The sequence below is a fragment of the Squalius cephalus genome, assembly GCF_949319135.1.
Source record: "Squalius cephalus genome assembly, chromosome: 10".
Taxonomy (NCBI): Eukaryota; Metazoa; Chordata; class Actinopteri; order Cypriniformes; family Leuciscidae; genus Squalius; species Squalius cephalus.
In genome coordinates, this window is record NC_137131.1 from 27183285 (window position 1) to 27327463 (window position 144179).

At 38.2% G+C, this 144179-nt stretch overlaps 2 protein-coding genes and 1 long non-coding RNA gene across 3 annotated transcripts; 2 read left to right on the top strand and 1 right to left on the bottom strand.

Moving 5' to 3' along the window:
• Nucleotides 1-13101: 13101 nt before the first annotated feature.
• LOC307166233 lies at nucleotides 13102-13796 on the bottom strand. Its single transcript, XR_013822604.1, has 3 exons — nucleotides 13774-13796; nucleotides 13566-13677; nucleotides 13102-13471 (listed from the first exon to the last, which is right to left on the bottom strand). It is a non-coding gene; the product is annotated as an uncharacterized lncRNA (long non-coding RNA).
• An 11881-nt stretch (nucleotides 13797-25677) lies between these two features.
• Nucleotides 25678-111171, top strand: nol11 (nucleolar protein 11). Its single transcript, XM_079882588.1, has 18 exons — nucleotides 25678-25858; nucleotides 26066-26179; nucleotides 26263-26319; nucleotides 57945-58093; nucleotides 85295-85352; nucleotides 85453-85594; nucleotides 85680-85883; nucleotides 94995-95071; nucleotides 95186-95306; nucleotides 95410-95507; nucleotides 106105-106158; nucleotides 107561-107745; nucleotides 107862-107987; nucleotides 108154-108378; nucleotides 108479-108557; nucleotides 108831-108923; nucleotides 109014-109121; nucleotides 109221-111171. The coding sequence occupies exons 1-18, from the start codon at nucleotides 25712-25714 to the stop codon at nucleotides 109332-109334; spliced, it is 2151 nt and encodes a 716-aa protein (XP_079738714.1). The 5' UTR covers nucleotides 25678-25711; the 3' UTR covers nucleotides 109335-111171.
• Nucleotides 111172-129960: 18789 nt separating this feature from the next.
• LOC307166201 (putative inhibitor of apoptosis) lies at nucleotides 129961-130992 on the top strand (the record flags this gene model as incomplete). Its single annotated transcript, XM_079884417.1, has 1 exon — nucleotides 129961-130992. One exon carries the CDS (start codon nucleotides 129961-129963, stop codon nucleotides 130990-130992), a length of 1032 nt encoding a protein of 343 aa, XP_079740543.1.
• Between the last annotated feature and the right edge of the window lie 13187 nt (nucleotides 130993-144179).

Genomic DNA, 144179 nt, shown 5'->3' on the forward strand with positions numbered 1-144179 from the left:
AATTCAAACAAAGCATGTAAATGAGTAGGAACACACCCTACTCAGAGAGCGCTACCAGTTTCAATTGAATATGCGTAACTATTCAAATGCTGATATTGGCCAGGAACTACGGTTCCACGAGCCATCCCAGAGCCATTAAAGACAAATGGTGAAAGTCTCACCTAAAGCTAATCCAATCAGCATAAAACAGGTCTGGCAGAAACTGTTGATACCATTCTCCTAACTTAACCTTAAAATGCTAACTTCAATGTACTCAACTTTTACTGTTGCAAACTAAATTAAACATTTAATAAAATTGTAATACAACATATCCTAATGACAAAGATGAATTAATGATATTAATAAGAAGATCTATGACCTCTGGAAGCATCTCTTTCAGTAGCTTAGTCAGTATAGGGTCTAACATACATGTTGTCGATTTAGATGATTTAACGAGTTTAGCGAATTCTTCCTCTTCTATAGCAATGAATGAATCAAATTTTTCCTTTGGGAGACGACAATGCACTGCCTGATGCGATACTGTAGTAGACGGTTGCATGGTTATAATTTTCTCCCTGATATTATCATCTTATAAGTGAAAAAGTTCATAAAGTTATTACTGCTGTGCTGCTTGGAAACTTCTGGTCTTGAAGCTTTATTTTTCATTAGTTTAGCCACTGTTTCAAATAAATACCTTGGGTTTTGTTTATTTTCTTCTAATAGGGTTGAAAAATAAGCAGATCTAGCAGCTTTTAAGGCCTATCTGTATGCAATCGAGCTCTCTTTCCATGAAATGCGAAATACCTCTAGTTTTGTTTTCTTCCAGTTGCGCTCCTTTTTTCTGGCTGCTCTCTTAAGGGCCTGAGTGTGCTCGTTGTACCACGGCGTTGGACTATTTTCTTTAATCTTCTTTAAGCGCAACGGAGCAACTGTGTCTAAAGTGCTGGAAAAGAGTATCAAGTATCAATATCAAGTTCTTCTAAGCCATCTGGAATGCTGAGATGATGAAACTGATCAGAAAGATTATTAATAAAGCAATCTTTAGTGGCAGAAGTGATAGGTCTAACATATTTGTAACACAGAGTCGGTTTTGCAGCCTTGGCTAAATTAAGTTTACACAAGACTAAATAATGATCTGAGATGTCATCGCTCTGCTGCCGAATTTAAACGGCATCAACATTGATTCCGTGTGATAATATTAGATCTAGAGTATGATTACGACAATGAGTAGGTCCTGACACGTGTTGTCTAACTCCAATAGAGTTAAGAATGTCTTTAAATGCCAATCCCAATGCATCTTTTTCGTTATCTACATGTATATTAAAATCACCAACAATTAGGACTTTATCTGCAGCCAGTACTAACTCTGATAGAAAGTCAGCAAATTCTTTGATAAAGTCTGTATGGTGCCCTGTATACAGTAGCCAGCACAAATCTCAAACGTGATTTATTATTTACACTATATTGCTACATTAATCGTCAACACTTCAAAAGAATTATATTTGAAACTAGACTTCTTAGAAATTCTGAAAATATTACTATAAATTACAGCAACACCTCCCCCTTTGCCTTTCAGACGAGGTTCATGTTTGTAACAGTAATCTTCCGGGGTGGACTCATTTAAAGTAATGTAATCGTTTGGTTTTAGCCATGGTTTCTGTCAAACACAGCACATCTAGATTATAGTCTGTAATCATATCATTAACAGTAAGTGCTTTTGAAGTAAGGGATTATTATTGAATATTCAGCAACGCAAGCTTTATCTTTTGCTCATTTGTATTATATCTGTTTTTTATTTGTTGAATATCAATTAAATTTTTACCCTTAGATGGGTTTGGAAGTTTTTTGTATGTCCTAATTCGGGGAACAGACACAGTCTCTATATGATCATATCTAGGTGAAAGAGGCTCTATGTGATGGAATTTATCTGACCTTAGTGCCGTGAGACGGCTGGCAGACGGTCGGTTTAGCCAGTCTCTCTGCTTCCTGACCTGAGCCCCAATTCATGTTTGAGCTCTAAGACTATGTGCCATATTACTAGAGAGAAGAGGGCCACCATCCCAGGAGGGATAAATACCATCTCTTTTCAACAGGTCAGGTCTGCCCCAAAAACTTTCCCAATTGTCTATGAATTCTATATTATTTTGCGGACACAACTTAGACAGCCAGCCATTGATTGAGGACAATCTACTAAGTATCTCATCACTCCTGCAAACAGGAAGGGGGCCAACTTAGAAGTTGACTAACATTTCCCATCACTCTCTTTGGTTCCCAGCTGCACGTCTTTTCCAATCAATCCTAATACACTCCAATGCACCTGCTGTACTAATACACTTTTGCCATTAACCCCCTGAGGTCGGCAATCACGCCGGCGTGATCTACTCGTTTTTTTTTTTTATCAGTGCAAAATACTCTGTTGATTTTGATTTTACATACTTGTGTTGTACATCATTCAAAGCTGTTAAATGTCTTCTTTTATTTGTGTACACTCATAATAAAAACAAAATGTTGTGTTTTCCGTAAAACAAAGAAAATAAACATGATGCGCGTTCTGCCGTCTCTCTCAATGTGAAACTCATTCTGAAACGCGACAGAAAATGACCTGTAACTCAGCGAATGTTTGTCACACAGACTTGAAACGCATGTCTATACAACGCTTGGAATCTCTATTTTTAAAGTATGTAAATAATATAAAAAACAAATATTCTATTTTTAAGTAATCCATACGAAAGCAGCGGCATGTACAGTTTCTCAAACGCGTCCTCATTAAATTTAATTTGAACACGCCTACGAGCGCACGAGCAATTGACATGCAAATGATCCATGCGGAGAAACGCAGACCTGTAAACGCCCTCATCACCTCAAAACAAAGAAGCAGAGACTTCGTAACTTACTCCTTACTGTGTTTGAAAGACGCGCCAGAGCTTACATTGGATTTAGGCTACCTCAGAAGAAGAAGAACGCGATTTGAAGACAATAAAGATTTAAGGTAAGAAATTTTTACATATTAGTTTGTTATTGTTGCATAAATCTGAGTGGTGTGGCGCAATGGATAAGACACATGCCTTTGGTGTGAGAGACCCGGGTTCGAATCCACTGTGAGACACCAATGTGTCCCTGAGCAAGACACTTAACCCCTAGTTGCTCCAGAGGCGTGCGACCTCTGACATATATATAGCAATTGTAAGTCGCTTTGGATAAAAGCGTCAGCTAAATGAATAAATGTAAATGTCACATTGCAGTTGAACTGTTGCTAGATATATGGGGAATATTATAATATTTAGACCCGTGTTTACTGTTAAGCCTACTGTGTTTGTGGATATCTGGTCAAACGTAGATATGTATGGTAACCATAATGTTTTATATTTGAGCGCGATCGCGTTTGAATGTATCAGATTTTGCAGCGCGATCGCGTTTGAATGTATCATTTGAACATTTGAAAAGCAAAACGCACCAAACGGCTTCATGTTTTTACTATTATCTCATTTCATATCATCATAACGAATGGAAACATTTGAAGTAACATGATAATCAATATATTTTTCTCTAGCTTGGTTGTTACTGAAATATTTTGGAAGATTTATACTGCTATCTATTGTTATTATTATTTTACCCAGCACTGCGCATAGCTTATGCCTATAAGGCACAACAAACCTTGTGTTCATTATATTATATATTGTTGGAAACATTTGTGTGTGTGTGTGTGTGTGTGTATTTTGTGAACTTTAAAAAGCAATTTTAACCAGAAAAATCTAATATTTATTTCCAAAATCGTGCAGGCCTTTCTCTTGATATCAGTATGTTCACTTTTTTTTCAGGGCCCAGATGCCACTGAGTCCTGCCGACTTCAACATTCACATGAGTCTCTGGAACATGAACATGGTAAAGTGAAAATCAAACACCTTGGAAATTAAAGGTATGTATAATGTTTTTAGGAATGGCACAAAGGTCTGTCTCTGAAGTGTTTTTTTTGGCATTTGTTGTGTATCTTTGGGTTATGTTGTGTTGTAAATAAATCCAAACAATTTAAAAGCCATTCTTTTTTAAATCTCCTCATTTACAGTATTGTGCAAGGTTGCTCAGAATGACAGGGCTATTAGGAGCTATATTAGGATAGCTCCTAATAGGGCCGTTGGGGAGGTTCTTTGTCTTTCTCAGGTGAGAAAAGCTTACATATTAATGAGCTGCCGCATAAGGCTTTCTAACACAAAACACGTCGTAAAATTTTTAAATCAATATATTGTCTTCTCTGAATGAGCAGTCAGGGTGATTTTCACATTGTTTTGGAGCAAATATTCTAGGCTACGTGATACAATTTTCAAAAGTCTTGTGAAGAAATAATCAGTATGGGTTTCATGGCCTTATTTCAGTGAGAATTTTTTTTTTGTATTTTCACAAACCACGCATAAATGTCATTATCTCAAAACTACAAACTTTTACATACATGCTGTTGATATATTGTTGTAGCAGAGTTTGTGCTGAATACAGTTTAATTAGACTTTAGCCATGAAAATGTCACAAGTAACAGAAATAACCAGAAATGTCAGAGCATGTCAGAACACCTCCAGGGCCCAGAAAACAGCTCAGACCTCAGAGGGTTAATGGTACTTTAATGGCCCGTTGAACTTTGAAATGTGGACTCCAGCCCTTTGGGCTGTCAAAATATTATGAATTATTAAACTAATCATTAAAATTAGTCCTCAAAAATTAACAAAAAGTTAAAATGTCAAATAAATTCAGAAACGTTAACTGCATGAAAAGTAACAATGTAAATATATGAAAATAATTTTAATTCATGTGTCTGCAGCGTAATATGAGACAAAATCATTTCATAGTGTTTTACATCAGGAGCAGTTTTGCAGTACATTGAGTTGAAGAACGCAGAGACAATTTGCAGAGAAATGCTATGGATGGTTTTATTCCATCTGCACGCACAAGCAGTTCTGCACGTTCACATTCTTCCACCAACGAACAGTACTGTCTGTGTTTTAGAGCGTGCACAAGAATAAAACTAATGTCATACCGGTAATGCAATTGCCTCCTGCAGCATGTCAGGTAAAAGGGAAAAAACATTCTGCAGATGATATTTAATTTTGTGTCTGCTCTGCTGGCTTTATTTCTTCAACAGCTTCACGTTTAACGCACTTTCATGTTCTATACAGTTTCGTGTAAATTTTCACGCACTGCTTACCGCACCTATATTGAGACTTTTCTTGCAATTCGTAGTCTTTAAATTCATATAATTTGTGTTGTCATTGATGGAAAAATCTTGTTTGCTTATAGCAGGGATGGGCAACTTCGGTCCTGGAGGGCCACTGTCCTACAGAGTTTAGCTTCAACCCTAATCAAACACACCTGAACAAGCTAATCAAGGTCCTCAGGATTACTAGAAAATTGCAGGCAGGTGATTTCTTCAGGGTTGGAGCTAAACTCTGTAGGACAGTGGCCCTCCAGGACCAAAGTTACCCATCCCTGGCTTACTTGTAACCATAGACATAATAAATACATAGAGGCCCTATTGGCCGCTGGATTGTACGTCAACGGCGCCGCCACATTGTGGAGGGCAACTTTCCCATACCTCTCATTTGAGTAAAATGCCTGCTTGTGTGCTGCTTGACTATATATTTGGCGCCCAGCGTGGCAGACGTGTTTGCGAAGTGCTCCCGTTACAGTTTTTTTTTAGTATTTATTTTAGTGTTACTGTGTACAGTTAATGTAAGGTGCAGGTACAGAAGGATCGTGTACAGCAGAGAAGCACTTTTGAGCATTAAAGCAGCTCATTATGAGCTTAATTCAGAACTTTTTTTAACATCCAACCATACCTGGACACCTATTACATTCGGCCAGCACGAACACGGCGGAGACGAGGCAAGAGAGGCGGGCTACATGCTAGGCTAAAGGCCAGAGCTACACGTCCACCGCTACCGAGTCTGCTGCTAGCTAATGTCCGCTCCCTTGAAAATAAAATGGACGAGCTAAGAACCAGGACAACAACACAGCGTGAAATCAGAGAGTGCTGTACTCTGATTTTCACGGAAACCTGGACCACAGACAACACGCCAGATTCAGCCATCCAACTTCAGACCCACTCTGTACACCGCGGAGACCGTACATCGGCCTCGGGGAAGAATAAAGGTAGCGGCGTCTGTGTCTACACCAACGATAGATGGTGTTTAGACACTCAGGTGATGGAGAAACATTGTTCAGTGGACATAGAGGTGCTGATGGTTAAGTGCAGACCCTTTTATTTACCGAGGGAGTTCAGTGCTGTGTTTATTTTGGCTGTTTACATCTCGCCGCGGGCAAACCGGACCGCAGCACTCGGACTACTGCACGACACTATCAGCAAGCACGAGACTACGCACCCCGACGCTGTGTTTGTTGTGGCAGGGGATTTTAATCACTGCAATCTTCGGACTGTCCTCCCCAAGTACCACCAGTACGTGAGCTTCCCGACGAGGGACAACAACATTCTGGACCACGTCTACAGCAACGTTAAGGGTGCCTATAAGGCAGCACCCCGCCCCCACTTCGGACAGTCCGACCACATCTCCGTGTTTCTATACCCATCTTACAGGCAGCTCCTCAAACAGGCTCCCGCAGTAAGTAAAACTGTTAAAGTATGGAATGAAGAAACTGATTTTGTGCTGCAGGACTGCTTTAACAGTACTGACTGGGATGTGTTTAAGACTGCTGCTGTGAGAGAGGACTGTACTGTGGACTTAGAAGAATATGCCTCAGTGGTTATAAGCTACATCAGCACATGTATAGACAACATTGTCCCCACTAAGTGCTACAAAACATTCCCAAACCAAAAACCCTGGATAAACTGTGATGTAAGGTCCATGCTGCGTGCCCGTTCCACTGCATTTGCCTCTGGTGACGCTGAGGGCTACAAAAAGGCCAGATACGATCTACGCAGATCCATCAGAGAAGCCAAGAGACAGTACAGAGTGAAGCTGGAGGGATACTATACCACCGCGGATCCCCGGCGCATGTGGCAGGGCCTGCAACACATCACAGATTATCGGCAGAGGAGCAGGGAGGTCACAACTAGCCAAAGCACACTACCAGATGAGCTGAATAAGTTCTACGCTCGTTTCGACACCCTCAACACCAGCAGAGGGACTATCTCAACAGAGGCAGCACAGAGCTCTTCACTCACGGTGACATCAGCTCAGGTGCGCAGGACATTGAGGAGAACGAATCCCCGGAAGGCAGCAGGCCCTGATAACATCCCGGGCCGTGCGCTGAAGGTCTGCTCAGCGGAGTTGGCTGACGTACTAACGGACATTTACAATCTATCCCTCTCACTATCTTTTGTACCCACCTGCTTCAAGACCACCACCATTGTTCCCCTCCCCAAGAAAAACACCATAACCTGCTTAAATGACTACCGTCCCATCGCACTCACCTCAATTGTGATGAAGTGTTTTGAGAGGATAATCATGACCCACATTAAAAAGACCATCCCAGACACACTGGACCCCTTACAGTTTGCATATCGTCGGAACCGCTCCATTGATGATGCAGTAAACATTGCCATCCACACAGCCCTCACACACCTGGAGAACAAGGACACATATGTTCGAATGCTGTTTATCGACTACAGCTCAGCATTCAACACGGTCCTCCCAACCAAGTTGGCTGAGAAGCTCCTCATCCTTGGACTGGCACCTTCCCTCTGCAGCTGGGTCCTGGACTTCCTCACTGACAGACCCCAGATAGTCAGAGTTGGTACCCAGACATCAGGTACAAGGACGGTGAGCACAGGGACACCCCAGGGCTGTGTGCTGAGCCCTCTGCTGTACACCCTCTTCACTTATGACTGTGCCCCCACTCAGCGCAACACCACCATCATCAAGTTTGCGGATGATACAACAGTCATTGGTCTGATCACTGGTGGGGCTGAGACAGACTATAGGGAGGAGGTGGCTCAGCTGGTGTCCTGGTGCCACACAAATAATCTCTCCTTAAATGCAGAGAAAACTAAGGAGATGATTATCGACCCGAGGAGGAGGAGAGACCTGCACGGCCCACTTTACATCGGTGAGGCACAGGTAGAGAGGGTGAAAACCTTTAAATTCCTTGGCACCCACATCAGTGAGGACCTCTCCTGGTCTCACAACACCCAGCACATTGTCAGTAAGTCTCAACAACGGCTGTACTTCCTAAGAAAGCTGAGGAAATTTGGTCTGTCCACCAAACTTCTTAGCAACTTTTATAGATGTACAGTGGAGAGCATCCTGACCAATTCCATCACAGTGTGGTTTGGAAACTGCACAGTACAGGAAAGGAAAGCTCTCCAGCGTGTGATCAAAACTGCACAATACATCTGTGGGACAGCTTTTCCATCACTTCAGGACATTTACAAAACCCGGGTCACAAAGAGGGCACACAACATCATCAAAGACACTACACACCCCCAGCGTATACTATTCACATTGCTACATTCTGGCAGACGTTATAGGAGCATGAAAGCCAGAACATCCAGACTTAAAAACAGTTTTTATCCACAGGCCATCAGGCTGTTGAATGACTCAGTCTTTTGACAACTCCATACTCGCACTTTAATCACTGTTTGCACTATACTGTGAATGTTTGCATTGTTCAATGTATATATATATATATATATATATATATATATATATATATATATATATATATATATATATATATATATATGTATATTTATTTATTTATTTATTTATTAAATTTTTTTTTTTTTTAGTGTCTCTCTGCTGAATGCAAATTTTACACTTGCATCTTTTAAGTATATTGTGTGTATATTGTGTACATTTTATATTTTATATTTGTGGGAAACCTTTGCAACTTAAGAATTTCATTGCATGGTGTAACTCTGTGCATATGACAAATAAACATCTTGAATCTTGAATCTTGAATCTTGAATCTTGGGGCTGCAACAGGGCTCGGGGAATTACCGTTCACAAGCAAGCAAGACTGAACATTTGTTTCTGGTTGTATTTAGTCATTATTAATGATAAGGTCATTTCATAGGCGTAATTTGCAGGTGGGACATGTCGCCACCACTTTTTGCCAGGGTCGATATTGTCGATATTGTCCCCACCACTTTTCTCGCGGCACTAATGTACCAATTCTACTACAAATAAATCACATCTCCAGTTAACTGGTAGAGCATTCATTTCGTTCGTTTTTTTAAATAAGAGACGATCTAGCGCTGAAATGTGTTTTTTAAATCAAGTGATTAAAGTGCTCATTGCCGCTGCGATCAGTGGCGCGGATACAGTGTTTTCTACACACCGCACTGTCTTCACTCGGACGCGCGCATAAGGATGTAGTGTAACTACTAATTATTATTTTTTCCGAAGTGTTAACAACTTAGTGTTAACTAATCATTGTTGCAAACTTATACTACCAACAAAATATTAGTGCATTCCTAGAACTGGGCGTCGTTACACTACATCCTTATGCATCGCTCTCTGCCAGGACTTTTACATGCTTTTCCCAAACCACTGAAGTTAAGTCGACGTCCGGGTTAGCAGTAGCATGAGCCGTCAGGCAAGTGTTATTTAAATATACTCCTGATGTACTTAAAAACTTTCCAATGCCTCGTTTTATGAGTACAGAACCTATTTGTACTACTGTTTGGTACCATTCTGGGCATTATTAGTGGAGTAATTTACGAGATACATCCTTGGATCCGTTAGCTCCTATAAGCCATCCGGCTGATTTCTCTAAATAAGCTCTAACTTTAATAATGTTCAACCAAGGGAAAAAAAGGCTTCTGGGGAGGTGTTTGGCTCGAGGTCATGGTGCAAAGGACCCTGGCTTGATTTTACTCCGAACCATCCCTTTAAATAAAGCCATGATGCCTTTTCATCATATGACTGAGGTCTGAGGATGCCCTAAAATGTACACAGTAAAAGTGGCAAGAAATGTGGGACAGGAAAACAAAGGGCAGACGCCTTTACAATATCCAAAAACAATTTGCAAAAAGAGAATGATGTTCTGGCTTAAATCATTCATTGTTCAAAATAGGGAAACATAAAACAGGATTATGTTTATCCTGTGATGAAGCAGAGACTGTTGAGCATATATTATGTGAAATTTACTAGGGAAAGAGAGGAGTTATTAGATAAATTAAGATTGATTGTGCTTTAGATATAATAATTAATTGAGATAATAATTAATTATCTCAGAATAACAGGATTGGAAAATAGAATTTAAATAAAACATTAAATAAGTAGTTATTATTATTATGCTATTATATTTTCTCACCTTCATATTACAGTTTTTCTCAGTTGCTTTACAATCATTGAATCATCCTTAAGATTTGCAAACCAGTAGGTGCATTTCTCAAAACAATATGTACAAACAGCACCACACAATGGAATACCTGCAAAAGCCTGTAACTTGCTCAAAATTATGCAAGCTTGTTTCCGCCACAGAATAACATGGAAGCCCATTTCCAACACATAATAAAAAAAAAAAAGCATGCATAGAAACTCAAAATTATGACTTTAAAAGTCATAATTATCTGATAAAAAGCCAAACTTACTGACTTGCAAGCTCATTGATCTGAGGCGACATGACACAGGATGAATTGTATGGGCTTATGGGTTTCCATATCCCACAATTCAGACTTTATATCTCTCAATTCTGAGATAAAAAGTCAGAATTCTGAGATGTAAAGTCTCAATTGCTAGAAAACAGTCAGAATTGTGAGATAAAAAGTCGCAATTACCTTTTTACTTTTTTTTATTCTGTGGCGGAAACAAGCTTCCATACAAAATCCTTAGTTCATCTCTCAAAAGTAAGTATTTATGTCAATGAAAATATCAGTGCCATCAGAATGACAAGTCCTTGTGTCATTGTTCACAAACAAAGATAGTCAAAATGCATAGTTGTTTTGCCAATATAACTGTACTCTTTCAGTATTTTTAGATGTTAATTATGGCTACGATTTTGAAGACAATGTTTGGAAATTCCCAAGACTGCACTTTATCAGCAGTACAAATTTACACATTACTCTACGTGGGATACCGATTGCAAGAGACTGGACAGGATTCACAGTTACTGTCAACAAATTACAGGACATATAAAGATATAAAGAAAAATACAAGACTATATATGTGTGTGTGTATGTGTGTGTATATATATATATATATATATATATATATATATATATATATATATATATATATATATATACACAAGCACTCGTGCACGCACACACATACTGTACATATGTATACATGTACACTCAAAAAAAAAATTGTGTCTAAACATAAGATTTATGTATTTGAATTGCATATAAAATTTCCATGCATTTGGATTACATAGTTTTAACATAAACCAATCAATAATCTGAATGTGATTCATATTTTTAAGTCATATATAAATGAAACAGATAAGATTTATGTAATTGTATTAATAAACTGAATGTGATTCATATTTGTCAGTCATACGTAAATGAAACGGGTAAGATTTATGTAATAGTACACAGAAAAACGCCCATGTTAAATTAACACTGCTCAGTGTTCATATGTGTGCACACTACAGAGTTAAAGCAGTGTTGAAGTTAATGAGATAATTAACTGATGATTGAGCATTAATGATGAACACCTGCTGTTAACAAGCAGAATCACTGAAGGAAAGAGAAACACAAGAACTACAACTGACTTCAGACACAGCCTTAGATGAAATCAACTGAAGAGAAAAGAAGACATTAAATCTGTGAAGATCTCAGCAGAGGAGGATTAAACAACTCCACAAACAGCATTACCAGCTTCACTTATTACTAACCAGACTGACTTTATTTCATTTCTGTTTGAATGATATCAATAGTTGTATTTTAAGTCACCATGATGGTGGTTAGCGTTTGCTTTAGTTGTGCTCTTGACCATTGACTCTTTAATATAAAACTGTATCTGGATGCTATAATTGTGTATTTATAAAACACATTTGTTGTAGCGAAAAAGCCAAGAAAACATGAGATCAGGGGCCTGTTGCACAAAACTAGGATAAGGGATTAAGCCAGGATATCTTGGTGATCCTGGCTCAATTGATCCGTAATCCGGTTGCTGGATAGGGGGCAGGAGGATATGTTATGGTATAAATTACCATGGAGATTTATTCTGTGGAGCTAGCCTGCTCCAGACCAGGCTAAATTCCAGGATCTATTTAATCTCATCCCTAATGTCAGTCAGCAGTCACCACAAATGGAAACCAGTAGTTATTTCACTGCTCACTATACATTATCACATATAACTAGACCCACTGTCATTATTTAAACGTTTGTGATCATTAATTTCAATCATTTTGGATAAATAATGATTTTTAGATGTTGCTATCATTAGATAATTTACAGTTTCCCATAGACTATAAGGCTATATATAAAATGATAGAATATTAGGGCCACAGAGGGAAAAAAAAGACAAGTCATAATATTGTAACCAGTTGTTTTAAAGGAGGACAGTTGTTAAAATGACAGATGTGGGGCATTTCGTGAAATTGTACTTCAGTATGGTTTCATAAACAAAGACATGCTGATGTGCCAGAATATTAAGTATCACATTGTCATAAGTATCAAAACTGTAAAAAGAATATGTAGCTTTTCTGCAGAAAGAACCAGCCTCATAAATTTATGACTTTATCCTTTTTCCTCAGTGTGGCCCTAGTACTCTGTCATATAAACAAATACACATTTCCATATGAATATAAAAACACATTCCATATGAATATAAAAACACAATGTGTAACATTATGTTCCTTTATTGAATAAGGACAAAACAAAGTAGGTAAACCATCAGCTCCTTTCGAAACTGAAGTCACAGTGACTCTACAAGATGGAAAGCACAGAATCAAAGCATATTATACAAAATGATACATCCACATTCAAAGGTCTGTATATAACACACCCTGCATGTCTGCACACTAAAATAAATGCAGGACAAATCCATACACATCAACTGAACAGACAAATGAATGGATGCAGTAGCCTCCCTGCAGCCTTGTATTACACACAGTATACCGCACAGACATCATAAGAGGCCAAATTCGTAAAAAAACGAACCCAAAAAAACCCAAATTCCTCTGCCACCGCAGGACATATTTAACCAAAATTGAACGCACACATACTAACTAAAATAATTCAACACATATTGGTCCCTCAGCAGCCGACCACTGTCGTCATCAGGGAAGATTGCCGGATTGTCCCAGTCCATGGCTGGTGGCACTCTGGGGGCCCTCTCCTTCCTCAGGCAGGCCACATTGTGGAGGACAGCACAAGCCACAGTAATATCACATGCCCTAACAGGGCTGACCCTTAATTTGTGAAGGCAGTGAAAGCGTGCCTTCAGGAGGCCAAAGGTCATTTCAACTCTGGCCCTGGTCCTGGCATGGGCATGGTTGTAGGCCTGCTGTGCTTCCTGGGGGTCTGTGAAAGGTGTCAGGAGAAAAGGCTGGCAGCCATACCCCCTGTCTCCCAGCAACACACCAGAGAATTCACCTGTCAACACAAAATCTCATCATTACTACCTCATAAACACAGTGATATTCTTGACACAGCCATGATGGTTATAAATAGGGGTTGTGTGGCTTACCTTGTGATAGGCACTGATAGATTTCAGAGGCCCGAAAGATTCTGGAGTCATGGACTGAGCCAGGCCATTTTGCCACAACATTGCTGATCACACAGTCAGCATTGCAGACCATCTGAAATCATAAGATGAGGAATATTACACCAATCAATGCACATCACTGGCAATGCAAAGTGTTCGTCAATGGACAATATCAAAAAGTTATGTTCACCTGAACATTAATGCTGTGAAAGGATGTCCTATTCACAAAATCGGCCTCATGGGCACCTGAGGGGGCTTTTATCCTTATGTGTGTGCAGTCCACTGCACCAATGACATTGGGGAAACCTGTCACACAAAGTAATGAGTATCCTACTATGTGTTAACAGTTGTCCTGTAATTTGTAGATCCTCATACCTGCAATCCTATAGAACTCCTCTTTGATGTCACAGAGTCTTCTGTGGCCAGGGAATGAGATGAAGACATCTGCTAATGCTTTGATAGCCAGACACACACTCCTTATTGTGCGGCAAATTGTGGCCTTGTTCAGCTGTTCTGCATCCCCCACTGAGTACAGGAAGGCTCCACTAGCAAAAAAGCGCAAGGCCACACAAACCATTTGCTCCACACTCAGTGCATGGCTCCGTGCAGTGCGGTGCTTAATCCTGGGACCCAGTAGTCTGCATAGATACCTGATGCCATCTGCAGAAAACCTGTATCTTTCATATAGATGGTCATCAGGGAAGGCCAGTGGGTCCAATCGGTCCCTGAAGACCCTTTCTCGCCTGAAGGCTCTCCTCAGCACAAGTGCTTCTTCATCCACCACATCTCGCAAGAATGGGCATGCCATTGTCAGAGCAGAAAGGAACACACAATTTTGGGCCTTCATATAGGCTAGTGGCCACACCTGGTGCTGGGGGGGTGGGCAAAAGAGGCCGGTGCCTTATAACGATGACTTGGTTGTACTGATTGCTGGGAAAATAAAAAAAAACCTTAGAAAGATGCCACCGTCCTGTGTGCTCACAATAAGAGCTCATCTGTCATGGCTCACTTGACTTTACGAGAATATACCTAATTTTTATTTTGAGCTGTGTCATCTTCTTGGAGCTGGGGGAGGAAAGAAAAATAATGATTAATACATTTGTGTTACAGTTAGCATACAGTGTACATTGAAGGCATATCTCACCTCCCTCTCAAGTTTTTTTATTTCAAGGTCCAGTTTCCTAATTGTCCTCTTTTTTATTTCGGACTCCAGTGCAAGATTTTCCATCTTTTTCTTCTTGTACTGAATGTCTATGTCTGCCAGTTCTATTTGGCGCCGGAGGTGGTTGCCATACAACTTTCTGATAGCTTGTGAGCTCTGTGAACACAATACAATTAGCGCAGCTGGAATTTGGCAGGATGTGGTGTCCTTTTATTAATACGCACTATGTTGCCAGGCTGGTTTTCCCACTGTATAGCATCTGGGTCCTGTAAAAGAAATTAGATTTTTTGATTTTGATGAGGACTCCTCACCATTGTAGAGTAAATAGTACTTTCACAGTCTTAACATGATACCTCATGCCTTCTGGAATCCAGAGAGATGGTCTCCTCCTCATCATCGTCTCCATCATGTGCTGTTGCTGCTGCACTGGGGCTTTCACCCTATCACATTTAATCGGATTCATATTGAAGCTAGTAGACAAGACATGCCAGGCCTACAGTATGCCTTTGATGGAGTACTCACTGGATCAGCATCGTCTGGTGCTTGTGCTGGTGGCTCTAACAGGAACACAGTGCTGCCAGACACTGCAAGGCAATAGGTAAACCAAAGTCAGACAGTCCAAATTGATTCAATATGAATGTGGTATCCCATGTAGAGATGGAAGGACATACCTTGAATGAAGCGGGTGGCATCTTGGGAGGAACCTATGCTCGTCTCTTTCCCCCCAGGGATCCCCTCTAGACGGGCCTGCCTTTATTTAGCTCCAAGGCCATGTCCTCTGCTGGGGTAAGGTCAGCCTTTGGTGACCCACCACCCGTGCCTTGTCTGTGGGTATTCTTTTTCACTGCTAAAACAGTACAGACAATGTGTGAGCAGGCACCTTCTGGGTACAATATATGCTTGTGCTTTGTTAAATATTAGTCAGGGACCATACCATTCTGCAGAATGTTCTTGTATTTGATTTTGACCTGCTGCCATGTCCTTTTTGGCCCGTTCATGTTTAATCTACATCACACTCACTCACACACACTCACACACACACACACACACACACACTCACACACACTCACACTTTATCACAAGAACATTTAATGGAGTCACACTGCAAAAAATGACTTGGTATTTTTGTCTTGTTTTCAGTAAAAATATCAACAACAAAAAATCTTAAATAAAGATGTATTTTCTTGATTTGCTAAATGACCTAGCAAAATAAGTATAGTTTAGACAAAAAATATAAACTTTAAGTAAATGTGTGCTTAAAACAAGCAAAAAAATAAAAAATCTGTCAATATAATAAGAAAAATTCTCTTGAAATAAGTTTACTTTTTCCATAAACACTTAATTTTAGAAAAGTTCTCTTGTTTCACTGGCAGATTTTTTTGCTTATTTTCCTAGGTAATTTTGCTCAAGAAAATATTTAAGATTTTTTTTAGATAGTATTTTTGTCTTGTTTTCAGTAAAAAAAAAAAAAATAAGTAAGAAAGACATTTTTGCAGTGCAGTGAGCAACCGACCTTGGGTCCTTATATAAATTAAAGTGATTATTATTATAGCTCATCTATTTATTCAATTAAATTTTATTTATATAGCACTTTTCACAATTGTTTCATTCTGTCAAAGCAGCTTTACATTAATAAAAGCAGGAGAAACACACAAAAAAACGGTGGACAACATAAGAAGCAGAGTACAACGGCTAAGATTAAACCGTACTGAGCGTAGTAACGTTAAATAATAATGTAAGGCTTTAATAATAATTTATCATAGCTTTATACAGTGTGATGGAGTACTTTACACAATTTCACTCATATCTGCAGTGCATTTCAATTAAAAATTTAACCGTTTCATAATTACAGTACAACTGCGTTTTTGGAGATTGAATTAAATATTTGAATTGTAATTGTGATGTTTCAGCGGAGGGGAGCGGTGAGTGTGTAATTGTGCACTATTACGCATTCAGGCGGTCTGCAATACTTTGCCACGCTTTTTCTCTTTGCTTTATCACTGTGGCGGTGTTGCCTTTCTTCTTAATTATATCTTTTACCTCCTCGTATGCCTCCATGAGGATTTGTGCTTCCGACGGGGAAAAGTACGCGGCTCTAGTTGCCATGGTAAATCAGTTAATCTGTGGCGGGGTCTATGGCTGCATTTACACTGCAGGTCTTGATGCCCAATTCCGATTTGCTGACTATATCCGATTTTTTTGACGACCCGCTTACATCATCTTTTAAAAGTGACCCGTATCCGATATTTGCATTTACACTATACACTGCCAAAACAACCAAATGTAGACGTTCTGGCCCGGAAAACGAAGTAAAACAGCTCGATATGCAATGGATGCAGAAGCAGACAAAATTATTATAGTGATGCGCGGATCGCGGTCATATCCGCGGGGGCTCTGTGGATAATCCGCGGATCGGGCGGGTCAAGTAGGCTAATAAAAATAACATTCTGATTAATTTCGGGTGGGTCGCGAGTGGATATGATAAATCATTATTAACGAAAATATTAACTACATTCTCTAAAATATGAGTATGTTCCATTCCAGTTTAAGTTTCAAGGGAGTAAAGCCTGTTTATGCCATTAAGAAAATGAAATTCTGTCAAATAAATTTAGTTTTAAAGAAATGTTCATTTAAAAGCAGCGCTCATTCATATTAGATGCGCGCATCAACCGTCGAGTCCGCTGTTGAAGGTGACGATCATCTATCCTCACGCGTAACCACACATACGAATACATAATTTGACCATCGGGTATGGATACTTAAATCAGAGAAAATTATTGGTGCGGGTGGATGATTTGTTTTTGGCTGCGGATTCGGGTGACGTTGGAGCTCATCCACGCATCTCTAATTTTTCAGTGTTTTGCTTTCCGCACTATTTTCAAAAATCAGCAAAACATTGCTCTCATAAGGCGGAGAAAAAAATACTCCACTGTGTTGAGCCTTCGTCCTCCATCGCACCATTAATAAGTCATGTGATCGCAGTTGGTGGTGTCCACCTGAGTTGACGTCCCTTTTTTAATGACGTACGACTCGCATTTACTGGGGAATATCCGATTTCTCTGCTTACATGGCACACGCAAATGCACGTATCCGATTCATATCCGATTTATTACCACATATGAATGAGGCCTGAATCCGATCTGAGAAAATCGGAATCCATGCGTTTTTTTCCTGCTTATACGTTCACTGGTCATATCCGATCTGTGCCACATGAGAGGAAAAAATCGGAATTGGGTCACTTGAACCATGCGGTGTAAATGGGGCCTATTTGAGTGAGCCGTGAGCGCGCACCTATCCAGGATTGGTTTCACCTGGCTTAATGAATCCGTGTCTGCTCATCCTGGCTTGGTCTTTGTGCAACCAATTAAGCCTGGACGCACATGTTTTGGCTTCATTGAGCTCAGCTGAGTCATTTATCCCGGATGTCTTAATTCTACTTTTGTGCAACAGGCCTCTGGTGATGTTGGCTGTTTATTGATGATGGTGTAATCATCATATTGTGGCCTGAATCACTTATCTTTTTCAGTGTCTAATGCTTTGATTATTGGGGTTATGTGATTTTATTTTGTTATATTTATTATAGTAGCTGTGTGACCTGACAGCATTAGATCCAACAGTTAATCGAATAATATAAATAATTTTAAAAACATTTAGTGCATTAAACTTTCTCTTCTACATTATTACTTAGACATCAAGAATCAGTGTATGACTCTCAACAATGGTGACAATCAATGAAATGGGTACCACCAATCAAAACTCACCCATATCTCCCAGCATGCATTGCGGCATTAATAAATTACGCATCTGGATTTTTTGTAGCTTTTGTCACCATTGTTGAGATTCATATGCTGTTTCTTGATGTCTGTGTGAGTCTAAGTAATGCCATAGATGAAAGGTTTTTGTGCACTAACTATTTAAAAAAAAAAAAAAAAAAAAAAAAAAAAGTATATTGTTTGATAACCAACACTGCTAGATTTCATGCTGTAAAATCAAATGGCTTCTGTTATGAATAAAACAATATTAAAAAAAAACACACATGTCCTAACTAATCAAAGCATTAGACACTGAACAAGATCAGCGAATCAGGCAATTACATGATGACGACTTTGTCATCATCAATAAACAGCCAACATCACCTGGGGGCTGTTCCATAAAACAAGATTAGAGTATAAGCCAGGCTTATTTCGGTTAGTCAGACTTATTGTCGGTGGATTCTGTTTCATAAAGCAAACTTAAAATAGTTCAAACTCAGTTACCCTGGCAACTTATGCTGGGAAACTAGCCTGGTCCAGGGCAGGCTAACTGTCAGGCTAAGCCTCAGTTGTTACACAGATCCTCTAACACTGACCAACAAGAACACAATGATATTACCACTGACACTCTCTCATACCATTATTGGACTTTATTAACCACTATTAGTCCAAAAATAAATACACAGTATACAGAAAATCAACTTAAATAAGGCTACAATGATCAATTAGACAATATAGACCTATATATATATAGATAGATAGATAGATAGATAGATAGATAGATAGATAGATAGATAGATAGATAGATAGGCCTAAATACAATATATATATACTACAGGTTTTCTTTTTTTACTGGCTGAATGTTTTGTGCCCAAGATTTAATTAGATTGTTTTAAAGATTTATGAATACATTTCTCTCTGGTTTTGTTTGGCAGCTGTAGTACATGTTTATGATTAGAAGAACATTAGAACACAATCTGAAAAAAGCTTTGTAAAGCAGAAGTTAAAATCACAAAATTAAAAATAAATAATTACAAAAGCAGAGTATAAATTTTAACTGGTAAGATGAATCTGAGCTTAGTAATTGACAGTATTAGCCTACATCTGATTTACCCCATTACAATAGTCCCTTTACAGTTATTGCTATCATAAAAATATACACACAGGTTTAAAATTCTAAATAAGGCACATCTAATGTCCAAATAACAAATATTTTAGTATATATATATATATATATATATATATATATATATATATAATGTACTTTATTATGTCTTTCAATTCAAACACATTTAACACAATTATACAAATTGACAGTTCCTTTAAAGACATCATATTTTCCCCCAATAAATATTCCTTATTTTTCCTTCAACTCTTTTTCTTTTGTGATAATACCCACCAACACATAGCCTAAAAACACACATGATTAGGCAAGGCAAGGCAAGGCAAGTTTATTTATATAGCACATTTCATACACAATTAGAACAATAACCAAAAAATACATAGACACTTTAAGGGGGAAAAGACAAAAAACAATAAATAAATAGTAATACAAATTTAACATTAACATATTTATATCAAACTCTTATAATGACACATAATTCCTAATAGTTATTCAAGTAATATTATTTGAATATCAAATATTCAATATTAAATAAGTAAATAAATAAAATAACAAATAACTAGAAATAAAAGGGAGGGAGGGTTATATAAAAATGTAGTTAATGTAGGCTAATATATATTCCTTTATTTTATGGAATATTCTTTAATTTTAGAGTTGCACATATCTTTTCAAAATGTATACATTTGCTCTTAATTTAATGTTATCCTCTCCATAATGTACTTTAGAAACTAAATCTACTCATTTAAAACTGGGGATTCTTGTTTTCTCCAAAAAAATATTGCATTAAAAGCTGTAATTCTCAGCATTCTAAATAAGTATACATCATCTTTATTAAGTAGCATAGGTCCTATACCCAAAACTATATTTTGTATCTCTATATATTTAGTTTCTTAAAAAAAATCTTCCCTGAATTATAGGCTACTTCACTGAAGTACTTCTGTTTGCTAGAAGTTCAGTGCAACTTATCCAACATCCTAAAGATAAATTATTATAATTAGAAGATATTTCTAGTGTTATAAAATATCGCATATTAATTTTCCAAGCAAAATGTATATTTTAGGGACTGTTCGTTATTTATTTAAGGGGCCACCGGAGGAGTTTTGAGATCTGTTGTCAAAAAAGACATGACCCTCCCTTCGCCAGCAATAATTTTTTCTATGACCCTCCAAAATGATTGTGAAAAAAGGCATGACCCTCCCCGATAATTTATTGATTAGCCTAATTCTGTACTGGTTTGCGCTTGGCAAAGATGTTCAGATAGCCATTGTTTGTTTGTTTTTTAAACCATAAACTCTTGCTTTCTCATCTGGCTGTAACGATAGACCAAACCTACGATTCGGTTCGTATCACGATTTTTTATTTTAGATTTGAAAAAAAAAATCATGTTTTCGGTGCTGATGCGGTGTGACTCGTTCAACATGTGGGTGGCGTTGCGAAAAAAGCATCTAAAAGCTGTCACAAAGAACCGGCAAAAGTAATGATTATTAATATGTCATATATAGCTAGACATTTTAATTGTTTTTAATAAACAAGTGTTTTCTGTGTCTACTGCAAAGATGAAGTTGACGATGCGTCGCGATCTTCTCAGAACGCGCCAGAGAGAAATGCACATTTCATAAGGAGAAAGCAGTCTGTTTTCCTTCGTTTTGAATTGTTCTGCATGTTTAAAAGTAGAAATTTCAAGCTTTCTATATATTTCTCAGGTCTTTGAAGCAAGTAGCATACCTTACGCTGAGTTTCGGTTCATTTATGAGACAAGAGTCCAGTTCACTCGCCCGCGCCTCCGTGTCATGATTATCTATTTTCTACTATATTTAGACTACTTCTTATTTATTAAATCCAGATGAAACATTGATTCAAATTAAGATAAAATTAATAAAAAAACGAAATTCACTTTAAAGAAATGCTTTGTGCTTACTGTTTGAGGTCTCTGTGCAATTTTTAAAGTCGCTTCAGAGCAGTCATGTCCGTGCGTAATTGAGAACTGTCACGCCCGTAACATTTTTTTTTTTTTTTCACATAAATACAAACACGAAAAATAAAATAAAAATAATATAAAATTTAATTTTCTGTGGAGGCCGGTCTTTATTCATCCGGTGGGTATATATATTTTGGTTTGCACAGTGTAATTTATAGAATTACTAAAAAATATTTTGCCACCTAAAAGTTAAAGATTTTTTTGTGTCACGTCACATGTGTATTTCCCTCATATTAAATATAAAACACATGTGTAGACTGATATTTTTCTAATGTCTTGACTCCTTTCAGACGTTTCAAATAAATGCATTTTCTGAGAATTTTTATTTTAAGTTTTGACTGCAAATGTCACGTCCATTCACTGGAATCAATCAATTTTAACGAATTTATCCTCAACTAGTTTTTGTGGTGTAGGTCTATGTATTTTATGTTAACTTAAATAATAGCCTACTAATAGTGATTTAAAGATGTGGTAGCGCTGCGAAGATCGCGAGTCGTCAACTTCATCTGTCTAGCCCACTGACATAAAAAATAACTGTTTTATTAGTAAACAATTAAAATGTCTCCTGCTATATTAAACATATTTGCCTGTTCCTTACAAAACACTGACAGTGGGGTTTTTGCCTGTTTTTTTTTTTTTTTTTTTTTTTTTTTTTTTTTTTGAGCAGCAGCGGACAAATTATTTCGACACACACACACACACACACACACACACACACAATATTGATAAACAGGATTTTTTTTGTTGCTTTTTTAATACAATAAAAATTTCATTTAATTTATTGTTTAATAAAATTATAAGCCTATTATTTTAGTTTATTAACAGCAACAACAGCTGTAAAGATGAAGTTGACGATCGCCATCTCCGTATAGTGAACACGCCTATAGAGAGAAATGCACATCATTATAACCAGAGAGTAGCCTATTTCTTTTCGTTTTAAATTGTTAAAAAGACATTTCAAGCTTTCTTAAGATATATTTAATGTATGTGAGGCATATGCTGAGTTTCGTTCAGTTAGGATGAGATGCGCTCCTGTTTACGAGCAGTGCAAGTGACCACGCGGGCGCCTCTATGATTGTGTTGTCTGCTATATTTGGTATTTGGCAATTGGTTGATAAAAAAAAAATATTAAAATTAAGATACAATTTATACAAAACGAAATTCACTTTAAAAAATCGTTTTCTGCAAAACAAAACTTAATTAAGTGGTCAAAATCATGTCTGACCCGCTCCATGTCTCTCGATATTGCGTCGTGTGTGCGGTTCACTTTTCATAATCAACATAGATGAAAAAATAACATTATTATATTTTAACAAAAATGAAACTAAATGAGCTTATTTAATGGTAACAACACAGTAGGCCTACAGTATCTGTATTTGTACAAATTGCTGCACATTCATTTTATTCTGAATTTTGCACACACAAGTTGAAATGCATTTGTTTGTGCATGCATGTAAAACATATCTGCAACATTTATCAAGTTCACTGATAATTATGCGTGCATTTATTAATTATTATCTTAATGAATAATGTAACAAGGACGAAGCATGTAAACTGTTTGTTTAGAATTTGGATCGATCATCGCTAATAGATCCGAATGAAGAAACGTACAAAACCATAGGCTATAGAAAATGGGTGGGCCCGGACCTAAATGCCCACCCGGGCCCAATGGTAGCGCCGCGGCTGGTGGTAGCCCTACATCTTACACATCGTGGAAACAAAATAAGAATGGAAACTAAAATATGCAGTATCGCCCAACAGCATTCTATCAGCAGTTCTGGCGCCTCAGTCCCAATACTGTTAAACTCGACGTATACGTTAATTCACATCACATGTTAATGCAGCGGTAGAGTTACACTCACAGGACACTGTGCACTTAACAAAAGTTCATTATTTGCTCGTGCTTTAAAGCTTTGCCGGGTAAACATTTCTTTGGCATTCTGTTCTGACATGATGCACTTTTTCTAAGCGCGAACTGAAGCGCACACTGCCAAACAGCGCCAAACTGGATTTTTGTTGGGTCAGACCCATCTGATATCGAAGGGGGGCTGATAACGCGAGATCAACATGGAGCTAAATGGAAAAAAATAGCACCAAACAAGCCACTTTGAAATGTTGCTGTTTTAATGAATATAAAAGTTGGGTGACCCTCCCCCTAGACTAAAAAAAGTTGGATGACCCTCCCCTCAACAAAGAATAAAAAGACATGACCCTCCCCTATTTTCCTCCGGTGGCCCCTTCCATAAATACCGAACGGTCCCTTAGTCAGAATTATTGCGCTCCTATTTGGCGCGCATGCGCACAGCAGCGCTCGTTCAATATGAAAATTAGCAGCAAAATGGATACATTTGCATGACTTTCGAACATTTACAGATGGAGAATATAACTGTAAAATGTAAGTTTTGCACTGAGGGGGAAAAAACATGTTACAAACGCATAAAACAGCACAAAATATAGGCTACGCTGTTTGATGGTGGATCGATTTGATCCACGATCGACCTCTAGGGCTGCTTAAGAAACGCGTGCACACGCAATTATCTAGACTAGATAAACCTGGATCAAATTAGTGAGATTGCGTGAGCTTCAATTACCTTTTATGGAACCACTTTAGCCCCAACTTATTTGTTAGGCTCATTCAAGTCCGGTTTTGGAGTTTAATCCCCGCTTTTCTAAGCGTCTTTTATGGAACAGCCCCCTGATCTCTTTTTCTCATGGCTTTTTCGCTGCAACAAATGTGTTTTATAAACACACAATTATAGCAGCCAGAGAAAATGTTATATTAAAGAGTCAAGGGTCAAGAGCACAACTAAAGCAAACGCTAACCACCATTATGGTGACTTTAAAATACAACTACTGCTTTAATTAAAACAGAAATGAAATAAAGTCAGTCTGGTTAGTAATAAGTGAAGCTGGTAATGCTGTTTGTGGAGTTGTTTAATCCTCCTCTGCTTTGTTTAATCCTCCTCTGTTTAATACTGCTTTAACTCTGTAGTGTGCACACATATGAACACTGAGCAGTGTTAATTTAACATGGGCGTTTTTCTGTGTACTATTACATAAATCTTACCCGTTTCATTTACGTATGACTGACAAATATGAATCACATTCAGTTTATTAATACAATTACATAAATCTTATCTGTTTCATTTATATATGACTTAAAAATATGAATCACATTCAGATTATTGATTGGTTTATGTTAAAACTATGTAATCCAAATGCATGGAAATTTTATATGCAATTCAAATACATAAATCTTATGTTTAGACACAATTTTTTTTTGAGTGTATGTGTTACATGTATTTACTGTATTTACAGTATTTACTGTATAATGTAAAATGCAACTGTAATATATAGCATTACAGTAAATAGTGAACATTGTCTGATTACATCTACCTGTTCTGTCTACAAATGATTGAGGACACGGTTGTTTTCCCAACATTCAACAATACTTGTCCACCTGCCTCGGCCATAAGGTTATGATTCACAATAGTGGCCCTTATTTAATCAGAAACATGTCTACAGTCTTAGCCTCTTCTTCCACTGTTTTGCCTATGTACCCTTCCACCACATCCTTACACCTCTTTTTCCCTTACTCTTCTTTTGTTACCTTGCTTGTTGTTCTTCCATTGTCATAATTTGTAACACTGCGTTGTGCTCTGTCTATATGCTTGCCAAATAAAGTTTGATGAGATGCACATCTAAGCTATTTTAGGGAACTGGTTGATCTAATGCTTTACATTCCCCTTCATTAGAGAAATTCAAAATTCACCTCCACAATTCATAAATTCAAGACACATTTACAAAAAAAAAAAAAAAAAGTATAATAGAAATGTTGCCTATAGTATGAAGCAATTTGCTTCAAAAGAATAAGCAAATTGCTTTTACAATGTGCACAAGTGACTAGATTAATAAGGAGGCTGAACAAGTAGTTTTGAGAATTGTTGTGATTATGTTGTGAGAATTGTTGTGACCAAAGCGACTGAGAAAAACTGTAACGCTTTCACACTCCAGTCCAGATGGTGGCGGTAATACAACACAAGTTGGTTTATCAACGCTTTTAAGCAGTAGCCTACTAGAAAAAGAAGAATCTTGGCCCTCGTGGAAAGAAACATGGCTGCGTTGTTTGAAGGATACACGCTGTGTGGAATTGGACCAGCGCAAAATGCTTCGAATTCAGGAATTTTGGGGATTGAACTGGGCAGAGATATCGACCATGTCCTCGTCACTGACGCTTCGAGATCTGTTACTGTTTATAAGGTGAAATGAGTTAGATGTAAATACTGTTTGTCTCATAAAAACGGATTGCATGCAGTGTTGTGTTAAATTCTAGCATGAGCGCTACATCACAAACACAGGAAATTCTCCAATGGCATCTAATGATATTTTATTTATTCTGTAAATGTTATTCAGAAAGTGATTTGGTAGCTGTTTGTTTTGCTGTTTAACCTATATCTTGATTAATAGGTGTCTGATCAGAAGCCTACGGGCAGTTGGACAGTGAAACATGGGCAGATAATCACCTGCCCCGCTGTGTTTAATACGCAGTCCCAGGAATATGTGGTCGTAACTGATGACAGGGTAAGGATCGAGACATTATGTTTCCCATAAGAATAATTCAGTTTCACATGCTGAGTACTTACGAATGTTTTTTTGTGTTTTAGGTTGTCAGAGTTTGGAAAGAAGATGATGTCTACATGGAAAAGGCTTTCAAAGCTACAGTAAGTGAAGTTAAAATCCATAAGGATTCAATTGAGTGAGTGGTACCTGCCAGGGGCAGATAAACGTATCGGGCAGGCTAACCTGGACTGTATCCTAGAGGCCCACGTGATCACCCAGCAAAAACTTGTCGAAAAGACGACTTTGCCAGATGGCTGAACAGCGTTGAGATTTGGGTGTAAGGTGAAAAGCTGTCGTCTTCAACTTGAATTCAACCTAATTTCAACCATGAATTCTTGATTGTTTTATGTTCATTATATTATCATAAATAAAGATGAAAAACTGTACTCTCAAGGTATAATTTCATAAATTTATTGTAACCATGTCCACACAGATGCATTTCGGCCTAAGCCATCATCAGTGTGTACGTACAGTGTGATGGCTAGGCCAAAACGCGTCTGTGTGGACATGGTTACAATAAATTTATGAAATTATACCTTGAGAGTGCGGTTTTTCATCTTTATTTTTGACAATTTTTTTTAATACTCGCACCCATAAATGATTTGGGAGTTGAGCGCGCCTGTTCTCAATATCATTATCATATTCATACTTACTGTCAGGGGCGGAGCTAGACTCTCAGTAAAGTGGGGGCGGAGCTTCATCATGGGGCCCTCTGCTACCAAGGCTGGGTTTCCAGAAACCTTCTTAACACTACGTCGTTCTTAAGTTACACCTTATAATGTACCTTTCCCGAAACGTTCTTAGTTAAGTATACTTTCTGTAAGTCATACGTTCGGAAGGCTGGTCTGGACCACTCTTAGCTTCACCAATATCACTGTTGCAGGTCTATACGAATATAATTCTGAAGTTTTAATACACACATACAGTGTTCAATTAGGCTAATTCAAGTGTTTCCATGTAAAGAATAAAATTGTCATTACACTGATTGTTGTTAGAATTTTAATTATATTATTATATATATTATATTATTAATTTAATAAAAGAGCGCTTTTAAATGCCAGCGAAAACATATGCTACTGTCAGTTAAGTTCTGTTCGGACGCTAATATTGTTTCTCATGGGCTCGTCCGGTATTTTACACATTTACGGGGTAAGTCGGTGATTTTAGTGCCGTCCGAATCCATAATATCAGTGTTTTTTTCTCACTCAACCCGCGTAAAAATGTTTGTTTTTTGACAAACAGGTTTTGTGGGAATTTAATTGCCGCCTGAATCCACATCTTTTACAAGAGTTTACAAGAAGAGATTTTTTTTTATCACTGCCAAGCACCGTACGTAAGATGTACACTTTTATTACTGAAATGCTGGAAAGTATTTACAAGAACAAGATTTCATCGCAGCTCCACCTCAGCGAACAAAAATGGGAAAGAGATGAAAGCACGTAAAAAATTGAAATGGTTATCACAGCAGCAATATACAATTTTAAAATATGTAGGCTAGGCTATTACAGTTTGGATTATTTTTTTATAATATCCCATGAGTCCTAATAAATGCAATTTCAACTATTATATATAATTGATAATTGATTCTCGAGCCATCGATATCAACCAATTCAGCACCTTCGCCACGGACAGCACCGGGTAACGTCGCACGTAAGAAGGTATATCTTAAGCAGCTTCTTAAGGTATGGTTCGGGGAACACGCCTATGGTATACCTTCAGTTAAGTTATACCTAGGAAGAGTCTTCGTAGCGCGCTAAGAGACAATGTTATCGGGAAACTCAGCCCAAGTCATTTTAAAATTAAAACCATTAAAAAAAACGTCTGATGAATGCATATGTAATAATGTAGCCTGCAGTACAACTGTATATATATATATTTTATTTATATATTTTTAAGTGGTATGTTTATTGTTTTCAATAATTTGAAAATTAATTCGAGAATTAACTTGAATTTGCAGCAATTTGTACAAATAGAGAGTATGTAGGCCTACTATATTTGTTGTAGCCATTAAATAAGAGCATTTAGATTCATATGTTCAAATATTATAATGTTATTTTTTTTCATCTATGTTGATTATGAAAAGTGAACACCATGATAGGATGCATCGGGAGACATGGAGTCGGTCAGACATGATGTTGTTAATGGGTCAGACATGATTAAACTTAATTTTCTTCATTAAGTTTTGTAGAAAGCCTTTATTTATAATTAATTAATATAGCAGACAGTTTAAATCATGACATGGAGGCGCCCACGCGCCGCGGTCACTTGCACGTGAGCGCATCTCATTATTAATTAACCGAAACTCATACATAAGAAATATAGCCTATCTAAAGAAAGCTTTAAATGTCTTTAAACAAAACAATTCAAAATGAAAAGAAATAGGCTACTCTGATTATGTCATCCAAGGTGTGCATTTCTATGCGCGTTCGGAGATGGCGATCGTCAACTTCATCTTTGCAGCAGACACGGACAGAAAATACTAGTTTATTAATAAAAATCAATGCACGCGTGTCACCGGATTTACAAATGCACATCTTGCTTGTTGCACGCACACTCGGCACACGTATTATGTCGAAATAACGAAATATTGTGTTGAAATAACATTATTAATAATAATAAATCTTTAATAGCCTATTTGATTGAATGCTGAATATATGTGCTTGTTCAATTTAATAAAATGAATACTTTAATTGTGATCATTAAAATAATTGAATATTAAATATTAAGTGGCCTATTTTTGCTCATTTATTAAAAGTATTTGTATACATCTAGCACCCCTTCAACACATGTTAAAAAATTCTCTGGCGCCGCCCCTGGTTATAACAGCCCACGTATTAAAAATGGTTGGGTCTAAAATCGGACTCGGGCTCATAATTACAGTTAATGTGTCGGCAATATGTTACTTTGCCAGGGCCCCGTGGCCCGTGCAATGTGTCACTTGGTGAGGGCCCCCGTTCCTGTCCAGTGACGGAAGATCGGTGGCGTTTGAGGGGCCCCTAATTGGCACGGGGCCCTGGGGCGGCCGCACTCATGCACCCACGCTATCTCCGCTACAGTCTGTATGAAAACAGGGAAAACGGGTAACGGCAATAAAATGTTATAAAATAAAAATAAAATAAATGTTCCTTTGCAGTATAAAGATATTTCTCAAAACACACACACAGGCCTATTGCAGTCACTTACATACAGTACATCAATGACAAGTTTTTCTGATTTCTGAAAACCAGATTTTCAACCTCAGAAAACGTCTGGTCATCCAGCGCAATGAATTCCATTATCTTTCTGGTTAAGCCTTTGCTCCTTTCCTTGCTCAAAAAAAAGCTAACAGAGGTTGCTGACATGTGGATGGCTCAGTGCTAGTTTGAGCTTGGTGTTTACCGCTAGCCCCTGAGTGTTGGCCTTTGCTAGCGTCGTCAAACTTCGCAAATTGGGTGATGTCTCAAGTGTCTGATTCATTGTGCCAAAGGCTTTTGGTGTCGTCCCTCCACGCTCTACTTTTTTCTTGCAGGTGTTGCATATTGCAAACTTGTTATCTTACACACGCTGAAGAATTTCCAAACAGCTGACATGTTGCAGGTTAACCCTCTGGGGTCTGAGGTGTTTTCTGGCCCGGGAGGTGTTCTGACATGCTCTGACATTTGTGCTTATTTCTGTTACTTGTGACATTTTCATGGCTAAAGTCTGATTACACTGTATTTAGCACAAACTCTGCTACAATAATATATCAGCAGCATGTGTGTGAAAGTTTGTAGTTTTGAGATAATGGCGTTTATGCGTGGTTTGTGAAAATACAAAAAACAATTGTCACTGAAATAAGGTCATAAAACCCATACTGATTATTTATTCACAAGACTTTTGAAAATTGTATCACGTAGCCTAGAATATTTGCTCCAAAACTATGTGAAAATCACCCTGACTGCTCATTCAGATAAGACAATATATTGATTTAAAAACTTTAAGACGTGTTTTGTGTAAGAAAGCTTTATGCGGGAGGCGTGATCACATCATTAATATGTATGGTTTTCACACCTGAGAAAGACAAAGACACTCCCCTAATGGCCCTATTTTAGGAGCTATCAGGCCCTATCATTCTGAGCAACCTTGCACAAAGAATGAGGAGATTAAAAAAAGAATGGCTTTTTGATTGTTTGGATTTATTTACAACACAACATAATCCAAAGATACACAACAAATGACAAAAAGCACACTATTGAAAACAATGATCCAGAGACAGAGACCTTTGTGCCATTCCTAAAAACATTGTACATACCTTTAATTTCCAAGGTGTTTGATTTTCACTTTACCATGTTCATGTACAGAGACTCATGTGTTGAAGTCAGCAAGACTCAGTTGCATCTGGGCCCTGTATTAAAAAAAAAAAAAAAAAAAGTTAAATTCACAGAATACACACACACACACACACACACACACACACACACACAAATGTTTCCAACAATAATGAACACCAGGTTTGTTGTGCCTTGTAGGCAAAGGCTACGCGCAGTGCTGCATAAAATAATAATAATAAATTAAGTCTTCCAAAAGATTTCAGTAACTACGCTAGAGAAAAATATATTGATTACAATATAAAAACATGAAGCCTATTGTTTGGTGCGTTTTGCTTTTCAAAAGCAGAGCGTGCTCCAAAATATGAAACATTCAAACGCAGACCGCGCTCCAAAATATGATGCATTCAAACCAGACCACGCTCCAAAATGATACATTCAAACGCAGACCACGCTCCAAAATATGATACATTCAAACGCAGAGCTCGCTCCAAAATATGATACATTATGGTTACCATATTATACATATCTACGTTTGAGCAGATATCCACAAACACAGTAACGGTTCAACTGCAATGTGAAGTTTATGCAACAATAACATGAACTAATAATTAAGAATTTCTTACCTTGCATCTTTGTCTTTAAATCGCGTTCTTCTTCTTCTGAGGTAAATCCAATGTAAGCTCACGGCGTGTCTTCCAAACTCGACGAAAAGCAGTGACTTTGGTGCTTTGTATTTGAGGTAACAAGCGCGTTCGTGTGAGGCGTGGACAATTTGCATGTCAATCTCTTTTTGCGCGTGTGGGTGTGGTCAAATTAAAAATGAGCAAGCGCGTGAGAAACTGGACATCTTGTTGGTTTTATACAAATTACTTAAAGGGACACTCCACCCATTTGCATTAAGCTTTGCATTGTTAGAAACCCAGTCATACTATTGAATTGTCGTGCAACACTCTCTCATTTTCCCCTGAGACGGGAGAAATCCGTTATTTACCTTTTACACTTCCTCCTACAATGACGCAAAAATCGTCATTTTTCGTCATTGTAGGAGGAAGTGTAAGAGGGGGGGATTTCTGTTGAGACTACAAGCACTAGTTCCTCATCTTTCCCAGGGGGCGGGACCCGCTCACGCTACAGACCTATTACAGATCAGTGGGTGGGACTTTACTCTCTGAAACTGAAAGCATTATCCTCCATCTTGTTTGAAGCTAAGCTAACAGGCGCTGTGGAGACAGATGTAAAGTAATGACAATAGCGGAGGAGAGTGCTCAATATGATATAGAAGAAGAGGATTTCGGAAGTCTGATGCTTGAATCAGGTGTTTGTGGCTACCTTTACAAGCCGCATTATAGCGAAGAGCAGCCGAGGCAGAAGACCTGCCTGCCGCGGAGGAGGAGCCCGGACTGGCTCGAGTTAAGGCCTCATTATACTTCTGCGTCGGACCTACGCCGGAGCCTATACACCGTAGGCAACGTGTTGGTTTTAATTTATACTTCTGTGTCGTTGTCCGCGTTGACGCGCACCTAGGGAGCATGTGAAACCCCGAGGGAGGGGTTCTGGCAGACCAATCACCGCGCTTGTGTCCGCGTAGAATTGACGCGTTGTTACATTTTTGCAGATGTGCACGTCAGCGTAGCTACGGCGGCAGTTCGACGCAGAAGTATAAAACAGGCTTTAGGGCGGACTGGTGGCGCCGGTGATCTCACTATGCAACTCATAGACTGTAAGATGCAACTACGAACACAGAGATAATAGAGTCCGTCTGCGGCAAAGAATTTCAACGATGACAATTTCTCCTGGACGAAATCTCTGAATCAGACGAGGACACGGACGTTTGTGTTGAGAACTATCCTAGTTTCGCACCGCATATGTTCTGACTGAACATCCAGGTACCATGCAATAATTCACCTTTTCGAAAGAAATACAAACGAGGAGTAATGCACTGAGTTCGCCAACTAACTAGACATTTTGTGTGAATGTGAAATTAATTTCAAGCTCTGGTGGTAGCTAGCCTTGTAGACGGAAGAGTGATTTCTCTTATAGGCAGATAATGCGCTTTCTGGATTAGTGGGAGTGGCTTGCGGAGCTGTGCAATGTGGTGCATTGTGGGAGTTGTTGTCTTTCATACAAATGCGTCCTGAAGTTATTTTTTGTCTTTCCTCGGTCACAAAGGCACCAAATTCAAAATTTATTTTACATTTCGACTACATATATGACCCACTTTAAATAAAAAACAATGTTCAAATGGGTGGAATGCCCCTTTAAGCAGAGAATATTTGTTTTCAGTTTGAATCCGATCATTTAAAAGTACACACTTAAATGATTATAAAGATATATGGCTCATAAGTGTTTGACAAGTATTCGCTGAGTTTTGTTTCAGTTTATAGACGTGCCCAAGAAAAAAGTTCAGCGAGGCGGAGAGGCAGAATGCACACCCTGTTTATTTTCTTTATTTTACAAAAGCACAATGTTTTGATTTGATTGTAAATGGACACATACAAAAGTAGAAATATCACATTCTTTTTTCATATTTCTTTTTTCTGTATGACCATAAATGACGGAGTAATTTAAGTTTATTGTGCTACAATGTGAAGAAAATCCAGCAAAACGTGCGGGGTGCATTTGCCGACCCCAGAGGGTTAATTCACAAGGTTTCCTACTTGTGCGTTCCGTGTGCACGTGTGATGCTGATGTTGTGCAATGTTAATCATGCGGCGCCCGAGTGCATTTGACCGCCATAAAATTGGCATATGTCAGACTGACTGACTGGCCGGTCATGGCCGATCACGTGAAAATCAGCCAGTTCTGGTCACCAGCCGATCAATCATGCATCTCTATACAATCATGATTTTTCATGAAAAATTGTTAGAATTGTAGGCCTAAAATACCTTGGTATCAGCTTGTTTTCATTAAAGGTCCTCTATTATGCAAAATTCACTTTTGCATGCTGTTTGGACATAAATGTGTGTTGGCAGTGTGTGTACACAACCAGCCAATAGTGATAAAAATCCACTCACTCCTTTTTTATTAATCCCCATAAATCATCAGCACTGTCTCCCAACGACCTGTTTTCAGAATGCTGTTTTAGTGACGTCACTAAGCACAGGCCCTGCCCACGAGTGTTGACAGACACTGCCGTTTCAACATAGACCCGCCCTGATCGAGTTCACAGCTGCTGCACTGACGAGAATGTCTCCCAAGCGTTGTAGGTGTTGTGTGGCTGGATGTATTAATCCACATAGCTCTCTCTATTTACTCCCGAAATCTGAGGCAGCCAAGACGAGGTGGAATTATTTTGTTTTTAAAGAAAATGCTCCCTCAACTCGACCGAAATTCATTTATGTACTTGCGCACTTCTTATAACTTACTGTTTACTCTGCTCTTACGGTGATTTTCTGAAGTAAAACTGACGCTTCATCTTTTGTGTGATGTACAATAAACTTTATTAAACTCATCAGTAAATGTTTGATCATCATTCGGACCTGGTCCGAAACAGCAGACTTGTAGGCTATTAATAATGGATACATACAAGCAGATGACAAATACGTTATAACCGTAATTAAACTACTAAACTATACCTGTTCCATCTCTATACAGCACTCTGACTCTGTAGGCATTATTGTCCGACTCGAAATGAACACCGTTACTGAGAGTTTCTGGTATTATCATCATTCCGTGAGATGAGATTGTCCTGAGAGACTGAGCGCGAGCTCATGAAGCTCCGCCCCCTGTGCCGTCCAGCAGCAGCTTATTTGCATTTAACCCTCTGGGGTCTGGGGTGTTTTTGGGGTCCTTGAGATGTTCTGACATGCCCTGACATTTGTGCTTTTTTCAGTTGCTTATAAACATATTAATGGCAAAGGTGTAAATTCACTCTATATAGCACAAACAGGACTTCCATAATATGTGAGCCACATGTATGTACATGTTTTCATTTTTGAGAGAATAATGTTTATGCATGGTTATCGAAAAAACTAAAAATTAAAGTTTCTGAAATAAGGCCACAAAACACATACTAAATATGTGGCAATAAGACTTTTGACTAATGGATGTCATCGCCTAGTGTTTTTTCTTCAAAATGATATGAAAATCATCCTGCCTAATCATCCACAAAAAAACGATACATTGATTTTAGTTTTGTGAAACACTTTTAGTTTGGAAAGCCAATATGCGGATGGAGCGTAAACGCTCCAACAGTATCATGCATATTTAGTAGTTCACACCTGGTGAGACTACGTCCCTGCATACTTAATGAGCCATTCATTCAGGTGTGTTACCTATAGCTAACTTAAATATACAAGCTTCATAAAAATGATCATTCTAGGAGAAAATTTCAGATGGCATTTAGAGGCTTTTGCATCTGAACTCTTCATATATACACACACATATATATATGCATGCACATACATACTTTATAATCTTTTCAAAACTAGTCAACGTCTTTCAAAACTAAAGTATGCATTTTATCATACGTATTTCAAAGTAAAGGATTCATTAGTTAGTTGATGACTTTATTTTTGACAAAACACATACAGTATATATTCCTCATCTCAGTATAGCAATAGAGTTTGCTAAAAGCTGTTCATTCAATACAGCAGTATTTGAAAATCGATCATATTTTGTAAAATTACATTTATATTTGCATTTATGTCAAAACCTAGACACTTTTAAACATCAAAAGGACATTTATTAATATGTATTCGTGTCAAAATGACAAATAAACAGATTTTCCTATTCAATTTTGCATGGAAACGCTTCCAAGACGCTTGCGTGTCGCGTGAAAAATAGGCGTCGGTTCTATTTCTAGAATGCACGCGTTTTCCACGCGGCTCGTGCCGCGCCTGAGACGCGCGTCTCACACAGGCAGTGTGCAAACTCTAAACTGTTAACATGGGAGCCGGAATAAAAACGGACACGCCACGCAGCTGAGACAACGCCACGCATCCAGTGTTTCACCGGCCTTATCCAGCGGATGTGGGCGTTTCACAGGTTTGTATGGATCGCCTCACATTTGCGTTTGAATAGCGCGGTCTCCGTAGGCGGAGTCACATTAAAACTTAATTAGCTGAGATGAGAACGACTGACATCTCTCTCTTTACATACATATTATATAAACTGTGAATATTTGTTTTTTATAAAAATTACTTCATTTGAAAGAAGAGAATTCAAGCTTCATGCCTGTGTGACTGTATGCCTGTTTGACTGAGTATTCGCTGAGTTAGTTCATTTTCGGACGCGTTTCAGAATTGACTTCACTGACGGAGAGTAGGCAAAACTCGCATCATGTTTATTTTTCTTTATTTGGCGAAAAGCACAACACTTTGTTTTTATTATGAGCATACACAAAAAAAATACACACTAAACAGGATCGATTGATGTATAACACAAGCATATAAGATAAAAATTTATATATATTTTTTGCACTCATACAGAAAAAAATGAGCCTATCGCGCCGGCGCGATAGCCGACCTCAGGGGGTTAAAGGGCACACACTAAAACAGCGTGTTTTTCTGAGCCCCAAAAAATGACAATTTAAACATGCTGTAAAAAATTATCTGTTGGGTATTTTGAGCTAAAACTTCACATACACACTCTGGGGACATCAGAGACTTATTTTACATCTTGTGAAAAGGGACATAATACGGGACCTTTAATGGTATAATTAATACAATTACAATTAATTTGGTTTGTCATGATTAATTTGTGTTCTTAATCAGTAAAAACTTAAATCATCTAACAAGAATAAACATATGAACAGTTAAATTATTATTGTATTATTTTTAACTACAGTGGGGAGAACAAGTATTTGATACACTGCCGATTTTGCAGGTTTTCCCACTTACAAAGCATGTAGAAGTCTGTAACTTTCATCATAGGTACTCTTCAACTGTGAGTGACGGAATCTAAAACAAAAATCCAGAAAATCACATTGTATGATTTAAGTAATTTGCATTTTATTGCATGACATAAGTATTTGACACATCAGAAAAGCAGAACTTTATATTTGGTACAGAAACCTTTGTTTGGTGTTTGGTGTTTTATGCCCCCAACGGCGCCTTCCAGGCAGCGTGGGGATGGGTAGGTTTAAGGTTGAGGGTATGGTTAGCTGCCTCTAAGGAGCCATTGGGGGCTTAAAACACCATTGAGCCCTTTGTTTGCAATTAGAGATCATATGTTTCCTGTAGTTCTTGACCAGGTTTGCACACACTGCAGCAGGGATTTTGGCCCACTCCTCCATACAGACCTTCTCCAGATCCTTCAGGTTTCGGGGCTGTCGCTGGGCAATACGGACTTTCAGCTCCCTCCATAGATTTTCTATTGGGTTCAGGTCTGGAGACTGGCTAGGCCACTCCAGGACCTTGAGATGCTTCTTACGGAGCCACTCCTTAGTTGCCCTGGCTGTGTGTTTCGGGTCGTCATGCTGGAAGACCCAGCCACGACCCATCTTCAATGCTCTTACTGAGGGAAGGAGGTTGTTGGCCAAGATCTCGCGATACATGGCCCCATCCATCCTTCCCCTTTGCAGAAAAGCATCCCCAAAGAATGATGTTTCCACCTCCATTCTTCACGGTTGGGATGGTGTTCTTGGGGTTGTACTCGTCCTTCTTCCTCCAAACACGGTGAGTGGAGTTTAGACCAAAAAGCTCTATTTTTGTCTCATCAGACCACATGACCTTCTCCCATTCCTCCTCTGGATCATCCAGATAGTCATTGGCAAACTTCAGACAGGCCTGTACATGCGCTGGCTTGAGCAGGGGGACCTTGCGTGCGCTGCAGGATTTTAATCCATGACGACGTAGTGTGTTACTAATGGTTTTCTTTGAGACTGTGGTCCCAGCTCTCTTCAGGTCATTGACCAGGTCCTGCCGTGTAGTTCTGGGCTGATCCCTCACCTTCCTCATGATCATTGATGCCCCACGAGGTGAGATCTTGCATGGTGCCCCAGACAGAGGGAACTGTCAAGAAGATTGACCTTCATCTTTAACTACTTCCATTTTCTAATAATTGCGCCAACAGTTGTTGCCTTCTCACCAAGCTGCTTGCCTATTGTCCTGTAGCCCATCCCAACCTTGTGCAGGTCTACAATTTTATCCCTGATGTCCTTACACAGCTCTCTGGTCTTGGCCATTGTGGAGAGGTTGGAGTCTGTTTGATTGAGTGTGTGGACAGGTGTCTTTTATACAGGTAACAAGTTCAAACAGGTGCAGTTAATACAGGTAATGAGTGGAGAACAGGAGGGCTTCTTAAAGAAAAACTAACAGGTCTGTGAGAGCCGGAATTCTTACTGGTTGGTAGGTGATCAAATACTTATGTCATGCAATAAAATGCAAATTAATTATTTAAAAATCATACAATGTGTACAATAGATTCGGTCTCTCACAGTTGAAGTGTACCTATGATAAAAATTACAGACCTCTACATGCTTTGTAAGTAGGAAAACCTGCAAAATCGGCAGTGTATCAAATACTTGTTCTCCCCACTGTATCTTGAACTATCCAAGCAGCGTTTCCCGCTCAGATGTGACGGTGGAATTAATACATTACCAAAATGTGATTACAGAATATATTTAAGTTATCCATCAAATTGTCATTTTCTCCTTACGTTCTTGCAAGTTATCAATGTCTGACCAGTAAATTACTTGGTAAACAAAGAAAACATTTTGGTATTGGCATTTAGTTGATGCCTAAAAATTATGGAGTGAATGGGAACATGATTTATTGAAAATATTTGAAAATATATAAGTGGTTCTTTCTTAAGTCAATACTTTTAATGGCTTGTCAACTTTCCATTCCTCCACTGCGTGTAGATTAAAAAGTTTGTTTGTGCTGTTCTTTCCTATGCTATGATGCTTTACTGTTGTCTGATTAAGACATTTCATATTTTGTACCAGGCCATTTATGGTTGTTTATATTGTTCAATAAAGTTCTTGGTAAAAAAAAAAAAAAAAAAAAAAGGACCTACTGAGCCTGTTATTATTGTATACAGCGTGCAAGGTTTATGCGCATGCTCCAAGTCTAATCTTTAGTGGGTTTTTAGTGCATCGCTGTGGCAGAATTACAGCGCCACATACTGGTCTGGCATGTATACTACATCGTTTTGAGTCGGTTTCATGTGTACGCAGATATTTCTTGAGACGACGCCGTGTTTACAGAATTTGTTTTTAAAAGGAAAAGCTCTGGTTTCGTGTGGATGTGGCCTAAAACTTTTTCCACCTCTGAGGTGCAAACGACCAGGCTAAAATGGGGCAGGGCTGGACTGGGACAAAAAATCGGCCCTGGCATTTTGGCCCAGACTGGCCCACTACATATCATAAACACAACTGATCTTTGCACGCCCTTGTATACCAACTCCTATTCCTTAACCCTCTGATGGTCCGCGGGGTCTTTTTGACCCGCAAATGACTTTTGCTTAAATTAAAAAAAATGTTCCCTTTGTCCAAATGGTATGAAACCTTCTACGGCTCTTAACACTTTCTAGATCTACAAAAAAAAAAAATAAAGTGGAATGATATCTGTTTTTATGTTAGCGTGAAAAAATTTGTGACACTCGAGGTCCTCGGGGTCTCTGGAGACCCCGCAATCAAAATAGACAAAATTCATCATCAAAATCAGAAACAACGCAGAACACATCGACAGAAATGACAGAAATAAAGTGGCACACTTCCACCAATTCAAAAAGCATCCACAATGCTGAATTATTTTGCTCACAACAAGCGCACACACACACACACACACATATAGAGGAATACATTTTTGAGACTATAAAAACTGTTCTCTTATCATTTGTAAAATAAAATCATCCAAAATGCAGTACCACCACAAAAATAAACTGGTGACACTGACACATTGAAAAATGTACACACACACACACACACACACACACACACACACACACACACACACACACACACACACACACACACACACACACACACACAGGAACATTTGTAAGGCTATAATTTGTCAAATAAAATCATCCAAAATGCAGTACCACCACAAAAATAAATTGGTGATACTGACACATTGAAAATGTAAACACACACACACACGCACACGCATACACACATAGGAACATTTGTAAGGCTATAATGTGTCAAATAAAATCATCCAAAATGCAGTACCACCACAAAAATAAATTAGTGACACTGACACATTGAAAAATGTGCACACACACACACACACACACAGGAACATTTGTAAGGCTATAATGTGTCAAATAAAATCATCCAAAATGCAGTACCACCACAAAAATAAATTGGTGACACTGACACATTGAAAAATGTACACACACACACACACACACACACACACACACACACACACACACACACACACACACACACACACACACACACACACAGGAACATTTGTAAGGCTATAATTTGTCAAATAAAATCATCCAAAATGCAGTACCACCACAAAAATAAATTGGTGATACTGACACATTGAAAATGTAAACACACACACACACACACACACGCATACACACACAGGAACATTTGTAAGGTATAATGTGTCAAATAAAATCATCCAAAATGCAGAACCACCACAAAAATAAATTGGTGATACTGACACATTGAAAATGTAAACACACACACACACGCACGCACGCACGCACGCACGCACGCACGCACGCACGCACGCACGCACGCACGCACGCACGCACGCACGCACGCACACGCACACACACATAGGAACATTTGTAAGGTATAATTTGTCAAATAAAATCATCCAAAATGCAGTACCACCACAAAAATAAATTGGTGATACTGACACATTGAAAATGTAAACACACACACACACACACACACGCACACACACATAGGAACATTTGTAAGGTATAATTTGTCAAATAAAATCATCCAAAATGCAGTACCACCACAAAAATAAATTGGTGATACTGACACATTGAAAATGTAAACACACACACACACACACACACACACACACACACACACACACACGCACACACACATAGGAACATTTGTAAGGTATAATTTGTCAAATAAAAGTGATCGAGGATGGATCATTTCAATGAACTCGTGATATCTTCTTCAGGGCGTAAAAGGAAAATAAAACCTGAAACATTTTCACGGAACCTTACTAAAGCAGCTCGTTTAGGGAACGGAATGGTGAGGGAAAAGCTCTCTGTACTGAGTGTACGTACGTTAATCACAACAACAAAGTTTGTCAGGCATATGTCAGCTGAGGAGATTAACGTTATGAAGATTAACCGAGTGTTGTATTATTTATCATAACAATTACTTGGTTGTGTTTGACTCAGAAAGATGAAATGTGAATGTATCTGCTCTGCTCTGCTAAAAAAAAAACAAAAAAAACATATTAAAGCATACTTTCAATTAACTTTAATTTTGTAATTTACCTTTATTTTTTAAGTTATTATTATTATTATTAATCAAAACAACCCAGCTGCAGTTTGATTGATATTACTTGGAATGCACAATAATAATAAAAAACATGATTTATGAGTACTTGCAAATAACCACTTCTGTTATAAATGTCCCAATTGGGAGAGGGTGTGCAATTTTCAAAGAGTTTAATTAAACGTTCATGTTATATATTTTGGTTGCATTTGTGAGTTAATAAAAACGTAACTGGTTGTGTGAACATTATATCTAAATATCGATTAATCGATCGATATAGCCCTGAATTGATTTGAATCGAATCGTATCGTGGAATTTTTTGAAGTATCGAAAAATATCGGATCGCTGGCTGAGAGAATCGATATCGTATCGTATCGTCATGAACTGTCCGATTTACACCCCTAGTTTTAACTATTCATTAAAGTAAATCGGTTCAAAGGAGTCATTAGTTCGCGAATCGGACGTATCATTAGCAGACTTGTACGCGTTGTGTGATTATCCCGGCAGTTAGGATATCGCACAAGATTTGTAAACACAGAAAACATTTCATCATTGGATAGGTTTTGTTTAGTTTATTGAAAGTGTTTTTTATGTCAGCTGAATGGGCGGAACGCTTTTCAGAGAAGGCAAGGTAAAAAGTTTTTTTTTTTTTTGCACAATTCACACCCAGCGGTAGCCTAATTCAGGAAAAAAATATCCGAATGCTCCACGTGAAACTTCGTTCTTCCGATCTTTTACCATTGTGTCAATTCTCGATTGATTTAGATTAATAAGCGCGAGGGAGTGAGAGAGAGCAAGCCAGTTTGAAGACGCTCGCGCGACCGGGCCTCTCTCTCTGCTCGTTCTTTCAGTAATATGCGATTTTCCTCAGACATACGTTTTTCTCCCACTCAAAAACAGAATTTTATTCCAAATAAGTAAAATTCCGCGAAATTCCGTGTTGACATTAGATTCCGCGTTAATTTGCCAATTCCGCGATTCCGTCCGCGATTCCGTGATCGCAGAAATTATAGGGCCCTATTTACGGACACATACACAAAATTGGTAAAATACCCGTCTTTGCAAGTATTCTCTCGGTTAAGTGAACAGTTGAGAAACCGGATTTGTGTCAGTATATTTGGTCCGTGCAAGTAAGTGACAACAGCCTAATGTTCCTGCTGTTGTCTTTCTCATTAATGTTAATTAAAAAAATAAATTTAAAAAATACAGCTTTTACAAAGATGAACCTATGTTTAGTTTTTATAGTGAACAGTGTTATTTTACATTTAGGCAGCTTGTAGGATAAGTGTGCCACGCAAAGTGTGAGTACCAAGCAGCATCTCTAGTTATCTCTAGTGTATGTTAGCATACACATACTTACTGCTGGATCTGTAATCTTGTGGGCCTGGACTTCTTGTTCAGACACATGGCATCATAGAAAAAGGAGGAACAGATAAAAAATCTAAACCTGACTACATCTGCTACAAATCTTAAAATGGGACTTGTGTGACTCTTCCATCAGGACAATGATCCAAAACAAACATAATCAACAAAAAAAAGGGTAACTGAGCACAGAATTAAGGTTCTGCCATGGCCATCCCAGTCCCCTGACCTGAACCCTATTGACAACTGAAGAGGAAAGTGTATCGACATGGACCTGGGAATCTGAAGGATCTGGAGATATGGAGGAATGATCTCTGATCTCCAAATATTATAGGCATTATTAAAAAAGACTCTTATCTTGGCGAAAGGAGGTTGCAAAAAGTATTGAACAAAAGGGTGGAATTGTGTACATCAGGGATGGGCAACTTCGGTCCTGGAGGGCCAATGTCCTACAGGGTTTGCTCCAACCCTAATCAAACACACCTGAAAGCTAATCAAGGTCCTCAGGATTACTAGAAAGTTACAGGTAGGTGTTTTTTTTTTTTTTCAGGGTTGGAGCTAAACTCTGTAGGACAGTGGCCCTCCAGGACCGAAGTTGCCCATCCCTGGTATACACCAATGTGTATTAAAGGAAAACATTTCATAGTGAGATTTCTTCCACATTTTCAGTTTTACTTCAATGAAAGGATAGGTTTTTGTAAATTTTGTTATTTGCCAAGGGTGCCAATAATTTTGACGACGACTGTATGTAGCCTATCCAAGTAATACATGTGTCTTTTTTGAGAAACAACATAAATCTGAAGTTAAACCTGCCTCCTGGTAGGTTTAATTGAAGCCTCAATTTAGTCCTGGAGTAGCTCTAGTCTTCCTCCTAATCTGGTTTCAATGGCCTTTTAGTCTAGGACTAGGCTTAATCTCTGTCTGGGAAACTGCCCCCTTACGTTTTCATGGCTAAAGTCTGATTACACTGTATTCAGCACAAACTCTGCTTCAGTAATATAAGCAGCATGTATGTAAAAGTTTGTAGTTTTGATCCTGTCCACTCATTCACATGAAACACTGATTTAAAATTTGTAAGACATGTTTTGTTTCAGAAAGGTTGTATGCGAGGAGGCGTGAATGATCATGAATATTTATGTTTTTCACACCTGGGTAGACAAAAGCACTCCCCTAAAGTAGTGACCTGCACTTCCCAACGCAACAGTGCGGCGCGGGACTAGATTTGATGGCTGCGGTAAGGTACTCGTGTGCAGGTTGCGGGAGATTAAAATGATTTGCGGTGCTCCCTCAAAATAGAAATATCTAAATATAAGACATCCAAAAACAAATAATTATTCATCTGTTGCACAAAAGCAAGAAGAACAACTAAAACTAAATAAAAACTATTTACAGGCAGAGTTTCTATTTGTATGTTTTTGCAGCATTGTGCAAGCCAGTCACAGACATGTTGATTACTTGAACGTAATGGCCAATCAGATGCATTATAAAAAGATTCATTGTGTGATTCACAATGTGTGACCCCGGGCTCCGCAGCAAAAAATGGCTGCCAGCTGCTCCGGGTGTGTGTTCACTGTGTGTGTGCATTGGATGGCTGAAATGCAGAGCACAAATTCCGAGTTTGGGACATCAACAAAATATGCTTCTATTCGCTAATCTCATTGCTGTTTCTCTGACAAGTTTAACCCCTTAAGCACTGAGGCCATTTTTGGAGTTGTTTTGTCTGAGTGACACACAAAAAAGTAAAGACTCATAACTTCAAAACTATAAGGTAAGGTAGGTATCGTTTGATAGAACTCTTTTCATATTTTTTGAAAATATAAATTACATTACATTTGGATATTCTCCTGCCGAGAAACTGCTGATTAGAGTCTTGCACGGGTCCGATTTTGTAAATCCGTACCCGCAGTGCTTAAAACCGCATCCAACCCGTTTTCCGACAGCAGCACTAATTAAAATCCGCACCCGACCCGACCCGCTTAAAATAGAACCGGCACCCGACCCGCACCCGAATTAAATTCAGTTTAGCCAATCACATTATAGACACATTTATACATTTGTAACATTTTACCAATCGAGCAGACGCGGCTACAACACTATATGCCACGCAATTTCGTCTAGCCTACATCTGACAATTTTGGGTTCAAACGCGCCCTGCACACCACACATACTTAGTGTTAAATTTGAAAAATACTGTTCGATAGAACTGATTGCTTTGTTACCACAGTTATCTGCGTGCTTCCTCGGCGATGAAGTTCCACATTTGCGGCTATCCAACACAAAAATGCATGCAGCAAATAAGCCGTTCACAATATTTTCTTCAGATAACTCCAAATTTCTCCCACGCACTGGACTTGATTTTTGATGACGTATTGTCGACAACTTTACAATCTCCACTAGCTATTCTTTTCTTCAACTCCTCAGCATCCATCTCGACGACTGCAAGCAGATCGCGCGTGCGCGGTTATGATGAATTTTTAAAAGTGAAAGTAGCCTATAGGTAACATAATAGATTCCTGGGAGGGCGTGGCGCGTGGGCACAAATAAACTGATGTGGATTTTAAATTATTTTATCAGCTTGAAATGCAGGCATATTTTTGTAGATGTGTTCCTAAAAAATATGCATATATTTTTACATTTGCATGTGATTGTTTTAAACCCGTGTTTAGACCCATGTTTCCCCCGTGTCCGACCCGACCCGCACCCGTATCCGACACAGTTGGATATTTTTCACCCATTTGAGCAAAATTTGCGGGTCACCCATACCCGTGCAGGACTCTACTGCTGATAAATACCAAAAAAAAAACATAATTTTTATGATTTTGCATATCTCTCTTGTTTGACATGCAATAACTCGGGAAGGAAATATGGTAGTGGAAAAATTCTTTTTTGGGGAAGTACCTCTAAATGTGAGCTGCATCTGAATCAAATTTTTGTGGTGATCGCATAAAGTACTCAAAAGTTACAGCATTTGGAACAAAGGTAGCCTTTTTGTTTAGTCCTCACACATTTGGAAGGCAATAAAAGAGTTTTCTGAGTGACATACACAAAACTAAAGACTCATAACTTCAAAACTATAGCAAGGAGAGTCAAAAGGTAGGTATCGTTTGAAAGAACACTTTTCAAATTTTTTGAAAATATAAATTACATTACATTTGGACATTCTCCTGCTGAGAAACTGCTGATAAAAGACAAAAAAAAATATATAAGGGCGATTCCACAGTTTAGGGCCAACTGCAAGGACAACAGCCTGCAAAATCAATCTTCATGGAGAAAGCCATTGTCCTCAGGTTAACATCCTGAGAAAACCTGGGGTACAGCTGTGTGAAAGGCAGGATAAATCTGGCAATGGTAAACTAGTAAACTTTGATCAAAGTTGAGTTGATGTCAAATTTAACGTATGTAACATGGACGGAAAAACAATGTAAGTTCAAGCAGAAAGTGTACTTAATCTAATTCAGTTTAATAAAATTCTGGTTGAATCCCAGTTCATGTTTTACTTTGTTCCTAATTTGGTATAGTTATGAGTCATGCGTTGTGTATGGTTCACAAAACTGGTAATAGGACTTCCATGCAGGCAGGGTAGCCATCTAATATTATCTGTTCTATAAACCTAAAGGTGCATTTTTGAGTCTGGTATGTTCATAAACTGAAAGCCAGCAAAATACTAACAAATACCACAGGTATATTTTTCAAATTTATTTGCCAAATGTAGAAGACAAAGGAACTCCTACAAGTGTGCTAAGTTATAACGTGTGTAACGTGGACGGAAAAAATTAAACAATCCTGCAAGATTGCCTCTGTAACACAAAATAATACCATTTCATGAAAACTGGCAAAGAATAGAACAAGTTCATAACACATTAAAATAACCTGTCATCATACTATCAAATTTAAAGATCATACAGATTGTGTTAACGCACTATTAACATGTTAACTTCGTCAGCCTAAAGCTATATTCTTATGAACATTGGACAGGAAAAAAAAATCATCAAAAAAAAAAAAAAACAGAAAAATGTCATTGACGATGTTGACTTTCATGAACAGCTTATTGAGTCAAAAATACGCAGAAAACAACGTTGGAAGTTGGACAGACTGAAAATTTCCGTCTAATTTACGAACAAGATGTGCAGAATCTGTCAAAATGTATAAAACCACCATTCATGCATGCTCTTTCACGATGAACGACGCTTTCGGTCCGAAACCACTCGCAATCATCCGACTTGCACACTCTTTTATCCTTTCTCACCACAATGATCCTATTTAATGTTTAATTAACCAAAGTTGACCACGTTCGTATCATTTTAACGTTCGTAACATTTTGGACAGAATCCACAAACTTACCCACATTCGTCGAAATCCGTGAAATCCTTTTAACTCTTCCTCCCGCGCAGAGCGACCGTGACCTAGACAATCTTATTTCTGACATGAGAACCGTTGAGACATTAGGAGATGGAAATTCAGCGTCAGAATAAAATGTTCGAGCGTTATGATTTTTTGACAGAAAATCTCGGCCCCTGTTTTATCCCGATTTATTAACAATTTATCATGTAGCAACGCATATGAGAATTTAACCCACACAAGATGGTTTTATCGTTATGCTACTGATAGAATTACATGGAAAAATTATATCTCCGCTTCCTTTAGAATCGTATTTTAATTTTAGTGGGATAAAAGTAACTTTATTATTTCTTACATCTATCTTTAACAAAATAGTGAACTAAAAATAAAAAAATTACAACAACTGGGTATTATTCAATCTATATTGTTCATTACACCCCTTGTGGACCGAAACTGTGGGAATCGCCCATAATTTTTATAATGATAATGCATATCTTTCTTATTTGACATGGAATAACTCAGGAAGGAAATAAGGTAGGAGGAAAATTCTTTTTTGGGGAAGTCCCTCTACATATGAGCTGCATCTGGATAAAATTTTGTGGTGATTGGATAAAGTAATCAAAGTTACAGCATTTGGAACCAGGATAGCCTTTTTGTTGAGACCTTGACGCCCCCTCATGGGTATTTTTTATATTGTTTCACCATGAAGAATATCTTGTCATAAAAGCAATAGATAGTTAATTTTGGGCTCATTTTAATTGTATTAATATGCTGTAAAAAATGAAGTGCCATTTTCAACGATTTTGGAATGTTTTATGAGATGTATGATGTTTTTGACACATTGCAGTACATAGTACAAAAAAGTATTTTATAGATTATGAAAAAATATATATTTATCAGCAAATAACTCAGCAATACTTAGGAGTTTTTCAAATTGGCTACATTCACTGTAAAGTTCAGACTCTAAGCTTTCAAATGACACCAATTTTGTTTGAATCAAGGCAATAGTTTTGAAAAATATGATAATGAATATTTTCGCAGCTAGGTTGCGCCTGCGGGCGGTACACTCCGGTTTAGAGACTAGTCAGCACTCGTTCAGAGTTTATGGAAGTGGTTAGAATCTTTAAAAAGCTGAGATTCTAAGCTTTAAGATGATACATATTGTGTTATTCCACGTTTGGAAACGAGCACGGACGGTTCTGGGAAAATTGTTTTTTTATCCAAGTATGCATAACTTCGTGAGGAATATCTCGTGATCAAAGCAATGGATTATGTTGTGTTTGGGCTCTTTGTAATCGTGAGAATCTGTTGTCAATAAAGATGTTCGATTTTTCACAATCCATGCATGTTTCATTGAGTTATGAGCTGAAACATCACATCAAAACAACATAGCATTACTGCTATTGCTACTTCATAGATGCGCCTCTGGTATTTTTTTGTGTCAGAACGCCATGAGGAATATCTTTAGATCTGAGTGATGGATTATGGCGAGTTTGGGCTCTTTTTAATCTTAACAATCTGCTGTAAATAATGGTGTGCCATTTTCCACAATTGATGCATGCTTCATTGAGTTATGAGTAGGGATGCACCGATCCGATACTCAGTATCGGTATCGGCTCCGATACTGCCATTTTTGGCGGATCGGGTATCGGTCAGACAAGGCCGATCCAAATACGATATTGTGCGTATACTATTCTGTGTTATTGTTAAGCCCCTCAAAAGGCACACAAACATTATAAAGCACCATACATTTTCGTGCACAATATTATAAGTGTTCTGAAGCCATTATATAGTATAATGTGAGAGATAAATTAATATTCAAGTCGTTAAATTCAAGATCACGTAAACGTTTCCCTCAGCTGCGGCTGCAATCATTCTTCATTCAGCATTCAAACAGCGCGTCGCGTTCGGTTATGTAAGTTAACACGATGAAACTCTCTCCAAGATGATTCAATGTTACTATTATTATACTTGATCTGTAGATAAAGGTCTATGGTTTCGCATAAAACAACTTTATCTTGCTGGACTTTATTGCTGTACCTTAATCATGTTACTTTCTACCGGGTGTCTGTTAGATCACAACACTGGAGTAAAGTCAGGTACTATTTGTTCTTCACGCGCCAAAATATTTTTACCAATATTGTGATTGCGATTTAATATGCGATTATTTTTTTAAGCTCTTTATCTTTTCTATTATTCAACAAAAACAAGCAATAAATCATTGTAAAATAGGGAAGGGAATCTTTAGGCACCTCATGAGCCGATACATTTTTTTTTTCTTTAATTGATCTTATTAATAAAACTTAAAATATTTAATTACATAAGTAGGCCTACTTATAATAATTTAAAAAACTAAATTAATACAATTATTATAAGTAGGCCTACTTATAATAATTACACATTAAAAAACTAAATTAATACAATTACATGTTAATAATATTAACAAATATAGCTTCAAAACAAATAACAAAGAGGGAAAAAAATATTACAAGCAATAAACAGAGTGCTTTCGGTATTTAAGAGTAGGCTGTCTGAACGTGTTCATCTCTTTTGAAATTATAAGATGTGGTTTGTCCTGTTTGTTTAATAACTGACTGTCACATTACGGGTAAATTCGCGTCATAAAAGCATTTTGAGATGCAAACGTACATTTAACCACGTAGACTCGCTCACAGCCGCATGCTCAAATGCTCTTCGCAAAACGCACGTGAGTATTTGAAATTGAAAGCAGCTTCTGTCGGTGATTTTCATATTTTTAATATATAAGCCAACTGCATTACAAGACATATGATGCCTTCATAGAACATTTGTAAGTAAAATACCGGCGGGCGAGACCGCGCCCTACTGAAGTAACATCACGCAGGTAAAGATTATTTCTCGTAAGGTGTGTGTGTGTGTGTGTGTGTGTGTGTGTGTGTGAGTGTGTGAGAGAGAGAGATTAGAAGCAAGCAGAATACGGTTGTTTATAAAGCACGCGCGTCGTACACGTCTGTGTTTAAAACTAAGCTCAGACATATACAATACAGAATCGTTGGAGAGAATCTAACACAATATCACATAAATTAAACATAAACTGTTATTTCCTGTAGCCAGGTCTATATGTGTCGCGTGCCAAGTTGATGCTTCATCTGCAATACAGACTGGTTTACTCTCGCGTGTCACATGACCAGACTATAATCGCAGCTTTGCGGTTTAAAAAATCGCATTTCATCATATCGCGATATTATCGCAAATGCAATTAATCGTTCAGCCCTAATATGTATTTTCTTTGTGCTTTAAACTTTTCAATGCGGACTCGACGCGCTGCGCGCTGTGACTCATGTTGCTTCAAGCGCATCATTCTGCTCTCGGGATGCGCATAAGCGCTTTGTGCCGCACTGCATTGGAGCCTTTCCTATCATAATACGGTGACGCAATGAAAGATTATCAATAGCCGTTCTTGTTCTGTCCTATCTATCATATGTTGCTTCCTCATTAAACAGCTGTGCTATACATTTAAAAAATGTCTCAATTTTATAGTAGGATATAAAATAATTGCTATTTTTGCTATATTGCTATTAATTGCTAAGTTTTACCAGATTTAGTGTTACACTTATTGTCTCTAATTTGTTCCCCACTAAACATTTATTTTTTCACAAAATTTTCAGATTTTATACAATTATTGTGCACTCGTGATTTTTCTAGACTAAATTTTACTGAATTATCCACTAATCTAGTTTATAATAGCATTTATGTCAGATTATGATCATATATTTTTTGTTGTTGTTGTTGTTGTTTTTCTTTTTTTCAGTTCTTATTATCAGTTCAACACAGAGTTATAGAAATTCTACTTGATTAAAAAAAAACAGCGCTGGTATCGGTACGGATCGGTATCGGCCGATACTCAGAATTTTTGGTATCGGTTCTGAAAAAATGGTATCGTTGCATCCCTAGTTATGAGTTAGAACGCGACATAAGTGCTACATCTATAATAAAGATCTATGTGCGCATTTGGGGCTTCGTGTGTTACAACTCCACGAGGAATATCTTTAGATCTGAGTGATGGATTATGCTGAGTTTGGGCTCTTTTTAATTGTGAGAGTCTGCTGAAAATGTGCATTTTTCTACGACCTGTGCATGCTGCGTGAAGTTAGAAGTGAAAACCAAACGCGAGTGCTTCATGAGTATATACTAGGATAGGAGCGTCTGAGGTATTTTTTAATGTTAGAACGCCATGAGGAATATCTTTAGATCTGATTGATGGAATATATTCATGATCGATGTATGTTTCATGAAGATACGAGTAAAAAGGCCAAGTCTAAGCTACCTCGCTTGGCTACGTGCGTTTGTGGATTTTGTGTGTATTAGAACTCCATGAGGAATATCTTTAGTTCTGAGTGATGGATTGTTGAGTTTGGACTCATTTTAATTGTAAGCATCTGCTGTAAATAATGTGTCATTTTCCACAATCGGAGCATGTTTCATGAAGTTACAAGCGGAAATGTGTTTAAAATTCAGCATCCATATATGGTTTACCCATGGGTCTCTTGAGGGGCTTATTTTACAAAAACCTTGCTCAAGTTTAGTAAAAGCCTGAAACAATTATGCTTGTTGTATTCTACTCATTGAGACCTTTCAAATGACATATGACACATGACTATCTGAGCTGTATGATGTTTTTGACACATTGCAGTACATAATAATTTCCCCTTCCTCATAAATTATAAAAAAAACTTTTTTTTCATTTTATCAGAAAATAACTCAGCACTACTTTGGAGATAATCATGGCTACATTCATTGTAAAGTTTAGACTCTTTAGAAGCTTTCAAATGTTGCCTATTTTGTTGATTAATGCAGTAGTTTTGAAATGACAATTAATTTTTTTCATAGCTAGGTGGCGCCCCCCGGCGGTACAATCCGTTCAAAAGGAATAACTCAGCGCCTGTTAGGGAATAAAATGTATAGGTGCATTGAAAAGCTGAGATTCTAAGCTTTAAAATGATACCTATTTTGTGTTATTGTAACCACCTCCACTCTATACTCAGGTAAAGGGCTACACAAAAGAAAGGGGTTCTACCTATGGAAAATGTCTGTTAAATCACACCAGAAATGGTTGAATGAATGAACCATATGACTTACTTTATATTGCTTAAAAAAAAATTATTACTAAGCAACCACTGAATGGAACAACGCAAATTATATATCATTTTAAAGCTTAGGATCTCAGCTTTTTAATGCATCTAATTACATTTATTAACTCCTAACGAGTGCTGAGTAATCCCTCTAAAACCGAGTGTACCGCCAGCAGGCGCCACCTAGCTGCGAAAATATTCTTTACCATATTTTTAAAAAATCTTGCCTTGATTAACACAAAGTTGATGTCATTTGAAAGCTTAGAGCCTGAACTTTACAGTGAATGTATCCACTTTGAAAAACTCTTAAGTATTGCTGAGTTATTTGCTGATAAATAGAATTTCTTTTTTTTTTCATAATCTATAAAATAATGTACTGCAATGTGTCAAAAACATCATACAGCTCATGAAACATTCTCAGATAATTGAAAATGGCACTTCATTTTTTACAGCATATTATTACAATTAAAATGAGCCCAAAATTAACATAATCTATTGCTTTTATGACAAGATATTCTTCATGAAGAAAAAATTGCCCATGAGGGGGTGTCAAAGACTGTACAAAAAGGCTATCTCTTTTCCAAATGCTGTAACTTTTGATTCCTTTGTCCAAAAATTATTATTTTTTTATCCAGATGCAGCTAACATGTAGGGGGACTTCACTAAAAAAGAATTTTCCTCCTACCTTATTTCCTTCCTAAATTATTATTTGACAAATAAGAAAGATATGCAAAATCATAATAAAAATTATATATATATATATTGTCTTTTATCCGCTGTTTCTTGGCAGGACAATGTCCAAATGTAATTTATATTTTCAAAAAATTTAAAAAGAGTTCTTTCAAACGATACCTACCTTTTGACTCTCCTTGCTATAGTTTTGGAGTTATTATGATTATATCATTTTTATATAGTTTGGGGCAAAATTGGCTGTTTCAGTCTTACCAGTTCATTTCTCTCTCTGTATGTGTGTGTTTGTGTGTGTAGGTGTGTGTGTGGGGGGGGGGGAGGGTGTCTTATTTGCACTCTTGATGTTCTAGAGTGTCACCCCTTCATTGCTGTACACTTTTTTTCAGCACAGTGGCTGATCTGTAGCTTGTACCACCAAAAGTTTCTCTGAGTTTTCCTATTTTTTCGTATTTCCCATTCATTTCCTATGTCGCCCGTTTTCGGGCGGGAGGAAGCTAAGTGTGACTTTTTTTTTTACGACCCTTTAACATATCAGAATCATCTCCTTGATTTTTTTGTGTGTTCATATAGGTAATAAAACAAAAGTCACCAAGTTTCACCCCCATCCGATGAAGCAAAAAAATTAAACAATTCGAAACGTTCAAGTTTTCGCCCGTTTTCGGGCGAAGAAGCCCAGAGGGTTAATAGCACAGTGACAATGAAAACTCCCAAAATAAACATATGAATTAGCAAAACATTGAAAACAAAACCCCAAAAGAAAACAGAATACACTGTACTTCGACAATCATAAGCCGCTTGTTTCAATCTCAGATGGACACAACAGTAATATTCAAGTATTTACCATTTGTTTAAATATCACTCAGTTCCCAGGATACCAACACTTAGACAATCACATTAAATCATAACTTATCTGATAAGAGTCCAAAGGGGCCTGAAAGATGTTGGCCAAGTCTCTGAAGGAAATCATGAGAGAAGTCCAAGTCCAAGCAACACAAATCCCATCCACAATAATGCAAGGAAAAAATCAGTATCTCCTTTCACCCACAGTCCTTTCAGTCATTTATGTATCCACATTACTCATTCCTGCAAGCGTTTTCTACAGACTCCAAACAAAGAGCATATCAGTACTCATTCAACGTTTAGCAATATGTCAAAACATCACCAGTTAAGCATAAAATAAATTCACTTAACATTGAATACAGGTCAGTAATGAGATGCCCCCTCACATGGAAATCATCTCCCCTTTACACCTGTCAACTTCCCCTCTCCTCTTCTTCTTTTTCCCTCACTTTAAATAAACCATGTCCTAGCGACAACATTCTCCCCAGTGACCCTAGTGGCCGGGAGGAAAATTGCATTCTGTAATAGTGGAACTGTTACATTATTACATTCAGTGGTTGCTTAGTAATTTGATTATGAATTTTTTTCATGGGGTGGTGTCCCACCGGTGGGACGGTTAGGGTTTAAGGAGTTAATAAAGACAGTATTATTTGACTATCAATGTGCCTTGAAAACTATTGTTGGATTTCTCTAGCGGAGATCTTTCGATCAGACAGATAATTGACACATGCACTAAAAATTCAGTGTGGTTTAAAATTTCAAATGGATTGTCTGGGTCTGATGTAGGGCTGGGCGATATATCGAATATACTCGATATATCGCGGCTTGTAGTCCGTGCGATGTAAAAAATTACTATATCCTGAAACTCGCGGACATTTTTTTTTCCTTGGTTTTTTCCCCCTCTTGTCCTGTCCAGCATCGAAGCGCAAGCATAATGATTACCTTGATAACCTAAGTTAAGAAGCTTATTTTATTTTATTTTTGATGCTTGTTTGTAGATTAACTTTTACATACTCGCGGACATTTAACTCCAGGCTTCTCACACTCTTTCTAGTCTTTCCCTCTCACATAGAGACAAAACAAACGCACATACCGGTAGTTACAAACGTCAGTCTGTCGCGCATGCAACGTCATACGCCCTCGACCAGTAGAAAGATAGCGGCAGCAGGTGCTAACGGTTACACATGGAGGAGGACGAATTAATAAAAAAAAGAAACAGCACAGGATCCATCGTCTGGCGGTGGTTTGGTTTCAAGAAGGAAGATGTTGAACAAACAACGGTGATATGCAAAATCTGTCGCAAAAGCATCGCTTCAAAATGTATCAGTACATCAAATTTATATCACCATTTGAGAACCCACCCGCTAGAAAATGAAGAGTGCTTGAAACTCCGCTCGACAGCATCTCAGAGCGGTGCAATATCAAAGAAAGTGCCTAAGCAACCAGCACTCACGCAACTGAGTCTGGCCTCTTCTATTTCCAGATCAACGCCGTACGACAAAAACAGTCAAAAACAGAAGGAGATAACGTGTGCAGTAACCCACCACATCGCGAAAGACATGGCCCCGGTTAATGTTGTTGAAAAGCCCGGGTTCAGAAAGCTCATCAACACACTTGACCCAAGATATAATCTGCCGGGTCGCAAATATTTTGCAGAGAAAGCGCTGCCTGAGTTGTACATTAAAGTGAGGGAAGAGCTGGCCAGTCAGCTTGTAAATGTGACCCACTTCTCAACAACTGCCGACATATGGAGCAGCCGAACATGTGAGCCATACCTCAGTTTGACGGTCCACTATATAGACAATTGGGAGTTGAAAAGCAAGTGCCTTCAGACGAGCTTTCTTCCTGAGGATCACACTGGCGGGATCATCGCACAAGGCCTGCAAGATGCTCTCATGTCATGGAATTTAAATGAAGCTCGTCAGGTGTGCATCACCACCGATAACGGCGCTAACATCGTCAAAGCTGTGAGCCTGAACCACTGGACACGTCTACAGTGTTTTGGCCATCGCCTGCATCTTGCAATTGGTGAGTTTTTTACCACTGTGATAAAATAGTAATTATCTTTATTGATATATGAGAATAATGCTCAATCATCACTAAATTAATCACTTAATTATCTCATTAACTTTAACACTCTTGAGTGTTAATTTAACACTCATATTTTAACACTTTACACTCTTGAGTGTGGACTCATACACTCCCAGCCCCAGGAGTGTTAATTTAACACCACTCCATCTGAAAGCAGGTGATGGCGATTTACTACTAATCAAGGAACCGGCTTTACTGACGAGATGCGCATAACAATCTCATGCGATACGCCCAGCCCTATGAGCAATGTTATAATAGCCTACTGCATGGTCATAACACAAAATTTAATGTTAACATATGTTTCCCATGCCAATAAAGCTGTATTGAATATTATAGAGATAGAGATAGAGATAGAGATAGAGAGATTTTTCAAAAAAGTACATACTGTACTATACTAGCTTAGGCACCTTAGAGTTACATGTTCGTTCTTTTTCTGCATTAGTGTGTCAGTAGACTGCTCTTTATTGTGCATTTTTTTATATTTTGAAACTTATATTTTTTGATAGCATCTTCACTTTTACACAGTACTATATAAATAAATAATTACCAAGAATTAGTTTAGTGTTAGGCTGAGTGGATTTCTTCACAATTACTATACCCTTTCAAATTATTATAACATTTTAAATGTTTGTTTTCATTCTCAGAGGGAAGCATGAAGGACCCCCGTATTGACCGTGCTGTTGCTGTGTGCAAGAAGGTAGTGAGCAGCTTCTCTTTCAGTTGGAAGAGGAGGAGAGACCTGACCACAGCGCAGCAAGAGCTAAATCTCCCAGCACCCCAGCTCATCAGTGAGTCTCCTACCAGGTGGGGATCCCGAGAGAAGATGATTGAGCGGGTACTGGAGCAGGAGCAAGCTATTTCTCAAGTCTTGGCTGCAGACAAGAAAACACGGCATCTCGTTCTCACCTGGCAAGACCTGGAAGTTCTAGAGTCAGTGCACAAGGCTCTCAAACCTCTCCTGGAATTCACCAACGCTCTATCCGGTGAGAGCTATGTCACAGTGTCCTATGTCAAGCCTGTTCTCCATCTCTTCCAGTCCAGCCTCTTGGCACGTCAGGAGAATGACACCCCACTGACCCAGTCTATCAAAGCCTCCATCCTGGATTACCTGAGGGAGAAGTATTCTGATCCTTCCACTAACGACCTGCTGGACATGGCAGGCTTAGTGGATCCCAGGTTCAAGATAACATACTGCACAGAAAAAAAGGTGGAGGCCATTAAGAGCAGAGCCATAACCGAGATGGAGGCAATGCTCTATGAGACTGACCAGGGCACAGCTGAGTTGGCTGCTTCACTGCCTCAAGATGCAACAACGGTATCACAGCCAGAAGAGCCACTAAGGAAGAAATCCCTGGGCAGCTTCTTTAAAACTGCAGCAACATCTTCCGCCACACTGTCGCAGAGAGAGCTTATTGAAAAAGAGTTGTCTGCCTACTTGCAGTCTGTTAATGTTGACAGTGAAGCAAATCCATTGCAGTGGTGGAACGACCATGAGGAAATGTTCCCAAACCTGAAAAATGTGGCAAAAAAATATCTGTGTGTGCCCGCCACCAGTTCCCCATCGGAAAGGGTATTTAGTACCAGTGGTAATATAGTTACATGCCATCGAGCATCTCTCAAACCAGACGCCGTTGATAGGCTTGTGTTTTTGGCACAAAACCTCTAAACAACCTGGTTGTTGTTACAAAGGGACAACATAGTATGCACGAAATACAACTACATATTTTTTTACTTTTTATTTGTGCCATATATTTCATGCAGAAGAAACCAAAACTAAAGCTGCAAACTTTTCCATAATGGACCAGATTCACCTTTTGTGAATTGTTTTATGTTTAGGTATTGTGTTTGTAACCATAGGATTGTTTATTAAAAAACTAAAAGCAGGGTCCTTTTTATAAATACACTTTCTTTTCCATCATTTGATTTCCTATTATGCAGCTATTTTTTATTTTACTGATTTTGAAATTACCTGTGACATCCTGCACAAAAACGCATTATATATATTTGTTTTAAATATCCTAGTGGCATTATGCACAACAGGTGCACTTAAATTTAGTGTTGTTTTGAAATGTCATCTTAATGACAACATGCACAAAAGGGCACTTTATTTGTTTTAAATTATTGTAGTGGTGGCATTATGTACAAGAAGTGCACTTTAATTTTGTGTTTTGAAATGCCATGTGAGTTACAGCTATTACAGTTACAAGCGTGCCCTAATGTCTTGTTTTGAAATGTTGTCTCTGACAATTTTGCACAAAACATGCACTTTCTGTTGACAATTTTATGTTTGTGCCACTCACTGTTTAATAAATACAATTGTTAACTTTGACTTAGTTGTGATATCCCCTTTTTTGCATGAAAGTTTAAAATTAGCATATATTAATGCAGTATGAACAAGAATGTTTTAATGTAGACATATAGAATCATCATACTGGTGTGATTGTATGCAGCAAAGTTTTAATTCAAGGCTAAGGCAAAATATCGAGATATATATCGCGTATCGTGACATGGCCTTAAAATATCGCGGTATTTATAAAAGGCCATATCGCCCAGCCCTAGTCTGATGTTAATACCATGTGTAGCTTTTGAATGTTACTGAAATATCATTTTTCTGCCTTTTTCAGGTTTCTGCTGATGTTCTTAGAGTGCTGTCAGCTGCTAACTCTGAGGCTGTGGTGCTGTTTTGTTGTGGGGCTGTCAGGTTCCTGGACTCATTGCTCGCTTCCCCACAACAGCCTATAGAAGATGTTTTGGCAGAGGATGAAATTATCAGGTCTGAGATTGCAAACTCTTCACTATATCATTTTTTAGTATGGCTTTATATTAAATGTAGTACTGAGAATTTACTGGCTGGGGTAAATTAGCCTATAGGTTTGTTCTGATGGGGCTTATCAACTGTGGTAGATTTTTCCCTAAACCTAACTATCTGGGTCTCGTCTACAAATCGACATCCCCTAACGTCTACTGTCGACGTTTAGTCTATCTGGGTCTCATCTACAAATCGACGTCCCCATTCAATATCTGGGTCTCGTCTACAAATCGACGTCTCCACTCAATAAGTCATCTAGTGTAACTTGTTTTCCCTTACTAACTAGTTTTATTGCTGCGCAGCATAAAATGACAGACAAACTCTAGCAATTGTCCTTTAAATGCTTTAATCACGGCCAGGAGATCTTCCCGAGCAGTTCTCAGGGAATCTCTCCCAAGAAGCAAGGCCGGAGGATCTCCGACAAATTCCATTGAGAATCCCACCGTAAAACAGATACAACAGTTTTTTATAGAATCGAGAAAACAAATAAGACTAACATGTCACCTTCAATATGATTGGTTCAATTGGTTCAAAAGCCCCAACCTTTTTCCTCTGTCACTGGCACAAGCAAACTCTGTTTTAATGATGACTTAATTTGTTAATCACAAGATTCTAACAGACTGTCTAGTTTCATTTCCCAAAGTGTTATTTATACATACATGCGCACAGTCAAAGTCACAAGTTTTCCATTGGTTTCGTACAGTACATCCTGTTCAAATGTTAGATGTTAAATAAGGTTAGATGTTAGAAACATGGTTAGTTTAATATACAGTTTAAAATTTCTACGACAACTTTTAAAAGGGAAGAAGAAAACACTTCCTATATATTGTGGTTGACAAAGGCAGTGCATCCTAACAAACCCAATGATATTGCACCTAGGGCTGCACGATTCTTGCTAAAATGTGAATCACGATTTTTCTCCATGGGAATTGAGATCACGATTCTCTTACACGATTCTCATTTTTTCAACCAAAATTTATTGCACTCAAGTACAAAAAACAAAACAAAAAAACAAAGGACATTCAGTATAATAAAGTGCAGGAGTAACAAAAATTGTCTCTTTTCTTTATTTTAGCCCCCTTAAAGTGAATAATTTTAAAGCTTTATGTTGTTGAACATAAGAGAACATTAACATTACAATAATAGCCTAAATAAAAATAACTAAATAGAACCTGTGCTTTTTGCTCCAATTGGCACAGAATGTACATAGTACTTACATCTACTGTGTTTACGGGAATACTCGACTTGGCGTTTTGAAATATTTCTGTGTTTATGTGGCCGTTTAGACGCGCAACCGGAGACAAAGACTACTATGCTTGTCCGTGTTGCGCTCGGAGCGCGCGCACAGCATCCTGTCAGTATTCAGTTCTCTTTCGCGACTTATCGCGCTTTTAATATTTATTTTCGATATAAAGCACATTCTGCTCTTTTCTTTCTCTTTCATCCATGATTTGTTATTAATAACTTTAAACAGAATCATCAACTGAAATCTACGCGGATTATCAAAAATACGACACATTTATAGGACATAAAAGTGTAAGTAAAAGGACAGCAAAGCACCCGTTTCAATAAAAGGATATATTAAAGTTTATATAGCCCACTTTTACATTTTCGCTGCTGTTCTAAAATGGTTTTCGCCATTACCTTAAACAAGCTGCAGCTGCTTGGATCCAGTGCAGGAGCTGTAACTATTAGATTAGCACAGAAACGTAAGCGGTTAGTTGATTGCTGTGGTGACTCGTGACACTCGCGAGTCGCGAACAGCACTGAACACGCACTTTTGTCGGTACAACTTGAATATTATTATTATCATACACTTTTCATTAACTTCGGTAGGCTGTACAACAAGGGAATTGTAATTGGCTGCTTTTTCTGCAGAGATCTGAATGCAGGGAAATACACGGAAGTGAATCGCCATCATTAAGAAATGAGATCGCATTTATGTTTGAATCGAGATCGTGATTTTTTTTCGATTAATCGTGCAGCCCTAATTGCACCTTATCCAAAAACAATGCAAGGTAAATGGAAATGGGATCCAGACTTCATTATACAAATCCGATATTGTGCGTATACTATTCTGTTATTGTTAAGCCCCACAAAAGGCACAAAAACATTATAAAGCACCATAAAGTTTTACTGCACAGATGTTATGGGAAGTGTTCCCGGTTCCGGCTGACCTAGTTTATGCAGCCTAACATTGAATTATAGAAGTTGATAGTGTGTGTGTGCTAGGTTAAAGAGATGCGTTTTTAGTCTAGATTTAAACTGACAGTGTGTCTGCTTCCCGGACAATGTTATAAAGACCGTTCCAAAGTTTAGGTGCTAAATATGATCTACCGCCAGCAGTCGATTTTAATATTGTAGGTATTATCAACTGGCCAGAATTTTGAGATCGCATTAGCCGCGAAGGACTATGCGTTGGGAGCTCGCTCAAGTACTGGGGAGCTAAACCATTTAGTGCTTTGTAAGTAATCAGCAATATTTTCAAATTTTTATATATAAATATAAATAATAATAATAAAAAAAAAAAATAAAAAAAAAAAAAAAATAAAAATATATATATATATCTATATATATATATATATAGATATATATATATCTATATCTATATCTATATCTATATATATATATATATATATATATAGGGCTGGGTACCGAGTTCGATACTTTTTAGGTACTGACCGAATTGCCTCGATAAATGACTTGTTTGGTACCAGATTTCGATACCTAAGGGGTTAACTCGTCAACGTCAGTGCTCAAACAAATGCAAATAAAATGCACAACGACACACCTAAAGTCGCTCACGCACATACACGCAAACTCTACACACGAGACGCGCGGAACTCTCCGCGCACATACTCATATGAGATGCACGCGCGCACAAACTGTCCACGCACATACTCATGAGACGCGAGCACACACACACAAACTCGCGCACATACTCAATGAGACGCGAACACACACAAACTCTCCGCGCACATACTCATATGAGACTCGAGCACACACACAATACCCTAAGTACATTTCTCCAGGCTCGATGCCAACAGCGCGCGATGCAGAGCTTGCGGTAAAATAATTGCTAATTGCTGCAAAGACCGGTACCGCGACAGATATGATGAGGACCTTGACAGTGCACGGAGTAAACATAAGAGCAGAAAGTTGCTCCGTCTTCGACTGGTAAATGAAGAGATACCTTGTTGATCACTCTGACAGTGTTTATATTGCAATAATGACCTACTGAATGTACACTGCCGTTCAAAAATGTGTTGGTTAGTCAGTATTTTTTTTTTTTTCAGTAAGGATGCATTTAAGTGATCAAAAATGACCTTAAAACATGTGAAATGTTACAAAAGATTTCTGTTTCAAATAAATGCTGTTCCTTTGAAATTATTCATCTAAGAAAAAATTTATCATAGTTCCGAAATATTAAGCAGCAAACTGTTTTCATATTTCTGAAGGATCATGTGACACTGAAGTAATGATTCTGAAAATTCAGCTTTGACATCACAGGAATAAATTACATTTTGAAATATATTCAAATAAGATTTTAAATTGTAATACTATTTCACAATGTTACAAGTTGTACTGTAATTTTGATCAAATAAATTCAGTTTTGGTGAGCATGAGCTCTTTATATATATAAAAAAAATTGTTATTTGTTCCTTTGTGCACTGGCTAAGGAGCATGAGTCAAACTGAAAAAATAAAACCAAAGTTTTTCTGAAGTAATGTGTTATGTAATATTGTTAAAATGGATTTCATAAAATTGGTAGCGAAAAAAGTATCGTTCAGGAACCGGTATCGAAAGCAAGGTATTGGTATCGAAATTGTTTGAACGATACCCCAGCCATATATATATATATATATATATATATATATATATATATATATATATATATATATATATATATATATATATATATATATATATATATACATACAATTTTGTATGCTTGCAAATTGTATAATATCCAAGGTAAACATTTCCAGTAATTGTGCAGTTAATTCTCATACTGTATTTTCAGAAAGTTTTGGAATATGTATCCTCTCCCCAAATTTGTCACAAATAAAACACAATAAAAATTATTTAATGAGAAGGCTTATATTGACTGATTTAGATTGTTTTGTTTAGATTTACCTTGTAAATATATTTTTTGCTATTTTATTTTAAAGGTTACAATTACAATTGTAACAATATTTCAAGTGTAATCTTTCTTTGTAAAAAGTATACATTTTATCATACGCATTTCAAAGTTAAGGATTCATTAGTTTGAATATTAGAACAAACACTATAATAACATCTTAGTTGATAATTCAATATACCTACTTTATTTTTGACAAAACATTCCATACTATATATTTAACATATGAGCAGAAATTGGCGATCAAAAGCTTATTTGATGTGGCAGTAGTCTTTTTTACAGTTAAAACTTTATAATCTATCCAAAACTAATCAACGAAATCTTGTCTAAACATTCATATTTCGTCTGTAACATATCATTTGTTTGATATATTAGCATATAAATGTTAATTTTCAGTTTAATACGTTGCTTATGCAAAAACATTTTATTTCAACATACTCACCTAAAGGATTATTAGGAACACCTGTTCAATTTCTCATTAATGCAATTATCTAATCAGCCAATCACATGGCAGTTGCTTCAATGCATTTAGGGGTGTGGTCCTGGTCAAGACAATCTCCTGAACTCCAAACTGAATGTCAGAATGGGAAAGAAAGGTGATTTAAGCAATTTTGAGCGTGGCATGGTTGTTGGTGCCAGACGGGCCGGTCTGGGTATTTCACCATCTGCTCAGTTACTGGGATTTTCACGCACAACCATTTCTAGGGTTTACAAAGAATGGTGTGAAAAGGGAAAAACATCCAGTATGTGGCAGTCCTGTGGGCGAAAATGCCTTGTTGATGCTAGAGGTCAGAGGAGAATGGGCCGACTGATTCAAGCTGATAGAAGAGCAACTTTGACTGAAACAACCACTCGTTACAACCGAGGTATGCAGCAAAGCATTTGTGAAGCCACAACACGCACAACCTTGAGGCGGATGGGCTACAACAGCAGAAGACCCCACCGGGTACCACTCATCTCCACTACAAATAGGAAAAAGAGGCTACAATTTGCACGAGCTCACCAAAATTGGACAGTTGAAGACTGGAAAAATGTTGCCTGGTCTGATGAGTCTCGATTTTTGTTGAGACATTCAGATGGTAGAGTCAGAATTTGGCGTAAACAGAATGAGAACATGGATCCATCATGCCTTGTTACCACTGTGCAGGCTGGTGGTGGTGGTGTAATGGTGTGGGGGATGTTTTCTTGGCACACTTTAGGCCCCTTAGTGCCAATTGGGCATCGTTTAAATGCCACGGCCTACCTGAGCATTGTTTCTGACCATTTCCATCCCTTTATGACCACCATGTACCCATCCTCTGATGGCTACTTCCAGCAGGATAATGCATCATGTCACAAAGCTCGAATCATTTCAAATTGGTTTCTTGAACATGACAATGAGTTCACTGTACTAAAATGGCCCCACGGCCCACAGTCACCAGATCTCAACCCAATAGAGCATCTTTGGGATGTGGTGGAACGGGAGCTTCGTGCCCTGGATGTGCATCCCACAAATCTCCATCAACTGCAAGATGCTATCCTATCAATATGGGCCAACATTTCTAAAGAATGCTTTCAGCACCTTGTTGAATCAATGCCACGTAGAATTAAGGCAGTTCTGAAGGCAAAAGGGGGTCAAACACAGTATTAGTATGGTGTTCCTAATAATCCTTTAGGTGAGTGTGTGTGTGTGTGTGTGTGTGTCTATATATATATATATATATATATATGGGCCATTCTACAGAATTGGTGCAAAGTCAGAGTTGGAAACATCTTGAAATTTTTTTGTTTTTTCCCACAAATTTTGCATGTATGCAAATTGTATAATATCCAAGGTATGCTTTTCTAGTAATTGTGCAGTTAATTCTCATATTGTATTTTCAGAAAATGCTGGAATATTTTCCTTCTCCCCAAATTTGTCACTACCGAAACACAATATTAAATAATTTATTAAGAAGGCTTATAATGACCTATTAAGATTTTGTTTACATCTACCTTATAAATATATATTTTTTCTATTTTTAAAAAATATTTTTACTGGTTAAATCAATAAAGATTATAATTTTAATAATATTTTAAGTGTGATTTATGAGATTTGTTGTATTTTGAACCCAATCTTTCTTTGTAGAAGGCATAAAGTTTATCGTACTGATTTCAAAGTTAAGGATTCATTAGTATTAATATGCATTGAACCAAACACTATCATAACATCTTAGTTGATAATTCAATATACTTTATTTTTGACAAAACATCCCATGTTACGGTAATGACTGCACATTTTTGGTAGTGACAGTAATGTTTTGGTAGTGACCACAATAATTAGTTTGCCATGGCTGAATCAGACTGTCCACATTTTATGTTAATATAAATAAATAACTATGATGCACATATGCAGTCAGTACATATAGCAGACACACATCTGACAGTAAATATCTTATAAGAACACCTCGAGCTATTCTATACTTTGGTCTTGAGGTGCAAGTGAGAAGAGGTATGCTCATAGATTTTTCTTCCTAAAAAAACAACAACTTACAATGTAGACTCAGAACCACTTTGTTTTATTTTCACATTTTCAACATTTTGTTTATGAGTCATTCAGATAAATCTCCAGAACCACTGAACTCTGTGTGTGTGTGTGTGTGTGTGTGTGTGTGTGTGTGTGTGTTTACATAATACATTAATTTCAGAATAATTTTCCTCATTCAGATAAATCTCCAGAACCACTGAACTGTGTGTGTGTGTGTGTGTGTGTGTGTGTGTGTGTGTGTGTACTGGTGTCTGATCACCCTCACTGGAAGTGCTAGGTGGTGTGGAAGCCCTGCAAAATGTCTCCATCTCTTTTTGTCTTTTCACCATCATCCTGTGTCTTTTCTGTCTTTTCCTCCATGCTTTTCTGACATGTCTTTGCTCCCTGTCAGATAATTCACTGATACTCTTCAACTTTCCTTCTTCCCTTCGTTTCTTATTTCTTTCATTTTCTTTCCTTAAGTATTCCTCGTACTTCACTGGGTCTTCCCTCAACCTTTGTTTGTATTCTCTCTGTCTCTCTGTTGTAGTTTTTCTATTTTTTTTAGGCATGTTGGTGTTTTATGTCATTCTCCTTGCCAAGTTAATCATAGAAATTAACATTACTGACAACAACCTTACACCTAAGCTAGTATCATGGACTGCAACCTTAAGTAATTGTAACCTCATCACATTACAGAATTTTAACAGAATATTGCATACTAAAACACTACTAAAACATACTACAGTAGTAATTATTTGCATAACTGTACTAAAATGTAGTTTATTCCTCCAAATAAAGGATTATGTGTTCCCTTTTGTCACTACCAAAACAATGTCACAACCGAAACTTCAAGAAAATGTTTCGGTTGTGACTGTTTTGGTAGTGACAATTTTAGATAACTTTTGAGCCTAGCTCGAAGATGCTAATCAGCACATGGTTAGCCATCACTGGTCAGAACAGTTGAACACATATAACAACTAAATTTTATGGAATAACATCCCAAAAAAAATACTCAATAGCAGAAAAAATGAGTTTGGTAGTGACATTCCTTAAAGTTACACACAGATTTTTAGACTTTAGAACACATTTACCTCAAAATGATGGGATCAATCTACTCACCATATAGCACATGAGAGAGAGGGACACAGGAATATTTCCTGATCAAAAATGTAGGAGTGTGGTTAAAATCAGTCTCAGCCAATGGACTACAACATTCACTGTTTTGGTAGTGACATGAAAATGCGGGACATGTTTTTTTAGATAAAGTTTCATGATTTAAAAATAAAATATAAAATAAATATTTTTTTTAACTTCATTTTTTTAAAAAAAACAAAAATATTTTTTTTAAAACAAGAATGGAAAAATTTGCAAAAAATTATTCAATATCATTTTCACAAGTTGAAATTTAGGGGTTAGGGTTTGGGACAGCCACCTCCTAATTGAAAGTAGCCCATAAATTATGATTTTATATATATAAAGCTTACTGATATCTTAAATATTATTGTGGGTTTCAATAGATAATTGAAGGATCTTAGTAAACATCTAAGATTTTAATAATTAAATGCTTTTCAAATGTGTTTTTTGGATGAGGGACAGCAGTTTGCACCAATTCTGTAGAATGGCCCATATATATATATATATATATATATATATATATATATATATATATATATATATATATATATATATATATATATATATATATATATTTATATATTTATTATTATTTTTATTTATTATTTTTTTTATTATTATTTTTTACCTTATTCTGATTTTATGATACACTCAAAATATTCCACAACAAATCCTTTAAATTTAATGTAAAAATAAAAACGGAAGCAGTGTTGGTCTCACGTAACCCTCTCATTAGAATCAAAATGTTTCAACATTTGCGATGTATTTGGATGCTAAACTATTCTTTATTATAGGCTTTGTACTTCACTCGTGTTCCAATGTCGATGGAGAAAATCATCCTCTTCACACGTGCAAAAATGTGCTTGGAAACATCACAGTGGAGCAGTGCTTACTGTGAATGGTACAAATTGTACTACTGACTATTTAAACAGAGCAGTTTAATTTGTATATGTTAGGTTGACTATTTTATTATAATATTTTATTAGGGCTATAATGAACAGGCTGCGATGTCAAGATTGCAATTCTGGAATGTGTGTGTGACGCGGTTGCGATTGAACAGTGGACACATAAAAACATAAATTAAAATGTTTTAGTTCATTCTTACTTCCATAGGAATACATTGAAAATGCTCGCTCTACTCTGCACCATTATCAATGTCTGTGCGGACGTCTGTATTTTACTTTCGCTTTTAAGTTAGCGATTTAAAAGCCCTCAGTGGTGTCACACGTCGATTAACCGGTGGGAAAACATTTGTGCTTTTTTCAGTTATTTATAAACATGTTAATGGCTAAGGTGTAAATTCACTCTATATAGCTCAAACAGGGCTACCATAATATGCGAGCAACATGTATGTAGATGTTTGTATTTTTAAGAGAATAATGTTTATGCGTGGTTATTGGAAAAAATAAAAATGAATGTTGCTGAATTAAGACCACAAAACACATTAAATATGTGTCCACAAGACTTTTGACTAATGGATGTTGTCCCTTTGAGTTCTAGCTTCAAAATGATGTGAAAATAGTCTTGCTTTATCGTTCACAAAAAAAAATACATTGATTTAAATGGTGTAAAACAGGTTTTGCTTGGAAAGCCAATATGCGAGGGGGGGCGTGAAGGAGTTTACACCTTAGATTACAATGTCCCACCCACTCTGCATAATGACTCTGCCTAATGAGCCATTCATTCAGGTGTGACACTGACTGAGCCACAAGGACAAAAGATGTATTTAGACTTATATTGACCATTTAAGATTTCGCTTACATCTCTCTTGTAAATGTTTTGCTATTTTATTAAATTTTATTTAATTTGCAGTTTAATACGTTGCTTATACAAATACATTTTATTTCAACATATTCCAGTCGATTTTTACTCATCTCAGTAGGCTATACTGTAGCAAAGCAGTTTATTCTTTCACACACAGACGCGCGATTCCTATTTAGGCTAAACAGTCTTTACAAATATGTACCCTTCATTCATCTCACAGAAAGGCGAGTCATATCATATTATAGAAATGCGATTCATCTTTTTGCGGTTTACATAGGCCTACACTAACGTTATTCCATAACGTTATTCCACATCAACATTGAGAAAAGAAAACAGCCTACCTCACTCCTCAGCGGGATCTGCTCCTCATATCAGGAGATATTGCTCCTCATATCAGCACTGTTCGGAGGAATCTTTTCTCCATAAGGTAGGCTATATTATGTCTCACTCGCGACGCTTTGTTTACAGCTGATGTGGGCGTTTCACAGCTCTGAAATGGTTCTCAGAATTTGCGTTTGAATAGCACGCGCTCTCCGGGGAGCGGTCACATTACTTTTGAATGATCTCGTAATGAGCTCGACTGGAGTCGCGCTCTTTTAATACAGATTTCACAAGCTGAGAATATTTGTTTTTTATATAAATTACTTCATTTAAAAGATGCGATCTCAAGCTTTATGCCCGTGGGTTTGTTTGCTTGTTTGACTGAATTTTCACGGAGTTATTGATCATTTTCGAACGCGTTTCAAATGGGAGTTTACTGACAGAGAGAAGGCAGAAATCGCATCATGTTAATTTTTCTTTATTTGTCAAAAAGCAAAACACTTTATTTTTATTGTGAGTATACAGAAAAAAAAAATAGAAACTGAACAGGATCGATTGATGTATTACACGAAAATGAAAGATCAAAATTAACAGAGCATTTAGTGTTTATTTTTCATTGCTAAAAAAAAAAACGAGCAAAACGCGCGGGCGCGTTTTTGGTCCCCAGAGGGTTAATAATAAATGTATTACTGATCACTGGTAACAAGGTTGCCCAGCTGAGGCTCGTGCAGCTTCTCCAGGAGAATTGTAAACAAATGAGCGCAGCACACAAAAAAGCAACCCAGTTAACATACTGACTATAAAAATTACAAATATGGAGTTTTTATATATTTTATAACATAGGATAGAGTTAAGCAACCTCACTTGATGAGTAGGCTACTATTTCCTGAATACAATCACGATTGAAACTGTGACATTGATTTCATACAACAGGTTAATAAACAGTTACAATTAAGTCACTTACATTTTAGATGCAATATTGACTGTTTTTGTTCTGTTTCAGCAGCAAAAAATAGTTAAAGGGGCTGTGAAATGCTCATTTTCACTCAATCTCCTGTTAATCTTGAGTACCTATAGAGTAATATTGCATCCTTCATATCTCCAAAAAGTCTTTTGTTTTATTATATTAATCAAAGAAAGATAGGGTGTACCGAGTCTTTCCGGAAAAAAACGAGCGGCTGGGGGCGGGCCGTGTGGGCGAAGCTAAAGCTGTGCTAACGCGCCGAGCTAGTGACAACACACAGAGACATTATTTGTTCAACAGTTACTCACCGTCCGGTTCCAACGCACGACCGTGAACCTTTATTGCGACTGCTCGATCCTTAAGCATTAGACGATCTGGGCTTTGTTTATAAAACAATCATCGTCGAAATGCAGGGAACAAACAGTCTACGCCTCCGTTTATGCTCAGGAAAAACAAACTCCATCCACGGGTGCCTTAACGCTGGGTTCTTTGGGAATCTGTGCAGGGTTGTCTTGCCCTGGCAACCAAAAACACACTTCTTTGGTGACACTGGCTTCCCAAAAGCCGGGCAGGGCGCTTTGATGGCGAACTGCTTTCACTCTCTTGCTCTGAGTGCGTGCGCGCGTGCGTCTTTCCGAGGGAAGTGCCCTTTGGACCCATATAAGGAAATTCCGCCCTCTCTTACGTGAGAGAGAGCCATACTCGAAAAAAACTTCCCGAAACTTGTGACAAACCGGAAGGACAATTTTTGGAACAAAAATACTCCTTCAAACGTACAACGTAACTTTTGAAACTTTGTCCATGTTTAGCATGGGAATCCAACTCTTTAACAGTGTAAAAAACTCAGTATGCATGAGACAGCAATTCACCCCCCCTTTAAAGATCACAGCAGAACCATCGCGCATCTCACAGCAACTTGTTTTCTCATTACTGAATGATTCAGCATTTTGAAACGAATCGGTTGACTCAAAGATTCAATGGTCAATCCATAAACATCTGTCTCAATCATGAATGACTCAGTCATTCGAATGAATCGTTTGAACGAATGAATCAATGACTCGCTCATTAAGATGGTCGCCTGGCGACACCTAATGGCGGTTTAGTGTTATGTTTAAAAGTATCATTCTTTCCAACGTGCACCATTATTAATGTCCGTGCGGACGTCCGTTTTTTTACTTTCACTATTATATTAGCGATTTAAAAGCACCCGCTCGTGTCACACGTCGATCAACCGATGGGAAAATATCCTCAGTCATATACCTAATAAATTTATATTTATATACAATAGGCCTACCTAGTAAAATGTTTTATATACTATTTTGATATCCTTTTGGACACAAGAGGGCAGTATAGCCCTATGTTTGCTTTTTTGTTGAACCAAATAGCACTAAATAGCCTGTTTTTAACTTTTTCATACTCCTTGAATTGCAAAAACAGAATAAAATGGGTTTAGTTCTAATATTTGTATAATTTTATATAAAAATAAATGGTGTATAATTACATTTTTAGAAGTTATGAGATGTTTCCTGCTTCCTTTTTGACATTAATTTAATCCCTCGCCACAGCAAAACCGTTTGAGATATTCAAAATCCGTTTACAATTTAGCATCATTAACCTGTTAAGCTTCACCAGTGCGAGGGCGCACTGAAGCGTTTTTTTATTTATATAGTTCAAAGTTACTATCAGATTTAATGTTATACCTTGACAAACTATACATTAAAAAGATATAATACTCAAGTTTCAGTATTTGACCACTATTGTATTCTGAGAAACTTATAGTGACAGTTATGTCTTAATTTGTGTCAGGAGTTATGAAATGAAAAAATGAGTCGATACCTTTAATATGAATTATGCGCGTCAGCCGCTTTCATTCATAAAAAAACTCCCGTGCTGTCGTCATGACAGCGATACACAAAACAACGTCCCTCAGGGCTTTAGCTAAAAAATGTGCAAACTTGGAGAAACATTGATATATTCTCATAGATTCACGTCATATTTCTAAAGACAGGAATAATATTTATTGAATTTATACCCAAATGTGTCGATGTAATCATTGTGAGCGCTTCTTACGGAGATGTGCAGTGTTTTCAATTCATACCAATAGCCTGAGGGCGCTATTATGCACAAAAAATAATCCATATATGGAACATGAAGAGCCATGATCATGTGACATTCCAGGACGTCACTGATACACACAAAGCTAACAAGAGATCCCACTGTAATATGCAGATAAAAGATGTTTTGAAGACAATAAACATGTTTGCTATGATATTTGATTTGCCTGTGTTCTTCAAGCCATGCCAGGTATTTTCATAATAATAGATTATATTTATAATGTAATGCTAATCGATATAGACTTTATCATCGTGCATAAAACTATAAATAATGTTTTCTGTCTGATTTTTTTTTTTATCTGAAGCCAAATTAGATCAGAGAAGATTATTTAAAACACTCGATTGCGTTATGAAGTAAGTTTGGAGCACAAACATGGTTTTAATCTCATAAATGGTCGTGTATTGATGGTGTGCTAAGCTAACATGCTAGCTAGCCCAGGTGCACCTGCCACCAGGGGTTATTCTTTTATGAATTTTGTTCTAAATAAGAATGCTTACTGATATGTTTTAGTGCATTTGACCACTATTTAGTGCACTTCAAATGTGAAGTGAGAACTTTGATAAAAGAAATTCGGGATTGAAACCCTATGAATAGCCAGTCGTTAGTAACTATAATGCAGACAAAAGAAATGCATATTTCGAGCCATAACCAGTCTGGAGAGGTGTGAATGTGTGCAGGGGGAGACTGAGACTGAATGGGGCTCGTTTGCACCACAAAACAATAGAGACAAAAGACTGAATGGATGCTTGGAAGACGACTAAACATCAGTAGCATTTTTAGAGTAGCCTAATCAAAATAAAGTCATGACATGATCTTGAAAAACATTTAACTAAATACAGAGTTTTAGACTTATTATCTTCATATTTTAAATATAACATGGTCAGACATGTGGCTTTAGCTGTAGTGCATTTCTAGATTGCTCCAGTGCCAACTTCAATTATATTTTCATTAATATGTTTCATAAAAAAAAAAATTGTAATAACTTCACAAAACTTTGAAGCTATTTAAAAAAAAATAATCATTATGACAATAATTAATTCTACATTTACAATAAACTACCAGGTGTCAGCTTTCAAATGAGATCATACTTGTGCTTTTAGTGCAAAGGGTTCATGAACTGTATCTGTTTCAGTTTGGGTATGTCATTTCTGGGGATTTTTCAAAAGTGGGGTTGCAGCTTAACAGGTTAATATATTTTTATCATGTTGAAAAAGTTTGGTGGGAATAAAATAAACCTTTTAGGAGGAGTAACTAAAAACTCAGGCTGATTTAGCAAAATATCCATATTCAGACCAAAATATCTGACTTACTTTTGGTCAGAGCTAATGGATGTAAATTAGAAAGTTGTCCGGCTCGATGAGACCAATATACAAACCAAGTTTTGTGATTCTATGTAAAACTAAGCCCCCATTTTTGACTAAAGGTGGCGCTACTGAGCCATTTCACCACGCCCGTTTCTGAAACTTTGCACATGTCTACTGGATAATAAATGTGATGTGTCTGTCGAGTTTCATGCATTTTCAAGCATGTGAAGAGTCTCAAAAGCATCCGAAAAGAATATTAAAGTTTGATGCGTTGCCACGGCAACAGTGTCTAAGATATCAATAATCCTTTCACAGGTCTACATCTGCCGTGTGTCTACATTATACACATAAAGTTTGAAGCAAATCGGGTAAAAATAAGAGTGATTTGAAAGCATTTTGAAAGTGACACACTTCCTGCTACCAGTTGGTGGCGCTATAACTTTGACTCACAATAGTCACATCCATGTGATCGGCCTCTTACAACGAACACACTGCGGAAGTTTCATCAAGATCAGTTAATGTATGCAGAAGTTATAACACACTTCCTGTTTATCTTTTCTCGCTATAAATTCGTTTCATCGCCACGGCCAAACCGTTCGAGATATCAAAAATCCGTCTGCAATTTAGCATCCTCAATGTCTTGATTTCATGCTGACCGAGTTTGGTGGGGATCGGATCAATTCCCTAGGAGGAGTACATTAAATTCCACAGAATGCCTTTTTCAAACAACCCATAATAGCTGACTTCCTGTTGGGCAGAGCTAATAACTTAGAGAGCGGAAGTTGTTCGGCCCGATGAGATCTATATGTGTACCGAGTTTCATACTAATATGTTCTTGTATGTGTCCAAGATTTCAGATTGCATTCTAGGTGGCGCTGTTGAGCACCCCTGCCACGCCCGGGTACCAGCTTCAGCCCGGCCCTAATGGCCGCGGGTTCTGACCTGTGTGCAAAGTTTCATGAGTTTTTGAGTCTGTTAAGGGCCCCAAAAGCCACCGAACCCTTGAACAACAATAATAATAAATATAGCTGCGAGCAGCGATTACGGGCCCAAGCCGGTGGCACCGCAACCCCGGTGCCTTTAGTTACCTAAAGGCACCGGGGTGGCGGTACCGCCGGCTTTGGCCCTCCATCGCTGCTCGCAGCTATATATATATATATATATATATATATATATATATATATATATATATATACATATACATACATACACACACACACATATATATATATATATATATATATATATATATATATATATATATATATATATATATATATTAATATATTATTGTTCAAAAGTTTGGGGTCAGTAAGATTTTTAATGTTTTTAGGAGAAGTCTCTTCTGCTCACCAAGGCTGCATTTATTGATTAAAAATACAAACAAAAACAGTAATATTGTGAAATATTATTCCAATTTAAAACAGCTGTTTTCAATTTTTAAATATTTTACATAGTAATTCATTTCTGTGATCAAAGTTGAGTTTTCAGCATCATTACTCCAGTCTTCAGTGTCACATGATCCTTCAGAAATCATACTAATATGATGATTGATGCTCAATAAATTTTCATTATTATTTTCAATGTTGAAAACAGTTGTGTACAGATTTTTTTTTTTCAAAATGCTTTGATGAATGTAAAGTTCAAAAGAACAGCATATATTTCAAATATATATATTTTTAACATTATAAATGTCTTTACTGTAACTGTTGATCAGTTTAACTCATCCTTCATAAATAAAAGTACTGATTTATTTTATTTATTTCCCCAAAAAATAAAATTTTAATTATTACTAACCCAAAACTTTTGAGCGGTAGTGTTTAACGTTACAAAAGCTTTAGATTTCAGATAAATGCTGTTCTTTTGAACTTTCTATTCATCAAAGACTGTACACAACTGTTTTCGACATTTAAAATAATAATGAATGTTTCTTGAGTATCAATCATCATATTAGAATAATTTCTGAAGGATCATGTGACAGTGACGACTGGAGTAATGATGCTGAAAACTCAGCTTTGATCACAGGAATAAATAACAGTTTAAAATATATTAAAATAGAAAGCAGCTGTTTTAAATTGAAATAATATTTTACAATATTACTGTTTTTGTTTGTATTTTTAATCAAATAAATGCAGCCTTGGTGAGCAGAAGAAACTTCTCTGTTATGTGCGCGCCACAGACTGCACGCACGTCCGCTTAGAGTTCCGCCTTTTGCCTTCCGTCAATATTACGTTATTAGAAAATATTTTTTTAGAGAATCGATTTTTTGACATTTGTGAATCGATTCAGAATCGTCCACGTCCGCATCGCGATGCATCTAAGAATAAATTTTTTCTCCCACCCCTAGATTTCATACAACAGGTTAATAAACAGTTACAATTAAGTCACTTACATTTTAGATGCAATGTTGACTGTTTTTGTTCTGTTTCAGCAGCGAAAATAGTTAAACAAAGATCACGGCAGAACCATCACGCATCACGTGTTTTCTCATAACTGAACGATTCAGCATTTTTAACGAATCGGTTGACTCAAAGATTGAATGATCAATCCATAAACATCTGTCTTAATCGACTCATTCGAACGAATCGTTTGAACGAATGAATCAATGACTCGCTTATTAAGATGGATGCCTGGCGACACCTAATGGCGGTTTAGTGTTGTTTAAAAGCATCATTCTTTCCCACATGTGTGTGATTTGTGTGTGCAACATTATCATTATTTTTCTTACACTATTATATTAGCGATTTAAAAGCACCCACTCGTGTCACACGTCGATTAACCGGTGGGAAAATATCCTCAGACACATCCCTAATACATGTATATTTAAATACAATATTGGCCTACCTGGTAAAAAGTTTTATATACTATTTTGATGTCCTTTTGGACACAAGAGGGCAGTATAGCCCTATGTTTGCTTTTTTGTTGAACCAAATAGCACTAAATAGCCTGTTTTAACTTTTTCATTCTTCTTGAATTGCAAAAACAGAATAAAATGGGTTTAGTTGTGATATTTGTATACTTTTATATAGAAATAAATGGTATATAATTACATTTTTAGAAGATTTTTAGTGTTTCCTTTTTGGACATTATTTAATCCCTCGCCATAGCAAAACCGTTTGAGATATTTATTATCCGTTCACAATTTAGCATATTTAATGTAGTTTCATCATGTTGAAAAAGTTTGGTACGAATAAAATAAATAGTTTAAGAGGAGTGGCTAAAAATTCAGAGGCTGATTTTGCAAAAAAATCCACATTCAGACCAAAATATCTGACTTCCTGATGGCCAGAGCTATTGAATGTAAATTAGAAAGTTGTCCGGCTTGATGAGAACAATATACAAACTATTTTTTCTTTACTGTAGTTAAAACTAACCCCCCCACTTTTGTCAAAAGCATGTTGAAAGTGACACACTTCCTGCTGCCAGTTGGTGGCGCTATAACTTTGACTCACAATAGCTACATCCATCTGATCGGCCTCTTACCACGAACACACTGCTGAAGTTTCATCAAGATCAGTTAATGTATGCAGAAGTTATTCCACTTCCGTGTTTCTCTTTTCTCGCCATAAATTCGATTCCTCGCCACAGCCAAACCGTTCGAGATATCAAAAATCCGTCCGCAATTTAGCATCCTCAATGTCTTGACTACATCCACACCGAGTTTGAAGGGGGCACGGTGAATTTTCTAGGAGGAGTATTTCACATTCCACAGCAAGCGTTTTCCAAACAACCCATAATAGCTGACTTCCTGTTGGGCTGGCGTAAAACTTGACCGGGGTAAAGTTGTTCGGCCCGATGAGATCTATATGTGTACCGAGTTTCATATTAATTCATGCGAGCGTGTTTGATATATGGATCAAGTTTTAGAACCCCGTTCAAGGGGGCGCTGTTGAGCCCCCCAGCCACGCCCGGGTCCCAGCTTCAGCCCGGCCCTGATGGCCGTGGGTTCTGACCTGTGTGCAAAGTTTCAAGAGTTTTTGAGCACGTTAAGGACCCCAAAAGCCCCTGAAACCTTGATTAACAATATAAAAGCAATAGTCAAATCCCCCCCTCCCCTCACACACACACAGACACAGAGAGGGAGAGAAAATTCTTCAGAAAATCCACATTCAAACCAAAATATCTCTCTTCCTGTTGGTCAGAGATGGTTCATGTAAATTAGAAAGTTGTCCGTCTTGATGAGAACAATACACATACCAAGTTTTGTTGCTGTTGATAAAACTAACACCCCCACTTATGACTAAAGGTGGCGCTACTGAGCCCCTCACCACGCCCGTTTCTGAAACTTTGCACATGTCTACTGGATAATAAATGTGATGTGTCTGTCGAGTTTCATGCAATTTCAAGTATGTTAAGAGTCTCAAAAGCATAAAAAAAGAATATTAAAGTTTGATGCGTTGCCACGGCAACAGTATCTAAGATATCAATAATCCTTTCACAGGTTTACATCTGCCGTGTGTCTACATTGTACACATAAAGTTTGAAGCAAATCTGGTAAAAATAAGACAGTGATTTCAAAGCATTTTAATAGTGATGTACTTCCTGCTGCCTGTTGGTGGCGCTATAACTTTGACTCACAATAGTCACATCTGTGCGATCGGCCTCTTACAACGAACACACTGCTGAAGTTTCATCAAGATCAGTTAATGTATGCAGAAGTTATAACACACTTCCTGTTTCATTTTTTCGCCATAAATTCGTTTCCTCGCCACGGCCAAACCGTTCGAGATATCAAAAATCCGTCCGCAATTTAGCATCCTCAATGTCTTGACTTCATGCACACCGAGTTTGGAGGCGAATCGATGAATTCCCTAGGAGGAGTACATTAAATTCCACAGCATGCGTTTCCAAACAACCCTAAATAGCCGACTTCCTGTTGGGCTGGCGTAAAACTTAGAGCACGAAAGTTGTTCGGCCCGATGAGTTCTATATGTGTACCGAGTTTCATATTATTACATGCAAGCGTGTCTGATTTATGGACAAGTGTTCGGATCCCGTTCCAGGGGGCGCTGTCGAGCCCCCCTGCCACGCCCGGGTACCAGCTTCAGTCCGGCCCTGATGGCCGCGGGTTCTGACCTGTGTGCAAAATTTCAAGAGTTTTCGAGCATGTTAAAGGCCCCAAAAGTGGCCGAAAGGTTGACAAAATAATAATAATAATAATAATTATAATAATAAATATAGCTGCGAGCAGCGATTACGGGCCCAAGCCGGTGGCACCGCAACCCCGATGCCTTTAGTTACCTAAAGGCACCGGGGTGGCGGTGCCGCCGGCTTTGGCCCTTCATCGCTGCTCGCAGCTATATTTATATATATATATATATATATATATATATATATATATATATATAATCTTGAATGTATTTTTTATCATGTTGAAAAAGTTTGGTGTGAATAAAATAAACCACTTAGGAGGAGTAACTAAAAACTCAGAGTCTGACATATCCAAAAAATCCACATTCAAACCAAAATATCTGACTTCCTGTTGCTCGGAGCTAATGACTGTAAATTAGAAAGTTGTCCGGCTCGATGAGACCAATATGCGTACTGATTTTTGTAACTGTGGGTAAAAGTAACCCCCCCACTTTTGATAAAAGCATTTTGAAAGTGACACACTTCCTGCTACCAGTTGGTGGCGCTATAACTTTGACTCACAATAGTTACATCCATCTGACCGGCCTCTTACCATGAACACACTGCTGAAGTTTCATCAAGATCAGTTAATGTATGCAGAAGTTATAACACTTCGTGTTTCTCTTTTCTCGCCATAAATTTGTTTCCTCGCCACGGCCAAACCGTTCGAGATATCAAAAATCCGTCCGCAATTTAGCATCCTCAATGTCTTGACTTCATGCACACCGAGTTTGGTGGGGATTGGATGAATTCTCTAGGAGGAGTAGTTCACATTCCACAGCAAGCGTTTTCCAAACAACCCATAATAGCTGACTTCCTGTTGGGCGGAGCTAATAACTTAGACTGCGGAAGTTGTTCGGCCCGATGAGATCTATATGTGTACCGAGTTTCATATTAATTCATGCAAGTGTGTTTGACATATGGACCAAGTTTTCAGACCGTGTTCAAGGGGGCGCTGTTGAGCCCCCTGCCACGCCCGGGTACCAGCTTCAGCCCGGCACTGATGGCCGTGGGTTCTGACCTGTGTGTAAAGTTTCAAGAGTTTTTGAGCACGTTAAGGACCCCAAAAGCCCCTGAAACCTTGATTAACAATATAAAAGCAATAGTCAAATCCCCCCCTCCCCTCACACACACAGAGACACAGAGAGAGGGAGAGAAAATTCTTCAGAAAATCCACATTCAAACCAAAATATCTCTTTTCCTGTTGGTCAGAGATCGTTAATGTAAATTAGAAAGTTGTCCGTCTTGATGAGAACAATACACATACCAAGTTTTGTTGCTGTTGATAAAACTAACCCCCCCCATTTATGACTAAAGGTGGCGCTACTGAGCCCCTCACCACGCCCGTTTCTGAAACTTTGCACAAGTCTACGGGCTAATAAGTGTGATGTGTCTGTCGAGTTTCATTCAATTTCAAGTATGTTAAGAGTCTCAAAAGCATCAAAAAACAATATTAAAGTTTGATGCGTTGCCACGACAACAGTATTAAAGATATCAAAAATCCTTTCACAGGTCTACATCTGCCGTGTGTTTACATTATACACATAAAGTTTGAAGCAAATCGGGTAAAAATAAGAGGGTGATTTCAAAGCATTTTGAAAGTGACACACTTCCTGCTGCCAGTTGGTGGCGCTATAACTTTGACTCACAATAGTCACATCCTTGTGTTCGGCCTCTTACAACGAACACACTGCTGAAGTTTCATCAAGATCAGATAATGTATGCTGAAGTTATAACACACTTCCTGTGTCCCTTATTCGCCATAAATTCGTTTCCTTGCCACGGCCAAACCGTTTGAGATATCAAAAATCCGTCCGCAATTTAGCATCCTCAATGTCTTGACTTCATGCACACCGAGTTTGGTGGGGATGGGATGAATTTTCTAGGAGGAGTAGTTCACATTCCACAGCAAGCGTTTTCCAAACAACCCATAATAGCCGACTTCCTGTTGGGCTGGCGTGAAACTTGACAGAGGGAAAGTTGTTCGGCCCGATGAGATCTATATGTGTACCGAGTTTCATATTAATTCATGCAAGCGTGTTTGATATATGGACCAAGTTTTCAGACCCCGTTCAAGGGGGCGCTGTTGAGCCCCCCTGCCACGCCCGTTTCTGAAACTTTTCACATGTCTACTGGCTAATAAATGTGATGTATCTGTCGAGTTTCATCCAATTTCAAGCATGCTAAGAGTCTCAAACGCATCCGAAAAGAATATTAAAGTTTGATGCGTTGCCACGGCAACAGTATCTAAGATATCAATAATTCTTTCACAGGTCTACATCTGCCGTGTGTCTACATTATACACATAAAGTTTGAAGCAAATCGGGTAAAATTAAGAGGGTGAATTCAAAGAATTTTGAAAGTGACACACTTCCTGCTGCCAGTTGGTGGCGCTATAACTTTGACTCACAATAGTCACATCCATGTGATCGGCCTCTTACAACAAACACACTGCTGAAGTTTCATCAAGATCAGTTAATGTATGCAGAAGTTATAACACACTTCCTGTGTCCCATTATTCGCCATAAATTTGTTTCCTCGCCACGGCCAAACCGTTTGAGATATCAAAAATCCGTTCGCAAGAATTCATCCTCAATGTCTTGACTTTATTCTCACCGAGTTTGGTGGCGATCGGATGAAATCCCTAGGAGGAGTATTTCACATTCCATTGTATGCGTTTTCCAAACAACGTATAATAACCGACTTCCTGTTGGGCTTTTGTAAAACTTAGAGCACGAAAGTTGTTCGGCCCGATGAGATCTATATGTGTACTGAGTTTCATATTATTACATGCAAGCGTGTTTGATTTATGGACCAAGTTTTCGGACCCCATTCCAGGGGGCGCTGTCGAGCCCCCCTGCCACGCCCCGGTACCAGCTTCAGCCCGGCCCTGATGGCCGCGGGTTCTGACGTGTGTGCAAAATTTCAAGAGTTTTTGAGCATGTTAAGGGCCCCAAAAGTGGCAAAAAGGCAAAAAAAAAAATAATGAAGAAAAAAAAAAAAAAAAATCCTTACGAAAACAATAGGGCCTCCGCCCTTTCAGGGCTTGGGCCCTAATAATAATCCTACCGAAAACAATAGGGCCTTCGCCCTTTCAGGGCTTGGGCCCTAATAATAATAATAATAATAATAATAATAATAATAATAATAATAATCCTACCGAAAACAATAGGGCCTTCGCCCTTTCAGGGCTTGGGCCCTAATAATAATAATAATAATCCTACCGGAAACAATAGGGCCTTCGCCCTTTCAGGGCTTGGGCCCTAAATATAGCTGCGAGCAGCGATTACGGGCCCAAGCCGGTGGCACCGCAACCCCGGTGCCTTTAGTTACCTAAAGGCACCGGGGTGGCAGTACCGCCGGCTTTGGCCCTTCATCGCTGCTCGCAGCTATATATATATATATATATATATATAAGACCAAAAATATTGCTTGACTTACCTTATTCTGATTTTATGATACACTCAAAATATTCCACAACAAATCCTTTAAATTTAATGTAAAAATAAAAATGAAAGAAAGCAGTGTTGGGCTCACGTAACCCTCTCATTAGAATCAAAATGTTTCAACATTTGCAATGTATTTGGATGCTAAACTATTCTTTATTATAGGCTTTGTTCTTCACTCGTGTTCCAATATCGACGGAAAAAATCATCCTCTTCACAAGCGCAAAAATGTGCTTGGAAACACCACAGTGGAGCGGTGCTTACTGTGAATGTATGAATTGTACTACTGACTATTTAGAGCAGTGTAATTGTTATATGTTAGGTTGACTATTTTATTATTATATTTTATGAAGGCCATAATGAACAGGCTGCGATGTCAAGATTACAATGCTGGAATGTGTGTGTGTGTGTTCATGTTTTTCTATCCCGGTGGGGACTTCAACCTGAATGCATACAGACTCATGGGGACTCGTGTCACAGTGGGGACCTAAATAGAGGTCCCCATGGGTAAACAAGCTTATAAATCATACAGAATGAGTTTTTTTGGAAATGTAAAAATGCAGAAAGTTTTCTGTGATAGGTAGGTTTAGGGGTAGGGTTAGTGTGAGGAGATAGCATATACAGTTTATACAGTATAAAAAAAATTAAGGCTATGGAGAGTCCCCACAAAGATAGTAAACCGTGTGTGTGTGTGGCGTGGGCGCGTTTGAACAGTGGACACATAAAAACATACTCCGTCATTATACAGGACGACATTCAAACTGCAAAGTGTTAACTTATATTTGTGTACAGTCGCAATAAAACACAACATTGTGCTTTGGTAAAATAATTTCAAGCAATCCACTCCCCAAAGAAGCTAATTTTAAAATTAAACTAAAATGCTCACGGCTGCACGGGCATTCATAACGGTGCGCGTCCACGGCGAGGAACGAGCGAGGAATGTTTTTCAGTTAATTCCTACTTCCATAGGAATTCATTTGAAATGCTTGCTCAACCACTATCAATGTCAGTGCGGACGAACATATTTTACTTTCGTTTTTAAGTTGGCGATTCAAAAGCCCCCAGTGGTGTCACACGTCGATTAACCGGTGGTAAAATATTCTCAAAGTCACATATTACCTAGTATATTTTTATATAGATACAATAGGCCTACCTGATTTTGAACACAAGAGGGCAGTATAGCCCTATGTATAAGGAGGAGTAACTAAAAACTCAGAGTCTGAAATATCCAAAAAATCCACATTCAGACCAAAATATCTGACTTCCAGATGGCCGGAGCTAATGAATGTTAATTCGAAAGTTGTCCGGCTTGATGAGTACAATATAAAACTTTTTTTTTTTTTTTACTGTAGTTAAAACTAACCCGCCCACTTTTGTCAAAAGCATGTTGAAAGTGACACACTTCCTGCTGCCAGTTGGTGGCGCTATAACTTTGACTCACAATAGTTACATTCATCTGATCGGCCTCTTACCACGAACACACTGCTGAAGTTTCATCAAGATTAGTTAATGTATGCAGAAGTTATTCCACTTCGTGTTTCTCTTTTCTCGCCATAAATTAGTTTCCTCGCCACGGCCAAACCGTTCGAGATATCAAAAATCCGTCCGCAATTTATAATCCTCATTGTCTTGACTTCATGCACACCGAGTTTGGTGGGGATTGGATGAATTCTCTAGGAGGAGTACTTCGCATTCCACAGCAAGTGTTTTCCAAACAACCCATAATAGCCGACTTCCTGTTGGGCTGGCGTAAAACTTGACCGGGGGAAAGTTGTTCGGCCCGATGAAATCTATATGTGTACCGAGTTTCATATTTAATTCATGCAAGCGTGTTTGATATATGGACCAAGTTTTCAGACCCTGTTCAAGAGGGCGCTGTTGAGCCCCCCTGCCACGCCCGTTTCTGAAACTTTTCACATGTCTACTGGCTAATAAGTGTTGTGTCTGTCAAGTTTCATCCAATTTCAAGCATGCTAAGAGTCTCAAACGCATCCGAAAAGAATATTAAAATTTGATGCGTTGCCACGGCAACAGTATCTAAGATATCAATAATCCTTTCACAGGTCTACATCTGCCGTGTGTCTACATTATACACATAAAGTTTGAAGCAAATCGGGTAAAAGTAAGAGGGTGACTTCAAAGCATTTTGAAAGTGACACACTTCCTGCTGCCAGTTGGTGGCGCTATAACTTTGACTCACAATAGTCACATCCATGTGATCGGCCTCTTACCACGAACACACTGCTAAAGTTTCATCAAGATCAGTTAATGCATGCAGAAGTTATAACACACTTCCTGTGTCCCATTATTCGCCATAAATTCGTTTCCTCGCCACGGCCAAACCGTTCGAGATATCAAAAATCTGTTCGCAAGAATTCATCCTCAATGTCTTGACTTTATTCTCACCGAGTTTGGTGGCGATCGGATGAAATCCCTAGGAGGAGTATTTCACATTCCATTGTATGCGTTTTCCAAACAACGTATAATAACCGACTTCCTGTTGGGCTTTTGTAAAATTTAGAGCACGAAAGTTGTTCGGCCCGATGAGATCTATATGTGTATTGAGTTTCATATTACATGCAAGCTTGTTTGATTTATGGACCAAGTTTTTGGACCCCATTCCAGGGGGCGCTGTCGAGCCCCCCTGCCACGCCCCGGTACCAACTTCAGCCCGGCCCTGATGGCCGCAGGTTCTGACGTGTGTGCAAAATTTCAAGAGTTTTTGAGCATGTTAAGGGCCCCAAAAGTGGCAAAAAGGCAAAAAAAAATAATAATGAAGAAGAAAAAGAAAAAAAAAAAAAAAAAAAATCCTTACGGAAACAATAGGGCCTTCGCCCTTTCAGGGCTTGGGCCCTAATAAACAATAATCCTACCGAAAACAATAGGGCCTTCGCCCTTTCAGGGCTTGGGCCCTAATAATAACAAATAATCCTACCGAAAACAATAGGGCCTTCGCCCTTTCAGGGCTTGGGCCCTAATAAACAATAATCCTACCGAAAACGATAGGGCCTTCGCCCTTTCAGGGCTTGGGCCCTAAAAAAAAAAAATCCTTACGGAAACAATAGGGCCTTCGCCCTTTCAGGGCTTGGGCCCTAAATAATAATCCTAACGAAAACAATAGGGCCTTAACCCTTTCAGGGCTTGGGCCCTAATAATAATAATCCTAACGAAAACAATAGGGCCTTCGCCCTTTCAGGGCTTGGGCCCTAAAAATAATCCTACCGAGAACAATAGGGCCTTCGCCCTTTCAGGGCTTGGGCCCTAATAATCCTACCGGAAACAATAGGGCCTTCGCCCTTTCAGGGCTTGGGCCCTAATAAATAATCCTACCGAAAACAATAGGACCTTCGCCCTTTCAGGGCTTGGGCCCTAATAATCCTACCGAAAACAATAGGGCCTTCGCCCTTTCAGGGCTTGGGCCCTAATAATCCTAACGAAAACAATAGGGCCTTCGCCCTTTCAGGGCTTGGGCCCTAATAAACAATAATCCTACCGAAAACAATAGGGCCTTCGCCCTTTCAGGGCTTGGGCCCTAATAATAACAAATAATCCTACCGAAAACAATAGGGCCTTCGCCCTTTCAGGGCTTGGGCCCTAATAAACAATAATCCTACCGAAAACGATAGGGCCTTCGCCCTTTCAGGGCTTGGGCCCTAAAAAAAAAAAATCCTTACGGAAACAATAGGGCCTTCGCCCTTTCAGGGCTTGGGCCCTAAATAATAATCCTAACGAAAACAATAGGGCCTTAACCCTTTCAGGGCTTGGGCCCTAATAATAATAATCCTAACGAAAACAATAGGGCCTTCGCCCTTTCAGGGCTTGGGCCCTAAAAATAATCCTACCGAGAACAATAGGGCCTTCGCCCTTTCAGGGCTTGGGCCCTAATAATCCTACCGGAAACAATAGGGCCTTCGCCCTTTCAGGGCTTGGGCCCTAATAAATAATCCTACCGAAAACAATAGGACCTTCGCCCTTTCAGGGCTTGGGCCCTAATAATCCTACCGAAAACAATAGGGCCTTCGCCCTTTCAGGGCTTGGGCCCTAATAATCCTAACGAAAACAATAGGGCCTTCGCCCTTTCAGGGCTTGGGCCCTAATAATCCTTAGGAGAACAATAGGACTTTCGCCTTTCAGGACTTGTGCCCTAAATATGGGTTCACTTGCAACAGCTGCATGGTTTTTGCTCTTACTTTGCAATTATTTTGAAGCTAATACTAAGAGATTACTGCATTAGCTCACTACTTGATGTCCAATGCTATTTTCTTATACATTTCTTATATTTCTATATATATTCTTTATATAGACTTATATAAATTAATTATAAGTTTCCTTGTTAAATTTCTTTCTCTTTTTCACAGATGGAGTACTGTTGTTAAGGCAGAGCACCAGCTTGTTGTTTTGTTCAACACAGAACAGGTTCTCTCTGAAGTCTTTTTGAATCATTGTTGATCTTTTGTTCTATCAGTGCATAATGAGGGGAACCTGGAAATCAACTCAAAGGTTTTGTTCATTTCAGAGAGGAGAGCACTGGCTGTATGCTCAAAGATTTAACCCCAACACCCTTGTGAAACACAGAATTGAGACTGAACCTGGTCTCTCTGCACCTATCAGTTTCTCTGCCACATGCAGGGGTCGTAACATACACCTGTTGTACTTGTGTAAGTCTCTTTTAATTTATTCTATTATCTTTCCAGAGAGACAATTTTGTACTACTAGCAACCCAATTACTCTGCATTATTTCAGATTTGAATGGCAGCTTGTATGAGAGCGTGTTGCCACTCAGAAGTTCAGCAACAAGAGCTGAAGGTGTCCAGGCTCTACCTCGCTCCCTGCGTCTCAATTTGCCTCGGGGGGAGAAAGAACTGATATCTGGTGCTGCTGTTGTGCTTGATGAGGCTCATGTAGCTGTGGTTGGATTCCCCCACCTCTCTGCTGGAACTTGCAAAGGTGACGCTCCATCCTTAATCCTGATATTCCATCTTTTTCACTAGGGGTGGTGTAATATTATTGTTGATATATATCTTGATTGTGCAAGCTGATTATTGACCATGCACTTTGAAAAAAATATCATACCTTGAGAGTCTGCATCACTGCGTGATGTGGCCTACTATGTTAAACTAGGGTGCATGTGGATTGTTGAGTTTATGAAACTTACTCACCAGTTGGATAGTAACTTTTTATTTATTTATATTTCTAACAATGCAATTTTGAGAGAATGTGATATGTCTTAATGCGATGCAAAAGCGTGGCACTGTTTTTGTTTTGTGAGCAATATTGATAATTATCAAGATAAATGTCAAATCTTATTTCTTTCACGTTTGAAGGTGAAAGTTGTAGAAACCAGATTAATTGTGGTTTTGAACTATTCTTTATTGTCGGAACATGACAAACACTTACCAAACAGGTGAACATTTCACAAATCTGAGATTAGAATATTTACAAAATATTTATTTACAACCAAACTTCATTTAACTTCAGTAAAATGCTTTTCAGTCTTTTTTTTCTTAAAGGGCACCTATTATGCAAAATTCACTTTTACATGGTGTTTGAACATAAATGTGTTGGCAGTGTGTGTACACAACCACCATATAATGATAAAAATCCACCCAGTGCTTTTTTTATATTCCCCATAAATCATAAGCACTGTCTCAGAACAAGCTGTTCTCAGATTCGGGGCAATGTGACGTCACTTTGCACAGGCCCCTCCCACGACTGTTGATTGACACTGCAGTTTGAGCATAGACCCGCCCTGAGTGAGCTGGACACAGAGTCTGCCATTGTTTCGATGCTGGAGCAGCTGTAGACAAGAATGTCTCCTAAGCGATTGAGGTGCTTTGTTGTTGGATGTAAGAATGAACATAGCAGTCTTCATTTACTCTCGTTGTTACTCGAGGATGGATCAGTACTGTTTGTGATCCAGCTTATGGTCTCCGGAGCGACAGGCCTAACGTTACTGACCACGGCAGAAATGAAAGTGAGAGCACGCACTTTATGACAGCTCATCGAGTCATTTTACGGATATATGGTTTACCAGTTTATTAAAGGGGGGGTGAAATGCTATTTCATGCATACTGAGTTTTTTACAGTGTAAAGAGTTGGATTCCCATGCTAAACATGGACAACTTAAAAAAATTAAGTTGTACGTTTGATGGAGTATTTCTGTGCCAAAAATACTCCTTCCGGTTTGGCACAAGTTTCGGAAAGTTTTTTCGAGTATGGGCGTGTGTGACGTCAGATGCGGCGGAATTTCCTTATACGGGTCCTAAGGGCACTTCTCCCGGAAGGGCGCCTGCGCACCCGTAGACCAGAGCGAGAGAGCGAAAGCAGTACGCACATCAAAGCGCTGTGCTCGGCTTAATGCCTGGCTCACACTACAGGAGTTTTAGGCCGATTTACCCCTCCCGAGAATCTGAGAAAAAATCTTGTCGAGGACCTTGATCGGTTCCGATGTTCAGCGCAGATTATCTGGTAATGTGAGGCGTTCACAGATCGAATCTTACACCTCCCAATCTGCTCTCACACAAATCGGGCTCGCCCCGATCACATCAAACATGTTTGATATTTAAGATTTTAAATCGGGATGAGCGAGACTGTGATTACGTCAGTGCTGTCAAAATAGCCAAGAAACAAGTAGGGCTTTTGTGGTGAAGGAATTTCCCTTGAGGTAATTGAGTGACTTTTAATTTTATATTATCATCATAGTTGCTAATTTTGTGTTGCATTAATGTTGCATTCTTTATCATTAAAACATTAAAAATATAAAGGATCCATTTGCAATCCATTCCATTCTGAAGAAACAAACAACGCAGTTTACATGCTTCGTCGTTGTTGCATTATTCATTAAGATAATAATTAATAAATGCACGCACAATTATCCGTGAACTTGATAAATGTTGATAAATGTTGATAAATGTTTTACTATGAACAAACAAATGCCTTTCAACTTATGTGTGCAAAATTCAGAATTAAATTAATGTGCAGCAATTTGTACAAATAGAGAGTCTGTAGGCCTACTATACGTGTTGTAGCCATTAAATAAGCGTATTTAGTTTCATATTTGTTAAAATATTATAATGTTTTTTTTTCCATCTATGTTGATTATGAAAAGTGAACAGCACGAGTAAGATAGGATGCGCAATGTATCAGGAGACATAGTGTGTCAGACATGATTTTGACCACTTCATTTAAGTTTTGTTTTGTAGAAAGCCTTTCTTTTAAAGTGAATTTCGTTTTGTATAAATTGTTTCTTAATTTATATCATTTTTTTAATCAACCAATTGCCTGGATTTAATAAATAAGAAGCAAATGCGCTGGCGCGGTCACTTGCATTGCACGTGAACTGGAGCGCATCTCATCATAAATTAACCGAAACTCAGTGTATGCCTCACAGATATGAGAAATACATCTAAAGAAAACTTGAAATGTCTTTAAACAAAACAATTCAAACGTGCTCAGGTAGGGTCGGGCTGGATTTTTTTTTTTTTTTTTTTTTTTTGGGCCCAATCTAAGCTCTACCTCAAAGTACCGGTAGGTTCAAAGTCTCTGTGCGTGTGTATGTGCGTGCGTGTGTGTCTCATGGCAATCCCATGTTGACTGCTTTAAAATGCAATGTTTGAGAGATGCTTGGTGTTAAATCTAATATGTTGTATAGTCAAGTGTTTTATGGATATTCATAACATTGCTTCTATGTAATGTGGTGTAGGCTATATGCTACCTGGTCATATTGCTGTTGTTGGTTATGTTTAATGTGATTACGTGCTGCACGAATAGAGTATACGATTATTATAAATATATGTACTGTAGGCTAATAATTGGGCCCTCCCATTTCATATACGACTGAGGTCTGGCAACGGCACTGTATGAAGGACAGATATTGTGTTTACGCTTTTCCACTTCAGATCTGCTGCGTGAGATCACGTGAGGCGCTTCCTCTGGCACAATAATCTTAATAACATTTTGTAGTGTGTGGTGCGCCGCGATTTTCAAATCTTGTAGTGTGAGCATGTTTAAGATTTGAGGGAAGAAAATCTGCAAAGATTCTCTTTAAGTGTGTGTTGCAACCAGATTTCAAAATCAGTTAGCATTTTAAAACTCCTGTAGTGTGAGCCAGGCATTAGGGAAGTAATCGGCTGCGCTGCAGTCACAGGACTTAAAGAAATAAACAATGTCACCAAAGAAGTGTTTTTGGTTGCCAAAAACAAGACAACCCTGCATAGATTCCCAAAGAACCCAGCGTTAAGGGACCAGTGGATGGAGTTTGTTTTTCCAGAGCATCAATGGAGTTGTGCAAGTGTTCTTGTTTGTTCCCTGCATTTCGACGATGATTGTTTTATAAACAAGGCCCAGTTCGACGCCGGATTTGCAGATCGTCTAATCATGCTTAAGGATGGAGCAGTCCCATTGATAAAGGTTCACAGTCGTGCGTTAGCGGTGAGTAAAACTGCTTCAAATGTCTGTGTTGTTAGCTATCGGCGCGTAAGCACAGCAAGTAAACACGGCGCTCGTGATTCTTTAGCTCCGCCCACACGCCACGCCTCCAGCCGCTCGTTTTTTTCCGGAAAGACTCGGTACAGCCAATCTTTCTTTTATAAATATAATAAAACTAAAGACTTTTTGGAAATATGAAGGATGCAATACTACTCTATAGGTACTCAAGATTAACATGAGATTGATTGCTGTGTATGTTGATGATAATGAAAGGGAGAGAGAGAGAGAGTTTATGGATAAGACTTTAATGCGCACTTTTACTGTTTATTCAGCTCTTACAGTGATTCTCTGGAGTAAAACTAACGCTCATCTTTTGTGTGATGTACAATAAACTTCACTGAAGAACTCGTCAGTATATTTTGGTCATCATTCGGACGGGGTTTGCTACAGCAGGCTTGTATTAATAGTGGATAAAAGCAGATGACAAATAAGTTATAACCATAATTATACTAAACTATACCTGTTCTATCTCCATACAGCATATATTATCTGGCTCTGTGGGCATTATTGTCCGACTCAGAGTCGAAATGAACACCGCAACTGAGAGTTTCTGTTCTGATATTATCAGATGAGATTATCCTGGCTCTGAGCGGGAGCTCGTGATGCTCCGCCCCCTGGGCCGGCAGCAGCAGTTCATTTGCATTTAAAGGGATACACACTAAAACAGCATGTTTTTCTGAGCTCCAAAAAATGACAATTTAAACATGCTGTAAAAAATGATCTGTTGGGTATTTTGAGCTAAAACTTCACATACATACTCTGGGGACATCAGAGACTTATTTTACATCTTGTGATAAGAGTCATAATAGGTGCCCTTTAATATGAATAGAATATCTTAATAGAAAAATTAATATTTTGAAAAAAGTAAAAATATACATTACACATAGTTACAAAAGTTATTCAGTCAAGAACAGTGAGTACATTTTCTGTCTTTTGTTGTTTGATTAAGGTTATTATAGAAGACTGGACATTAGGAATATTCCTGCTGTAACTTTAAGAGCTGCACGGATCCAATATATAGTTATGCATTTTCTTTGTCAACTCAAGGCTCAAAATTGCGCCAATTTTGGTCGCATATGCTCCTGAAATTTAATCTGTGCGACCTAAAAATATATTTGGGAGCATTTGTGTGAGTGCAAATAATGGTTGTGGTGCGACCTGTTTTAATTTCTCTAAAAAACGTTTGCGAATGACTGCACATTGTGTACCTTATGTGCGCTGATAGGCGATGGCTGGACCATCATTCTATCCAACGTTATATAACCAATCCACATAGGCGTAATTTGCGGGTGGGATGGGTGGGACATGTCCCCACCACTATTTTCTAGGGATGTCCCGATACCACTTTTTGCAGAACGAGTCCGATACCGATACTTTCATTTTTGGTACTCGCTGATACCGATACCGTAACCGATGCCTGAATTTTCACTGCATTTGTAATTTTTAAATGTATTAGTAGATAAACCAAAAGAATATAAATCATATTAGTTGGCTTAATTTGTTCATCAAATATATATTTCTTTCAGTTATTTTCATGCTTAAAGGTAGAGGAGGTCAGAATTGTCTAAAAAAACTTTTATTCAAATTTGTTTAAATTGTCTTTATATACCAATACATAATTAAAATGCAAGTACTCTGAAATAGAGAGTATAAAAAATTGAGTGACTCTAGTGTATTTAATCTTCAATAAACACAGCTCATTAATTCCATTCACTCCCACCTAAAAACGGGTGCGCGACTGCGCGCACGTGGGCAGAGCCAGTAATAGCGGCGGTAGTCATGGCGACGGAGAGTGACAGTCGCGCAAGCCAATCACTTGTTTCGTCCCAGTAGGAATTAATGAGCTGTGTTTTTTGAAGATTAAATACGCTATAGTCACTCAATTTTTATACTCTCTTTTTCAAAGTACTTACATTTTAATTATGTATTGGTATATAAAGACAGTTTAAGCCAATTTGAAAAAAAGTTCTTTAGACAATTCTTACCTACCCAACCTTTAATTAAGCCTGCTAAAATGCATTGAATGAGCTTCTGTTACTGTCACTGTTCATTCTATTGCTCTATCATATTTTATCTTTCATTTAATAGCACAGCACATATTTAGAGCAGCTCCAGCAGGGCTCAGTGCTGAGGATCGGGTCAGCGGTTCAAATGTTTGTCAAAACCAGTGAAATATCAATTATTTAATCCAATTTTGATACTACAACAAAAGCTACCAGCCTAATTAATGTGAATTTAAAACAAGTAAGCAGTCAGTAACAAAATAAGAACACAATCAAATTATAAATAGGACAAATAAATACAATAGAACAAAGAAAGGCTACAAATGAAATAAACAGTGTTTTTAGAGTTTTTCAGGTAGATCTAACAGGTACAGAAATTTGAATAAAGTAATCAAATCTGAAAAAAGCATATTCATTACTGTATAAATTATATATAGATGGATATTTTTGTAAAGTTGAAAAGGGTAGCCTGTTTAGTCAAGAGCAGTGAGTATTTCTTTGTCCTTTGTTTGATTAACATTAAAACACAGAAGCAGGTTTATCAAACTGCTGCCCCTTTAAGACCGAACACACGGACCGCATTTGAACATGGCTACGTTCATTTGAGATATAACCAACTTTGTTTGCACATACTCGCCAAGACGGGCGTTATTACATAATTTTGTGTGAATTCGTCCATACAAGCGCAAGACGTGAAAGACAATTTAATTCAGTATTCGCGCACTGAGACGCTGGTTTGCAGGGTGCGCGCTTTGGATGTTTGCGTTCATGGAACTTCTTGACCTGCACACGTCCTGTAATAATGTAGGGAAACACTCGTTATACTTAAATCAGGTAACAGTTCATGTTTTACTTTACTTACAAATACGATTTAGTTTTCATCCAAATATGTGCTGAGTGAATGATCAGCAATCAAGAGCATTCAACAGAAGTGCGCTTGCTCTCTCTCTCTCTCTCTCTCTTGTCAGTTAACATTAATAAGCTACATGTTTTATTTTCTTTGCCATTGACATCTGACTGAACAAACTTTCCACTGATGTCTGTTTAAAGGGATGTGCTCGCAAAATGTACGTGGTATCGGTGCGCGGTATCGGCGAATTTGTATGAGTACGAGTATATGAGGACAGTATCGGCCCGATGCCAGTATCGGTATCGGGCCATCCCTACTATTTTCTAAGGTCGATATTGTCCCCACCACTTGTGAAACATCTCACGGCACGAATGTACCAATACAAATAAACAAAACATCTCCAGTTAACTAGCAGAGCATTCATTTCGTTCGTTTTTTAAATAAGAGGCGATCTAGTGCTGAAATGTGGTGTTTTTTAAATCAACTGATCAAAGTGCGCGTTGCCGCTGCGATCAGTGGCACGGATACTATGTTTGTTTCTGGCTCGCGCACAGTCTTCACTCGGACGCGCGCTTCAATCCGTTGTGGAGAGACTCTATTCGTTCTGGTGAAATTAGAAAACAAATTGCACACAAAGTGTCCCTGCCTGATATACAACCACTGAAAAACATAATCGGTTTTGATGAGAAAAACAAAAACAAAAAAAACTATATGAGTGCAGATTAGAACCCAGAACCTCTGACACGCTTGGCAAAAGTTCTACCCCTTGACCACATAAATACACGCTTAAAATAGTCGGATCAACATATAATAGGCCTCATTGAACGACCACTTAAACCCAATCAATGTACTATTTAAATCGATTGCTGGACATCGTAATGTTATTGTACATGTGTTTTATGATTAAGCATTGTGTTACCCCCCCCGTCCCACCCACTTTTTAAAACAAAGTTACGCCACTGCCAATCCAGGGGTTTTCCTGCAGTGAATTTTTTTGGGCGGCCGCCAAAGCCTTATTTGATCGGTGAGTGATGTAGAATAGTGCTCTCTCTCCCTCACGCATATTAATCAAAATAATTTGACACGATAAAAAAAGGGCGGAAAACCAAAGTTTCACATGGAGAATTCTGAGCTTTTTTTTCTCCTGAATTACCGCGGAGTGTGAATTGTGCTAAAAAATAAACTGCCGGGATAATCACACAACGCACGTAGGCTACACGTCCACTAATGACACGTCCGATTCGCGAACTAATGACTCATTTGAACCGATTCACTTTAATGAATGGTTAAAACAACTGATCTGTCCAACACTGAACTCACGAGACGTCTGAATCGGTGTATAACAAATCGGTAACACTTTACAATAATGTTCCATTTATTAAATTCTAGTTAACTACATTAGTTAACATGTACTATTAATAAACTGCACCTTAATTTGTTCATCATTGTTAATGTTAATTTCAACATTTAGGCTACTAATAGCCTACATTATTGAAATAATTTTTTTTATTTGTTAACATAGTTAATGCACTGTTAAGTAACATGAACAAACAATGAACAGCTGTATTTTTATTAACTAAGATTAACAAAGATTAATACAGTATATTAATAGCAATAGAGTGCCAAGTGCCAAGCAAAAAATGCAGGGACAGGTGTGTGGCAAACAAATCAGGTTCATCAGGTTCGATTATTAAGGCTTTTAATCGGCAGTATGCTGCTGGTTGTTCCGCTCTATTGGCAGAGCTAATTATACGTCAAATATAACACCGCATACACCATCGCCAAAGAAGAGCTTGCCTTCACTAAATTTAAACCTATGTTGCAGCTCATGGAAAAAGAACGGAGTTGCGATTAACATGACGTATGCAAATGAAAAATCATGTGCCAATATCACCGGGGTGAGATGGTATAGAGCCAGAAGACCAAATTTCAAATCTTGGCAACAGTATGTGAAAAGCCCCAGTGAAATGAAATCTGTTAATGTGTAATTTGTAGTTGTGGTGCTCCTTAATTTTTGGTGGGTGTTCCTAAATTTTTGCTGGTGCTCCTAACTTTTTGAAGTTGGGAGCACCAGTGCTACCAAGTAAAAAAGTTAATTTCGAGCCCTGCAACTGTTTACGTTCATTTTAAGACGTAACCGACTGTGTTTGAGAATATTTTGACATTTGTGTGTGTCCCCGTTCAAGTGCAAAAAGATGCTTGTTTAGTGGTCACGTGATCAAAACGCTCAGCGAGTAAACTCATTTGCTATCGTAAGATCGCACTGTGCTGCCGTTTGAGCCAGGCTGATAAATGGTATGTGTAACGCGGATCAAACAAGTAAAGCTGTTTCGTTCCATGTTTGGCGTGCAAACATAATATTGAACATTTATTAAACTTGTTATAATTGAGGAAAATGAATTTCAATAAATTGTTTATCGCCTAGCCCTATACTCCTTGGTTATCTTCTACTTACTATTATCAATAAAATCCCAGAAGTTGTCAATCAAATTCTAGAGCTGCTATAAAGCCAAAAACACTTTACTTTAATTTCCTATTATCAATGTAAAGCTGCTTTGGAACAATCTACATTGTTAAAAGCGCTATATAAAATGAAGATGACACCCATACTCTTCACATTCTTATCAATGACATTTAGTGCTGGATTTTTTTTTATTCCTCTCTCTATCACTTGATATCTGATTGGTGCAATGATCATTGGAATGTTGTCATTCGTAGATTACCTTTGCATCTGGAACACGCATTTCCAAACTCTTCAGGCTAGTAAAGAAATGTCAGGAAGGATCTGTAGTCAGGTGTGTTTTTATTTTTATTTTTATTTTTGTTTTTATTTTTATTATTATTATTATTATTCACAAAGTTAATACATGTGTTTAATACTGTAGTGAAACACTTTCTCCTGAATACAGTTGTGGTGTTATTCTGGGAATCTGTACGTCCCTCATGGGAAGATGCTGTCAGTAATTCCTTTTGAGTGCCAGAAGTCATCTCTCGCGGCTACCATGGGAAAACTGAAGCAGAGTCGGAGTGGTAAAGACTTTTGTTGAAATATGAAACGTCTGCCATATTCTTTTCTAGAGTAACGGATATGAAATGTGGCAAAACATGTCAAGACGTTTTGTCTCTTTGTCAGAATCCAAGTCATGCAGCCTTTTGTCTTCCTGGACTGCCCAGCCTCATGGTGACATCACACAGACACCAGGAATCAAGAGCAGGATGTCAACAAGACATGTAAGAAACTCAACTAAACCAGTTTTTCCTACAGATTTCTGTTTTTGCAGTGGGGCAGTACATGCAGAGTATTATGTGGAAGGGCTCTTCTCTTGCTTTAATACCTATTCACAATACAAGTTTAGTTTTTCATGCTGCCAAGTATACTGCAAATTACAGGTTATGTGCAAAAAAGTCCATATTCTGAATGACAGGTCACATCACTTCCAGTTCAAGTCTTTTGTACGTTATATGTTAAATATTGAGCTCTTTTACTCAAGATGCCTTCAAAGGAGCTACCAAGGATGAGCATAACCAATGTCCACTGCATATGCAGGTTGATATAAGTTTATTTGGTCACACTTTAGATTGGGGTCCAATTCTCACTATTAACTATGACTTTTACCTCAAACTCCTAATTACTGCTTATTAATAGTTAGTAAGGTAGATGTTAAGTTAAGGTATTAGGTGTGAATTTGGTAGGATTAAGGGATGTTGAATACGGTCATTGAGAATAAGGCATTAATATGTGGTTTAAGTATTAATAAACAGCCAATATCCTAGTAATTAATAGTGAGAATTGACCATTTATTTTTCTTGTCGCTAACATTCGTATAGCTCCTGGACCATTTTTGGTGGTTTCCGCCTGGATTTGCCTACCCAAATTGAAAAGCCTCCCATTTCCACATTTTTTCAAAATAGACAATTTTGGTAGCCTGGGAAAACCCAGACAACTTCCGGCAAATTTAGATTTGCTCTGCAAGTATTCTGGCAAAGAGCTCATTCAAGCTCATTTCTAATCCGTAGAAATTGCGGCACCAATCAGAAACGTTGGGGCGGGCTTTACATAATGACGATCGCTCTGATTGGTTTTAGGTCTATCCAATTGCGCCCAGAGGCATTTGAGCGACGTCCGTTGGTGAAGCGCAGCAACTTTTAAATGCATTATTATATTCAAATTGCAAACACATGAGGACAGTCTCCATGAAAGACCCACTGGCAGATGAACGTGCTTCTACATTTCTCTCTGAAACGGTAGGAAATTAAATTAGAATTAATAGAGGATTTTAACTGTGACAAGATGATTGACAGGGCAGTTTAAGTGACAGGATGCACGCGACAGATCCGTCCGATAAAGATGACAAAGTAGTATGTCCCAAAGCTTGCCTACTTTTTTGCTACACATTCAAAAGTAAATACCTTTTCTTCACAAAAAGAGTACATACTTTTATGGCGTAGTGTAACTTGGGCAAATTGGGACGCAGCATATGGCTTTACACGATGACGATCGCTCTGATTGGTTTTAGGTCTATCCAATTGCGCCCAGAGGCATTTGAGCGACGTCCGTTGGTGATGCCCCTTTGGAAATGAGTTATTAATGAAGCTTTGCCAGACCATGACTCAGTTACTACTGAGAATGGTCTGGTTTTAACCAGGCTACAATTTTGGTGTAATTTTACAGGAAATCCTTTGCAGTTTCATAAATCAGTGCTAAAAGTGATAAACATTTAAATATATGTTGTCTGAGCTGTAATAAACCCCCCCAAAAAGCTTTTTTTTTTATTTTTTTTATTTTAAATTCATTTTTGAAAGTGTATAACTCAGGCCCTGTGGGCTCTAGCACCATGCAGACAATTGTGGCTGTTTCCTCTAGATGCCAGCAAACACTGGAAAAAAGTGTTTTTTCTCTATAATAAAAAATGAAAAAGATGTTCATATTAATCTGAAGGGAGGAATATTACCTTTTTTTAATGTAATTTCCACCTACCCAAATCTAAACTCTGCTCATACCCATATCCAGTGGTATATATGCAATATTCGAGTGTAATTTTACAGAAAACACTTTGAAATTATATAAAACACTGCTGAATGTGATAAATATTATAGTATGTTGTCTGTGCTATAATAATAATAATAAAATAAAAAAAATAGGCGCTTTATGATTTTGATCATTTTATTCTTTCAGAAGATACAAGACTTATCATTTTACAAATTAAATGCCTAAAATCTGTGTCTATTACAATCTAGAACAACATCCTCATCCTCCAGATTTATATAATTCATTATATGTGCATCAGTTTTGTCACCTGTGTTGTGCATCACCTCAACATCACCGGCCAGCCTCCTGGAGATCTGATGCCAGCTGTGCCAACAGTCCCCACAGTGCCAATCTTCAACAGAACCTGGAACAAAGAAATCACTGTTTATACATAGTTTCTGCACTGTAATAATATCCATTTCACAATATCAAAATGTAGATTTACTGAAATGACCATTTTATTCAACTTATGCAAAGTTGGAAATTATTGCGCAATCATACTTTCCATATCCAAAACGTTTGACATTTATTTTCAAATAATAGTTTATCAGATTTGTTGTTGTGCTTTCACATTTCAAACTAACAATAACTTTATCAAAAAATGTGTGTTAACATTGTAAATGCTGAAAAACCATAAGGTTATACATACCAAAACGCACAGTGCGTCTCCAAAAGGCGCACCCATGATTCCTTTATCTTTGATGCTTTTATCTTTCTAGATGCAATTATAGAAATCAAACCAGTTGACTCGCGGAGATTTCAGTCAACAGAGAGCTCGCGCTCTCACCCGGAAGTGATGGGGGCACGTCTGTCTCTTGAACTCGCCTCGGTCAGAATCTCCTCTTGTGAAAGGTCCGCCTGATGTATGCAGTAGCTCCTCAATACAGTACACGAGATCCAGGGGGCGGAGTTGGATCCAGATATAAGGGGTGGAGATTGGTAGGTTTAGGGGTGGGTTTAGGGATTAGGGGGTGGAGATGGGTAGGTTTAGGGGTGGGTTTAGGGATCAGGGGGTGGAGATGGGTAGGTTTAGGTATATGTAAGGTGGGAGGAGTTGGATCTGGATCCGACTGTGAGGACCATCTCGATGTGTGACGCGAGCTTATATCCGGTTAGATATGTATACTAAATACTTGTCTTAGCAGTAGCACAAGTAAGGCTAGCACCCTGTTTAAAGTTGGCTTGGAGATTCGGTGTCCTGCGCTCAGAGCACGTCTCCTCTCAGTTCATTCGAAAAGGTTTTTCTTACCAACGAAAGCTCACAGAAACGTGAAAATGGTCTCATTTGAAAGATAACATCCTAAGCTAAAAGGACTGATATAGATTATGTGGCTGTTTGCGGCTGACTGAAGCCGTCATCGGAGTTGGAATGTAATACTTTTCTCTGTCATCTCTGTTTGATTCTATTTCACTGTGCGATTCTTTTGAAGATATTTCGATCTATGATTTTCTCACAATGAAATAAACTATATCGCCAAATTCCTTAGAATGAGAGCTTTCTTGTGATATGTGACTTGACTGTTTTGTGAAATAATATATAAAAAATAAATATTTGTAGAAATATTTCTTCGCAATCATAAAGCAGAAATTTTTGTCTGGGACCAATGCATATTTAAGCTAATATTTAATTTGATATGTATCATAAAAACAAAAGTGATAAAAAGTGGTATTCTTTGTAAAGTTTAGACTTCTAACCAACATCCTCCTATGTGCAATGACCAATATAATCCTTCAGACAAAAACAAATAAACATTTTGCCATAGCAAAATCACAAACAGCTTTCATTCAAAAATATAGAATTATGTACCAGCAGCTTTTGTACAAAAATAATGCTTGTGGACTTGCCCATATTCTGAATAATTAGTAAAATACAAAACCGCTCTTATACACAACTAAATAATAAAGAGTTATGAATTAAAATTTTTGCTGTATACCACAATCAAAAACAGCTTATACAAAAAAGTAAATGAACATCTGCAGAGAGCACAGTAAAAATGTAACTTTTTAAAAAATAGGTCACAATGAAATTGGCAATTTTCCATACATTAACTTTTAATGAAGAGGGTGCCGTTTGAATTTCGCGCTCAGCCATAATGCGTCTCTGTTATGCGCACACCACAGACTGTCCGGGCACTGCTTGTCCGTGCTTCAGAGTTATGCATTTTGCGTTCTGTCAATATTCCGTTATTAGTGAAAAAAAGCCAGCCCTGTTTGTTTGATCCGCGAGAGGTGTCAAAGCTTACGCTACTCCTACATCCTACGTCATACATCAAGTGTTACTCTTTTGGTGCAAGTCGACTTGCATAGGCCGTCTGCCGGAAGCAAGTTATTTTAGTCGATAAAATTTTAAATATGGATATTTTTCTTACATGAACTTCACTTCAGAAGGCCTTTATTAAACCCCCAGAGCCGTGTGGATTACTTTTAGCATGGATGTATGCACTTTAATGGATTTCAAACAATATACGGCCATTCACTGCCTTCAAAAAAATGTCCTGGCTCTTCCAACTTTATAAATGTAACTTCAATTGTATTCGTCTGAAATAAGAATGTCATATACACCTAGGATGACTTGAGGGTGAGTAAATCATGGGCTTATTTTCATTTTTGGGTGAACTATCCCTTTAACACTTGCCCTGACAACCGGATTTGATAAAACTAGTTTTCCTGTCTGTTCTTGTGACGTTCGGCATAAAACTGGCTGTTTTCAAGTAATCCTGAACTTAATTAAACTAGTTGAAAACATTTAACCTTAATTAGGTGGTTAGGTTATGTCTGATTATTGTTGGAGTTAAGCTCTGCAGGATGGTAGCCCTCCAGGAGCAGTGTTCAGTACTGATCTAGATCAATGCAGCAGAAGCATGCTGGAATAAGACTTACCAGTCTTACTAAGACTTGTGAGGCCAAACAGATGGGCATCTTCCACATATCTGTCCACTTTGACTTGGAGAGCCAACTATGAATGTGCCATAAGGGCACAGTCATCAATCAGCAAACAGTGCATCAGCCGTTCGATTGTCTTAGATTTTGTATTCAGTCTCCGGAGATCAAAGGAGGAACCATCAATTCTGTATCACAGGTACACTCCTCTCTCGAGTCATTGTAGAGCATGTGCCAGGACACAGTTGAAGAACAGGTTGAAAAGGATTAGGAGCAAGCACACATCCTTGCTTAACCCCATTTAAAATAGCAAAAGGGAATGAAGAAGCTCCATTGGAGAGGACAAGGCCCGTCATCTGGTCATGAAAGAGGCAGATCAGATTTGTGAACATTCTTGGGCATTCAAACTCTGCTAGAATGGTCCACAGTGCTTCTGGTTATGGTGTCAAAAGATTTAATGTAAATGAAAACCGCTTAGAAATCTATTTTTCCTGGATCTGTCTGACTGTGAAGACCATGTTGACGATGCTATGACCAGGTGGGAAGCCACACTGAGTCTCTTACAAGGATTTCTCGGAGATAGTTGATCAGCCTATCAAGAATAGTTCTTGCAAGGATCTTTCTAGCAATTGACAGAAGTGAAATGCGTCTGTAATGCCACAGTGTGCTTTGCTTCCCTTATTCTTAGGGCGTTTTTTACACTGGGCACGTTTGCTGCGGTACAAGAGCGATTGTTCCCGGTGTCCTCCGCAGCGTTGGTCTGGTTTCACACTCAACTTGATGCTGTCAAACCTTGGTGCATTTGCTTTAATTTTACACCATCAGAAACGTGCATGCCGCATGATAGAAAACAAACGCGGTCAATATATTGTTTTTTATTACATTGGTGCAATTATGCACAGTTGTGTTTCGTGAAGGTGGCTTTCTGCTGTTTGCAAAGACACTTTTGAGGAGAGAGTGGATTGCCGTTTATTTGCTGCCCTGATTGCACTCGCTTACATTGCAGGCTCACTCTCGCTTGTATCAAAGGTAAATCAGAAACACTATCATCCCTCACATGTTTTATTGAACTAAATACATTGTAAACCGATAGAACACATGCACAGGTTACTTTACATCCTGAACTAGTGCTCATCTGTGTCCTTGTTGCTTTCACAATCACACGAAACGTGGCACAGTTCGAGTGCTGCCAAACTCATACCACCTCCTTCAGGTTGTCTCTGGTTTTTGGTACCCCTGTGCGTGCCATGGTCTGCATGACCGTTTTCACATTACCATGCGAACCGTGCCCCGTTCTGAACAAACTGCCAGTGTGAAAACGCCCTTAAAGATAGTTTACCACCTCCAGGGTTTGGGGCAGGTTAAGGTCATTCAGAGTAGGCTTCTGTGTTGGGATGGAATCCAAAGCTGAGTGAGTCGTCGCACATCCCTCATAATGCAACAAGGACATTAAAATGCCACTGTTTGGATCTAACGTTTGATTATTCTATTTAACTCTTTATTGAAATTACACTCGTTCATCTGGATTCCTATAACACTTTGAGTCTCGCACCGGCCGGGTATATTATCTCATAATCATAAGCTCGTCAGTCTTGGTCATTAACAGAGGCGATTAACTACTACTTTTTAGGTAACTGCACCATGCTTGTTAATTTCTGAAAGTATATTATGTAGTCCCCATAGATCTGTACTCACTTAAAAGTATATTATGTAGTCCCCATTGTTAGGGGATTTACAGTTAAAGACCCAAGGACCAGATATGATTAATTAAGACCCGGAGTCAGAATTATAATAAATTAAAGAGAATTTTTCTGAAGATGGTTTCCAGTTTCATCAGGCAAAAGTCAACTTCAAGACTCACACTGTTGCCTTTGGCTTGCTCAGTTGGGGATATTTAATTTAATTTAATCAATCAATAATACTATTGATCAGCCTTACCAAACATGGACGTTTTTTTCCACTAGAACCAATCCAATCTGGAATCCGGGCTAAATGAGCAAATACTGTTTACTGCATTCAGATATCAAATACAGACATTAGAAAATACATGAAAAGAACATTTTCGATAATCATGCTGGTGACTTCTATAACAAAGTAAAATCTCATAAGCCTAGAGAAGTCTCAACTCGTGATTTTTAGAAGGAAAAATATTGATTTAATACCTTGATTTATAATCACTCATTAGATGCACTGAAGCAGCAGTGGATTCCAGAATCCCCCCCTTCACCATAGATCTGTACTCACTTGGTAGAACTATGGTAACTATAGTAAAACTATATCTAACCAGAGGTCACGACCATAACCATAGAAATAAGCTGACCAACTTAACTTCTAATGGTAACTTTTGTATAATCATGCCAAGGTTTCCTACACTTAGAATATTACAATAATCAGGTTGAGGCTCACGCTATTTAGATTGGTCTAATAACACTGTTGTTCTGAACAGAAAACCCATTATTAGCCTACAGTCTAAGTATACATTGAATTCCAATATGTTAGGCGGAACTAACATATTGGATAGTAGACGAATATGCAGTCGTTCCTCAACCAGATGGCCCGGCATTTTTTATTTTCTACAGTCTTACACCTGTGATGTGATTCTTTGTTCTCGTTTATTACTTTATTATTGATTGCATGTTTTGAAGCTACATTTAGTGAATTTCTTGATCTAAACTTTAAACTTTTAGGATTTAAAATAAATATGAATAATCCAAACCATTTTTTTTTTTTCTGTTAATCAAATAATCATGTGGTGACCCATGCACGAAGACTTGACAGAGCAGCCATCAAGTGTTACTGTGCGTTCACCGCCACCCTGCCAACAATGCCGTATTAATATTCATGTACGCTCTGACGTAGATTGAATGCTTGGTCTTTTTTTAAACTTTATTTAAATGGGCCGCGAAGCAAATAAGCATGTTGATCGTTATTTGTGCAGACTTCCCACAAGTAGGGTATAAGTTAACCTCGTGAAATCTTTTAAATGTGAAAGTAAGAAATTGAACGATGGAAAGAACGTAACAATTATAGTGACATGTTTGCTTACGAAATAAATCAATTAAAAGCCATTTGTGTGGTGTGGCTTTTGTGTTCATGGTTAATTGCTAGTCTAATTTGCATTCCCATTGAAAAACAAGCGTTCTAGCGAAAATGTTGCCTATAAATAGTGTTGCGCGCCTTACCTCTCCTCCATTTTGCTTGGGAACTAATGTGGTCGGAACCAAAGTTTACAGGACTGTGTTCTCTGGAATCCTCAAGTGGAGGATTTCTACATTCCGATTGGTTGCTGCCGAACCTATAACTTATAATCTATAACCGAACCTATAACCTATAACTTAGGTTGAAAAAAAACGAAAAAAAAAAAAAACATTTTTCTTTTTTGCTGGAAAGAGAACATAGCTCATTACCATAAAGTTGAGCTGACTTCAACTCTCATCGACACCCTCGCCCTCGCCCGCCGGCTCGCATTGAAAATTAATGGCCACTTTCTTGCTGGCGACGGTGTGAACACACAGTTAGACAGTATTCTAGGTTATTAGGTGCAGAGGTTTTTGGTCCAATAATTGGAATCTCTGTTTTTTCAGAATTTAATAGGAAATTACTAGTCATCTAGTTTTTTTTTTTTTATCAGCTATGCATTACGTTAATTTTGTGAATTGGTTAGTTTCGTCGGGGCGAGAAGAAATATACAGCTTAGTATCATCAGCATAACAGTGAAAACTAATCCCATGCTTCCTAATATCATCTCCCTAGAGTAGCATGTAGAGTGAACAGCAATCTTAGTACTGTGGTACTCCATACTGAACTTGTGATCAATATGGCATCTCTTCGTTTACTACTACAAACTGATAAAGGTTAGATAAGCATGATTTGAACCATGCCAATGCAATTACACTAATGCCAACATAATTTGAGTCTATTCAAAAGAATGTTGTGGTCAATAGTAGGGGTGTGCACGAGATCTCGCGAGACTAAAATGTGACGAGATTTCTCGTCGATTGAAAAGCTGTCTCGTGATATCGCCATGATGGAGCGCGAGGGTGAAATTAGCATAGAATATCCCATCGCTACATTCACATTACATTACGCCTTCATTGTTGTTTTGCTGTGTTTATAGAAAAACAGAAACATTGTAAAACATTGTTTTATAGAAACATTGTAAACGTCTGCTCTGCTCAGCCAGCACGAGCTGCAGTCGTACGCAGTGCAGCAGGAATCTCGGTTCACTGATCGTGTGATGATGGTGGATGACAAATGTCTTATCTTGTAGAATGCGCGCTCAGCACCGCTGCTCCCTGTACACGGAGTATGCGCGATCGGGGGCCGAAATTGAAACGTGAGCTTCCCTGATGCGTGCAAATTAGGCTTCATGCAATATCTGTCTCCCAATATCAAACCTATCTCTGGACTGTGTAGTTGTGGTTCTGGTGTCTGTTTGCACTTTGAATATTGAGAGAGTAGGCTACTGTAACGTCTGAAGAACGACAGACAAGGGAGGCTCCGTTTCTGAACTTTTAATCAGAACGCAAGAACAACTGTACACAAACGCACCAGCTTAACTCACTCGCTCATGTCATTTCTCTCTGCCTGGCCTTTTCCGAACTCACCGCATTAACCCTATAACTGCCAGTGCAAAATAAAACTGCAATTTCACAACAATTATAAAGAGTCTGTGCGCTACAGTACTTTGATTATGGTTTTCACTTAAGACTAAGAGAAAACTGTTATTTATTTTTGTTACTTATACTGTTTTTATTTCTGTTAAATTTGTGGAAATTAGTTCAATTAGGAGGTCACACACAGCCTCAATCAGAAGTTCTGGAAGCTCATACACTAAGTCTTAGTACACTAAGGTCTGAAGTGACTCATGTGAAATAATACAGAAGAAATCAGTTGAGTTTGTGGCAAAACCTTTTACAGTGCTTGTATATTGTTATCTTTCAATGCATTTGATAATTTATACTGATAAAGTAGAACTGAAATGACATACATTACAAGACTATTAGTTAAAAAAAAAATCAAAATGCTCCTGCAGACATGTGATATTTTTCTAATCATGAATTTTGTCGTTGAGGATTTCTATAAAATATTGTGCAAAAATCTTGTCTCGTTCAATTTGAACCCAATCTCATGTCTTGTTCTTGTGAGATAAGTGTCTCGTCACACCCCTAGTCAAGGTGTCAAATGCAGCACTAAGGTCAAGCAACACTAATAGAGATCAAATAATTTGTGACAGAGCTGTCTCAGTACTATAGTATGGTCTAAATCCTGACTGGAAATCCTTGCAGATACCATTTCTTTCTAAAAAGGAACATAGTTGTGAGGATACTGCCTTTTCTAGTATCTTTGACAGAAAAGGTATATTTGAAATCGGCCTGTAATTGATTAATTCTGTAGGATGAAGTCGTTTTTTTTTTAACAAGCAGTTTAATAGCCAGCTTAAAAGTTTTTGGTACGTATCCTAATGACAAAATATCTATGACCTCTGGAAGCATCTCTTTCAATAGCTTAGTCGATATAGGGTCTAACATGCATGTCGATTTTTAGATGATTTAACGAGTTTAGAGAATTCTTTCTCTCCTATAGCAATGAATGAATCGAATTTACTTTGAATTGAAAACAGAGCTCATTGTTTGTCAAACATTTGAAGTTGTAATTTGTACCTCTCTGAGAAAATTGTTGATACACTTGAATGTTTTTAAACATGTTAATCCAAATTTAGTTATAGAATTTTACCAAAAATTGGTCTTAAATATCTTTAATTTTGTATTTTAATAATTTGATTGATTTTCACCATGAAAATAGCCTAATAATTGTTTGTACATATAAATGTGCACTCAAATATAATTTAATGTTTCAAATGTATTGATTCTGACTATTTTTGTCACTTAATATATTCTGCTTTACTTTTTCTTGCAGACTTCTGTTGTCAAGTCTGCACTAACAGTGGATCAACTTATAGAACACATTAAGGTATAAGGCTGTCTGTCATATACAAAAAAGACGTTTCTGCCATTTTTAGTCACTTGATATATTCAAGATAAGTTAGATCTTGTAATCACACAAATTCCTACATGGCTAATCCGATAATTCAAATACATGTCCACAGTTGTGTAGTTGTTTAACTGTTAGCTTATTTGCCATTATGTATTTTTACTAAAATATATACACACAGATGTACTCAAGTTTGCATACCCCTTAAAGAGTCTGCAAGATGTTTATCAAAAAAAAAATAATTTTTTTTACACAAAAGTACAGCACTATACATAAACATATTCACATACTACATATACATACAATTTCTCAACAAAATAACTGAATTAACACTCGTTAGCTGGTTCAATGTCTTGGTTCTTATGGTTTGTGTAGCTTGCTTAATATTTTTTGCTAACACTTTACAATAAGGTTTCATTTGTTAACATTACTTAACTACATTAGTTAACATTAACTAACAGTGAACAATACTTCTAAATCATTTATTAGTCTTAATGTTTTAGGAAAGGTTGAAATGAACATTTACTAAGATTAAAAGTTGTATCTGTTAACATTAGTTAATGCACTGTGGACTAACTTGAACATTTTTATTAACTAACATTAACAAATGGTAAGAGATGCTGTAAGAATATATTCTTTGTTAGTTCATGTTAGTTATTGCATTAACTAATGTTAACAAATGAGACCTTATTGTGAAGTGTTACCATTTTTTGATAATTGTGCATTACACCAGACGTGACAAAAGCAAATAGAACCCATTATAATCAGTGATGCTGTCTACACTGGATATGTGATGTGACGCAACATATTCTTGACAGTAAACTGCTGCCCCGTTCTATTTTTGACGTACTTCAAGCACTCACGCTGGTACTGTCACCGAAGAAAAAATTTATTTGCAATGGTCGCTTTGTTGCGTCCAGTGTAGACCAGCCTCAAGCTGTGGCAACATGACACGATGAAAGACAACAAATTTGTGTCTGGTGTAGACACTGTGAGTTCCTGCTTTGTCATGAAACTGCCCACTATTTAAGAAACTCCTCCTGGTACTTTTTGCCTTGGCATACTCTTTGGTTTTCCAGCATCTTCCTCACTTTTGAGCTCTTCACAGCAGTTACAATATGATCCAGGTTTTAACTCTAAAGACAATTGAGGGATACAAACACAACTATTACCAAATGTGCTAAAAACCCATAGATGCTCCAGAAGGCAACAGTACATTAAGATCCAAGGGGTTATTTACACAGACATATTTATTTGGGTGTTATGTAGTAAAAAAAAAAAAAAATTAGGTCAAATATACTCACGTGTATGTATATACAACAGCCTTTGCAATTTTGATAGTTCAGTGGTTTGTAATGATGCACTGTGTGGTTTTTGCTAGACTGGTGCAGTAGAGGATGTACAAGCAGAGGTGGGGGAGTTTATTCGTCTGACGACTCAGACTGACCTCCAGCTGGCAACGGGCAGGATGGCATTAGAGCTAGTGTCAAGATCCCAGACAGAAGCCAACTTCTACCCTCAGGCTGTATTTCTACAGCTGTTGGAAACGCGGTACCTCTGCTACAGGTTAAGACCACACATGATCAGCTCTGTGGAAACAGTTGTCTTCCAGCTACTAGTGTTTTTTGTGCATCTATGCTCATTGTCTTGTTTTTGTGGGGGGGTTTTGGGGGGAAATGCAGTGTGTGCCCTGATCTGCTGTCCCTGGCCATGGTGAAGAAAGATTTCCATCTCTGTCAGATTGCTTTCCAAATGTTTTCTGACATTCCTGAAGCTGTCACCTGTGCTTGTCTTAAAACAATTCTCAGGTGAGTCCTGCGCTTACCTGCTGCTGAATGACATTCAGACCATTACACTCTTAATAACTGAGCCACTGTAACCCAATAACACTAAGCTTTTGATAATTTGCACAAATGTCTTATTAAAGAGAACTGATGTGAAACTAACTTTTATAAAATTCTTGTCTGACTGTAGTACTCCAGACTCTGAGATTGAGACTGTGAATCTTGACACAGAGAGTGTCATCTTCATGAAAGTGCTGACTCAAAGTGGATTGGAGGAGGAGGGTGGGCAGCAGAATGGCTTCTGCCCCCCAGCAATAGAGACTGATGTATCTGATGCCCCCAGCAGTATGCTTCAAAGAGATCCTTTAGCCCTGGTTATGAGCTGTCCTGTGGGGTTACACAAGGGTGCTCTTCTGTATCCTTCATCAAAATGGTGTTTAACAAAAAAAAACATGCTTTTTGTTTTTTTCCATTTTTTTGTTCTGGTTGTATGTTTTCTTTAACCTATCGGATAGAAATGAGGTTCTGCAGACAGCGTACAGTAACAAGCCCCTGCTGCCACATCTAAAAGATCTCACGGTTCCGCAGGTCATTGTGAGTATCTGACACACAAACACATCTAGCCTAGGTTGGTATAGAGTTTACCATTATTTAGTATCCCAATTTGTGGAACTGAGGTAAATGTTCAGGACCTTTATCTCCAGTGTGAAAAAATAGTGCCTCTCTGGACATTAGGCTGGATGTGGAATGTTTTATTTTAAAGCATATTGCTTATTTGTTGATTAATTATCAGTAGTTTGTTACAGGCTTAATGGGAAGAATAAAATCTTTAATGACCTTTGCCTTCTCAATTATTATTTTTTTTAGGTCTTTTTACAGTATCTACTTTTCCTTTATCTCAAATATTCTCATGATGCCCACAAACAAATCCCAGCTCTACGGACACCAAGTTTTTCTCAGGTCTGTCATCAAACAGTTTTGAACAATTATATTTATTTTGCAAAGGTCTAACCTTTTTTAACCTTTTTTCTTTTTTTTTTTTTTTTAAAGATAATAGACTGGATTTGCTTATTACTAGATGCTCATTTCACAGTCTTGGCTGTGGCACCAGAAGCCAAAAGATTGGTGTCTGATCTTCACAAGTTTGTGAGATCACAGGTACAGCACAGGTCCTTTACTGCTGATTGGAAATGACATTTCTTGTATTTTGTGAAGCAGAAATAACAATGAAATGTGTCCCTTTTCAACCCTTTTCAGGTGAAACTGTATGCTGAACTGGGAAAAATTGAGGGAAGTCTTCAAGTGCTCAAAAAGTCCAAACAATCTGAAGACACTGGCATGTACTCCATAGAAGTTATTGAGCTCTTTTAGATTACTTGCACAGATCATTTTTAATAAAATGCTGACAATGGCTTACGTTTTCTGCCAGTTTTTGGCAGTTTTCTTGGTTTGTTTTTAGAAAAAAATGGATTGAAATTCTTTTCAAAAAAATCGTCAAAAATAATTATGAAATAAAAACTGAAGTAACACTTCCAGATTGTTTTCTGATATCTCTTGCAAAATGTTGTCAATGTTTTCAATACATTTGCAGAATTTTTTCAATTAATAAAATATGGTACAGACATGTTTAACACTCTTCATGTTCTATAAATTAATTGAACATTAGTAATGGCCTCTACTGGACTACTTGTATAATTTGTGAAATCTATAAATTAAGTCAACTGAAGCCTGATGTTTAAACATATGCACTGTGTGGCACTGTTAACTAAACAAATAATATAATTTGAAAAAAGGTCTTTAATCAAAGGAGATGTGGTAGATTTTTCCCCTATTTCGCACCTCTACCTGGGCCTCGTCTACAATCGACATCCCCATGGGTCTCGTCTACAATCGATGTCCCCAAACGTCTACAGTCGACGTTAGTTTCTCTGGGTTTCGTCTACAGTTGACATCCCCGTTCAATAATATTTATACTCTAGCATGTCTACAGTCGATGTCGGCCGAGTTAGTAATCCCTAACTTGTTTCCTTAACTAACTTGCTGCGCAGCAGCAATAATAAACAGACAGACTTCAGCGAATGTCCTTTAAATGCTTTAATCACGGCCGGGAGAGTTCTCCAGCAGTTCTCCAGAGAATCTCACCCAAAAAGATTTAATCATGGCCGGAGGATCTCTGACAAATTTCATAGAGAATCCCACCAGCAAACAGGAATACAACAGTTTTTATAGAATAGGAGCATGGCGAAAATGACATGATACATTACATAATTTCCCTACAATTTGATTGGTTCTTCATAGACAAACTCTTGTTACTAGGTAGAAGCAAACTGTTTTAATGATTACTTCATAATCACAAGGTTTCAAACCTAGACATCTGTCTAGTTTCATTTCCCATATATGTTATTTTTACACTCGCATACTCAGTCATGAGTTTTTGCCAAAGAATTTTGAAACATTTAAGATTCAAAAGCATATGAATGTTGTTCCTGCAAGAAAAATAAATGTTAGTTATGATTAATTAAAAAATCCATCACAGAGAACACGCTCTGTTGGTCACAGGAATTTCAAACTGCTTTAGCACCACCTTCAAAGTTTAGCTTCAACCCTAAATTAAACTCAGAGCTGCAGAGCAGGTTTAGAGAACAAAACCACACAAATTCAACAGCGTTTAAATCAGGAAGACACTAAGTTTTACAAATGTATGCTATAAACACTTGCTTTAAGTTTTCTGTCATATGAAGTTTTTGATTAAAAACTGACACCTGCAGTCACTGAACAGTCAAATGAAATATGAAGACAGTTGGTGCGATTCCCCTCTTTCAAGAATCAGTTCGATTCATGTGTCTGCTGAAGGTTAAGGTTAAATTATGAAAGTCCCCCCCCCCCCCCCCCCCCCCCTTTTTGCATAGACCTGCACATTCCGAACTTAAATGGTATGGTTGTAATTCAAGAATGCTTTGGAATATAGATGCAAGATTGGTCTTGTTTTAAAGAATACGTTTGGCAGATTTTTGTTTATGAAAATGCACTTGTAAAACAAGTTTTAACAACATAAAATTTGTTCTGAACAAAATTTTAGGTTGATGTCTAAAACAAAAGAGCTTTCAGTAAGATTTTGTTTGGGCGCGGTACCAAACTTTTTCACTAGATGACAGCCAAGCTCCATTGCATTTTTTTCTTGATATTTAAAACGTTTTCAGACCTTTCCACCCCCAAAAAAATCAAAATAAAGGTCTGCACACGCCTTAGGAGATATGAATCATATGAAAACTAGAGATTGTAAGCTTTCAAATGATATATATATAGTTTGTCAAGACTAGTTTAGGTTTAGTATAGGATATTATTGTTTTTAATATGTAATGGCTGTGGGCCCACCAGTGGGCCGTTGACACTTAAGGGGTTAAAATGGATCTAAAATATGTAATAATTCTAATTTTGTATTTGGTTATGTTTGTTTATTATAATAGAAATGAATGGTAACCATAGTAACAACATAAAATTAAAAATTTAAATTTGGTTCCACACAGTGCTTCTATATAAGAGTTCCTCAAGAAACCTGTGTGGTTCCTCAGAGAACCACCCCTTTTTAAAGGGTACCTAGAGGATCTACAGACGTTTCCGCCGGTGTGGCAAAGTGAAGAACCCCAAAAGATTCCTCCAGGCACCTTTTATTTTTACAGTGTATGTGCCATATTACTAGAGAGAAGAGCAGCACCATCCCAGGAGGGATGAATACCATCTCTTTTCAACAGGTCAGGTCTGCCCCAAAAACTTTTCCAATTGTCTATGAATTCTATATTATTTTGCAGACACCATTTAGACAGCCAGCCATTGAGTGAGGACAATCTACTAAGTATCTCATCACTCCTGTGAACAGGAAGGGGGCCAGAGCAAATTACAGTGCCTGACATCGTACTTGCGAGTTCACACACCTCTTTAACCCTCATGCTGCATTAGGACATTTTTGGTCATTTTCAGTTTAATTTCTTTGACCATTTTGGCTGTTTTATTGCAAATGGTAGTAATTTGGCAAAATTGTGACTTTTTGGATACATTTTAAAATTTTGATCCCATGTTGCATAATATGTATAACACACACTGTGTAGATCAAATAGGAACATATAGCACCATAATGACCAAAAATGGCCCATTGAAACCCATTAAAACGTCGTTTAAAGCCGGGGCCGTCATTAATACGTGAATCATGACTTATGTTGAAACATCCTTTCATTTTGAAGCAAAAGCATTATATTTGCATTATATAGTGTATTCCACCAGATGATGTCACTACATAGGTATTCCCTATGGGGGGAAATGCATGTTATTTTCCTGGTTTCCACTAGGGGCACTATTGACTGTTATGAAGCATTTTAATGGCTCAATGATCTAAAATGATGTTTCTGAGTATGTGTGGATGTCTGAGAGCAATGTGTGTCTGCGTTGACAAAAGTGTGTGTGTAGGGCCTAAATATAATACATGGTGTTTAGGCGAGTGACAAAAATCATAATATCCATCCATCCATCCATCATCTTATTTGGGGCCGGGTCGCGGGGGCAGCAGTCTAAGCAGTCTTCCCTCTCCCTAGACCAGGGGTCGGCAACCCAAAATGTTGAAAGAGCCATATTGGACCGAAAAAAACCAAAACAAATCTGTCTGGAGCCGCAAAAAATTAAAAGCCTTATAATGAAGGCAACACATGCTGTAAGTGTCTATATTAGCTTTAGCCCCCTAGTATCAAAATGATAAGTAGGCTACAAATACATGAGCATTAGATTAAATGTTTATTTTCCCTGCAGCGTATCTTGGAGAGAATGACGCACCACGTGACTACTCTGCTGTACGATCGTGCTTTAAGTTTAACTTCCATTATAATTTTAATGTATTATGTTTCAATTTATTTATTCGTGTATTATGTTTACAACGTTGAAAAACTTTAACCCTTTCACACGTAAGTTTAAAATATTCTGACTGACCAGCGTGAGTTTTTCAAGGCGACCGTTATTTAGAATGTGTCACTTTATGGTTTCCATGGTGACGCGTCATTGCGTGTCACGTGACACACCGCAGCAGCAACAGAGCTGAATGAATGATGATCTGCTTTTATGTCATTTTTCCTTTTTTATTCAAAATATTTACAAATTTGTTAGATATGGCATGAAATATCTGATATTCCGATTGTCAAATATATGCAAGTGGAAGTGTTTTGTTGTTTAAACACCTTTATAACGATCGCGTTAGTTGAGCTGTATGCGCGATGGGCGCCGCCATCTTAGTTTGTGCCGCAGACGCAGTTCAGAGAATCGGATCTGTTGGATTTACAACACGTGAATTCATCCACTTCTCCCGAAATACATAAAAGTAAGTGGCTGGTGAAATGGGAGAAGAATAGAGTAAACTTTAAAGTTACTTACTTACACAATGTGTATCTGATATGAATAAAATGTGTCTAATTATAATGGAAATGATTATTATTGCCTCTTCCTTTAACATCCTTGTGTATTTTACAAACTCTAAATGTATTGTTTTTTTTAGTATTTATATGTCTGAAACCTAAAATAAACATTATGTGGTTGAAAACACAGAAAAGTTGTGATATATGACAGCTCTGAGCCGAGCGCGCCTGTATCTGGCTCAGCGCCAGCCAACGCGCGAGAGCACATTTGAATTTAGCAGTTGATCACGTGATGCACTGACCGTTCTAATCACACCGACCACCGATCGTACGTGCGAAAGGGTTAAGAATGTTTGTCATGTTTTTCCTCCTACAGAAATTATATTAAAGCAAAAAAGATTTTTTCCATTTTCATATTTTTGAAAAAGCTCCAGGGAGCCACTAGGGCGGCGCTTAAGAGCCACATGCGGCTCTAGAGCCGCGGGTTGCCGACCCCTGCCCTAGACACTTCCTCCAGCTCTTCCAGGGGGACACCGAGGCGTTCCCAGGCCAGCCGGGAGACATAGTCCCTCCAGCGTGTCCTAGGTCTTCCCCGGGGTCTCCTCCCTCTCGCGCCGGACGGTTTGCCAGAATCTCTTTGAGGCCGACCGGTAGTCCTTCTCCATGGCCTCACCGAACTCCTCCCAAGCCCAATTTTTTGCCTTCACAACCACCCGGGCTGCGGTCCGCTTGGCCTGTCGGTACCCGTCAGCTGCCTCAGGAGTCCCACAAGCCAGCCAGGCCCGATAGAACTCCTTCAGCTTTACGGCATCCCTTACTTCCGGGTTCGGGGATTGCCGCCTTGACAGGCACCTTACGGCCACAGCTCCGAGTGGCCGCGTTGACAATGAAGGTGGAGAACATGGTCCACTCAGACTAAATATCTCCAGACTCCCTCGGGATACGGTCAAAGCTCTGCCGGAGGTGGAAGTTGAAGATCTCTCTGACAGGGGATTCGGCCAAACGTTCCCAACAGACCCTCACAGTACGTTTGGGTCTGCCGAGTCTGTCCAGCTTCCTCCCCCGCCATCGGATCCAACTCACCACCAGGTGGTGATCAGTTGACAGCTCTGCCCCTCTCTTCACCTGAGTGTCCAAGACATACGGCCGGAGGTCAGATGAAACGACCACAAAGTCGATCATCGACCTCCGGCCTAGGGTGTCCTGGTGCCATGTGCACTGAACATGGTGTTCGTTATGGACAAGCTGTAACTAGCACAGAAGTCCAATAACAGAACACCACTTGGGTTCAGATCAGGGGAGCCGTTCCTCCCAATCACGCCCCTCAAGGTGTCACTGTCGCTGCCCACGTGGGCGTTGAAGTCCCCCAGTAGAACGACGGAGTCCCTAGTCGGAGCACTTTTCAGCACCCCTCCCAGAGTCCCCAAGAAGGCTGGGTACTCTACACTGCCGTTTGGCCCATAGGCGCACACGACAGTGAGAGACCTATCCCCGACCCGAAGGCGCAGGGAAGCAACCCTCTCGTTCACCGGAATGAACTCCAGCACATGGCGGCTGAGCTGGGGAGCTATAAGCAAACCCACACCAGCCCGCCGCCTCTCACCATGGGCAACTCCAGAGTGGTGAAAAGTCCATCCTCTCTCAAGGAGTGTGGTTCCAAAGCCCAAGCCGTGCGTGGAGGTGATCCCGACTATCTCTAGTCGGAATCTCTGAACCTCACGCACAATCTCAGGCTCCTTCCCCGCCAGAGAGGTGACGTTCCATGTCCCTAGAGCTAGTTTCCGTGTCCAGGGATCAAGTTGTCGAGGCCCCCGCCTTCGACTGCCGCCCGATCCACTAAGCACCGGCCCCTTACGGTCCCTCCTGCAGGTGGTGGGTCCACGGGAGGGCGGCCCCACGTCGCTCCTTCGGGCTGAGCCCGGCCGGATCCCATGGGGGAGGCCCGACCACCAGGCGCTCGCATATGAGCCCCAACCCCGGGCCTAGCTCCAGGGTGGGGCCCCGGCTGTGCCATACCGGGCGACGTCACTGTCCTCGAATTTATTGCCATTATAAAGGGTTTTTGAACCGCTCTTAGTCTGACCCGTCACCTAGGACCTGTTTGCCTTGGGAGACCCTACCAGGGGCATATAGCCCCAGACAACATAGCTCCTAGGGTCATTCGGGTACTCAAACCCCTCCACCACGGTAAGGTGGCAGTAATATAATACTTATAATATAATATAATATAATATAATATATTATATTATAAGCATAATATCCTGAAGGTCATATTTTACCCTTTCTGTCTATACTCTCTCTCTCTCTCTTCCTCTGTGTGTGTGTGTGTGTGTGTGTGTGTGTGTGTGTGTGTGTGTGTGTGTGTGTGTCGGTGGTGTAGGATGTGTGTGTAGGCGTGTATGTGTGTGTGTGCATTTAGCAAGAGAAAGCGCTTCTGACTGCATCGTTTTCTTTCGGTTTGATTTGGCTGAACAATGACCCTATTTTGTTTTGAAGTTTTTGATATGTTTATAGAACTTAGAAAAATAATAATTCATGTTCATGGTGATCTTGTAGTTTTGCTTTCTTTCTAGAGCAAATTTTGATGTGTAGGGAGACAGGCACAGGTTATAGTCACCTAGAGGAAATAAGGAAAATGTTTGCAATACTGCAGATGTTTGCAGTATGTCACTTATATGAAAAATGGTACCAACTCGTGGAAAACAGTAAAGTAAATATTTTACCCCAAGGCTTGGTAATGACAGGGTATTTGAATAGAAATTATGATTTTATGATATTATGTGACAGTGGGTTCAAAAATGGATATTTTAATGGGTTTAAATAGGATAAAATTTGTCCTTAACGCGCTATGTGTGATTTTTTTTAATTTTTTATTTTTATTTATTTTTTTAAATCTGACATGGCACAAAAAATAAAAATGCACCAAAAATAATGTTGCTGCTAATCTTTGACATATTCAAGACTGTGATAATCCAAAGCCAAGGTTTTCACTTTGCATTTAGTATATGGAAAATAATTACATTTTTGTGTTTTTTTCCTCTTATACAAATTAATGGTATCGTCACCAAAACTGGAATTTAAAGGGTTAAAATCCTGAAATTAAATAAATATTTGGTAGTTATGATGAGGACTGATGCTGGTTAAAAGATTTAACTTAAAATAATAATAATATATAATATTTTAGGCAGTGTTTAATATGTGACCATTTTTGGTCCTTTTTTTTTTTTTTTTTTTAAATCTGACATAACACAAAAAATAAAAATGCGTAAAAATCAATGTTGCTGTTAATCATGGACATATACCAGGCTGTGATAATTCCCTCCCAAGAAATCCATCTAGCATGTAGTACACAATTTTTTTTAATTTGTTTTTTTCCATCGATAAAAACAGTGGCATCATGTAAACAAATGGCATTTAAGGGGTTAAAATTCTGAAAATTAAATAAATATTTGATAGTTATTTTCAGGACTGATGTTGGTTAAAATATTAAACTCAGTGAAAGTGGAAAAAAATAATATATAATGGTTTTATGGCAGTGTTTAGAGTGGACATTTTTGTCCCTTAAAGGAGAAGTTCACTTTTAAAATGAAAATTCTGTCATCATATACTCACCCTCATGTTGTTTCAAACCTGTATGAATTTCTTTCTTCTGCTGAACACAAAGGAAGATATTTAGAAGAATGTCAGTAACCAGACAGTTTTTGGGTCCCAATGACTTCCATAGTAGGAAAAAAATATACTATGGAAGTCATTGGGACCCAAAAACTGTCTGGTTACTGACATTCTTCTAAATATCTTCCTTTGTGTTCAGCAGAAGAAAGAAATTCATACAGGTTTGAAACAACATGAGGGTGAGTATATGATGACAGAATTTTCATTTTAAAAGTGAACTTCTCCTTTAATGCACTCAACGTCGTAAAATATATAATGAGGCATAAGGGTTAACATTCATTTTAGTGATCTCCGACTGGCGGAGTCGAACATCATTAGTGTCGACGTGAATAATAATCTTGTGCAATTGGTAAAAAGTGCAACTGGTTGATAATCATTCAAGCAGCTCTCCTTTTGTTGTTTGGGGATGGGCTCAATTGGTGTAGTGAAGACACAGGAACAACAGCACAGGCCAAGGAAAGGTTAAAGATGCTTGTAAACATCTCTGATTGCTGTTCTGCGCATTCCTGAAGTACACGCCTAGGAATACCATCAGGACCAGCTGCTTTCCTCACATTTGTGCAAAACTTCTCTGACGTCGTCTGTATCACGTATTTAAGATTGATGTTGGTCAAGTGACAGTGCAGCCAATACTGTTCCATTACTACTGTTCTCTGTCAAAATGGGTAAAGAACATAAGTTCCTCTGCCAAACAGAGATTGCCATTTATGGATGTATTGTCATTCCTTTTATAATCTGTGACATTTTGTATGCCTTGCCACCTATGTCAGGAATTACCATTATTGATGCTGTTCTCAGTACCTCCATTTACAGTATCACTTGGCATACTGTAGTGTAAAATGCTGTATCAAGTGCCATTTGTATTCCTTCTGATGCATCTCTGATCAATTTTATGTTCTGTTTTCTCTCCCTTGTACTCTGTTCACAAATTACAAATCTCTCTGGCTCACACACATGTACACTTTGAGCATATTTGGTTATTCAAGATAAATTGCTTATGTAAAACAAATTGATTACATTTGGTTATCTGTATCAGTAATTTCAAACAAGTTATATAGAAACCATCTATAGAATCTTTTTATAGAAATCTGTAGGCTACATGTACCAAATGATTAATTGATTAAGATCAAGTTGGATTAAATAATAGACAGCTTTATGGATGGCAGTTACTGTAAATTAAACATTTATATAGATGAAAAACATTTTGTGCAGTGAAAAGGACACTTTGATTTTGTGTTGTGATAGTGCTGAAGAGTTTTGAAAACCACTTGCTTGTGAAAATTGTCCCAAAGCAATACACAAAAATAAATAAATAATAAAAAAAAATTCACTGCAGTTTGTTACATATGGTCGATGTTTACATTACAGTACATAATTCCAATGTCCCTTTTCTATAGATGGTAATGAAATTGAAAGACTAACACCTGCAGATGGGGCATGTCCCCCCTCATATTTTTGAATTAATGGATTTTAATGGAGCTTCCAAAGGACAAAAAATAAATAAAATAAAATACATTTGATGATTAACCATTTGAAGTGTAGGCTATATGTATACAAGCACACTGGTGTGATTAGAACATACAGTAGGCCTACGTCACATTATCAACTGCTAAATTCAAATCTTGCTTTGTTCACGCCATGGCGTAGTAGATGACAATGTTCAAAGCTGTTCACGTCCTTGGACTGGGAATTATGCATTTCTATGGCAACACTATCAACGCCAGCTGAGGTCACGTGGTACAAGTAGGAGCTCTCAGAAAATTCCCACCTTACAAGCTGTAATTACGAGCTTTACAAAAACGTAACTGCTTTTTAACGGTAATTACAACATGTCAGAGACGGACACGCTGAACACTGTTCAGTGTTTTCCACCATATTTATTTTGTTTCTAACATTTAAATACAGTTTAGTAGGCTACTATCAAAAAACATTAATAGTTTCTAAAATATACAGTGATATCTATGGCTATTTTCACACTGTCAGTCCAAATCCAATTATTGACTGTCCACATTGGACTCCCTAGATGTAAAGTTAAGACTCAAGAGTAAGAGCAGCGAGTGTTTTTCTCTGTTACGTTTGTTTTTTGATTAACTTAACTGACAGAAAGCTTTATTGGCTGCTGTCCCTTTACGGGAGTTTCACGGGAGAAATAACAAAACGGCAGGAGGTCGGGAGATGGGTGTGAAATACAGGAGACTCCCTGGGAAAACGGGAGTGTTGACAGGTATGGTTTAAAGCAGGGTTTCTCAAACTCGGTCCTGGAGGGCCACTGTCCTGCAGAGTTTAGCTCCAATCCTGATCAAACACACCTAGCTGTGAGTTTCTAGTGATCCTGAAGACATTGATTAGCTTGCTCAGGTGTGTTTGATCAGGGTTGGAGCTAAACTGTGCAGGACAGTGGCCCTCCAGGACCGAGTTTGAGAAACCCTAGTTTAAAGGGTCATGAAACCCCCCTTTTTCAGCTCAAGTCTAGCTCACAATCTTTTTGAAAAATGCAACTTAAATGGGCGTGGATGGCTGTGAGAAGAAGGGAGGGGAGTGGGTGTGGTATGGCACGGATGGATGGATGGATGGATGGATGGATGGGGGATGGGGGTGGGGACTGTCATCGCCAGTGGCCCATGCATATCGACTGTCACTAAAAAATCAGTGGTAAAACGTGAAGAAATGCTAGATTTTTTTATAGCTGACATAGTTAAAGGGGGGGTGAAATGCTCATTTTCACTCAATCTCCTGTTAATCTTGAGTACCTATAGAGTAGTATTGCATCCTTCATATCTCCAAAACGTCTTTAGTTTTATTATATTTATAAAAGAAAGATAGGCTGTACCGAGTCTTTCCGGAAAAAACCGAGCAGCTGGGAGCGGGCCGTGTGGGCGGTGCTAAAGCAGTGCTAACCGAGCTAACAACAACACAGAGAGACATTTGAAGCAGTTTACTCACCGCATGCGACAGCGAACCTTTATCATTGTGACTGCTCGATCCTTAAGCATTAGACGATCTGCAAATCCGTCGATCTGGGCTTTGTTTATAAAACAATCATCGTCGAAATGCAGGGAACAAAGAGTCTTGCACAACCTCTGTTGATGCTTCGAAAAAACAAACTCCATCCACTGTTCCCTTAACGCTGGGTTCTTTGGGAATCTGTGCAGGGTTGTCTTGCCCTGGCAACCAAAAACCCACTTCTTTGGTGACATTGACTTCCCTAAAAGCCGAGCATAGCGCTTTGAGGTAACGTACTGCTTTCGCTCTCTTCTCTCTCTGGTCTACGAGTGCGCGCGCGCCCGCGGAGAAGTGCCCTTAGGACCCATATAAGGAAATTCCGCCCTATCTTACGTAAGACAGAGCCATACTCGAAAAAAACTTTCCGAAACTTGTGACAAACCGGAAGGAGTATTTTTGGAACAAAAATACTCCTTCAAACGTACAACTTAACTTTTGAAACTTTGTCCATGTTTAGCATGGGAATCCAACTCTTTAACAGTGTAAAAAACTCAGTATGCATGAAACAGCAATTCACCCCCCCTTTAAAGTCTAATGAAATACACTGACACCTTATTTTTGTCCTTATTTTTGTCCTTTCAAAAGTAACTGAATGCACTGCTACACATATTAGCCTACAGTAATCATAACTGTATTTAAAACATATAAATGTACATGCATATGTATAATTATGTCATTATAAAATATATATTTGTTTATATACACACTAATGCATATATTTGAAAATAATACATTTTCCGCTTAAAAAAAAAAAAAACGATCCGTACATATCCTAGACCTACATGCCCCCTAAACCCACATAATAAAGATGGACAGTGACATATAAATTTGCACAAATTAAGCATACGTTCCATACAATTGAGGTATTATCGAAATATCTAAATTTTAATAACGAGTGATTATTTAACAAAAGGCAAGTAAAACGGTCAGGGTTACATTTTAGACACACACACACACACCTCTTAAGCGATAGAAAAGTCCTCGGGACCGCATCACTCGCAAGACGAAACCTGCATTAGTGTACAAGGCCGAAGTCCACCATTCTCCAGTTGAATGGTTGCTACACACACATAGTTTAGATGTATCCGTGGTGGATGGGCAGCCAGAGTCCAGCCCGGGCAGCATCGCGGGGAAAGATGCACTAGAACTTTTGCACCACGAAAACAAACGCGCGTCCCATCATTGCCTCTCTCATAGTTTGATGAGATATCATAGTTGACATGTCTGTCATTGGAAAGTTCCACGTGGTGTCATGAATAATTAAGAGAAAGTGTCTTCTCATTGTATAAGAAAACTCAGTCTCATGAATAATTATGAGACACCGATGAGTCATCATAGTGCTCTGTGGACACGATGAAGATTTTAAACCCGGAAGATGAAAATAGCGGAAAAAACTAAAATTTAACCATTTGCCCCCTTCTATTAAATCTAACAGATGCTAACATTGTCTTCAATGGTGTTAAACACACATACCTCTGTTAATCTCAGAAAATTTGGTTTAGGGTTTCATGACCCATTAAGTCATTTAATATCACCTAAACTGTATCCACAAGTTTCCTACGTCCCATGAGGCATTGCGTCAAAAGTGGTTGCGACTTCCGGTTCGAAGTGAACAAGCGGGAGTTGACACTCATTCATTCATTAGTTGACCGTCATTCAAGATTTAGCGATCCAAACTTAATGATGTGGGAACACAACCTCAACGAAATTAAAAGGGGTGATATAACAGTACCTTTACCATCCGCGGTAGATGGTTGGGAGGATGACGTGAAGAAGTGGCCTCGTATCACGTATGGTAACATTTTTAGCTATTTTGTAGATTTAGTAGCCTGTGATGGTAAGGCGATGAGCAATCTGAAAAGCTCAGAGGCATATCAATATCTACACAGTGATAAAGTTGGTCGAGTGTTGTTTAAGGACGTCGGAAACGACCTTGCGTATCTAAAAGCTGACATTGAGACGAGCCAGAGCCTGCACGTAACACATCATAAGGCTTGGGTGCTAGTTTCAGTGACAGGTGAAGTAAAGACAGCGGGTTGTTCATGTATTGCAGGGCCAGGACGCTCTTGTAGTCATGCAGCAGCACTTTTGTGGAAGGTCAGTAAAGTTAGGACAATTAAGGGCACAAAATGTATTATTGTATTGTGTATTATTGTATATTTTTAATTAATTAATAAATGTACTAAACTGAAATGTTTACTGTGTGTCATTCATGTTCTGTATATGTTGCTTCACAGTAGCCTTGACTTATTTATTTTAATATTGTTGGATAATAAAATTGAATTCAATTTAGGTTGAAAATGCAGTCAGGCAGGGAAAGACAGGGATGGCATGCACTGATGTGCAAAGGAAGTGGAATTCAGGTGCGAAGAAGAATGTAGGAATGAGGAAGGTGAAGTACATTAATTTTAACCATCACAGACCATACCACATTTATCCAGGCACATCAACAATGCAAGAATCAACAATGCCTCCCCAAAGTAGTTATAACCCTACACCATGTGTCAAAATGATTGATGACTTCCGGTCCCGCCCCCGATTGTTATCGCTTCGACCATATGTTTTGACAGGTTTATCTTTCCGGCATATGTTGTTAGGGTTTGCCCTATCGTCCTAGCTAGTCGTAGATAATTTGGTTTTGACAGGTTTATCTACCGGTGTCTTTCCGGCATATGTTGTTAGGGTTTGCCCTATCGTCCTAGCTAGTCGTAGATCATTTGGTTTGACAGAAAGTTTTTGACCCTATTTGACCCTTTTTTATCCGTAGATCATATGGTTTTGACAGAAAGTTTGAAGACTGTGTCACACAACCATTGGAAAACAAATATACAATCAGTTAAATGATTATAGAGCACTGAAGAAAAAACAACATACAGCTTATGAAAAATCATTGTGGTGTCTATCACACAAAAGAATAAAATGAATAAGGATAAAATACATCACCCAATATATAATATCTTACTAAAACCTATCACAAAAAAAGAGTTGAAAACATACTGTTCTTTAAAAAGTATAAATGAAAAGATTATAAAATAATTTAACCAAGGTTGAAAAACATACCGTTCTTTTAAAAAATAAAAAACAATTGTTTTAGTTTTAGATAAAATAATATAACATAAATGTCAGTGTTTCTCTCTCTCTCCTCCTAGGTTTATTCAGCGATCAGAATGAGACAATAGGGCTAAATTTATTTCAAAGTTTAAATGATATATTTATAAAATGTTGTTTTTATTTATTTTTATTTATTTTTTTATTAAATTTAATACATTTATTAAAAGTCGTAATAATGTTTTTAAATTCAATACATTATTAAAAGTTGTAAAACAAAAACACTGTTTTTTTCTGAATGCCTCTCCAGCCAGAGTAGTGTGCCTGTGTGTGTGTGTGTGTGTGTGTGTGTGTGTGTGTCTGTGTGTCTGTGTGTCTGTGTGTGTCTGTGTCTGTGTCTGTGTCTGTGTGTGTGTGTGTGTGTGTGTGTGCGTCCTCTGACATGACCCCCTCCACATTCCTGAGGTAACAGTGAAAGTGAGAAAAAGAGAGTTACCCTAATCATGTTTTATATTTCACACAAATAATATGCAATAATATCTTACTAAAAATCTACTGAAACCATTTAATTCAGTTTTAGATAAACAAAAGAATAAAAAAATCATATTACATAAACATTCCGTTCTTTAGGCCTATAAGTGTATAAAATAAAATAGCTATCTTGCTAATTTAACTAAAGTTGAAAACCATTCAGTTCTTTATAAAAGTATATAATTAAATGCTTATAAAATAAATATCTTATTGATCCAATTGTTTTTGATAAACAAAAGAATAAAAATCATATTACATAAAAAAGGGTATACATTAAAATGGTTATCTTGCTAATTTAACTAAAGTTGAAAAACATTCTGTTCTTTAAAAGTATATAAAAAAAATAAAAAATAAAAATCTACTGAAATTTCAGTTTTAGATAAAAATAAAATTCATCTAAGTCTGCTGACTGAAGATTTCATGAAGCACCAGACAAATGGTATGTTTGTGTGTGTGTGTGTGTGTGTGTGTGTGTGTGTGTGTGTGTGTGTGCGTATGTGTGTCTGTGACAGGTTCCGGTAAATTAGCGTGCCGTCATCTTTCTGAATTTATTTCAAAACATAATCGTAAAAGTTTAAATATGATCTTTTAAAATTAAAAGACTGTTTAAATAAAATCTTTAAAGTTTGAATACATTCATATCTTCTATTTATCTTTTAGAAGATTACTGTAATGATTTTGTTTAATGGTGACCTAAAGTATAATTGTTATTAAACAATGTCTGTCTGTTCAAAAACTTTAGATTGTAGAAAAACTGTACTTTTTAGTCGTTTTAAATCTCATTTATATGAAAAGATTCAATCAGCATTTTTTTGTCCATGCGGGGTTTACATTTTTATGGTGGGGGCTTATATATATAGCTATAATGAATTTTGTACCGTACACCTAAACACAGAAAACTACATTTGTACATTTTCAAAATGAAATAAATAAATAAATAAATCATTTAATATCATTTTGTGCACACACACGGTTCTAAAAAATAAACTAATCTCTATTTTAAATTAAATTATTATTAATAACATATGTTACTAAAATGTAAACAAAGTTTAGCTAAATAAATATATAAACAAAAACACCTTACAGCCCCAGATCCTTCAGAGATAAACCACAGTGTGATCTGAAGCTTCAGGAAACAGGGTATCAGACCAGATGAGTCTCGGGGGACAATGTCACAGTAAATCTAGTCTGCTAACGCCTTTTACCGAGTACATCCAGAGTTTATAGTAAATTCATTTAAAAGCATAATCATACAAGTTTAAATAAGGTATTTTAAAATTAAAAGAAATCTTTAAAGTTTTATTAAAATCATATCTTCTATTTATTTTCTTAGAAGATTACTGTAATGATTTTGTTTAACGGTAACCTAAAGTAGAATTTTTACTAAACAGCGTTTAGTTGTTGATTGTTGAAAAACTGTGCTTGGGCATCTTAGATCTTTTGTCCATACAACATGTTGTCATAGTTTGTCACAATGTTTTGTTGTTGTGTTGTTTTTAAGAAATCCGAGGACTCCACATTGCTCTTATTTAGACTAAGTTGTATCATCTGCAAAATCACTGACGCGGCATAAGTAAAGTTGGTCTTGAGCGAATATTTAATTTTATCAGTCATAATTCAAAGTATAAGTATACGATCGTATAAGATCATTTTAACTTGTATTCCCCGAACTATCCTTAATCAGTGTGGAATCACACAGGGTGAAACCCTTTACTGAGAATATACTATCGGTTATCTACTCAAAATATATGTAGAAGTGTAAAATCGGTGTTTAAAATCTGTCTGCTGGCCGCATGAATAGACTTTGGGGAGAGCTGATGATACTATCTATAGCAGGAAGCATGCCCTTTGACCTCCTCGATTGTGGAGGCTTTTTTTTTTGTTTGTTTGTTTTTTTTGTTAAAGACCCAACTACAAGTTAGTTCTCCCAAAAGAATTTCTCCCATCTAGTGGTTCTCCCATCTACTCGCTTTTTCAAATGCGTGTTGCAACTGCGGTAGCCGTAATGTGTCAAGAAGCTATGACAACATGGCTTCCAATAGCGCTTCATTGAGTTTAACGATACATGTTTTTGTACTGTTATGGCAGCTATATAATGATTTACACAACCAAGCAATGAAAAAAGCTTGTAATTTAGACCATACCTTTGACTTGCCTGTCGAGAAGAAATCAGGCAACTTCCCTTTCAAAGTCTTTCTCCTTCATTAGATCTTTCCACATGGGGAAAAGCTATCCTGATATTTATTTACATACCGATAAATTAAATGTTAGCTTTTAGGCGATGAGGATTCCTTCTCCCGTGGCTCGGCATAAGTATGATCCTGCATTATAATGTACTGTGCAGTGCAGCCTTTCAAATTTGCCGGGGCAGTATCACTGCCTCCCATATGGTCTAGCGGTTAGGATTCCTGGCTTTCATCCAGGCTGCCCGGGTTCGACTCCCGGTATGGGAAGACAATTTTTTTTACATTGTCAACAAAATTCAAGTTATTCAATAATCATTTTTAGTTATCCATAGTCTTAGAGGCCTACAAGTCTTAGAGGCCTACACGAACTGCAGAAACAAGCAGAAGATATGTAAAAACTCATAAATGCTGTTTCAGTACTGAATCATTTTCACAAATACAATTATATAGAATTCAGAAAATTTCACTATGGAATATTTACTTTATCTATCATAATTTCAATTTAGTACATCATCATTTAAACTTTTTATCTCATAATTATGACGCATAGTCATAATTGTAATTTCAACTTTTTGTTATAATTATTACTTAATTCAGAATTACAATTTTTGTCAATTACACCTTTTTAATGTAATACTTAAAACGTTTTTAAGGCATAATTTGGTTGTTGACTATAGTAGTGTTGATGATGAAACGTGTTGAGTTAGGCTAGCGCTTTTTGTCCCTCTCTGGTATTATAGTGTTTCAAGATGGCGGAACGACACGGAAGCCTCCTTGGACTTACATGTAAATAAAGATAAGAAATGTTTCGCTTACGAGGATAAGTCAGATCATTGGCAGAGGTCATTTTACACCCATGAGGACATATTTTATGAATACAGACAATGATTTTAGCTAATAAAATACAATTTTTTCAACGAGCGAATCTACACATGAGAGGCCTTCAGAAGTCATAACTCCAGGGGTCAACGGCTTAGGCCCATTGGTTTCGGTATTTGTAAAAATCAAATACTGTATTACACTTTTCAAAGTTACAATAAAAAGACCTGTTGTGTTCTGACACAAGGCCATTAACTTGTTTTTATAAATGTATTTTGCTTATTTCTACAAATATCGACCTGAAAAATGAAAATCAGAAAAAACAGAAAAAACATTGTTTTAAAATACAACTAAACCATGATAATGTTTAGTTTAGATGTTGATGACTAAGCTTCTGGCATATAGTGCAACCACGCAACAAGAAATCTAATATTGGTGTAATCTTTGCGAGGTCTCACTCACGACACACAACTTTGTAAATAAATAAAATAAAATATTATGGAAGTCATTGTACTGTAATTTAACCATATTTTATTTATTAATATTATGGCTTCATGTTGATTTAAAGTTTTTAATTGTTATTAACAAATACCTTTTAACATCCGGCACAAAATGAAAGAGATGTATTATTTGAAAAAAAAAAAAAAAATGGAATGTTCACAATCACTATGTGTCAAAAACAGTATGTGTGTAAATAGTTGTGCAAAGTTCCACACCCTATGGACTAACACATAAATAAATATATATAACATACACAAAACATTTCTTAACTAAGCAACTGTTTCTTAAATTATCAGACACTCACCGCACTGATGTTAACATCACCATATATTGTGTTTTCTACCATGATTGTAGTAACTATTGTACCACCATTCTTCTGGGCAACTGTTAAGTTAAGCTGATTAGGGTTCTGAATTAATGGCTGTCCGAATGTTGTAGAAATATTATGCTGTCGTCGTTGTGGAAGGTTGTTAGGCTGTTGATTTGTCATGTTTCCAGAATGTGTTTGAACGCACAGCGTTTGAACGTCACCATCTGTTAAAAAATGAACAATTAAATACACAACCAAAAACCATGTAAACATTATAGTAAAGCTTATTGAAGATTGAGAAACATATTGACTACTAACAAAGTAAATTATACATCTTTTCCTACGTTTGATATTCTTTTTTCTGATTTTTTTCACTATGGACTTGATCCTTTTTAATGCTGTTTTCTCTCCATATTTATTCTGTAGTTCCTCTACTGTGTCTTCCAACCTCCCTGTTGTTCTTCTCCTGCTGTGTTAACCAAAGACAAACAGTTAGAAGAATAAAATGTATGTACAATAGCAAAAATAAAAGTTGGTCATTAGTTGTTAGGGTTAGATACACCTGTAGACACATTCACACACCCGTTCGCCTGTTTTCATTTAGCATACACCAGAGTTCAAACATTCACTTTTTCAAAGGGTCGAATGATTACGCGGTCAAAATTTCTCTTTTTAACATGAGAGTTAAAAAATGTACACGAGTCACGACGCATTGCATTATGCACCTGACCTGCCGGCTGATGAAGTATTTATTACATCAAGAAAACATGAATACAACACACTGCACTTGGATGAATACATTTATTAGATTTATTTAATAATATTACCAGTTCCATATTATCTTTATATAAGACATATAAAGACATCTTAAAAATAAGACAAAAAATGATTTTATTTTTTAAATTTGACTGCATTCTTTACTTTTTGATTTATGAATTATAACAGACTGATGGGAAAAACATTATTTTGCAGTTACTTTTTTAAAATTTGTTTTATTATTCAACTATCTCTTTCTTTTTGTTAGATTTTATTAGTTGTAATTTTATATATAAACATTTAACTTTTAAAATAAAGGTTTTACAACAACATCACCATCTTCCGCTATATTTGGGCCTCCATGCTCATCTATTTACAGTATATGATATTGGTGAAGGGGGCCAGCATGAATATATATTTTTAGGGGGCCCCCGAATTCTCTACGGCCCCGTTCACATCGTATCGTAAGCGCATAATATCACCTGCTCAAGTACGTCTTGACGAGTTTCTTCTGTATTAAACAGCGAATCTTCTCAGTCAGATCGTCGCAAGATCTCAGGAATCCTCTCACACTGCTTGTGTTCACGAGCTCCATCGCTGCACTTTTGTGCGGCTGTGTGTGACTCTTAACGATTCAAGCTTCCATAAAGCGCACCAAAACAGCAGCGCGGAGATGTGACGTCATGTGTCGAGCGGGCGCTCGTAAAAAGCACATCTTTGCATTTCTTCTGAAACAACAATTTTTAACATCACTATCGCAACACTTATCGTATTGCCGGCTGGGATTGTAATGTTTTGTATGCCGTTTTCTTTACACTCACCCCGGATATCTGTTTCCTGCAGTTAGCTGTAATGTTAGTGAACTCTAGGTCTTCTCTTTGTTCATACTGACAGTATTCGCATGAATTGGCTTGATTTGATAAAATTATGTTTTAAACCATCATCTTCACTTGAGACATTTACATTATACCGTCCTAGTTTTTAAATAGCGCTAAAATGTATATTTTAACCCTTTATGCGGATATGCCGCACAAGGTTCTCTGTTCTCTGGTTCTGTGTTTTTAAAAATAAAGACAAGGATACCTCTTTCTATAAGCGACCCTTAAAATCTGTGCATACAACAAAACACGTGTAGGTGTACGATGATTTATCAGCAAATTACTTTTGTTTGAAGAAAAACTTAAATCAGCTGGTGCTTGATAACTATTGAAGTTATGATGCGATATTTATCACGTTTTAATTTTAACTCAATACTCTATGAACTTTAACATCTTGTTGGTCAAATTAACTTAAAGCCTGCGCATCCTAGCTACTTTCTAAATGTGTGTAACAGAACTTATGGTGAACAATTTAGCCATATGTTTTAAACGTGTAATGTTTAAACAAATTTTGTTACTGGACTGAGTGAAAATAATAAACTTCTCTCTGGCGGCATATGCATAACTTTTCCATGAACGCTACTTCTGATGCAATGTGGCTTTAATTTACATAGTTATTTACGGCTTTCCTGATGACAGCCCCCGTGCATCCTACACAACAGGGTGGGCTGAGCTGTTGTCCTGATAAATATTTCAGGACATCGCACGCTCTAGCTCTACTCTAGCTCTACTAGCCGCGGACTGCTGTGCTACTGCAACAAAAGTTGAAAGTCCTGATTGCCAGAACCTGACGCAAACTTCCGACCCAAAAACACAAGGCTTGGATAATTGTCCCGCAAGGACTCAGGAGATTCCAGGAACATTCCAGGAAAATTTGAAATAAATTCGAAAAGTTGAAAAATGGCGACGCAAAACCTGATGGAGAGCGACTCCCCGTCCAGTTCTGGCGATGTGGGGAACAAGTATCATCCGGCGTGTGAGTGCGCCACGGGCAAAGACTGTCGTTTAAGAGATATGTTAGACAGTATGTTTAAAGATCATTTTAGAGGCCAAATGGTTGGCTTGATGCACAGGATTATCGACGCTGCGTGTGGTATGAAAAACAATTGTGCCGAGCTTGCCAAAGCTGGTTTCTACTACCTTGGCCAGGGCGACAGAGTGGCTTGCTTCAGTTGTGGAGGCCAGCTTAGCAACTGGGAACCGGGAGATCGTGCAGTATCAGAACACCAGAGGCATTACCCCAACTGCCGTTTCGTTCGAGGTGACTGTGCAGATAATGTACCTTTATCTAGCCCTTTCAATGTATCGGCAATGCAACGGTGTGAAGAAAGGTTGCTCACATTTGTCTACTGGACCTCAAGAATAACTGTTCGACCAGAACAATTGGCTAAGGCTGGTTTTTACTATGTTGGTCGTAATGTTGACGTGAAGTGCTTTTGTTGCAATGGTGTACTCGGATGTTGGGAGTCTGGTGATGATCCATGGGTAGAACATGCCAAGTGGTTTCCAAGATGTGAATACCTCTTGCAAGAAAAGGGCCAAGAGTTTGTTCATCAGATTCAAGCAAGATTGCCAAGACTATTTGAGCAGCTATTGACTAATGGAGACAGCGACTCAAGAGAATTTGTGAGAGAACAAGAGAACAATCCTGTGGTGAAGTCTGCTTTAGAGATGGAATTTGAGTGTGGCCCGACGCCCCAGACAAATGAAGCTGCATCCCCTAGTCAAGATCTTTCAGACTTGCCTATGGAGGAACAGTTAAAAAGACTTCAAGAGGAGCGCACATGCAAAGTTTGCATGGATAAGGAAGTGAACATTGTCTTCATCCCCTGTGGTCACCTAGTTGTGGGCAAAGAATGTGCACCTTCTCTGCGCAAGTGCCCCATATGTAGAGGATTGGTCAAAGGCGCTGTCCGTACTTTCCTATCCTAAAGTTTTCCTATCATTTGCATTTAACTTAATAAATAATAAAAACAAAGGAGAAGTTTATTATTTTCACTGAGTCGAATAACAAAATTTGTTTAAACATTACACGTTTAAAACATATGGCTAAATTGTTCACCATAAGTTCTGTTACACACATTTAGAAAGTAGCTAGGATGCGCAGGCTTTAAGTTAATTTGACCAACAAGATGTTAAAGTTCATAGAGTATTGAGTTAAAATTAAAACGTGATAAATATCGCATCATAACTTCAATAGTTATCAAGCACCAGCTGATTTAAGTTTTTCTTCAAACAAAAGTAATTTGCTGATAAATCATCGTACACCTACACGTGTTTTGTTGTATGCACAGATTTTAAGGGTCGCTTATAGAAAGAGGTATCCTTGTCTTTATTTTTAAAAACACAGAACCAGAGAACAGAGAACCTTGTGCGGCATATCCGCATAAAGGGTTAAAATATACATTTTAGCGCTATTTAAAAACTAGGACGGTATAATGTAAATGTCTCAAGTGAAGATGATGGTTTAAAACATAATTTTATCAAATCAAGCCAATTCATGCGAATACTGTCGTATATGAACAAAGAGAATACCTAGAGTTCACTAACATTACAGCTAACTGCAGGAAACAGATATCCGGGGTGAGTGTAAAGAAAACGGCATACAAAACATTACAATCCCAGCCGGCAATACGATAAGTGTTGCGATAGTGATGTTAAAAATTGTTGTTTCAGAAGAAATGCAAAGATGTGCTTTTTACGAGCGCCCGCTCGACACATGACGTCACATCTCCGCGCTGCTGTTTTGGTGCGCTTTATGGAAGCTTGAATCGTTAAGAGTCACACACAGCCGCACAAAAGTGCAGCGATGGAGCTCGTGAACACAAGCAGTGTGAGAGGATTCCTGAGATCTTGCGACGATCTGACTGAGAAGATTCGCTGTTTAATACAGAAGAAACTCATCAAGACGTACTTGAGCAGGTGATATTATGCGCTTACGATGCGATGTGAACGGGGCCGTAGAGAATTCGGGGGCCCCCTAAAAATATATATTCATGCTGGCCCCCTTCACCAATATCATATACTGTAAATAGATGAGCATGGAGGCCCAAATATAGCGGAAGATGGTGATGTTGTTGTAAAACCTTTATTTTAAAAGTTAAATGTTTATATATAAAATTACAACTAATAAAATCTAACAAAAAGAAAGAGATAGTTGAATAATAAAACAAATTTTAAAAAAGTAACTGCAAAATAATGTTTTTCCCATCAGTCTGTTATAATTCATAAATCAAAAAGTAAAGAATGCAGTTAAATTTAAAAAATAAAATCATTTTTTGTCTTATTTTTAAGATGTCTTTATATGTCTTATATAAAGATAATATGGAACTGGTAATATTATTAAATAAATCTAATAAATGTATTCATCCAAGTGCAGTGTGTTGTATTCATGTTTTCTTGATGTAATAAATACTTCATCAGCCGGCAGGTCAGGTGCATAATGCAATGCGTCGTGACTCGTGTACATTTTTTAACTCTCATGTTAAAAAGAGAAATTTTGACCGCGTAATCATTCGACCCTTTGAAAAAGTGAATGTTTGAACTCTGGTGTATGCTAAATGAAAACAGGCGAACGGGTGTGTGAATGTGTCTACAGGTGTATCTAACCCTAACAACTAATGACCAACTTTTATTTTTGCTATTGTACATACATTTTATTCTTCTAACTGTTTGTCTTTGGTTAACACAGCAGGAGAAGAACAACAGGGAGGTTGGAAGACACAGTAGAGGAACTACAGAATAAATATGGAGAGAAAACAGCATTAAAAAGGATCAAGTCCATAGTGAAAAAAATCAGAAAAAAGAATATCAAACGTAGGAAAAGATGTATAATTTACTTTGTTAGTAGTCAATATGTTTCTCAATCTTCAATAAGCTTTACTATAATGTTTACATGGTTTTTGGTTGTGTATTTAATTGTTCATTTTTTAACAGATGGTGACGTTCAAACGCTGTGCGTTCAAACACATTCTGGAAACATGACAAATCAACAGCCTAACAACCTTCCACAACGACGACAGCATAATATTTCTACAACATTCGGACAGCCATTAATTCAGAACCCTAATCAGCTTAACTTAACAGTTGCCCAGAAGAATGGTGGTACAATAGTTACTACAATCATGGTAGAAAACACAATATATGGTGATGTTAACATCAGTGCGGTGAGTGTCTGATAATTTAAGAAACAGTTGCTTAGTTAAGAAATGTTTTGTGTATGTTATATATATTTATTTATGTGTTAGTCCATAGGGTGTGGAACTTTGCACAACTATTTACACACATACTGTTTTTGACACATAGTGATTGTGAACATTCCATTTTTTTTTTTTTTTCAAATAATACATCTCTTTCATTTTGTGCCGGATGTTAAAAGGTATTTGTTAATAACAATTAAAAACTTTAAATCAACATGAAGCCATAATATTAATAAATAAAATATGGTTAAATTACAGTACAATGACTTCCATAATATTTTATTTTATTTATTTACAAAGTTGTGTGTCGTGAGTGAGTGGTTGCTATGGTGTTGCTAGGCAGTTGCTAGGGTATTCTGGGTGGTTGCTATGGTGTTGCTAGGCGGTTGCTAGGGTATTCTGGGTGGTTGCTAGGGCGTTGCTGGGTGGTTGCTATGGTGTTGCTAGGCAGTTGCTAGGCTGTTCTGGGTGGTTGCTATGGTGCTGCTAGGCGGCTGCTAGGGTATTCTGGGTGGTTGCTAGGCGGTTGCTAAGGTATTCTTGGTGGTTGCTGGGGCGTTGCTAGGTGGTTGCTATGGTGTTGCTAGGGTATTCTGGGTGGTTGCTATGGTGTTGCTAGGCAGTTGCTAGGGTATTCTGGGTGGTTGCTATGGTGTTGCTAGGCGGTTGCTAGGGTATTCTTGGTGGTTGCTAGGGCATTGCTAGGGTATTCTTGGTGGTTGCTAGGGCGTTGCTAGGTGGTTGCTAGGGTGTTCTGGGTGGTTGCTATGGTGTTGCTAGGCAGTTGCTATGGTATTTTGGGTGGATGCTAGGGCGTTGCTAGGCAGTTGCTAGGGTGTTCTGGGTGGTTGCTAGGCAGTTTCTAGGTGTTCTGGGTGGTTGCTAGACAGTTGCTAGGGTGTTCTGGGTGGTTGCTACGGTATTTTTGGTGGTTACTAGAGCGTTTCTAGACGTTGCTAGGGTGTTCAGGATGGTTGCTAAGGTATTTTTGGTAGTTGCTATGGTGTTACTAGGTGGTTGGTAGTTGTCAAAGATGGTTACTATGGAGTTTTTATAGAGTTATTAAAATCTTTAATAACGAGTGCCTTCAGTACGGCACTCAGCCTGCGGCCTCGTGCCTATGGCCGAATAGGCACAAGCATGGAGCAATATCGCAAGGCCACGAGTGTAATATTGCGTTAAAAAATACAAAAAAATTTAAAAAATATTTTTTTTTGGTTTAGGGTGGTTGCTAGGGAGCTCTTATTGGTTGCTAGGGTGCTGAAACTGGTTGCTAGGGTGTGGCTATGAAGATTTTAGGCCATTACTTATTGGCTGCTTGATAATATAAATCCTCTGAGGGAGAGAGAGAGGGAGAGACGCAGGGGTGTCAGGCCCTTTGGAGTCTGTGTGTGTGAAAACGGCAGTTGGGATTCAAATGTTTTTAGAACTCCCAATGTAAAGTCAATGGGACTTTTTTGGCCGCTTTTTCGTCCGCTGTGCGAACATCGTACACCCGATCGCTTAGAAAAGTCATAGCACACCTCTCCTCAATGAGCTGGTCGATTTGACACCTCACTCAGGGGTCTGTGACAAACGGTGCGGGGCGCATTACGCGCCAAACTTTTGTCCGGAATAATAATAAGAAGAACTAGAATGTACATTTCCTGAAGAAAATGTGAAGTGGTGCTTGCAGTGGCAAAATTCGGCACGGTTGCTAGGGTGTTTCTATTGGGTTGCTAAGGTGTTCTGGGTGGTTGGTAGGTGGTTGCTAGGGCGTTGCTGGGGTGTTCTGTGTGGTTGCTATTGTATTTTGGGTGGTTGCTATGATGTTACTAGGTGGTTGGTAGTTGTCACAGATGGTTACTATTGGAGTTCTTAGCATTTTTTGGCATTATTTAGTACTTACCTAATCGGTATTAGCATTTAGCTATTTGCAGCTAGCATGTGTAGCATGTTGGAAGTCCTGTTTGCTAACATGAGTCAAAAGAGCCAATCCCCATCTCTATACGATGTTCTGATGCAGAGATATAGGTCTTGCAAAATAGTTGCTAGGGTACTCTGTTTGGTTGCTAGGGAGTGGCTTGGCAGCTGCCAATCATGAAACTCCAAAGGCTGCTTGTCAGTATGAATGATATAAACAAATGGATGATTAACATGTTGTTAGAATGATGCTAGCATGATTAGCATGTTGTTAACATGATTAGCATGTTGGTAGCATGATGCTAGCATGATTAGCATGTTGCTACCATGCTTTTAACAAGATGCTAGCATGATTAGCATTTTGCTATCATGTTTTTAGCTAGATGCTAACATGATTAGCATGTTGCTAGCATGATGTTAGCTTGATTAGCATGTTTTTAGCTAGATGTTAGCATGATGCTAGCTTAATTAGCATGTTGCTAGCATGATTAGCATGTTGCTAGCATGTTTTTAGCAAGATGCTGTTGCCAGGTGGTTGCTAGGGTGTTCTGGGTGGTTGCTATGGTGTTGCTAGGTAGTTGCTAAGGTGTTTTGGGTGTTTGTTAGGCAATTGCTAGGGTATTATTGGTGGTTGCTAGGCAGTTGCTAGGGTATTCTTGGTGGTTGCTAGGGCGTTGCTAGGTGGTTGCTAGGGTGTTCTGGGTGGTTGCTATGGTGTTGCTAGGCAGTTGCTATGGTATTCTGGGTGGATGCTAGGGCGTTGCTAGGCAGTTGCTAGGGTGTTCTGGGTGGTTGCTAGGCAGTTGCTATGGTATTCTGGGTGGATGCTAGAGCATTGCTTGGCAGTTGCTATGGTGTTCAGTTGGTTGCTAAGGTATTTTTGTTAGTTGCTATGGTGTTACTAGGTGGTTGGTAGTTGTCAAAGATGGTTACTATGGAGTTTTTATAGTTTTTACAGAGTGCCTTCAGTACGGCACTCGGCCTGCGGCCTCGTGCCTATGGCCAAATAGGCACAAGCATGGAGCAATATCGCAAGGCTACGAGTGTGATATTGCTTTAAAAAAATAAAAAAATATATATATTTTTTTATTGGTTTAGGGTGGTTGCTAGGGAGCTCTTAGTGGTTGCTAGGGTGCTGTAACTGGTTGCTAGGGTGTGGCTATGAAGATTTTAGGCCATTACTTATTGGTTGCTTGATAATATAAATCCTCTGAGGGAGAGAGAGAGGGAGAGACGCAGGGGTGTCAGGCCCTTTGTGTCTGTGTGTGTGAAAAAGTCGGTTTGGATTTGAATTTTTTGGAATGCCCAATGTTAAGTCAATGGGACTTTTTTGGCCGCTTTTTCGTCCGCTGTGCGAACATCGTACACCCGATCGCTTAGAAAAGATATAGCACACCTCTCCTAAATGAGCCGGTCGATTTGACACCTCACTCAGGGGTCTGAGACAAACGGTGTGGGGCGAGTTACGCGCCAAACTTTGGTCCAGAATAAGTATGAGCAATAACAATAGTGTTGCTTTGAAAAGCACCACTAATAAGAAGAAGAAGAACTAGAATGTACATTTCCTGAAGAAAATGTGAAGTGGTGCTTGCAGTGGCAAAACTCACCACTCGGTTGCTAGGGTGTTGTACATGATTGCATATGAGCCAACAACCATGTCTGTACGATGTTGTGGAGCTGAAATATGGCTTCTATATGTTGCAATATGGTTGCTAGGTGGCTCTAAATGGTTGCTAGGGTGTGAATACACAGTTACCATGGTGATATTTACAGACTGTTTTCCAACTGAAACTAATGAGCCAACCCCCATCTCTATACAATATTCTGATGCAGAGATGTAGGTCTTGTAAAATGGTTGCTAGGGTACTCTGTTTGGTTGCTATGGAGTTGCTTGGCAGCTGCTAATGATGAAACTGCAAAGGCTTCTTGTCAGTATGAATGATATAAACCAACTCCCATCTCTATACGATGTTCTGATGCAGAGATATACGTTTTGCTAAACGGTTGCTAGGGTACTCTGTTTGGTTGCTAGGGTACTCTGTTTGGTTGCTAGGGTGTAGCTTGGCAGCTGCCAATCATGAAACTCCAAAGGCTGCTTGTCAGTATGAATGATATAATCCAACTCCCATGCCTCTGTGACATACAGAATGGAAGATATCCCTCTTTGGATTTTGGTTGATAGTGTACTCTATTTGGTTGCTAGGGAGTGGCTTGGCAGCTGGCAATCATGAAACTCCAAAGGCTGCTTGTCAGTATGAATGATATAATCCAACTCCCATGCCTCTGTGACATACAGAATGGAAGATATCCCTCTTTGGATTTTGGTTGCTAGGGTACTCTATTTGGTTGCTAGCGAGTGGCTTGTCAGCTGCCAATCATGAAACTCCAAAGCCTTCTTGTCACTATGAATGATATAAACCAACTCCCATGCCTCTGCGACATTCAAAATGGAAGATATGCCTCTTTGGATTTTGGTTGCTAGGGTACTCTGTTTGGTTGCTAGGGAGTGGCTTGTCAGCTGTCAATGATGAAATTCCAAAAGCTTCTTGTCAGTATGAATGATATAATCCAACTCCCATGCCTCTGTGACATTCAGAATGAAAGATATGCCTCTTTGGATTTTGGCTGCTAGGGTACTCTGTTTGGTTGCTATGGAGTTACTTGGCAGCTGCCAATGATGCAATTCCAAAGGCTTCTTGTCACTATGAATGATATTAACCAACTCCCATGCCTCTGTGACATTCAGAATGGAAGATATCCCTCTTTGGATTTTGGTTGCTAGTGTACTCTGTTTGGTTGCTAGGGAGTGGCTTGTCAGCTGCCAATCATGAAACTCCAAAGGCTTCTTGTCACTATGAATGATATAAACCAACTCCCATGCCTCTGCGACATTCAGAATGGAAGATATCCCTCTTTGGATTTTGGTTGCTAGGGTACTCTGTTTGGTTGCTAGGGAGTGGCTTGTCAGCTGCCAATCATGAAACTCCAAAGGCTTCTTGTCACTATGAATGATATAAACCAACTCCCATGCCTCTGTGACATTCAGAATGGAAGATATCCCTCTTTGGATTTTGGTTGCTAAGGTGCTCGACAATGGTTGCTAGGGAGGGGCTTGGAAGTGTTGAGGTGATTCATGATTGGCTGTTTGCTGCCCCGAGTCAAATGAGACCACCCCCATGTTTCTATGACAATTCAGTCTGGAGATATCTCTTTGAACTCTTTCAATGGAAGTCTATGGAACTTGTTGCTAAGGGGCTCTAAATGGTTGCCAGGGCGTGGCTTGATAGCTTCACAATGATCTTGAGAGACTGATTGGTCGTCTGAGTAAAATGAGCCCGCCCCCTTGTCTCTCTGACACTGTGATCCAGACCTACGTTCAATACAAAATCCCTATGCAATGTGTAGGACGGCCCATTTCATGGGCCGTCCTACACCATTGTAAGTCAATGGGAAACTTTGGGACGCTCCTGCCCCCCAGGGGTGCAACTTTTACCCCATTGTGAGGTATGTTCTTACAGAGCCTGTCAGCCTCTTCAAATGTGGCAAATCACACGTTTCTGTGAAATCCTCGCTCAGAGCTACAAGTGGTCAAAGTTCGTCGCAATGTTAAGTCAATGGGACTTTTTTGGCCGCTTTTTCGCCCCTGGGGCGAACACCGCCCCCCCGATCGCTTATAAAAGTCATAGCACACCTCTCCTCAATGAGCCGGTCGATTTGACACCTCACTCAAGGGTCTGTGACAAACGGTGCGGGGCGAGTTACGCGCCAAACTTTGTCCAGAATAATAATAAGAATAAGAATAAATATAGCTGCGAGCAGCGATTGCGGGCCCAAGCCGGTGGCACCGCCAACCTGGTGCCTTTAGTTACACTAAAGGCACCGGGCTGAGGGTGTCACCGGCTTGGGCCCTCCACCGCTGCTCGCAGCTATATTTATATATATATATATATATATATATATATATATATATATATATATATATATATATATATATATCGGACAAGTAATATTCTCTGTTTTGTCACTTTAAAATATATATATATATATATAAAATTCAGAGGCCGATTTTGCAAATCAATCCACATTCAAACCAAAATATCTGCCTTCCTGTTGGTCAGAGCTAATGACTGCTCGATGAGACCAATATAAGTACTTATTTTTGTAATTGTGGGTAAGACTAACCCCCCCACTTTTGTCAAAAACATTTTGAAAGTGACACACTTCCTGCTACCAGTTGGTGGCGCTATAACTTTGACTCACAATAGTTACATCCATATGATCGGCCTCTTACCACTAACACACTGCTGAAGTTTCATCAAGATCAGTTAATGTGTGCAGAAGTTATAACACTTCGTGTTTCTCTTTTCTCGCCATAAATTTGTGTCCTCGCCACGGCCAAACCGTTCGAGATATCAAAAATCCGTCCGCAATTTAGCATCCTCAATGTCTTGATTTAATGCTGACCGAGTTTGGTGGGGATCGGATGAATTCTCTAGGATGAGTGTTTCAAATTCCACAGCATGCGTTTTTCAAACAACCCATAATAGCCGACTTCCTGTTGGGCGGAGCTAATAACTTAGAGTGCGGAAGTTGTTCGGCCCGATGAGATCTATATGTGTACCGAGTTTCATATTAATTCATGCAAGCGTGTTTGATATATGGACCAAGTTTTCAGACCGTGTTCAAGGGGGCGCTGTTGAGCCCCCCCGCCACGCCCGTGTACCAGCTTCAGCCCGGCCCTGATGACCGTGGGTTCTGACCTGTGTGAAAAGTTTCAAGTGTTTTTGAGCACGTTAAGTGTGCCAAAAGCCCCTAAAACCTTGAAAAACAAAGATTAAATGGAATAGACAAACCCCCCCACACACACACAGACACACAGAGAGAGAGAGAAAATTCTTCAGAAAATCCACATTCAAACCAAAATATCTGACTTCCTGTTGGTTGGAGCTTATAAGTGTAAATTAGAAAGTTGTCCGGCTCGATGAGAACAATATACATACCGATTTTTTTATGATTCTAGGAAAAACTAAGCCCCCATTTTTGACTAAAGGTGGCGCTACTGAGCCCCTCACCACGCCCATTTCTGAAACTTTGCACATGTCTACTGGCTAATAAATGTGATGTGTCTGTCGAGTTTCATGCATTTTCAAGCATGTGAAGAGTCTCAAAAGCATCCGAAAAGAATATTAAAGTTTGATGCGTTTCCACGGCAACAGTATCTAAGATATCAATAATCCTTTCACAGGTCTACATCTGCCGTGTGTCTACATTATACACATAAAGTTTGAAGCAAATCAAATTAAAATAAGAGGGTGATTTCAAAGCATTTTGAAAGTGACACACTTCCTGCTGCCAGTTGGTGGCGCTATAACTTTGACTCACAATAGTCACATCCATGTGATCGGCCTCTTACAACGAACACACTGCTGAAGTTTCATCAAGATCAGTTAATGTATGCTGAAGTTATAACACACTTCCTGTTTCCATTATTTGCCCTAAATTCGTTTCCTCGCCACGGCCAAACCGTTCGAGATATCAAAAATCCGTCCGCAATTTAGCATCCTCAATGTCTTGACTTAATACACACTGAGTTTCGAGGGGATTGGATGATTTCTCTAGGAGGAGTACATTAAATTCCACAGCATGCGTTTCCAAACAACCCATAATAGCCGACGTCCTGTTGGGCTGGCGTAAAACTTAGAGCACGAAAGTTGTTCGGCCCAATGAGATCTATATGTGTGCCGAGTTTCATATTATTACATACAAGTGTGTTTGAGTTATGGACAAGTGTTCGGATCCCGTTCCAGGGGGCGCTGTCGAGCCCCCCTGCCACGCCCGGGTACCAGCTTCGGTCCGGCCCTGATGGCCGCGGGTTCTGACATGTGTGCAAAGTTTCAAGAGTTTTTGAGCATGTTAAGGGCCCCAAAAGTGCCCGAAAGGTTGACAAAATAATAATAAATATATATATATATATATAAATATAGCTGCGAGCAGCGATTACGGGCCCAAGCCGGTGGCACCGCAACCCCGGTGCCTTTAGTTACCTAAAGGCACCGGGGTGGCGGTACCGCCGGCTTTGGCCCTCCATCGCTGCTCGCAGCTATATTTATATATATATATATATATATATATATATATATATACATACATACATACACACACACACATACATATATATATATATATATATATATATATATATATATATATATATATATATATATACATACATACATACACACACATACATATATATATATATATATTTTTTTTTTTTTTTGTTCAAAAGTTTGGGGTCAGTAAGATTTTTAATGTTTTTAGGAGAAGTCTCTTCTGCTCACCAAGGCTGCATTTATTGATTAAAAATACAAACAAAAACAGTAATATTGTGAAATATTATTCCAATTTAAAACAGCTGTTTTCAATTTTTTAATATTTTACATAGTAATTCATTTCTGTGATCAAAGTTGAGTTTTCAGCATCATTACTCCAGTCTTCAGTGTCACATGATCCTTCAGAAATCATACTAATATGATGATTGATGCTCAATAAATATTCATTATTATTTTCAATGTTGAAAACAGTTGTGTACAGATTTTTTTTTTTCAAAATGCTTTGATGAATGTAAAGTTCAAAAGAACAGCATATATTTCAAATATATATATTTTTAACATTATAAATGTCTTTACTGTAACTGTTGATCAGTTTAACTCATCCTTCATAAATAAAAGTACTGATTTATTTTATTTATTTCCCCAAAAATTAAAATTTAATTATTACTAACCCAAAACTTTTGAGCGGTAGTGTTTAACGTTACAAAAGCTTTAGATTTCAGATAAATGCTGTTCTTTTGAACTTTCTATTCATCAAAGACTGTACACAACTGTTTTCGACATTTAAAATAATAATGAATGTTTCTTGAGTATCAATCATCATATTAGAATAATTTCTGAAGGATCATGTGACAGTGACGACTGGAGTAATGATGCTGAAAACTCAGCTTTGATCACAGGAATAAATAACAGTTTAAAATATATTAAAATAGAAAGCAGCTGTTTTAAATTGGAATAATATTTTACAATATTACTGTTTTTGTTTGTATTTTTAATCAAATAAATGCAGCCTTGGTGAGCAGAAGAAACTTCTCTGTTATGTGCGCGCCACAGACTGCACGCACGTCCGCTTAGAGTTCCGCCTTTTGCCTTCCGTCAATATTACGTTATTAGAAAATATTTTTTTAGAGAATCGATTTTTTGACATTTGTGAATCGATTCAGAATCGTCCACGTCCGCATCGCGATGCATCTAAGAATACATTTTTTCTCCCACCCCTAGATTTCATACAACAGGTTAATAAACAGTTACAATTAAGTCACTTACATTTTAGATGCAATGTTGACTGTTTTTGTTCTGTTTCAGCAGCGAAAATAGTTAAACAAAGATCACGGCAGAACCATCACGCATCACGTGTTTTCTCATAACTGAACGATTCAGCATTTTTAACGAATCGGTTGACTCAAAGATTGAATGATCAATCCATAAACATCTGTCTTAATCGACTCATTCGAACGAATCGTTTGAACGAATGAATCAATGACTCGCTTATTAAGATGGATGCCTGGCGACACCTAATGGCGGTTTAGTGTTGTTTAAAAGCATCATTCTTTCCCACATGTGTGTGATTTGTGTGTGCAACATTATCATTATTTTTCTTACACTATTATATTAGCGATTTAAAAGCACCCACTCGTGTCACACGTCGATTAACCGGTGGGAAAATATCCTCAGACACATACCTAATACATGTATATTTAAATACAATATTGGCCTACCTGGTAAAAAGTTTTATATACTATTTTGATGTCCTTTTGGACACAAGAGGGCAGTATAGCCCTATGTTTGCTTTTTTGTTGAACCAAATAGCACTAAATAGCCTGTTTTAACTTTTTCATTCTTCTTGAATTGCAAAAACAGAATAAAATGGGTTTAGTTGTGATATTTGTATACTTTTATATAGAAATAAATGGTATATAATTACATTTTTAGAAGATTTTTAGTGTTTCCTTTTTGGACATTATTTAATCCCTCGCCATAGCAAAACCGTTTGAGATATTTATTATCCGTTCACAATTTAGCATATTTAATGTAGTTTCATCATGTTGAAAAAGTTTGGTACGAATAAAATAAATAGTTTAAGAGGAGTGGCTAAAAATTCAGAGGCTGATTTTGCAAAAAAATCCACATTCAGACCAAAATATCTGACTTCCTGATGGCCAGAGCTATTGAATGTAAATTAGAAAGTTGTCCGGCTTGATGAGAACAATATACAAACTATTTTTTCTTTACTGTAGTTAAAACTAACCCCCCCACTTTTGTCAAAAGCATGTTGAAAGTGACACACTTCCTGCTGCCAGTTGGTGGCGCTATAACTTTGACTCACAATAGCTACATCCATCTGATCGGCCTCTTACCACGAACACACTGCTGAAGTTTCATCAAGATCAGTTAATGTATGCAGAAGTTATTCCACTTCCGTGTTTCTCTTTTCTCGCCATAAATTCGATTCCTCGCCACAGCCAAACCGTTCGAGATATCAAAAATCCGTCCGCAATTTAGCATCCTCAATGTCTTGACTACATCCACACCGAGTTTGAAGGGGGCACGGTGAATTTTCTAGGAGGAGTATTTCACATTCCACAGCAAGCGTTTTCCAAACAACCCATAATAGCTGACTTCCTGTTGGGCTGGCGTAAAACTTGACCGGGGTAAAGTTGTTCGGCCCGATGAGATCTATATGTGTACCGAGTTTCATATTAATTCATGCGAGCGTGTTTGATATATGGATCAAGTTTTAGAACCCCGTTCAAGGGGGCGCTGTTGAGCCCCCCAGCCACGCCCGGGTCCCAGCTTCAGCCCGGCCCTGATGGCCGTGGGTTCTGACCTGTGTGCAAAGTTTCAAGAGTTTTTGAGCACGTTAAGGACCCCAAAAGCCCCTGAAACCTTGATTAACAATATAAAA

Bases quoted from the DNA above. Each gene is read 5' to 3' on its own strand.
- nol11 (XM_079882588.1), top strand. From the start codon at position 25,712: ATGGCTGCGTTGTTTGAAGGATACACGCTGTGTGGAATTGGACCAGCG. The intron at 26,180-26,262 runs GTAAGGATCGAG...TTTGTGTTTTAG, and splicing joins TGGTCGTAACTGATGACAGG to GTTGTCAGAGTTTGGAAAGA. The intron at 109,122-109,220 runs GTACAGCACAGG...AACCCTTTTCAG, and splicing joins ACAAGTTTGTGAGATCACAG to GTGAAACTGTATGCTGAACT.